This window comes from Triturus cristatus, chromosome 2_2 (assembly GCF_964204655.1).
Source record: "Triturus cristatus chromosome 2_2, aTriCri1.1, whole genome shotgun sequence".
Lineage (NCBI taxonomy): Eukaryota > Metazoa > Chordata > Amphibia > Caudata > Salamandridae > Triturus > Triturus cristatus.
The window spans coordinates 451887065-452031243 of record NC_140582.1 but is presented as its reverse complement, the minus strand read 5'-3'; positions in this window follow the sequence as shown (position 1 = coordinate 452031243).

Sequence of the window (144179 nt, the reverse complement as noted above, 5' to 3'; positions counted from 1 at the left end):
ACTGTTGGGACCAGCAGTTATTTTGGACTAATTCAAGAGTGTTGTAAAGCAGGAGAAGGGAAAAAAACCTAGGCCCGAAGGGAAGAAGAATAAAATTAGGGACTTTCCGTTGTAGAACGAAGAAAAGTTAGGGAGGTTTTGCCAAAGTTCACAAAAGAGACGTTAATGAGAAAGAGACTTACCATTTCAGAGACTGTATTGAACATTGAGTATATTCCGAAGATGGCAGATCCTGCAAACACACATCGCAGGGCTAGATTGATAATAGGCACATTGGTAGGAGTTGTGATAGCCACTATATTTGCAGTAGTGATAAGTTCGTACATGGTGGCTCACAGACAGGAGGGGAAGGTTCAGGGAGCCCCTACACCTATTACCCCAGGACAGAGAGGTGTCAGTATCAGAGAACAGGGAACATCGAAGTTGAGGGAGGATCGCAGACTCCACATGGATTTGTCGAAGGGTGATTTTAAACTCAATGCTTATGCGAAGTTGTTGTACGAATATGTGGATGCGATGGATGTGAAGGATTGTTATGTGTGTATGCAGTTGCCTGCTTTGGTAGATGAAGGTATCAAGTATCATCATCTCCCATTGACGTATGGGATTTCTTGTAGTTTATTGCTCAGTTTATTTTACGACAGGAGGCAGTTCGAGTATTTCTTTTCAAATTTTGATACAGTACTTCCTGAAGTTCCAGCAATCAAGCATTTGAATAAGTACGACTATTAAAAGAAAGAGGACAGACTCCTGAAGTATTTTAGACCTACTGTGAAGTTGGATACTGCGCATGCTCACAGGCATAACCTGACATGTGCGTTATCTGAGATGGAGAAGAAGTTCATTGATCAAGTAGAGGACAGATATAGAAAGTTGACCCAGACACGAGACACCGGAGATAGTCCAGTAGATTAGACTGATGAGGAGAAATCTCACAAGTCCAAGGGAAGCTATGGACCAATAGCATTAGATGAAGTGCAGAAAGGGAATTTGTGTATTGGACGGCCTCAATCAGCCACGGAGAAGGTTGCAGTAGGACATAGCACTTGCTCTCAGACTTTCACTATGGAGGCTTCTGTTAAAGACTTTATGCAAGGTCCAGTAGAAGTGATTCCGACAGTGTATTATGTATGTGGAAAGAATGCTTATGTCAGACTGCCTGCAAATTGGTATGGCATATGCTATTTGGCCATCATATTCCCGAAGATTTATCACACAGAGGACTTGGAGTTGTTAGAGATGAGACAACATTCTAGGAGACGTAGGACTGTAAATGCAGGTGCAGTGATTGGGGATTTATATGGAGCAATGATACCTAGTATGGGTGTGGTTTTGAATGATGTGAAGATCAGAAGGTTGGCGACTGTAGTTGATGAGCTGTCTATGAATACGGCGAGGTCTTTGTTGTTGGTGACGGGATAGATGTTGTCGATACGGAATATGGTTATGCAGAATCGCCTTGCGTTAGACGTGTTATTAGCTAAGGAGGCTGGGGTCTGTAAATTATTGAAGGTTCAAGAATGCTGCACATATATTCCAGACAATACGAACGAGTTGGGGAAGTATATAGACAACATCACAACTATTCACAAGGAAATTATGGATTTGACGGAGGAGAATGTGTGGGAAAAGATTGGACAGGGATTTGGAAGAGTGGGAACATGGTTTGCGAATTTGGGAAGAGGATTTCTTGGATCAGTGTTGAAACCAATTATCATTGCCGTAGTTTGTATGATTTGTTTGTGGGGATGCGTGAAAGCGTGGAAGTGGTATCAAGGAGGCAAGGTTGAAAGAGCTCTTAGAGCCAATGAGAAAAGGATGGCGAAGTTTCAGGATCAGCAATATGAGAGTCTTAAGAGAATGGAGGGAGTTCGACATGGCAGAGTCATGACCAGTACCGTTTAAATCAGTTCTAAAGAAGGAAGATTGTAATGGTGTGATTGAACTGATGTAGCGCTTAAAAGGTTGAAAATTGTAGGGGTGCGTTATATTCACTCCGGTATTATGTGTGCGAAATGTATTAAGAGATGTATAAGCAGTATCGATTTAATTTAGAAGTGTAGCAACGTACCATGATGCTCTGAATAGGTTTAGAGAAATGTATAGAGTTTAGTTTACTTGAACGCAATGTGATGTTAAAATGTGTAGCCTAGAATACGTGATTGTAGACTGTTTAGTTTAACCATACATGAAAAGAAAGACGTAAATGTCAATACTGTGATATAGACATGCTTGTGTAACCGAAGTAGTGGCCAGAACTCACATATATCGTTGAGGCGAAAGGCCTGTTATTTTCTTATGTTAGCCGAGGGCAATAGGCCAAAAGGGATTTATTCCAGTAGAGGTTTTAGGCTGTAGTAAATTGCAAAGTTAAAAGATGTGAAGTATGTCTGCCTTGCATGATCTCACTCCAGGTGCAAGGACAGTTGCTCGTTAGTAGAGAAGTTCTTTGTTCACGAATTGACTTATGTAGTTAAAGCCAGACATGGGAGTGCATTGGAATGTGCCAATCGTAACTCCTAGTGCGGACGGTGTCTGGGACTCAAGGCCAAGCTGATGGACGATGGAACTGGACAGTGCTCTGTGGAAAATTACTGAAAGACGACCCGGAGGAAGAGGAGGTGCAAAAGGGCGTGTTCTGGGATTTGGGGTTCTGTATTAGGGAAAGCGCCCCGAGGGTGGAGGCAGAACAGAGCAGCCCAGAGCAGAGAAGAGTTAGGCGAGGAGCTAGAGGGGGCAATTTAGATCAAGCTCTCTAAGTGAAGACTTCTTAGGAAGTTTCACTCTGACACCTTTTACTCGATTGAGGGTCTCAAGGGATGTCATCTAGTACAGAGTAGGGACAGAGATGGTATGGTTCAGTGTCCCTAATATCGACATTGGCTTGGTAGTTTTCTACCTCATGCTTTTAGAAATTGTGCTTTTAGTTATTTTTAGTCGTATGCGGATTCTTCGTAGAGTAGCATTTGTGTTAGTGCCTATGTACTTGTTGTGCCTCGTATTGAGGAGTTTGTATCTTCAAATCTTTATGCTGATAATAAAAGCCAGAGAGCCAAGAGATTAAGTCTCGAGTCCTTGATTATGACAAATTGCGGACAGCATTTTCTGATAATTGTGTTTATTCCCTCTACACTATTGGGCAAGTAAAAAGTTCCATCCGACCAGAGTGGGTTCTAGTAGATAATTGCCAGGTACTAAAATGGGCCAGAGCACCTACAAGTCGTTCTGCAACACCATGTCACTGTAGCCACTCAAGAACAACAGACAAAGCTACGTACTCAGTGAGTTCTGACACAAATGTTTATGGATTGTCACATACCCTTTGCAAATAGTCTTGGACGATGCAGACGGGCGTAACACAGGCCCCTGCAGCCCCTGTGGTGTAAGGGGCCCTAACCCTTCAGGGGCCCCCAAGCCCTTTAAAGGGGCCCTGTTGTGCCAAAGGCCAATACATATTTGTCAGATATGGGAGACTCTGGAGCCCATCTTTAGATTCTGCAGAGGAGCCCCATCAATTCATGTAACGCCATTGCTTGCAGAGGCAGGTAGAAGTGTGCTTCCATTGAGTCAATGAGGAGAGAAACATCTTTAATCGGTTTTGGGTGTGGGAAAGATTTCCCTCATGGACGAAAATATTTTCTCTTTGGAGAATGGAAAAAGAAAATGTTAAAAGTGCAAAAGAACGTTACGCACACATTCAAGCATGCCGATTTTACTAGTTGGTGGAATTTCTGCATGCATATATTTGACACCTTTGAGTACTCAAGCATCTGCAAATCCTCCAGATACTTCGTGAATCCAGTAAGTGTCAGACATGTGTTCAAAACGTGGGAGTAATGCCAGGAAAGTGAGAAGAACAACTTTCAAAGCCCTACAATAGCTTCATGAATCAGACTTTTGAGTTTATACGTGCAAAAACCTCACGTAGGAGAGATATGGAATTTTCTAAGCCGTTAGGTATAAAAATTCACTGGGCAATAATTAACAATGAACTTATAGAAAAGCATGGCCTGGCACCCAAGACTTATGTACCAAACGAGTATAACGTTACAAGCAAGCCTGAGCAAAAATCATTTAATGTAACAAGCCTTCATAATGAAAGAATTCTGGGGCAGATTTACAAGCCCCTTGCGTCACTTTTGCACTGTTGTTGCGTCACTTTTGTGACACAGTGGCAGCGTAAAAGTTGCGGCCCATTTACAACGTGACGCATCTAGGGAGATGCGTCACGTTGTGAAGCCCTGCGCCACATTGAACCTGCGTCAGGTTTAATGTATGCAGGGTGGGCGTTCCGTCACAGGAAGCCCCATAAAAGTGACACAGTGAAATCTACAAGATTTCACTGAGTCACTTTTACGTCCATGCTGCGTCAAAACCCTGCACCTGCTTGAAGCAGGCGTAAGGAGTGACACAGCATGTTAGGCATAGGACACCCTTGAGCATTTCTGGAGTTGCGTCGTGCTTGCGACACGACTCCAGCAATGCGTGACTTTTCCGTCAACAGATGCGTCAGAATTTATGACGCATCTGTCAATCCTTGCGCCATGGTGCGCCGTATTGTAAATACGGCGCATCCATGGTGACGCAAGGGTTTGGCATGTTGGCGCAGGGAAAGTGACGCATCTCTACAGATGCGTCACTTTCTTGTAAATCTGCCCCACAGTCTTTTCAGCCTAGAACAAGCAGGCATGATGTAATAATTACTCAGCGTGACTTGAAACAGCAATTGGACTGATTCACAAAAGGCTGCTAACAAAAATACCGAACTGTTCTGTAGATTTTCAAATTGAAGGCTATTCACAAATATTCCCAGAAGCACTCCTTGAAATCTGCGTCAGCCCTAGATTTCCTGAAGTACTGCTGGCCAATATTCACTGAATGTTGGAAAATCAGTTAGGGGCATATTATCTAGAACAGGCGATAATGATCGCCAACGAAAGTAATCCGCATTTCATTTATCGCTTCCTCTCCTGGACACATTTCACATGTTTATCGACGTATTATTAAGAAGTCCATAATATGCTATGGTGTCCGGGAAAGGAAGCGAAAACAGCCGCTAACACGCGATAGACAAACATGCGATAGAATGTAGTAAGTGCGTTAGAGGTGCGTTAGCAGGGATTATATTGCAGCTAACGTGCAATGCAGCCTGAAAACCCCGTTTGGCATGCGCCTCGCACTCTGCTGCATGAAAGTTCACAAACTATACATTGGGTATAGTGAATGCTAATATCAAAGGTATAAAATACAACTATTTTTTGCTAATTTATAATCAATATTCTTAATTTTAGGTGACAGGCCAAATGATGATGTGATGCACTGCAATGTACCCCCTTTACAAGACAAGGGCACCTTTGTACTTGGTAAGGGCTAATAATGCAGCATGAGGTTTACCTCTTTGCTGTCTGTGGCTGAGATCAGGGCTAGTCTCCATTGTATGGCCATGTTTAGTCAGGATTTTTGCAGGTGTTAAAAACCTGCGTACATCGGGGATTAGCGCGAATTTTGTTATCGCTGGTCATCTTTGATAATACAGGGAAGTGTTGTTTGCGATTCTTTCCGTGAAATTTAGGTAAGCTACGCCTACCTTGCATGTCATTAGCGATACATTTCGCTGGCATGCAAGGCGATAAATAAAACGGCAGCTAACGCCGGAAAACTTGCGGTAACGCATGTTAGCGCAGGCTTGCTAATAGGGCAAAAAAATATCGCCGCTTTATCGGCAAAAAGTGCCGTTAAAGCGGCGATAATGCCCTTGATAATATGCCCCTATGTTTTTTATCCAGGAGCAAAATATTTCCCATAAGGCCCCCCACATCCCCATCCTTGAAACACAGCCACTCTAGGCCACATGCACAAACTGTTTTGCAGGTCGCAAATGGGCCTATTTTGCAGAATCGGCCCGTTTGGGAACGCAAAAAGGCTTTTTAGCATGTACAAAGCCCAAATAGCGATTTGGAAACAAGTTACGGAATCGCAATTTGGGTTTTGCGATTCGGTATTTGGAAGGGGAGTTAAGGGCATCCCTTCCTAATAGCAACTTGCTGTGCCATGAACGAAGGTGTTGCGACCAAAATGTGGTCGCAAAACATTAGCTTTTTACCAGCAAATTCAATTTGGTGGTAACCCATTCACAAACGGGAAGAGATCCTCAATGGTCCTGTTGCCCTTTGTGAATGCAAGCAAAAACATTTTTTAAGAGCAGGCAGTGGTCCCACGGACCACTGCTTATTCTTAAAAAATAAAACTGAAAAGTTTATTTACTTTTTGAAACTCATCGCGATTTCCATTAAGGAATATGGGCTGCATTTAAAAAAAAAAGTTGCTTTATTTAAAAGCAAGCACAGTCCCCAGCTGGCCACCATCTCTTTGGGGCAGATTTACAAGCCCCTTGCGACACATTTACGCCGCCGTTGCGTCACTTCTGTGACGCAGTGGCAGCATAGACCATGCGCCATGTTGCGCCTTATTTACAACGTGACGCATCTAGGCAGATACGTCACGTTGTAAAGCCCTGCGCCACATTAAACCTGCGTCAGGTATAATGTATGCAGGGTGGGCGTTGCTTCGGAAAAAGCCTAGGAAAAGTGACGCAGTGAAATCTACAAGATTTCACTGAGTCACTTTTCCGATGCTGCTGCGTCAAAACCCAGCACCTGCTTGAAGCAGGCGTAAGGCGTGACGCAGCATGATATGGGCAGCCCCTGAGCATTGCTGGAGTTGCGTCGCTCTTGCGACACGACTCCAGCAATGCGCCACCCTTACGCCATCAGATGCGTCACGGATCTGTTTATCCTTGCGCCACGATGCGCCGCATTGTAAATGCGGCGCATCTGTGGTGGCGCAAGGGTAAACTGCCTGGCGTATCCCTGCTGATATGCAGAGATGCGCCAGTCCTTGTAAATCTGCCCTTTTGTTTTTAGTAATTCCCCATTGATTGGAAATTGCGACCTACCTCATGAATATTAATGAGGTAGGTCTATTTGCGACTCACTGGGAATCGCAAATGAAACTCAATATATTTGCGATTTTCTAATTGCGATTCGAATGGAATCACAAATAGGAACTTGCAATTTCTAACGAACATGCATGTGGTCCTCTGAACCTTTAAAGGAGTAACTTCACAAGATTACCAGAGCGGGAATAGCCATGCAGAATATGTGTGAACAGTTGGGATTATTCCATGTATTTTACTAACCACCACCCCTACACTTATTTCCCACAACCAATGCTAACGGTGCAACTGAAAGTCAGTTATATCGTCTAATTTTTCAACTATCACACGTGCAGTTTCCAAATCAGGCTATAGTTTTTAGAATGGCAAATGTTTTTCTCAACTAATTTACACCCAGAAGGCAAAATATTTTGTGAAGTGCGCCACAAGTTCTTAGTGAGTGTTGCAGAAGTAACAAATTAATGAAATTCAATGGGTCCAAATAACTCTTTATAGATTTTAATTTCAGATAATGAAAGTTGAAGTATGGATGATGAGTAAGCAAAACAAGGTCAGTTAAATACAAACTTTTTACGTAACACAAATGAGCACACAGCGCTTTTTCCCCCAATGTTGTAACTTTGTCGCTGAAATGAGGGTGCATCCGTAGAGGAAGTTCTGTTGCCTACAGTTCTAAATCAGGATGCATATCTGGCAAGGAGACAGAACATCTGTATGCCTTTTAGGGGAAAGCAGAGTTATGAAAAAATGTGCTGGCAGTGTTTCCATTGTTACAGTTTTTTGGTTAAGATTTATGCCTGTGCTGAACAAAACAAATGCTGGTTTTTAAAAGCTGTTCAACAGGAAACAAGTCTCAACATTATTCCCTACTTTGTTCAACCAGAGGTTATGTTTATTTAGAAAGCTAACATTTATACAGATTATATACTCTCAAAACAGGCCGATGCCAAAAATCACAGCCTAAAATGACTTCTTCCATTATGCCCATAGCTTTTTACCTGCAGCTGTTTTTATAAGAATTGGATCCTTTAAGCAAAAGCCTCGGGGTCTGGAGGGAGAGATCACGGTGGCTTGCGCAATGATTTGCATACAGTGTTATGAGAAGGGAAATGTAGAACAAAATGCTTTAGAAACCTTGCACTTTCCAGATAATTCCTGGAATTGTTGAAATAGGCACAATGCCAGGGAAAGAAAAATGTAGCATAGTTCAATAAAATGTGCAATTACTCACCAAAGAAAAAGCACGTATATTGTTCAGTGTTCTAATGGCGTAGTTTATACCGTAGTAGAAACTTGTTAAACCACAGCAGTGGTATTGGCCAATAATGTGTATTAAATGTTTATTAATTGGGGAGGCAGACATATGCAATTTCCTTTGACTTTTCAGATATAGTTCAGTGAACTGATATGACCATCATTCTCTGGGTCTTCAACCAGGGGTGGATCCATTCAAGATTTTCAGGACAGTGACTGACTATGTAAATTTGTTCTTTGTATATAAATGGATTTCTGGGTGATGCACCGACAAGCTGGCCAGCTCCCAGCCTCCTGACCTATGCTAGACACCCTTGATCCAGATGTTTTGGACTGCTTTTGAAGCTGCTTACTGCTATAGAAAGCTTCCTTCAATTACTAATGGATACCCTTTGGTTCAAGCCCTTAATTCAGATCGGCGAGAGCACCAATATCTGATCTGATGGCCTGGAGTTCTTGAATGCCATTCTATATATTAATTCTCTCTCAGGAGCAAACCCGTGAACCATCTTCCACAGCCTGGCAACTGCCCAGGACTACCCATTTGCTTCGCGAATACTGGTGAACAACTTCTACAGCCTCTACTACAATATGATTACTGTCCATCTGGTTGAGGAACAAAGGAGATGAAGTTCCATTCATCCATGCGTGCAGAGCTGAATTTGGTATGTCTGGCTCATTACAACAGGCCCCTTCTCTTGATTTTGAGAATCAGAGTTCCATATCAAGACTCCTGGGTCCTCGTGTAGGAGTATCTTAACGCTGATGAAAAGGTACTTACAGAACAGGCTTATTAAGCAGACATAAGGCTGTCAAATTCAACCAATCAGAACAACATTTTGCCAATAAGCATTAGCATTTTAGAGATGTGCAGATTACTGCTTGATATGGTGATACTGTGATAGCAATTTGAAAATCAGCCACAGCATTTGCACAGTACTGCGGACCACACACTCGGAGAGTATTGCTGCAATTGTGCTGGGGATTTAAATGTAGCAGCAATGTGTAATAATCAGCAAAGTGAAGATGTGAACTGTTATTATCTGCCTCATGCTGCTAATATCCAGTGTAGTGTCAGTGACCAGGATCAGTCCATCCAGTTTGCTAATTTGATTTCAAAACCAATTGTCCATAACAAAATCATACATAAGCAAATTGATCTGATGTTTATAAACCAAACTCATTATGCAATCAGAGGTCTATGCCTTAACTATGCATACAATTAAGCTTATTCAAAGAATTGTTGGAAGTTTCACTTTCTAATACCTGTATCACACTTCTAATGTAGATGCCATTTTTATCGATTTTTCCTGTAATCTAACAATTTTTCTGTGTATTACTATTGCCTACATTGCAGTCTTCTACTTCTGTGAAGTGAAGTTGTCTTCTATTTAGCATTCCTCGGTGGTTGTTCTTAAGCAGATATTAAATATGTAATACCATTCAATGTGTGTGGGCTCCTGGACTGGACCCCTGGTCAAAGATACAGTTTAAAAAATGTTTTCTTAGCACCAGCCAGATTGTCCTAAGTCTTATATAAGGTGTCTTCTTGCTTACTGCATGAAATTGAGTTCCATTGACAGTGAAGAATGTGAGTCCTTCTCATTTAATAGGTACACAAAAGTCTGATTACAATAGAGAGCCAAGTACCCCATTGTAGCACTCGACTCTGTCAGGTAGTGAAGCAGTGCAGTCGAATACCTACTCTCGGAAGGTGGTGGGGGCTAGCAATCCCAATTCACTGGCACACAACACTCAATACATTATTTTCCAGTCAGTGCCTTTTCTGTTAAAAAGGAATAGTAATTTTACTACGCATCCACTATTACATAATACATATTAAATTACAAATATCTAATTTTAGGTAGATGGAAGTGCCTTTGATAACCCCTTTATATCACATTACACCGGTACAGGGTCCTGAAACCCATAATCACAACACCTCCCACCTATACCAGATGCAACATCACCTTATAAGGGGGTGTAATTTTAAATGAGGCGTTTATTTTGTCAGGGAGACAGCACATAAATAATAATAACCACAGATGATACTTTGCCAATGTAACATATTATAAGGGGTGTCTGTAACTGTATGCCAGGCCTACTGGCTTTGTCATTGTGTCAACATATTAATAAAATCAGGCACATGTAATGTTTGAATTAAATCAATGGAAACAATACTACCAATTATAAATATTCATTATAATGGCAAAGGTTCACTATTCAACATTCATTTTGTCAGTAACGCATTTTTAAATTATATAAATGTGTGTCAGTCTTTTTTCACTTTATGCAAGCCATAGGTTAACTACAGGGAGTTCCCATGCTTTTAACTATACTGACCCATGTCCCAGTCCTCCTGCACAGCATTCTGGGACAATTCAAGATGGATACTTCACATTTTCGCCATTAGGAGCTCCTCTGAGTGCCCGAGCTCCACCCTAGCTAACATTGCTGCCTGATACCTTCCTTCCAAAACTTCATAGATTTGCCGCCATCCTGTGTTAGCTCCAGACGTCTGGGTTCCCTCCTTTGTTCCAGTAGTATTGGGCTGTGCAGTTAGACAAGATAATTATCAGATGCCCTGTCCTCCCCATATGTTTCCAGGAACTGAGTCACTCACTCACAGATTTCCCAGTAAGCACTAGAGACCTACACTATCCTAGAGACGAATCCCAAGTCAGTACCAATCTTTTCAGAGTTCGTTCTGCGGCAGGCTACCTGTGCGTAGATACTAGGCTGCGAACCACGGCAGCCTGACAGCTGAAAATGTGTGCTCATGTAGGTGCAGCACAGACCTTATTTTACAAGGCAGACTCTGGCAGTTAGCATACTCAGACAAATTATTGCGAATTTACCATCAGTGAAACTCAAGTAGTGAGACTCAAGCACAGTAAAAATTTAAAAAAACTGGTATTCAAAATTGAAAATTCCTGGTGGACTAAATGGGTAAAACTAATTTACTACACTTACAGTTAATAGAACATTATTTACATTTGCAAGTCTTCTTACGGTCACCAACTAATAGAGAAAGCAATCTTTTTTATTTTGATATGATTCTCAGATGTACAGGAAGCCAGAACATGGGTACTCTAGTAAACATCCTTCTAAGCTTCACAAACGCTGCTGCAGATTGATCATCCCAGCAAAAACCTCCTTTACGTTTTCCTTTTCTGGAAGATGGGTGATGTCACTAGTGATACCTGCATAGTTCTTAACAATTTGGCAGTAAATAAATGTGCAAACCAACAAAGTTTTGAGTCTCTTTAATATTAGTAGAGAATTGCCACTACAAAATAACTGAAACTTTTTGGATCCATGGAATGGCAGGCCATTCAATCTAAATACAAGATACTCAACCTATTTATTTTCAAATTCATAATTCTCTGGTATATAAGACAAATGATGCTCCTGAATCTTAATAACACCAAACTCACATGGTCTTGGTGTTTTGCAATACACTGAGAAAGCACTATGGGCTATATGTATCAAGCCTTTTTCCCGTTTGCAAATGGGCAGATTTTCAGAATCGGCCCGTTTGCGAATTGGAAAAAGTCTTTTGGGATGTATCATCCCAAAAGGCCATCACAAAATAGAGAATTGCAAAATTTGCGATTCTCTATTTTGAGAATGCAATTAAGGAATTGCAAATTGCGATTCCTTAAATGCAATTCTGGAAGCATGAGAAATTTGCTATTTGGCCTTAAGGAATTGCAAATTGCCACCAACTTCAAGGTATTCCTTTTTTGCGTATCTCAATTTGCGATTCACAAATAAGGAATATGTAGGATTCACAAAATCTTTAGCAAATCCTACATACGTTGCATTTTGCGATTCTCTAATTGCGATTTCTTGCAATTTGAGAATTGCAAAACTCTTTTTTGATACATATGGCCCATTAATCCCATCCAAATAAAGTAGTACTAACTGATTCAAAACATTAGAAAATAATAAATCCATAACATTGAGCCAGTCAATTTTAAAAGAGTGTATGACCCTTGATCATGCGCTCAGTATACCTTGGCTCAGATACATCAAGAGTAGTTTTGAAAGTTTAGGACGAGTTGAACTGTATACCAATCCTGAACTAATAACCAAACAGGATGTGGAGATAATAAGGGAGTCCTTTGGAAGTTTCATGAAATTGGAGAGGGAAGAGCTGGAACTACGCAAACCTAGTGTTCGTAAATTTGTAATGTTGAAGACAACTTCACTAGCTGAGCCTTATCTTCTGAGGTAATTAACTATTTATGAACATTTTTTACTGACCATGTTTCGCCTGGATCTCTTTCACCTCCTGCTTGCCATACCTAGGGGGTGCAGTAGAGGGCAGTTGTTAGGACCCGGTGGCTGCGATGGAGAGTCTCCACAGGATCTGCTACACTTTGTATTATTCTGTAAATTTTATAAGGTTACCGGGAAGTTTTTTATTGTGCCGATTTTAAAGAGGCTGAATTTTAAACAGGCTCACCCAGCTCTCCTGTATCTACAATTGTTGAAGGATGAATGTATTTTTTTTGTTCTTGGTTACCTGAAATCTGTGGTGAAGTCTAGGGCCTGTCTTGATTAAATACTAATAAGGGCCTTGGTTTAAGTCCATTTTTTACATACACTTGTTTAAAAGTCTGTGATGGGGTAACCTTGTTGGTGGGTTTTTTAACATACGAGTTATGATTGTTTGTATTTGAATTTTGCACCTTATATTACAGAATTTTATGGATTGCTGTGGAATGTATTTTAACTGTGATGAATTGTGTCGATTTTATGGAAATTTTTATGTATTGTTAACTTTTATGTTTTTTTATCTCTGAAACCGAATAAAGTTGAAATTGAATCGAATTGAATTGAATCCGTAAGTGTTGAGAATGGCAGGGGCAAACATAAGTGGCATTAGTTGATATTGGAAAGCCCATATGGGGTGTGGAAAAAGCAGTCTCCCCCTCATTGTTCTGAATAGAAGTACCTTGAAAATCAAATTTAGTGAACACTCGTCTTCTTTTGACTGACTCTGAATTATCCTTCTAAGCTAATGGATATCAATCCTTGATTATTATTTGATTTAAACATCTTTAATCGGTACATGGTTGATGGTCTTGAATTTTTAGTACAAAAAAATGAAGGTGCCCCAGCTGATGAGAAAGAAAGCACAATCAACAAATTTTCAAATCCTCTTGCAATGATGCATTCGGTATCTCTTTATCTGTTATTAATAAGGAACGTACAATAAAAGGAAGGAACAATAAAATAAACAATACTGCCAGGTTCAATAGGTAAGGTATTCTTTTTGAGAGAGAAATTAACATATACTGAAGTGGTACTACAGAAAAAGTAGCAATAATAAAATATGATATAGAATACTTTATCTTATGATTTGGGTGCCAATAATTTCCTGAGATATAGTAATGGTCATGGCAAAACCGTGGCAATAAAGACTTTTCTCTTCTAGACAAGTTGATATATGGATTGTGACCTTTCAACCAAGGAATTCCAAATATTGCAGCAGAATTGGGAGAAGCCTTGATGTCAAAAGAATGTTCTTCAGTATGATCTCCAAAAGTGATTTGTAAAGAGGGCGTGTACTGGACCTGAAGTTAATTGTGAACCTTCAACAATTTAAATCACCTCAGAAGTCTTCTTTACTCTCTTACAAATATTATTCTTGGTTACCCAGCTCAGATCAATAAACATTTCATAATGGCCACTATCCAGCAATGCTGGTACATTAAAAACATTCTCTTTGTCCATCTTCAAACTGATTGGCAGGAGACACCAATGATTGTCTGTGTTATTTATAGAATATCCAATATATGGAATCCGACAAACACCTTTTTTCTTCAGTTTCTCACTAAATTACTGAACTATTCCTAGATTTCTCTTAGGTTGTTTAGTACATGTCTGAATCATATGTCCTGCATTACCACAATATAGACATCACACAGCCTTAAGCCTATTTTCCTTCTCGATCTCTGTCAAAGGACTACTAACTGACCCTCCTTGCATTGGTTCTTCCAGAAATAAGACCTACCTAATGAAGACACTCTTATAAATGTATAATAATCTCCTTGTGACTTCTTTCTTTCTTTCCTGACCCCTAGCCTGTACTCAATATACAATTAACAGCGCTAAATCAACAGGTTCAGAAAATGAAGTCCGGCATTGTAAATTAAACAATTCATCCATAATCTCTACTTACTATCTTCATAAAAAATGAGTCATTTGAGCCTTTCAACCCAAGTACTTTCAACTGCTGATTGACAAAATCGGGTTATGTAAGTCAATGCATCCCCTCCACCTTGCTGAATATATTATGTTATACTATGTTATGTCATGTTATATTCTATGTATTTGTGTTTGCATGTATATTTATATTGTGTGCATATCACCCAAGAGCATAGAGAATGGCGGAGCTGCCCTGACTGAGGCCTATTGAAGGAGCCATATCGCCAGTTTCTTTTGGAATTATAGGACTGAGGTGAGGGTCTGCTGTGAGGGGGGAGGTTGTGGCAAGCTCTAGGAGCCAGGTACAAGAAGGCACAGCTGCAGGCTATGGCTCTGTGGATGTGGCAGACCTGAGCTAATAGTAGGATAGTGGAATGAAGATGTCTGGTGGGAGAGGTAGAAGCTGATGGGGTTTTTCTGGTATGCAGGCCCTAGGTTTTGCAGTGCTGTTTTTGTGTGCATGAGTAGTTTGAACAGAACATGTTTGTGGATGGGGAGCCAGTGGATGTCTTGTGAATATGTTGGTGTGGGTTTAAATGCGAGTCTGGCAGCTACACTCAGGATGACTTGGTGTCTCGTGGTGAGTTGTGTGATGATTCCAACATACAGTGCATTTCCATATTCCAGCTTGCTGGTGATAATGACTTGGGTGATAGCTCGAATGGTGTTAAGCAGATGCCATCTGAAGATTTTCCTCAGGAGTTTGAGGATGTGGAAGCAAAATGATGCGATCAAGTTGACCTGGCTGGACACCAAGATTTAGTTGTCGATCATGATCCCTAGGTTCCTTGGCTAGACGGAGTAGGCGTGGGACCTTATATCACAGAATGCTTTCTCACCACACTGCTCCAACACAGGGCAGTCAAAATCTTCCTAAATTCCAGTAAAAAGATATAATAAGATTCCAAACAGTCATTGCTAGAAGGGAAGAAGGGTCAGTAAAACAACCAATGAAGAAAAAACTATTTTACTCAATCTTAATTGAACCCTCCAAAATGAAAATTAAAATGCACCATAAGAAAATCCAAATAGTTCCCAGAAAAACGAGGAGCAATTGAATGGCCATCTGGGATATCTGTAGACCTTCTTACTATGATCTACCTTAAAGGCCTTGTAGTTTTTGTACTTGGCCCTGAGAAGGACTCATAATGTGAGCAAACTTGAGCAGTCATGGACCTCGCAATCTGTCAAAGACTAGATGCTGTGAAGGTCCACCAGATCACCTTCTATATGAATGGGCAATTCCTACTAGTAACCTCAATGTCACACTGTGCTTGATAGTACACAGGAAATGTTTCAAATGTTATCTTAAGAGGTCCCAGTCAGGAGCAAAAGGGCAAAAAACGTCTTGCTTGCTTCTAGCTCCTAAAGAATACAATTAATGCAGTAGATTGCAAGGCAGAAAACACTCCCTGACACCAGGAGAGAGGAAAGAGCTAAGCAAGGTCTTCCAGAAGATAATCCAAAGATAAACCTGACTCTAAGGAGCAAAACATCATGGGCAAAAAAAGAAGCAAGTGGGCGATGAACACAACAAAAAATAGGGGAGAGAAGGTGTTGTGATAGATCCATTACTCATTAATGCCTCCTTGATATATTGGATTCAAACATGAACTAACATCACTGTAAAAGACTCAACTTCATCTTGAATTGGGAACCTCAGACAATCCCTGGACAGACCACCATCTTGAAAAGGGACACTTTATAAGGCCTGACCATGCCTCCATCTTTCTTGTAATACATTACAACAACAAGACACTCGAAGAAGAAACCAAAGTTTGGAATTGTTTCTCAAGTAAAGGACTCCTCAGCTTAGCTGCCTTCATTCCCTGCTGAAGGTCCAAGCAAGTCACAGAGAATTTTTCGAGGAATACTGACATGTTCTAGGCCGCAAGGATGCACAGCCAGGTGCCTAAGACAGGGTCCAGAGATGCCCTCCCACACTGTGCAATAAGCGTACTACATTCTTCCTAACATTCATCATCTCAGGTAAGCTCTTTGCATAAATGTAACACTCATAGGAAGACATTGTGAGTTCTCCTTTTTCTAATAATATCTGGGGATCCAAAAAATGTTTCTACAAATTCTTGTTGAGCTCACTGTTTTGGGCTAAATGGCTGCCTTTGTTGTATCGCCACATTAGGAAGATGTCATTTATGTCTTTAAAGTATACAAATATGCTTTTCTTCCAAACTTTATTATTGGATTTGTAGTCCGTTTAAAATGTATGAATATGTTGGTGTAGCAATGGAATGCACAGTATTTTGGTAGATTGCAAAAAATGTATATTTCGAGGTAAATGAACTGTGCTACAGTGAGAACGGTAAATGTGTAATAAAAATATTTGTTAGAATGTAGTTAAGAAATGCCAATTCAACTGCCTCCAATTTTTGTTTAATTCAATGATTTAACATCAAATATGCACAGAATTTGATTCAGTTCCTTCATTGTGTCAATTTGATTGATTTTAAATTAGAAATAATTATGACACATGTTTTTTCACAATTGGTTGTGGAAAATAGCAAAAATGTTTCTCTTTCGGTTCATGTATCGAATCTATGCCTGATGCCAATGGTGTGGAGGGCTGATTGTTTATATGCCTGCGGCTGTGGACAACCAGCTGATGGTTGGTCTTCATGGATTAGGCTGTGTAATGTACTCTTTAGTGCTTTCACTAGATACTCCTTTTTGTATTGTTTCTTACAACATTTTGTTTTGATAAATCATAATAGTTTGTGTTGTATCCTTTTTTAATAGCATGTAGGTGTTTTCATCTTGCACGTGGTCCAGTATGCTACTTCTATAATGTTCTATAGCCATGATTACCAAGGCAGTACCTTTGTGTGCTCTCTGTTGTGTAAAATACTGTTTATTGGCTATTCCCTTTAAGATTCCTCTTTCTTCTCAGTTAAGCTAAAATATTTGAAGTGTTTGGTCCAATTGTTTGTTCTCATTTTGCATTAAAGTTTCAACAATGTCCATTGCTTTGTTATGCATTGGCGGTTTTAATGTAGACATTGTGTAAATTAATTTGTTTCTGAGATATGTTTTAGTGTTCTATCCGCTGCCACATTAGTGAAAAAATGTTTAAGCAACAGGGAATGCATTAAGTTATGTAAAGATATTTCCACTTCAATTGGATTGGTTTTGTAAGTTGGTGCAGATGAAGTCTACTGTTGTAAATATTGATGTCTCCAATTTTATTAAAGGTTTCTTTGATGTGTTTATTACAAGGCTTTGCCCTGGCTCCTTAGACTCCTTTTTTCTTTCCCCTATGTAAGGCCTTCATTTTCGTCTGGCCTGATTGTTAAAAAAGTTTAATCTTTTGATATGACACTGTGTTCTACTGCCTCCTTGTTTCTTTTATTTCTTGACTACAAAGTTGAGTTTTGTATTGCTTTCTTCATATGAAGAGATTGACATTTCAAGTGTTCAATTCCATGGCCTTTTCTTTTGTCCCTTTTTATTGCATAGGCTTCTGCCCATTATAGACTTCATCCATTTTTATGATCCATTCTATCTTGTTTAAATGCATGTATTTTGAATGTGTTTATTTAATTTGATTATCAGGTTCTTGACTGATATCTTCCAATATTGTTTGGACATTCATCTTGGTCAATCATTGTTTGCATTTCTTTTTTGTGTAATTGTATCAACTTAGATCATTTTTCTACTATTAATTATATGAGATTTAGACAACACAAATTTATGAATGAATACCACTGTCTTATGAATGTTTCACTTTACCATGGTTTTTAAAGCAATGGTTAGACCTGCTGGAATACATTTGGTTTTATAGTACTGAATTAGAGAGATAACATGCAACCTTCTATTGAAGCTCCTTCGCATTAAGTGCTGTAATTGTTTGATATTATTTTGAGCTGTAGCTATGTAACTATGTTAGTGTTTTGCTCGGTGTCCTTGATAAATGGATATATTTCATTGGCTTCCTCTAGTGTGAAGGCTACTGTTCTCCGTAATAGGCAGAAACATTATAATGGCATTTTGAAGTGATTGCTGAGACAAAAGACCAGGCAGAATCACAGCTTGTGTAGTGATGTTGTCTTTTTTTTAGCATCCTTTTGTAGTTGTTTTTACTCAGATATTGATTGTTCAATTGCATTCGATGTTACGACCATTAGAATTCCCAAACACCAGAGGACATAGCATCTTTGTTTTTAATGTGTCTGTAAGTGGTCTAATTGGAGGTCAGGACACACACAGAGGTCATTGATGCCTATATCCCTTTATGAGCACCCATCAAGTTCTGGCCAGGTCAGGAGAACAAACGGGTAGGTGGACATTACAATCAGAAGTCCATAATTATTACCATTGTCCGACCCTTGTTTTTGGCCTGTAATAGGAATAGTTCTCTAAGAGCGGGCTGATGTGCTAAAACAGATAAGATGTCACCATGTTTGCCAAGTCCATGACAAATTGTCAACAGTATCAACCTTGTTAGTGATGAAGCAGCAATGCATATATTTAGAATGGAAGTTAAATGTTGTGGCATGCCCTCAAGGAAGGGTGTGCATTCCACGCATCATCAGGGCATTCATTTTACTGGGATAGGAATATTATTGAAAATAAAAATATGATTCAGAGTGCTGCCAAACAGGAAATGCTTATTACATAGAACAAAAGGCAGTGCATGATCTGAGCAGTTAGAGGTCATGGCAGGATAGGAATGCAGGAAACCCAGAGAGGACAAATGGGAATAGGGAACTGATAAACATATGCATCTCAATCCAAGACTACCCAATCTTCGCAATAGTTCCACGGTCATTCCTTTTGTATAGCACACAGGACCACATATGGCTGTGGACAACCAGCTGATGGTTGGTCTTCTTGGATTAGGCTGTGTAATGTACTCTTTAGTGCTTTCACTAGATACTCCTTTTTGTATTGTTTCTTACAACATTATGTTTTGATAAATCATAATAGTTTTTGTTGTATCCTTTTTTAATAGCGTGTAGGTGTTTTCATCTTGCACGTGGTCCAGTATGCTACTTCTATAATGTTCTATAGCCATGATTACCAAGGCAGCACCTTTGTGTGCTCTCTGTTGTGTAAAATACTGTTTATTGGCTATTCCCTTTAAGATTCCTCTTTCTTCTCAGTTAAGCTAAAATATTTGAAGTGTTTGGTCCAATTGTTTGTTCTCATTTTGCATTAAAGTTTCAACAATGTCCATTGCTTTGTTATGCATTGGCGATTTTAATGTAGACATTGTGTAAATTAATTTGTTTCTGAGATATGTTTTAGTGTTCTATCCGCTCCCAAATTAGTGAAAAAATGTTTAAGCAACAGGGAATGCATTACGTTATGTAAAGATATTTCCACTTCAATTGGATTGGTTTTGTAAGTTGGTGCAGATGAAGTCTACTGTTGTAAATATTGATGTCTCCAATTATATTAAAGGTTTCTTTGATGTGTTTATTACAAGGCTTTGCCCTGGCTCCTTAGACTCCTTTTTTCTTTCCCCTATGTAAGGCCTTCATTTTCTTCTAGCCTGATTGTTAAAAAAGTTTAATCTTTTGATATGACACTGTGTTCTACTGCCTCCTTGTTTCTTTTATTTCTTGACTACAAAGTTGAGTTTTGTATTGCTTTCTTCATATGAAGAGATTGACATTTCAAGTGTTGAATTCCATGGCCTTTTCTTTTGTCCCTTTTTATTGCATAGGCTTCTGCCCATTATAGACTTCATCCATTTTTTATGATCCATTCTATCTTGTTTAAATGCATGTATTTTGAATGTGTTTATTTAATTTGGTTATCAGGTTCTTGACTGATATCTTCCAATATTGTTTGGACATTCATCTTGGTCAATCATTGTTTGCATTTCTTTTTTGTGTAATTGTATCAACTTAGATCATTTTTCTACTATTAATTATATGAGATTTAGAGAACACAAATTTATGAATGAATACCACTGTCTTATGAATGTTTCACTTTACCATGGTTTTTAAAGCAGTGGTTAGACCTGCTGGAATACATTTGGTTTTATAGTACTGAATTAGAGAGATAACATGCAACCTTCTATTGAAGCTCCTTCTCATTAAGTGCTGTAATTGTTTGTTATTATGTTGAGCTGTAGCTATGTAACTATGTTAGTGTTTTGCTTGGTGTCCTTGATAAATGGATATATTTCATTGGCTTCCTCTAGTGTGAAGGCTACTGTTCTCCGTAATAGGCAGAAACATTATAATGGCATTTTGAAGTGATTGCTGAGACAAAAGACCAGGCAGAATCACAGCTTGTGTAGTGATGTTGTCTTTTTTTTAGCATCCTTTTGTAGTTGTTTTTACTCAGATATTGATTGTTCAATTGCATTCAATGTTACGACCATTAGAATTCCCAAACACCAGAGGACATAGCATCTTTGTTTTTAATGTGTCTGTAAGTGGTCTAATTGGAGGTCAGGACACACACAGAGGTCATTGATGCCTATATCCCTTTATGAGCACCCATCAAGTTCTGGCCAGGTCAGGAGAACAAACGGGTAGGTGGACATTACAATCAGTAGTCCATAATTATTACCATCGTCCGACCCTTGTTTTTGGCCTATAATAGGAATAGTTCTCTAAGAGCGGGCTGATGTGCTAAAACAGATAAGATGTCACCATGATTGCAAAGTCCATGACAAATTCTCAACAGTATCAACCTTGTTAGTGATGAAGCAGCAATGCATATATTTAGAATGGAAGTTATATGTTGTGGCATGCTCTCAAGGAAGGGTGTGCATTCCACGCATCATCAGGGCATTCATTTTACTGGGATAGGAATATTATTGAAAATAAAAATATGATTCAGAGTGCTGCCAAACAGGAAATGCTTATTACATAGAACAAAAGGCAGTGCATGATCTGAGCAGTTAGAGGTCTTGGCAGGATAGGAATGCACGAAAGCCAGGGAGAACAAATGGGAATAGGGAACTGATAAACATATGCATCTCAATCCAAGACTACCCGATCTTCGCAATAGTTCCATGGTCATTCCTTTTGTATAGCACACAGGACCACATATGGCATTGGCATTTTGGCATGTGCTGGTGGACCTGTGCGACCCTTCCTCAAGGGACTATAGTTCTTTCAGCTTAAGCTTGTGCATAACATTTATAGGCTACAGCCAGATGGAAATACCCTAAATGAACCACAGGAAAGAAAATACGTCTGACAGAGATCAATACACAGACTGTTGTTTCCAGTCTACAAAAGTGCATGCAAGCCAGACCAGGGCATTAGTCTGGTGGTACCGCAATGCAAGAGAGGACATATCTCTCAGTGACTACTGCTGCTTCTGATTTGTTCACTAGTCCAAGTGGTCCTTTCCTGGGCAGCTGAGTCAGTTTCAGTTCTGATACCCAGATAAAAGAAAAAGTACCTGTGATTGTTCTTCTTAATCTTTAATAGGGTGAAACAGGCCTGATACAATGTTTAATAAATTCCCTCACAGTCAACCTTTTTAATAATATCCTAGACAGGACTAGATTATAGTGGGTCTTCTGCAGTCTGTGGGCTAAAACCAATGCCCAGAAAAGTCGCTAAAATGCTGCTTTTTTCCAGGTCCTCTGCATAACATATTCTCCCATGTCCGGACAAAAAGTACATTTGGGAAAGCTCTTTAACTTGCATGCATCACATCAGCATAGAGGCTTATGAGTACTTCCAACTGGATATTATTACAGCGTATATCATCAAAGGAAGTCATGCTTGGAATGATGGTGTAGGGAGAGCGGTATTGATTAAACCAATTTAACACAAAACCAAAATCCAGATAGGCAGCAATGATTACAACATCACATCCCTTAAGTGATCTACTGTGTAATTAACTGTTGCTCTACTCCCTGAGCTTCCTGCCAAAGTACCCAACATGTAATTATAAGCATGAAAACCAATATAAACAAACCCAGGATGGGAGGGACACACATATAAATAAATCTATCTTTTGAATAATGAAACAGTTTAATGTACTCTTGAATTAACAGTCAATGGAATGTCTGATCCAAAAAGTGTTCCAAAAAATGTCTTTATAAACAAATCTTCTTGGCATAACACTTTGTCTACAATGGTTCAGCCTTCATGAACAATGATCCAGCCAAAGCGTTTCATTCCACTATTGGAACATCTTCAAGGCTTTACAAAATTCAAGTTTTCTCTTTTAAAATCTTCATAGACGACAACAGAAATGATTAAGATGATATAGAGTGTATCAATCAACTACCACCAAAGGTGTACTTATTGTGAGTTATAGACAGAGTTAAAATAACTTTTTTGTCACCATTGCCAAACTCAGTGCATAGGTAGAGGATCATTCTAAATGAATTAGAATTTTATTGGTGAATATTGGTAAGTTTCATAGAAATTGAAAGTCACATTGAGAGACTATGAATTACTAAAATTGAACAAATAATATACATCGGAAACATTACCTAATGTTGTCTTAATTGGTTAATCTCAAATTCGATTCCCTAGGATAGACTGTAAGTTGAGTGGATAAGTGTGAAGGTCCAAGTAAACAAATAGCAGGTCGATCCACTAAAAAAGACACAAAATGGTCTCAAATCATCAAGTTTAAAGGCATGTTCACACCATACGTATGTTCCAGAACTATTAAAAATAAGCCAAAATGCATCCCAAGAGGTAATAACATTAAATATAACAGCACATAAAGGGAAGAATTGAGATATAGAATACAACTTAAAAAATAAGGACTTCCATCCTATTTAGACATACAAAAGTTAGTCTAAATAGATGCACTATAGTACATTATTTGATTGTGTTAAAACAGGAAACATCCATAAAGCCATTTCTAAGATAATTAAAATAACTACAAATGGTGAACCTCTGTTTGTGTATTACGTAGACTAAGTGGCATGAGCTTATTCAAAGTGTTCTGATCTTGTCCCAATACCAGTGTTTCAGTTATTTCTCTCCTTTAAATTCTCTTGTAAATCCAGTTGGGGAACACCCAATGGCAAAGGATATGTAATGATCCTTGATAGTTAGGTTCAATTCTCTGTTACCGATAAAAAAGTGTAACCCCGTATCTTCTATTTCATTACAAAGAAAGCTGGAACCCCAAACATTTCTCTCCATGTCCCAGCTGGATTAAAAATGTATAAGACAATGTACCAGTAGCTCATCTGTGTACGAAGGAGCCAATTATTGTTATTGGTATGCAGCTCTCATATGGTGCAGAATCGATTACATACAAATCAGCATATTAATCATATTCATTCTGATTTAACTTCTTTCCAATCCTATAATCACCTCTTGCAGATTTGCACAAGAAGTCTCATACTTATTTGTGGTGACATTCATGGAGAAATTTCATAAAATTAAACTGGAATGCATAATGCTTCAGCAAAGTCTAGGCACATGTATCAAACACCAAGTAATATTGAAGATTTAATAAAAAAAAGATGCTTTACTTATGTTGCATTTCAATTTTAGCCAGATAGCAAGAAATAATGATGAACAACTTTCTTTGGAATATATACTGAATCCATATGTCACAAGTGTGTCATCAACTGAATCATAAATCTAGTAGTGTCAACAAAGTATTTGTGGAAGAAGCCATCTTAATTTGTACTTTCATGAAAAAAGGCCACTGAAGACAAATTTCATAATTACTGTATTGTTATTTCGTGCAGGAACGTATTGGACACCCTTTCCCATAATGCATATTTTGACCACATTAAAGAAACACTGGTTTCACATCATTTTCTTTTTACATTTTTGCCACAAATGTAGTATTTTGAATCCCGTCCACGGCTTAGCTCCCCTGAGGCCCTCTACCATGATATCCCAGGACATCTACCTGCCCGAAGATAGTGGGAGGACCCTACTGCACCGACCGCTCAGTGGAGACTGGCTGGGTCCCTGGGGTCCTGTATTTTGTTACAGATGGCCAGTGCAGGATGACCGCCTAGGCCCACTGCCCTGACTTGGCCATGTCAGCAAACCAGCAGCAGCCTGCTGGTCCCATCAACAGTAGATCTCTTAGCTTCTGCCACAATCCAACTTGCCCCACCACTTTTGCGGCCATCGCTTCCACTCTCCCAGCACCTCAGTGATGGGAGTAAGCAACCACATCCACTCAGGACTTTGCAGCTGCGGCAAGGGCAGCCGCCATAGAACTGAGGCCTGCCTGTCCTACGTAGTACTCGTGGATCACCGGGATCCTCTTTCAACTATAGGCTTCCCTCTGTGTTCAGCCTGAGGTTCACAGCTGGTGTTCTGCCCTACTGCAAAGCTCCCTGACCCAGCATATGGAGCGACCTGATGGCAGCTGGCTCATATATGGGGGTAATGGAGTTTTCCAGGGCCCATGCCCTGCACGGGACAACCCATTACTAGTAATTGGGTAACCCTGTGGCCCTCAGAACCTGGGTATTAGTAGTGCAATCTACAGTTGGTTCTGCTGGGTAAAAGCAATTGCTTAGCATTCAGTAGTAAATAACATGTGGGAAAACAAGCAAAGAATTATTTGCAGATATATAGTCTAACACATCACTTTTTTAGACAACCACCGAAACACACCAAAGAAAACTGTTTCTTAGTAAATGTAATTTTTACTTTTTTTAGTGTATGGCTGTCGCATATAAAACTTCATTAACAATTGACATATGTAGAGTGACTTTCGTGAGTCAAGTGAAATAGGGTGACAAGGTGATGTTGTGAGTGAAATATACAAAACATATAAATAACACACATATATACAACAAATGATGGCCTATCCTTTCACAATTTACTACATGTTTCCACAAAAAGCACAAAAGAGATTCTTATTGATGGACATGAGCTTCAAAAAGCATCTACGTTTTGCCCCAGAAGTATGCACAAGTCAACAAGCGTCACAGCGGATCTTCCTCAGGACAAAAGACACAGGACTGTACAACCTATATGGGGCAAAATTATTTCAACATGAGTTTGGTGTGATTCAAAAGGAATAATTATATATATGGTGGCTGTAAAGAATCTGGCATCACCGAAACACTTCGCCGACTTCTTCCTCACAAATGCGCATGCGGGGCCGCCCGCACATGTGCATTTGTCGGTGAGAAAAGGAAGAGGGAGCCCCGGGACGCCGCAGCTCAGGTAAGTTATTTAAATTACTTTAAGCTTGTTTTTTAAAAGTTTAGGATCATTCTCAGTGCATTTTAAAAGCGGGCGGGAGGGAGGCGGGTGGCGCGTAGTGGGGCTACGAGGAGTGTGCATAGATTTGCCCCCACTCCGTGATGCTCCGCGTAGCCCCACTACGCCCACTACGCCCAGGGTTACTCATATTGACTCTTGTAACGTATTATTTTGTTGTCAATGCAGATTCAGAAACAATATGTAAATAACGTGACCTTGAGTGGTTTTACATATCGTGCCACATCATTGTCAAGGCAAGGCACATGACCAATTAATCACATGTGGGTGTATAAGAGATTTGCTAAACATGTATCGTATCAAATAATTAACTATAGAGAGCCATTGAAATAAATCAGTTTGAAAAAATTATTACATAGCAACACATTCCTTATTAAGGGGTGTACTTGGCCAACGAAAAAACAGTAATAATCTTAGACTGCAGCATGCTTATAAAACATACAACGGATGGTGTCACATATGTGTAAATCAATTGTGGTCAAATTTAATGAGCTCTTAAATACCGTGATGTTTACTGAACCAAATTACAGTCTAGCAAAACCTATTGCGAGAGAGCAAGCAAAGTGTGGGCAATTTCACAATGTAAATCACAGAATACCGCGATGTTGGGAATTTTTGTCACATATTTAGTTTCTTAAATACCACCCACGGTTGGCTCCCCTGAGGCACTCTACCAAGATATCACAGGGCATCTACCTGCCATAGATAGTGGGAGGACCCTACTTCACCCGACCTCTCAGTAGGGACTGGCTGAGTCCCCAGGGTCCTGTATTTTGCTACAGATGGGCGTGCAGGATGACGGCCTACAGCAAATAAGCAGCACTCCGCTGGACCCATCAACAGCAGATCTCTTTGCTCCTGCCACGATCCAACTCGCCCCACCACTTTTGCAGCCATCGCTTCCACTCTCCCAGCACCTCAGTGATGGGAGTGAGCGGCCCGCTCAGGACTTTGCAGCTGAGGCAAGAGCAGCTGCCATAGCACTGAGGCCTACCTGCCCTATGTAGTACGCATGGATCACCGGGATTCTCTTTCAACTATGGGCTTCCCTCCTTGTTCAGCCTGAGGTTCACAGCTGGTGCTCTGCCCTACTACACAGCTCCCCGACTCAGCACATGGAGTGACCTGATGGCGCCTGGCTCATATATGGGAGCTAGTGGAGTTTGCCAGGCCCCATGCTCTGCATGGGACAACAGCAGGATAGGCCCATCACCTGCTCGTAGCTGCAGAAGCTCACCTAGCCCCAGGATCATTCCTTTCACTTGAGCCTCGATTGGCGCCATCTACACAGAACCTTTGAGAGCAGCAATATGAGGGGAACTACCACCAGCAACTGAGGACTGCTGGTCTACTGGATCCTTGGGGAGCACCCTATGGCCTTTCCCCTCCCACTGGAGGCCACACCAGCCATACCTCTTAGTGAGTATCACTACACTGTGCCAGCAGTCATGAACCCAGGTGTGGCCCCTTGCCTTGTCGGTGGTTGCTCTTGGTTGGCCCCCTGCTGCCCTCTGTATAGCGACTACCAGGTGCTTCCACCCTTACTGGACTGCTCCTCACCTCAATGCCACCCCCTAACCCACCAGGGGGTACCGGGATAGAGTGAGATCTGAGACTCTCTGGGCCCCCGCTTCCACCCACTGGCTGCCCAGGATTTCTTTATTTCTTTCATTTTTCCCTATTTCATCATCTGTCGACTTCCCCCGTTCCCTATCGCCCCTCCCCACTGTGCTTACCTGCACCGGACGTGGCTGGTCCTAAGATTCAGCCCATCAGGGCCTACTCCCCTGAGCACAACACCCCAGCCACTATAGACATGGATGTCCCACTAAAAGAGATAGCTGTGATTGGGATCACCCCCACTGACATGGACAACAAAATGTAAGATCTTACTACAGAGGTGAAGTCACTCAGGGCTGAGGTGACTACTTTCCATACACACCTGGACACTCTGGATGCACGGATGGACCACTTAGGCATGCAATATAACACTCTGCTGGACTGGGGTAAAGACATAGCCTTCATCCTTAACAAAGTCATGGACCTTTAAGACTGGTCCCGCAGAGACAATATTTGCATTTTTTGAGTCCTCGAGAGGGTGGAGGGCAATCATATGCTGTCCTTTCTAGAGGGATCCATTCCCTAACTACTGGACATCCTCCTCCGCGAACTCATAGTTCCAATTGGTGCACAGTGTCTATTTTGCTCACCTGCCCCCAATTGCACTTCTTTGCCCCATAATAGCTTGTCTTCTGCACCACCAGCACGCACCATTCTTCAGGATATCAACAATGCTACTGTTTGAGGGTCAGGGCATCAGCTTTGCAGAGGACTACTCACAAGCAACCCACATCAAGTGCAAGAAATTCCTGGCACTTTGGCCCCAGCTCCCTCACTGGGACATCAAGTTTGGCCTGTTGGACCCAGCACACATGAAGATCACAATGGACAGGAAAAGAAGGACATTTACAGACCCAGAGTATCTGAGGACACCTCCATGGACATGATTGACCTTCCGGATGCACAGGCTGATGAGGCACTGGATGGGGGAACCCAGTCTCAGCCCCACAGATGACAATGATGTCAGCACCCCCCTCTCAGTAGCAGCAGGAGCCACGTGGTTGAGGCATTTGCCAGAAGCTGAGATAGGGTTTAGTCCTTCTCCCCGCTCAAACAGTTAACGTTTCAGGCTGAAGTAGAGATGCACACAAAATGATGGCTTTCCTCTCCACTGGCCCAGTGGCCTCTACATCCACATGGAAGGTTTCTGGTCTCAGGAGCGTTAACCACATTCGACCATCATAGGGCTTCTGCTTTTAATCCCTTATTCACTGGTGATGCTCATTACAGTTTTGGCAATGCACCTAGTGTATTCTCCTCTTCTATTCCTACAAACACTCTTCATGACTAACCCCAGGGACCTACCTGCTTTCCCTTACACACTGTCAGTGCTCAAATGGGCCCTTCACTATTGCCTCCTGTGTACACCTCAGGCATGACAAGGAGCGATGCACCATCAGACGCAGGTACAAACTCAAAATGCCAAAAGGTTTTCTCCCTCTCCCTATGCCTTCTCACTTCCCACTCATGTATATCTCTTACCTGTCCCTGCCCTGCACCCTAGGGAGGACCCAGGCTGTAACCCCCACATACTACCCATGACTGGAAGCTGGTAACCTAACCCCCACCACCTCCCCCTTGTATCCCCAAGAGGATGTCTGCTCCCCTCGCGATTGCCTTCCTGAATGTCATTGGTCTCTTGCATTTCATCAAATAAAAGGTTCTTCACTACCTTAAGACAAAACAAATAGGCATTGCTCTTGTCCAAGAAATCAACCTGACCCCAGTTGAAACCCTGAAACTTAAAGTGGACACTGTGGTCACTATTAGCTGCACATGAGCTTCAAATGCACCTCACACCTCTCACTGCACCTATTTCAAGTAATGTGGTGTTACTATTCTTATGCATCGTAATCTGCCTTGTAAACCACTAAAGACCTGGATCGATGAGGATGGGTGCTGGGTGGTTCCCAAGCTATGTGTCCCAGACCGGACCTTGATCCTGGACTCCATATATGCGCACAATATAGATAAGTCCCGATTTCTGTCTGTCCTCGCCTGCAAGTTGCTGTTCTTTGTCCTAACCCCCATACTGCTAGGGAGTTTGGATCCTGACACCCTTTTAGACCAAAGTGGGTGACTGGGCCCCCCCTCTAGTGCGGAAGGAGAAGCATTGCACAACCTCCTATCTGATTATTCCTAATTAGATGTGTGGCGCCTCTTACATCCATCAGACAGGGAGTACACCTTTCTCTCCTGCCCGCATGGAACACAGTCTCACATTGACTATTTCCTCCTCCATACCCCGCTTCTCTCCTCTGTTATGGGATGCAGTTTCCATGAGGTGGCAGTTGCAGATCACGGCATTGTCAGCTTAGATTTCCACCTGCCCCTGTCTCCCCTTTGTCTGCCCACTGGTGGATGGGAATCTTCGTCTATACACTCCCAGAGTGCAAGGCATCACTACGCACCTATCTATCAGACAACGATGGGTCAGTGCCCTCAAGCTGGATGCTCTGTGCTTCTGGGCAGGCTATATTGAGAGGGGCCTTGATGAAGGACTCAACTGTGACTAAGACAGAGTCCCAGAATGCCCTCGGAGAGGCAGAGACGGAGGATGCCACCCTTCACCACGGGTATACGGAGTACCCAATGGATGCTCACTATAAAGCCCTGATACTTGATAAGACATGCCTTAACGCGCTCTCCATGGCTGCAGCGCAAAAAGCACTAGTGAAACTCCAGTGGCACAAATATGGCCAAGTTGAGAAGGCTGGGTGGTTGCTTGCGGCCCAGCATTGTCAGCACGAATCACAGCTTGCAATCCCAGCACCACGAGGTGGCACAAGAACACTCCTAATTCACCCCCAAGACATTATGGGGTGTTTTGATGAATTCTACTCCACCCTATACCACTCAGAGTTCACTTCCTCCACAGAGCAAATTGATACCTTCCCACAACCACCCCATCTACCCTCACTGACTGATAAGGGTCGGGCCATGCTGATGGAGGGACATCACTGAAGAAGAAGTAGCAGAGGAGATACTGCTGCTCCACATTGCAAATCTCCTGTAGAGGATGGGCTACCCGGCTGCCCTGACCCCGCTCCTGACTCATGCCTAAAAAGAGGTTGTCGACTCTGGGCTTGATCTCCAATACGAACATCATCACGGTCATCCCCAAAGAAGGCAAGGACCAGCTTGAATGTCCCAGCTACCACCAAATCTCCCTGATCAATGTAGATCTGAAGATCTTGGCCAAAATCTTAGCCATCAGTTTAGGAAAAGTGATCCCACAGATGATCCATCCCTCTCAAGTGGGCTTCGTCCCGGGCTGCACCTCACAGACCATCACTGGACCCTTGCACACCTCTTATGACATGTGAAGGAAGTTCAGGAGGACAGACTAGTGCTCTCCTTTGTTGCTAAAATGGCATTTGACTGGGTGAAATGGCCTTAACTTTTCAGGGTTATGCAGTGCACGGGTCTTGGTGACTTCACCCTAAAGCGGAAAACCACTGTGCGGGCTTCTTGTCTAAGCGCTTCCTGTTACACAGGGGGACGAGCCAAGGCTGCTCCTTCTCCAAGCTACAGTTTCTCCTAGTGATGGAACCTCTCTCCACCTAGTGATGGAACCTCTCTCCACCGCCACATGTCTCTTGGCAGATGTGGCCATTATCTCCATTTGTGTCATGGAGGTGAAGGTGCTCCTTTAAGCAGGCGATGTCCTTCTTCTCCTCTATAGTCCCAGCTCCTCATTGACCGCTGTCATGTCCAACCTGCTTCTCCCACCTTTCGGGGTATAAAGTCAATTGGATGAAAAGTGAGGCACTGCCCCAGTCAAACAGGACTACCAGAGCATGCCTCTCTGCAAATGACATATGATGGGTACCCCAAGGCTGAAATACCTTGACATCAGGATTAAAAGTGGTCTCCCCAACATGGTGGAGGACAACCTCCTACCCCTCCGGGAACAGACCCAATGGAACTTTCTCAAGTGGCAGCACCTGAACCTCTCTCAAACAATAAAGGATACCATGTACGATCCTGCAGGGGATAGACACAGACATCCTATCATACATCTGAAGTGGCAGGCGCCCCTAGACTGCAAGCCATCAGACTGTAGGCTGAAATGATGGCCGGCGGCTTATGTTTCCTGCATATCTCATCCCATTGCCTGGCCATTTGAACTCTCCCAGATAGCACATTATTTAGATAACCCAAAAAACATGTCAATGTGGGCCTATGGATACCAACATGAGGCTATAATATGTATACTTTATGCACCTTAAAATTGGAAGAACTGCAGCTGGTAATACACACACATTTGCACTTTTTGAATAAGAGATCTAGGTGTGAGGAATCGTCCATTGAGAACAAAATTTGACTGTCCTATTATATACCCTATACACCTTAAATAGGAATAATGTAAATGCATTTGCACTTTTGAATAAGAAATTTTTAATGCTCAATATATTTGTTTATATATATGCACATTAAACATGTTATGCACTTTATGTCAATGTACTATAGGGGATTTATTAGTGTCCCTTTTCATATACATTTGTTTACATATAGGCATTATGCACTTTAAATATGTGATACCAATTATGATAGCTGAGACAAAGTGTCTCAACTTAAACATGTTATGCACTTTATGTCAATGTACTTTAGGGGATTTATTATTGCCCCTTTTAATATACATTTGTTTACATATAGGCATTATGAGGCACATGCATCAAGCATTTTACCAGTCGCAAACGGGCCGATTAGCAGAATCGGCCCGTTTGCAACCAGTAAAAAGCCATTTCTGATGCATCAAACCAAAATGCATTCACATAATAGTTAATCACAAATTTTGCGATCACCTATTTTGCAAGTGCATTTAGGGAATCGCAATTTGCGATTCCCTAAATGCAATGCAAAAAGCATTTTCAAAATACGACTTTGCATTAAGGAATCGCAAATTAACATCAACTTCAAGTTGATGTGAATTTGCAAATCCTTAGAAAAATGCACAAAATTGCATTTTTCTAAGTGCCATGTGGCACTTATGGGCATGTATGTACACCACATCTACACACTTACCTTTTTTAGGGGTGCATCAGGGGGGGCCTTAGGCCCCCTAGCAACCTTGCAATTGCATTCACAATGTGCGATTGCGTATTTGGTAATCGCAAATTGCAAATGCTTTGCCATTCATTCCTATGGGCCTCAAGGGCCCATAGGAATGAATGGGAAAGCATTCCTTAATAGCGAATCGTAATTTGAGATTCGCTATTAGGGAATGTGTAGGAATCGCTATTATTTTTGCAAAACCTACATGCAATAGGAATTGCGACTCCTAAATAGCGATTCGTTAAAAATCGTTATTAAGGAATCGCAATTCCTTATCTTGATGCATGTGCTTTAAATCTGTGGTATCATTTATGATAGATGTGACAAGGTGTCACACGTGTATATCATGCACTTTAAATTGAGAGGGATGCGCTATACAGTCATTATTTGAATAAGATAGCGTGTTGTAGGTGTTTACATATACACATTAACAGGCACATGCATCAACCATTTTTGTGAGCGCAAACGGTGCGATTCTCAAAAATCGTCCGTTTGCACCCACAAAAAGGGCTTCTGTGATGCATCAACCTGTCAGCCTCTCGCAATTTAAGAAATCGCAAATTATTGAGATTTCTTAAATTGCGATTGCATTTAAGGAATTGCAAATTGAGATTCCTTAAATGCAATGCATGATGGAATTGAAAATTGCGATTTTGCTAATAGGGGGCGCAAATTACCATCAATTTGTACTTGATGGTAATTTGCAAAAACTTTTCAAAGTTGTAGGTTACACACACACATGCCCTTCGGGCATGTGTGTGTGCAACATGTGTGCACAGATCAATTTCAGGGGTGCAACAGGGTGTCCTTTTGACACCCTTGCACCCTTGTAATTGCATGCGCAATTTGCGAGTACCTATTGGTACTCGCAAATTGTGCATGCAATCTCCCATTCATTCCTATGGGCCTGTAGGCCCCTAGGAATGAATGGGAAGGCATTCCTTAATTGCGACTCGCAAATTTGCAAGTCACAATTAAGGCATGTTTGTGAATCTCTAATTTTATAGCGATTCCTACATGCATAGGCTTTTGCAATTCCTTAATTGTGATTCCTTAATAATCGCAATTAAGTAATCGCAAAAGCCTACATTGATGCATGTGCCTGTAAGTACTTCAAATTTGAGGTGACATATGGGGTTATTGGGATGACATAGACATACATGAGGTAATTTGGTGAGCAACATCAAACTGGGGTGGCTTCATACAAATATGATGTATTGTGGATGGGGGAAATGCAAGCAAAATAATGATGTATCGATACGCTGAAATAGAATAATGAGTTAGCAACTGTATGCTGTGTGCTCCAAATTACAAACATCATGAATGAATGCACACACCAATTATATGATTAACTGATTAATCAGGATGGGTGCATGGTCACTTTAAGAACCCTCAGGAAACATTAGAAGGATGCAAAGTGTCATTTGAGAGGTCATCAGTGATCTCATCAGTGATGTCACTGACCATGTCATGAGTGATATAATATGTGACGTTATCAGCAGTGAATTGCAGGGGCGCGAGTTATAGTTAGCTCTACTAACTATAATGGCCGAATTTCTCTGGTTTTATAAGAGTGAAATGTCCAACTAACTATACCGTTCCTGAAACCTGTGTTTTTTTCAGTGAATCTCTAAAGGTTTTTTTAAATGTTAATCCCCAACTATAACGTCCCTGAAACCTGTGTTTTTTTCAGTGAATTTCTAAGGTTTTTTAAATGCTAATTCCTAACTATAACGACCCTGAAACCTCCGTTTTTTTCAGTGAATTTCTAAGGTTTTTTAAATGCTACTTTTCAACTATGCCTACATAGGTAGGACATGTGCAGAAAGAGGAAGAAAGACACAGAAAGAAGCAAGAGATGTGCAGAAAAAACCAACAGAGGTGCAGAAAGAGGCTTACTTGGACTGTACCTTACAAGAGACTCATACCAATTACCCTAATCACTAATCCGTCTCCAAAGATGTCTTAAACCTCACTTTTCTCTTGAAGGTTCACTATTAACCGACTTCTTAGTATGTTAGGCCTATCAAATATAAAACAGCAATCCTAAGCATGTCACTGTTGTAAGTCTGACCAAGTTTGTGAAGGTATGCATGCGTGCCTCCGTTTTTACCGAGTGACATATTACATAAAAATAAACATAGAAATACTTGAATACCTGTGTTTGCCGTGTAACATCTTTCAAGTGTAACTTTCAATTGGGAAGTGATAGGGTTTTGGAGTTTAGGTTCCCTGAACATAGAAAGTGAAAGTACATGTTTTAGTGAAGTTGGTTTTTAAATCGTGTGTTTGAAAAGGCCACTTTTAGAAAGAGCACATTTTCTTGTTTACCCATCATGTGCCTCTGCTTGCCTGGGAAATCAATGGCTGGTTTGAAGCTGACAGGGGCTGGTGTGTGCATTCACTCTAGACAGTCACACAACGGGGGCTGAGGTGAGGCCTGTATATCCTGATGGGTCTTCATGAGCTAGAGTGGTGGGAAGAGTTGTCACTGACACCCAAATAGGTGGTGGCTGCCTTTCACAATGCTGTCTCCATCTCCTGTAGTGTGCCTGGCCAGGGCAGGACAGAACTGGTTATGGTGAGCTACAGAGGCTTTCTTTGAGATGTGCTGACTTCAAAGACTTAAAGTAGTATATGTATTGAGGCTCTGACCCCAGAACTTTAGAACACTTCTGGATCAAGAGAAACCTCTGCAAAGAGCTGAAGAGCTTCGAGGAGGAGTACTGCCCCTTCGCTGTCTGTTGCTTTGCTGGGTTGGCCTGCAGTTGCTGCTTCGGCTGGAGAGGACACCGACTGGAAATTGCTGCATATCCTGCTTGAGACAATTCTCCAAGGGTTTGATGTAGAACTTGCCTCCTGTTAAGAAGTCTCAGGGACACAAAGGCTTCACTCACAGCATCCTAGAACTCTACTGCTGGGAGTTCTGACCTGCCTTGTTGTGCCAGTTCTAGTTCTGGGCTCTTGGAGGTTATTTTGCTGTTCCTGTCGGTGAAAATCCATGCCTCGCCCTTCCAGCACCTTTTTTCCAATGCAGCACCACTGTGCAGGAGAAAAGCACATGCATTGCTGAGGTGCACCTGAAAACATCGACACAGTGCCTGTGTGCAACTCAAGGAATCACTGAGTTCTGAGCACCGAGTTTTGAAGTCAGAAACTCCCACTCTGACTCCCACGCAAGCCCTGTCATGCACCTGGAATAATCAACCCATCACCTTGATGCAGTGCCTGAATGCTGCCGCATTGACCCGCAGAGTCTAGTTTTCCACCCATCGACCAGTGTTTGTCAAGCTTGACACCCACAGACCCGAACCATCCAGATTTCGGCGCATCGCTTTCCCTTACAGTCCGGAACCAAAACAACCTTTCTCCAACGTGCAATAGAATCAATGCATCACCACTCCAAGGACTCAAGAATCAACGCATCTCGATATTTTTCCATGCCTCACTCTTCTGGGCCAGCCTTGTTTGGTGGATTTTAACACATCCTAAGGTACTTTGTGAAACATACACGCATCCATAGTTTTCTATGGACAGAATTGCTAAAACCTTTTGAAAGTCATATTATGGGTTGTGTGTGTTGGATTTTTGTCGTTTTGGTCTTGTTTGGTTTAGATAAAGATACTTTACTTTTCTAAACTGGTGTGGTGTCCATATGTGGTGTTTTCACTGTGTTACTGTGGTTTGGGACAAATACTTTACACACTGCCTCTGAGATAAGTCTGTCTGCTCGTGAAAAGCTACCAAGGGGGGTGAGCAGGGGTTTTCTAGGTGTGTAACTCCCATATCCAGACTAGAAGGAAGGGTCCCTACTTGGACAGGGTGCAAACCTCTTCTAACTAGAGACCCCCATTTGTAACAGAATGTGAATGGTCTGTGGTAAGGGAAATAGTTTAGGGACTAGTATGATTTAGTCACAGCTTGAGAAAGGAAATAGTGTGCTTTGCTAGGTTATCTCACTACTTTTGCTCCAGCGCTGAATACCAAGAATCCCCACACTACGTCACAGACCACAGATCTTCTTCAACAACCACATTCATTCATTCATTCACTGGTGGGGCCCATAACACCAATCATTCATTCTACTTTAGATCAATGGTCCTAGAGAGAGAGAGAGAGAGAGAGAGAGAGAGAGAGAGAGAGAGAGAGAGAGAGAGAGAGAGAGAGGAATCCCTCTTTCATTCCATGCGCTGGAATTGGGAGGAAATACACAACAACTCCCTGATGAGTAACAAGTTCAACTATTTATCCCTACCTCACCAGGATCTCAATACTTTCTAACCTAGCAGTTCCTCCCATGCTATAGGTCATGGATCAGCTAGTTGCTGGGAAAGCGACATCTAATTCTTCTAAACAATACATCAGTACACTTCCAATAATAACCCAACACAGTTTAAATAAATATGAAATGTTTATCTAAATAATGCATAAGAAAACATTAAGCATTCAATAATTTGGTTCGCATATTTACCTAATCTGGCTAAATGGCGTCCTCTATGTCAAATTCAGATCTTTGGTCTCTATGCCCACAAATCGATCAATCAGTTCGTAAATTAATTAGGCATCTGATCAGTCCGTCAGAGTCTCTGGCAAGTAGCTGTCCAGCAGTGTCACCGTCCTCTCCGTCAGCATAACGTCAGGAAATCAAGCCTTTCTCTTCGAATAGCCTATAGACCCTCTCTAGTCTACTTCTTTTATAGTAAAATCAACAACAAAATTTTACAATACATGTTTTTAAACAAATTTCATTGGTGGAACCAGGATCATTCTTCCTAGTTCACATACGCTCGATGTTTCATTAGATGTAATTCTTAATTTACTAATAAATTGCAACAGTTACTAGTCCATTCAGGGCATGTTGATTCCCACATGGATTTGTGTCCATGGTGTCATCATTTATAACAGTTCTTAGTTTTAAGAAAGTTCATTGTTTGAGGATTGGCATTCCTCCCGGTGTGACCTTCACAAGTACAGTCCGCCTGGGGTCAGGACGAGGTTATTGTTGCTCATCTTTTAGCGCAGGCGCACTTCACTCAGTGATTTCTGTATTTCGTCTGTCCGTCAAAATAGGGATGGCAGCCATTTTGTGGCCACTCCAGAAAGGTCAACTTAAGCAAAGAGACACAAAACGTAATTAATACATGGAAATGACTATTAAAATGTTATTCCCTTACTAAACCCTTTATGTGTGTGTAATTATCTAGCAAAAGCAACACACATTGCGGTTTATACTCACAATTTAAAGCACGATTCACAAATCACAAAAGCAACATATAACATGCAAATTCTATATATATGATATTAATATGCATACGAAAATTAGTTTACGTATCAATCAGGCCATGCAAATGCGATTCCCACGTGTATTTCTAATTAGTAATGTTGATTAATCAAACACAGCAAACCATTAATACTATTAATATTAATCAGTTATTCGTTTTAATTAAAACACGACAAAATGGAGGAGGTATACGATTCTTAGGGAAAACCTCACTCCAGCACTTTCACTTGAGTGTCACAAGTAACACCGAACAGTGGCTACTTAAGGGTAAAATAAAATTAACAATAACAGCATGTACCTAACCAAGGGCACCTGGGATACATACACAAATGTGCCTGTGTTGTTTGTCATTCAAAAATGCACCAAAACCAAAAATATGTCACTTATTTAGTGGTTGGAGGATGGGATACGTCATCAAAATGTATCTTATCTTTCCAACATGCAGTGGGTGAAGATGGCTGTAGGCATGTGAGGGTGGTCCTTTCAAAGGCCAGAGAACAAATGTTTAGAAACAGTAAACAAATGTTGGATAGCCTGTCAGCTATATTACAAGTGCTGTAGGCTGTAATGCACTTTTAATATGGTAGGCGGGACATCCTCTATGTGTGTGAAAGAATATCCTGTTTACAAACTCTAAATATGACCTTAAGGGCCTAGTTTATATTTGGTGAATGGGTTACTCGCCTATAATCATGACAAATATCCTTCGTCATATCCCATGGCACTTGTAAGGTAGCTGGGATATCTGTCATGTTTGTGACAAAGTAAACCGACCGCCAAACTCTAAATCTGGTTAAAGTCTTTCCAGGGGTTGCTCATCCATTTGAGCGGAGGAACATCACCCCACAAGCCCCAGAGCTGAAAAATAAAATGGTAATAAAGTTCATTTATTACCTTTTTATTTTTCAGCAACCCGTCCCGAACTAAGTTTCAGAACGGGGTGGGGTCAGCACTGCCAAGAGGCAGGAGTAGGAAGATCTGCGCTTTAAAATTAGCATGTCTCTTTGGCTGGCCGTCTTGGGATGGCAAGCCAGACATGAGCATTTTAAAGTTCCCTAGCCCAGCTTTAGGCAGCTGGGTTAGAGAAAGCACAGGCCTTCTGTGCTCTTAGGAGTGCTGAGTGAGCCTGCTCTGTCCAATCCTGGTGCTGCTCTCATGGTGTGAGAGCAGGGCAAGTATTGGGTATTGCTGTTTTCTGCATCTAGAGCTTCCTGAAGACAACCGAGGGAGGAAGACATTGCGCTTCGAAGGTAAGTCAATTTCTTTCTTTCTGTTTTTTTTTGTGTCCCCACCCCACTACTCTCAGTACAAGCCAGCCGCTTCTGAGTCTTTCTGGCAGGAGCTCGTGTTCTGATTAGTTTGCTCACTACTAGCAGTGGAGGTATATCTCTTTCCCTGCTTTATGTCGATATCTAAAATTGCTTTTAGGAGCTGTACATCAAGCGATCTAAGATGTGCGTTTGCTACTCGTTTAGGCACGCTTTGTAATTTCTGTTTTCTTCAAATGTATTCCATGTAATGTAGCACTATTTAAATTTTTGCAGTTTAGTCACTATTTCTATTTTATGTAGTAATAAATGTACATGACCTATTTAGATGTAGTCCTTAAGTAATAACTTTAGGCGTCCATGCCCCTCACACTACACACTGTGCAGAAACACGCATTGAAAATCCGCACCCTCAGAAAATGTTGTTTGACTCGTTTGGAAGGGTGCTACAAACCGTAATGTAGGAAGGGCAGTGTACGAACGAATAATGTTTTACGCAAGTAGTGAACAACTTCTAAAAATGAATCATTCAGAGCGACAGTCAATCCTTGACATTTTCGATCACATGAAGAGTAAACATGAAACTTGAACAAGTATTTGGACAACATAACCGCCATTAATGAATTTCCTACCTGTTCTTCCTTTCTGTGCGTGTTGAATTTTCCTCCAAGGATGGAATTTCCCAACATTTATTTTCCGCATCCTGAACGGTCTGGAAGCCATGTCGAGAGATTTGACTAGGCCTGGGCTAAAAATCCATTCCGCTCGCGGAAATTGGGATAATTTGAAATTTTCGCGTTCCGCGGAGAGCGCGAAAATGTCAAAATTTCCGCAATCCGAATTTTACCGGAACTTTTTGCTTGCTCGCGCTGTAAAATAATACATTCTCGCGTGCGCGCGATCGCCTTACCTGAATCCCCGCGTTCGCCGACAAGTTTTCCCGATCCGGTCGCGTTCTCCACGAGATGTTGAATTGTTGGTAGCCATTTGCGCTGTCTCGCGACAGTTCGCGCCCGCAGTAACGTCATGTGTCGCACAATCACGTCTTTCTTCTCGCGATCATGCACCTCGAGACAAGTGAAAACAAGATGGCCGCGCCTGCAAGCAACCGCATGGGTAAGTTGACAAGCCGCGACCACGCAGAGAATACCGCGAACAGGCGGGAAAAAACTTCCGCATCTTCGCGATATTTCCGCACGTTTGTGGAGATTTTTAACATTTTCGCGATAATTTGCGAAAGTGAATTTCGCAAATTCCGCCCACCCCTAGACTTGACACACTACATCTGGTTTTGGATAGAAGTGATGATGTTGATGCTGTGCATGCAGTGTTTTACTCATTGCCATCTTTCCCACATGCAGTGGGTAGGCAAGAGAACAAATGTTTAGAAACAGTAAACAAATGTTTAGGAACTGTAAAAAAACATGTATGCGTTTGCCCAATGTACTCCCATGTGGACACTTTTCAGGCGTTTACCCTTCCTGTAATATTTTCTCCTGCAGGTGTGTCCCTATTATGCCAACTAGTTCCCTGTCCAACTTTAGGTCCTGGTCTTTCGTCCCCTGTCTCTGCAGAAGCCACTTGGTTGGCCTTGTCTATCTATGCTACTCACTCATCACTCAGTATCTTCCTGTCACCCTTTCCAGTCTTCTTCTGTGCCAGGCTGACTCCTTAACCCTTCTTCCTAGGCCGTCCAGACCGAGAGTCCAAGTAAAAAGGAGATCGTTTAAGGGCATCTTCAAATGGCGCCTTCCCTGTTTGGCCAGACCTCCTGCTTTTTTACTGCTCACACACCCTCTCCAGCTCTGAACATGTTTTCCCTTCAGTTTACCCAGCCTTCCTTTCATATCATTAACCTACTACGAATATTTGACTCCTCGGTGCACCGCATATCTACTGCGTTGTTGCTACCAGCTCGCTCATGGTTTGAGTCAATAGAACATTGAACCGGGATGTCTGTAACCATGGCCTGCTTCTCTGTTGCAATTGATTGGACTTTAGAGGGCATTTATGGGGTTGGCCTGCATCAAGTATAAACTGTGAACTGCTCCTCAGTCTCTGTTCGGTGGACTGTGCACATTATTAGTCCTGATGTCCTCTATCCAGTGCATGCCTTAGGTTGCTTATATGTCGTTCCTATCCGGACCCTAATGGGTACATATTTTGGTGACCTATATCTAGGGCACACTGTGGGTTTCTCCTATGTTACTCATGCATTAACCATATGTTGATGGCTTCACTGGTGTTTACCAAAACAAAAGGCCAATACATATACAAATCGGAATAAGAGTGCGCACATATATAACATTGTTGATAGTTGCATCAGTACAGCAAATGAGTCAAAACAACAACAAAGCCAAGAAGCATGGCCTTCATAAATCAACCATATATACAGTGCTGGTGGCCACCTAATCTGCAAAATGTAAGACTGAATAAATGGCTGGACATCTGACTTTGTAACAGCCATATATTATTCCCCAACTTTATTTCCAGCTCCCATTGTGGTGCTTCAGAAGATGGCTCTTTACCTTACCGAGGCTTGTGAGCACTAGAGCGGCCCTCAAGCTGATCACAGACTACTTTACAGTATGCCCTCTTCCCCCGAGTTTTCCTTCTACTGTTTCCACTGTTGAGCTGAGAGGACGTGCCTGGTGCCGTAAGAAGTGCACCGTGAGGCCTCTGACCTCTGTTGTTACCCAGTTAACAACGCCCCCAACCCTCGGCCCGCATCTCGATTTGATGGGAACTCACTGCGGTGACAGTCATCTGGACGGACGGGGCACCAATAGTGAACGGCCAGCAGGAGCAAAGGTGAGAGCTCAGCCTGCATTGGGTAGACGTGGCACGCTACCACTTCACTCTACATCCAAAGCGCTGCCACCCCGAGCGGGGATCAAGACCCTTAATAGCAGGAGTACCGGAGGAATTTAAGTGGGGTCCTCCACCCCCACCCCCTGTCGCCCCCCTGGAACTGGAGAGGATCCCAGTGAGCTTGTTGAAGCGGGTGCCTGACCCTAAGGCCCGGTGAGGGGCGGTTGAGCTGGAGACACTGCACGCGTAGTTGGAGCGGGCAAGGAAGGAGCAACTGTCCAAAGGGTGTATGGTGGTGTGGACCGAATCACTTGCTTGGCTTCCCTGAAGACAACCCCCCCCCCCCCAAAATGTGTTTACTTTGGGACTTTGAGATGTTTTTGACCCTAAACTGGGCTGAGGACTAGGGGTGGGTGGAATTTGCGAAATTAACTTTCCCAAACTATCGCGAAAATGCTGAAAATCTCCGCAAACACGCCGGAAATATCGCGAAGACGCGGAAGTTTTTTCCCGCTTGTTCGCGGTATTTTTTGCGTGATTGCGGGTCGCCAACTTACCCATGCGGTTGCTCACGGGCGCGGCCATCTTGTTTTCACTTGTCCCGCCCTCTCGCGATGCTTACTTCCTGTTCCGGGTCGCGCAATGCATGTTCGCGCCTGTTTGCGGTCGATATTTCCTGTTCGCGACCGCTTTTACTTGATCGCGTTGCTTTTTGCTTGCTCGGGAGAAAATATCGCGCGAACTTGCACACGTGGTCGCAATGGGCACAGCCATCTTGTTTTTCACTCTATTGCATGGTTCTGGGGCCTGATTTTGAATCCTCCCAAAATCTTTTCAATCCTTTGTTTATAGCCACTTTGGATCTTTATTACTTATTATTTCTCTAACTATTTTCCTGCCTCTATATTTTTGGTTTTTGTCTACTTTTTTTTTTGTTTTTTAGCTACTTTTTCTCTTCCTATTGCCTGCTATTTATTTCCTTTACTCCTTTATTTATTTTCCCTTTTCTTTCCCGCCCCGTCCCCAGAACCATGTCCAAGGGTAGGGCTGTTCACCGGCGCAGCCAGAGCCGCGACCGCCTTCCTTGCGGAAGGCGGCGCCCACAAGGGGTGCAGGCACGGGCCTTATTTGCGGAGGTGGAGTTGGCTGCACTAATTTTCTTTGTGCAGCGCCACCTCCCCTCAACCCTGGCAGCAGGTGGCAGGCCTGGGTCCGGGTACGGCCTCCGGGAGCGTCGGCAGCGGTGGGGGAAGGTGCGCCGGGCAGTGTCACGCTTCTCTGGTGTTCGGCGCACCCAGGCGCAGCTGACGCACCGGTGGTCCGACATCTTGGACCGTGAGCAGGACCTGCTGGACCTGCTGGGAGTGGAGGTCCCGGGGCTTGGTGAGTACCTATTTAATTATTACTACTTTGTGTCTGTTCTTCTGCTCTGTGTTATATATTGCGAATATCTTTTTTTTCTTACAACCAGCTAGAATGTTGCTGCTTACATTCCAGGTTAATTATGTTTAAAAGTCTGTGATTTTTTTGACACAGGTGCTCTTCTGCGCTACTACTAATCTTAATTGTTTGCAGCTTTGCGTTTGCGCTTGCTTAGCGTGATTCATTACAAGTTTATTTTAGAGAAATTAAGTTACGTAATGCTACAGTGACTCTAGTCCACTCCTTACTTTGTCCTGTCACTAATAGATAGGGGCGGATTGATACTTCGGTTTAGGTACTTTGTATGAGCTTCTAATTTGTTAGTGGTATGCGTGATGCCCCCTCACTCAGTTACGTGACGTGCTGGTAGTACGGCTGTCTTTATTAGAACCTTTTCTAGTTTGTTCAATGAGTGGTGGTAGGCTTAGCAGTTACTTAGCACTAGCAGATCAGCATCAATCAATCAAACCCAAATTTGGTGTATACAAAACATGTAGTCATGTTCATGTGTCCTCCATGATTTGACCATATGCATTCTTGAGGAATACAGTGGAAATGCATACTTAATGTACAATTGGCATGCCTGGAATAGGTGGGCTAGGTTGGGTGGTACGTTGTACTTAGGCTTAGTTGTAACTTGGTATTCTGGAATCAGAATGGAAGACTGGATTACTGTTGATAAATAGTAACTTAAGTAGTCGAACTGCGAATCCCCCGATATTACATGTTGACCAGATGAGATCGGTCAGTTTAGTTATTGCAATTGTTGTTTACATAAGTGTTTTTTGACCGTTGTTGAAAAATATTGTATTTGTTTGATACCATCCATCAATGTTTGTCTCTTTCTTATATCTTTCCTGTTCATCAGCACCCAGGGGCAGACCGACAGGGACTGGGCAGTCGGCGGGACACACAGAACACCACCAGGAGGACACCGCTGAGGGCTCCTCTGCTGGCCCCAGTAAGTCTTCTTGTTTTTAATAATATTTCTTATTCCATAACTTGTACTGCCCCATATTTTTCCCGAACTATTGTTTGTTTCCAAATGCTATTTTTTTACCACCAATTATCCTTCGATCTGTACGGTTTCAAAAATCTTGTCCCTGCCTCCGCTATGATGACTCTGAGTACTACTACTACTACATACTGTCAGTCTGTCTGTACTGTAGTAGCTAGTCTTGCCCAGTTGGCCAGTGCCACTCTTTGTGAAAGGTTGTAATATAAAACTCATATTCACCAGTAGCTTGAGCCATTGAGTCCAATCCGTTAGGTCATTGTCTTGTACTACTTTTACTCTTATAGATCTTGAGGCTTTAATAATTCACAGCAACAGCCCTACCAGATTTATTACTATTTTGATATGATACCCTATAGGACATACTACTATTGTAGGGATCTTGCACATACACAGACATTTGCACCAGAAAATAGGATGTAAGGTGATGGTAGGTTGGACCTTCCTTGCACACCTCAATCAGAAATTCCGCACCCACCACAATTCCACTGCTTGACTATAGTACTGTCTTGTCATAACTATTAGGTCTCGGAACCCTCCCCCAAGATACCCAACAAGTAGACAACCCAGAACATAACACACCCAACCTCTCAGTCGTGGAAGCAATTCACATGCACACCTTTACTTTAATTTGCTCACTCGTGTAAGTTAGTCCCCACCAAATCCCACCAAGTCTATGTAAGTTCAAAATGTTTATTTCAATTTGAGAAGGTCTGTACACTGTGTTCTTATAAATGCAGCACCAACCGGAAAATCAATAACATTAAAACAATATACATTGTTACACTTATACAGTTGGGAATTAAATCATGATAACTGAACAGTGGTGGAAGGCAGCACCACCATCCCATAGCAATTTAGTTTATATAAATTCATAAATGAAGATGTGAGTGAAGGGACCACTCACCTTAGAAGAACCTAGTACTGGTAGTTGTTGCATCATTCAGAAGCTCTGGTTCGTAGAAGGGAATCTCGCGTCTGTAATGCGAAAAATGAAATGATGTGCGTTAGTATATTGCCACTTGCAAGCATTTCTCAGCCGTGCCAAAAAGTGTAGCATTTATGGATAAGCAATATGGACTAACAGTAACAGTAGTACACCAGTACTTCCTAAAAAAGTGGCTTGTTAATGTTTGTTGACCACTTGTACGCAGCGCGTAGACTAGACAGTAGCAGTGTGAGGCAGGTCATGTGGGCTCAAAGGTGTCTTAAGCTGCAAGGTAAAGGTAACGTCACATGTGCAAAAATAAAAGACACAAAGGTAAAATGGTAGCATGGCTAGGGCTAATTAAGCAAAGGCTACAATGATCATATATAACTATTAGTGTCTACTCTACTACTACCTGATTTGTACTAGTGATGTATGTTAGTATTAACTCATTTTTCAACCTTGCTACTGATCAATGGGGGGAGGTGTATATGACGCCTAATAAATGTGTAATGTTTTCTAGGCGCACTACCGACCACCATTGCCGGGGCCAGCGAACAAGGCGACGCGGAGGGCGAGGATGCGGCAGTTGCTGCCGATACCGACGATGGAGCGGTAGGGGGAGTGGCAGCACCAGTGGCAGGCGGTGGTAAGTTAGATTCATAATCCTTAACTATTGTTGAACTTGACAGTACACTCACTGCAAGGGTGTACTGTGTGTATATGTATACTGTACAGTTGTGATGACTTAGGGCCCCATTAGGATGGTGGGCGTATTGCCCCCGCCGGGCCGGCTGGAATTCACTGCCGACACCGCAGGGGCAAACCTCCCGCCATCCCTGTAGAAAATACTCAGACCCCCCACATGTCGACCAGGCGGAAAAGGGTTCAATATGCCGGTGGTGTCTCTCTGAACACACCGCCAGCCATATAATCTGCATTTTGGAATGCCTTTGCGTGGCGGCATTGCCGTCCGCCACGCAAAGGCATGCAGACATTGCAGAGTATGCTTGGGTGCCCCCATGGAGGATACCTACCTATGCTATGGTACCCCCCCGCCTTTCAAAGCAAAACGTGACAGGCTCCGTGCGGGGCCCATCATGTTGTGCTTGGAAAAGCAGCAGAACATTTTAGCATTGCTTTCAGCAAAGCCAACCAGAAAGTAAAAAAAAAAACAGGATGCGCCCGCCACTGTGCCGGGCGCATCATCCTAATTAATTGTCCCCACGGGACCCCCACCCTTTTTAGCATGAGGATGGCGGGCGGACAAAGTCCGCCCGCTATCCGATGTCGTAAGTAAGTATGAGTTGTTGGGGACGTTTGAAGAGTGAACTAGAAGACTAGAATTCCCTTTAATTGGCATAGGAGCCGGAGTATTGAGTAACCAATGGCCTCATCTATCTGATTTCAACTCAGCTTTGAATGTTTTATGGAGAAGAGCACCTGGTGCACTGTTCAACTAAAAAGTGAAAGACGGGTGGAAGGAAGAAGGACGGGCGACATTTAAAATGTTATGTACTTCTGTGCTACTCTACCATGCCACTATGTGTATAAATAATTACCTTGTCCTACTGTTTTTCTAAGAGTATACTTTACAATTTTCTTGTTTTTTTCTTTTTGATACACAGCTACTCTGAAACAAAATCGGAAGGAGTTGGCCGCCAAGGTACGGCGCCGGAAGCTGGAGGCAATCCAGCGAGAATACCGGCGGCTGGTGGTCTTAGCCGAGGAGGAGGAGGAGACTGCGGCTGCAATTGTTGAAGCCTCCTCCCATGGCCCGGGCCCCAGCCACCGCCCTCCAGCGGTACGGCGCCACCGTCTGGCGGCTGCCCGCCGCCACCGTTCCATCTCCGGTGCCCCCCCACTGTGGCTGCAACTGCCGCACCCTTAGACGCCGCGTCGCCCGTTTAGAGGGCGAGATGCGCCAGATGCGTGTCCTCCTGGAGTCCCGCCCCACCACTTAGTCCCTGTCATCCTGTTCTGCCCCTTTTTTAATTCTTGTTTGGGTGGGTGGGTGGGAACTTGTTTGGGTGTTACGGACTTCTATGGACATTGGTTGGGGTTAGGGAGGGGGGTGGGTCAGCTTTTGTGGGTTTAGTTTATTTGTTAGGGTAAATTAAATATATTTTTCTATGTTACATGCAATGTTGTTAATGTTTTGTAGGTGGGGTAACTGTTTTACATCACACTGTTTCCTTGCTGGTGCATGGCCGCCCATAGCCTGTGTTTGCTTTCAATAATTGGCTGACTTTCTAAGACACAGATAGATGCGACACACCTCACTCATTGACTGGTCCTTCTAATACTTTCAGTCTGTCCTCTAGTCTATGCATTCTTTGTACTGGTGTGTGAAAATGAAATCATTGACAACATGTCCATTATTAATTCTGCCTCCCCCAAACTAGTCTCTTACCGGTGCTTGATGTTTATGTCCAACTATGGCACAGCACTGGCTGCATGGTGAAGATGGTTTCCTTTTTCATACATGCCATGATTGGGGTGGTGGTGGTGGTAGCAGCATGGTAGTAGTAGTAGACACTGGCAGGGCGGCAGCATTTGCAAAAAAAGAGAAGGAGACAGTCAATCGCCTTTGAGAGACTGTTAGGAGTAGTTGAATGAAGTACAGTACAGAACTTACCGAGCAACAATAATATGCTCAAATATTTGACAAAAAACAGAATGGTGGTTAGGAGGATAGCCTACTAGACAGAGTTACAAACTATAGTTGTGTCGAGTCACTTGACTAGGCCTACAGCCTAACAGTTAGTGCTGTATATGAGAAATGACAAGAAACAAATCCAATCAATGCCGGCAATTCATGCGGAGGTATATGTTCCCTTGTTAAAAAAAATAACCTCTGAAATATCCTACTCAGGGGTGGCCAAGCAGAAGAAGATCATCGCTCTGCCTTGAAATTGAAGTAGTGTTGCTTTCACCACATCCGCCCCAGCAAGTGTGTGATTAAGTATTGGTGTACATTTAATTTAGTTACACCTCGACAATAAGTCACACAGCCCGGGGGAAGAGGGTTAGGGTTTGTTGAATGGATGGGAAGGGGGTTTTTGGGAAAGGTTTGACATAGAAAAACAGTATGCATACATAGACAAACAAACGACAATCATTGAAGACTACCATATCCATATGTTAAGGGAGAAAAAGGCAATGCATGCATGATGATGAGAGACCCGTATTACATACACTTCTAGTTCTTGTTCTGTTGTTCCGGCCTTAATACTTTAACAGATAGCAAATAGAACTTTTAAATATTGGTAGGGAAGAATCTTAAACACAGAGCAAACCTAATGATGATTGATAATAACAACTCCAAGAACACACTGTTGTAAAGATTGTATACAAGATATTGATCAAATTATTTAAAAGAAGATAAAAGTGGATACTGTTACTGTCTTATCCTGGTCAAAAATGTGGACTGGATTTTTGCATCTCGGCATTCCTCTTGCTCCTCTCGTCCATCAATCTTGGGTGTGTCGCCTCGCCACTCGCCACTGCCCGGCTGGAAAAAAAAAGGTGATTGATTGGTAAGGTAATTAATATGCATTGTAATGTTTTACAAAGTTTCGGGCAAGGCCCGGCCTGTAATTGTAGATTGAAAACCAAAGGGGATATTGAGAAAGAAAGTTAAAACAAATGCACAAGTGATGGTGTAGTGCAACAAGAACACTTTCCGAGGTGGCATCTATGCATCATCTCTACTCTAGTCTGTTTCCAGCATTGACCTTCAACAGTAACAGGAGAGAGCAGGCCCACAGTGCTTAGCATTAGCACATCCTACGTTAACACTTAAAATTCTTTTTTTTCTCTCAAAGAGTTGGACAAACGCAAAGCACATTATCCATTCCAAACATAGCATTTTACAGTTTAAGTTAGTAAAATCAATGCACTGCAGTCATCCCACCGCTACACTCTATTCAACTTCTACACAGACATTTGGGTCTGCTGTGGTTGTTGTTGAAGTGTTTACCTTTTGGCTTTTCCGTTTTATGCCACTCATGAAACGTCCTCCTGAGTCCTGACTTAATCATCATCATCTCTGATACTTTTACTGACTGACTGTGAAGATCGGCCTGCAGTATAAGTAAAATTTTTATGACACAACAAGAGTAGAAATATAAATATTACTGACTTGAGTCATTCTTTATTGTGTACAGAAAGATAGATTACTAGTGCACTTTGACATCACTTTGTGCACAACAAACAAACAACGCAAACACAAAGACCAATAGCTTAGAGTCAGGTGTCCAATGCATGCCATTAATTGTCATCATTACCTGTTCCTTCTCATCTTAAGTTAACGGGCCGTCTATTTCGCCATCATCATGATGGACGGTGCTGTTGTGTCAATCATACTCATTGCGCAGATTGAGTGAGTCCCCTTCCTGTATTGAATTAAAAGAAATGGGTCACCAAGCTGCAGGAGAAGTACCAATTTCTTATTTGCAAGAAGGGGGAAATTAGTGTGTTCTGTAGAAAGTTGATTAGTGGCAGTGCACAATTACATAAATTCATGCACAACAAACACAACAAAATCTAAATCATTCAGTCTGCGACTCTGCGTCCAATGCATGGCATCAATCATTACCTGCTCCATCTTATTTTCAGTTAATGGCCAGTCTCTCTCGGCTCTGAAAGGAGGATAGCTATTGTAGTCATCTGATTCATGGTCCACTTCTTTTGGAAGGACTAGGAAAGTTTGAATTTGTTGTTACCATCATCCAATCATCATTCATGAGGGAAATGGAATTGAGCAGGAGATTCAGTGTGATGGAGCGGAGGAGCTGGATTCGGAGGACTGTACTGTCAAATAGCAGACACCTGAACCTTGTATATTAAATTAGAAGAGTAGAAGACGGTGGTAATGGATTTGTTGTGATTCACAAGTTTATAACCGGAACGACAGACACATAAACAAAGGGGGAAAAAAGGGAGGAAGACAGTAAGTGCGAGCCTAATTGTCAGGGAAGTATAGCTCGTCCTCAAACTCTGGGGGGTCAGCCAGTAGTAGGTAATCATCTGACACAATACTTCCGTCACCTGAGCCGCTGTCCTCATCTTCCTCCGTTGATTCATGTATTGTGTAATTCGGTGGTATGAAGTGCTGATTCATTTTGATCATTGTTAACCTCTCCACGTTTTTTGGAAATAGACTGGTACTTCTCAATGTTGCAATGGAACCAGCAGCACTGAAAACACGTTCGGAAGAGACACTTGCGACAGGGCAAGCCAGATAGCTTATCGCCAGCCTGCTGAGCTGTGGCCATTCAGACCTTTTCCTATACCAATACTGCAATAGGTTTTGATCAACGTACACCTCTGTTGGGTCGTCCAGCTGGGCCTGGACCATCCGCTCAATGTTCAGGGTTGCTGCTGGTAAGCTTTTGTGCTGTTTTTTCTGTGCATCAGCACTGTGCTTACAATAACCCATCTTTACATACCAATCCTGTAATGATAATGATTGTACTCGGCCTAATGATCCAGTTATTGTTTCTGTAGTCGATAGTGATGGTGAGTGTTGTTATTGTGAGCCAACCGCACTGCCCTCAGCCGACGAAGTTGCACTTGATTCTGCATGGCCTGCTTCAGTATCAGTACTTGTTGTGGGTTGATCTTGCGGGCTTTTAATTAGCAGCCATTTGTTTTCCAACTTACTGGCTGCTTCAGCTATACAACTTTTGTAGCGGGCAACATCATTGTCGGAAAAAGCAAGGAATGTCTTCAGTAGTCCCAATTTTGTACGTGGATCCAGAATTGTGGCACAAATGTAATGTTCTTGTGACAAAATTTTATTTTGTAACCTTACATTTTCAGATAAGCGCCGGGATAAGCTCTCCACCAAGTCATGGGCTTCCCTTCTGTCCTCTACACCTTTGTATGATTCAGACACATTATTTAGCTCATACTCTAGCATTTGCAATAATGGGATAGCTTGGCCCATTGTAAATAAAGGGACCCCCTCGCAAGTAATTCAGGTCTAGGAGCTGGAGGGGAAAGGAAACAGTAATATACAAAAAAACTCCTCTCTGACCTATATTCCTTTTATTCAAAATATGATTAATGCATGGGCTGACCAATAATTATGGGCCTAATTGCTTTGCATATTAAATCACATTACTATGTGATTTAATATGCAAAGCAATTAGGCCCATAATTATTGGTCAGCCCATGCATTAATCATATTTTGAATAAAAGGAATATAGGTCAGAGAGGAGTTTTTTTGTATATTATAGCTTGGCCCATTGTACAGTCCTCCTTGCTGACTTCACGTGTGAAGACCTCAAAAGGAGAAAGCATCTCAGTCAGGCATTTAATTAGGCTCCATTGCTCCATGTCAAGGTTCATGCCTTTAACAGTAGCACTAGCATCCCCTCTTCTTTTCCAGACATATTCATGGAGTGACATGTGCTGTTCGCACAGACGATCAAGCATGTAATACGTTGAGTTCCAATGTGTTGCCACCTCCTGGATGAGTGCCTTGACTGGCATCCTAAATTCACGTTGGATGATCCTCAGCTGCTTCCGAGCTTTAAAAGAATGGCTGAAATGCATATTCTTCGGCAGATGGCCAGTAAATTGCTGACTATGGGTTCTTTTTTCAGAAAGTCTTGAACTATAATGTTTATGCAGTGCGCCAAACACGGAACCCTGAAATAGGAACCAAGTTCCATGGCCTTAAGTACATTACTGCCATTGTCTGTGGCAACAAAACCAATACGAAGCCCTCTGGGCCGCAGCCATTCCAAAACCTTGGTGCGAAACTCGTGTAAAATGTTTTCAGCAGTATGAGATTTCTCCATGGCGAACATGGCTACAGTTGCATGTTTCCGAGTACCTTCAAAAATCGCAGCTGTGTCAACAACACCTCGTGCAGATAGTTTATCTTTAACCCCCACAAAGAGATCCAGTGTGCAGTGATGCACATGTAATCTGTGGCTTGGCAACTGCTCCACATGTCTGTTGTCAGGTGGATATTGTGCACAGCACTCTTCTGCAAAGCTTGTCCAACCAATTCCAGCACATCATGATGTAGTGCCGGAACAGCAATTCTTGCGAAATAGGACCGGCTGGGAACTTTCCATTTCGGGCAGATGGCAGACACAAATTCAAGGAAACCCACCCCTTCCACAAATGAAAAAGGAAGAAGGTCCAGCGCTAACATTTTAGCCAGCTTCGCATTGTACAATCGTGCCGTTGGGTGGTTGCGTTGGAACTGCCCCGCCAACCGAAACATGCTCTCAATGGTAGGCTGGCTTACTTTCCTTAGTGGTGCTGTTTTCATTAACCCACTACGGCTCAACGACACAGATTGTCTCATTGAGGTACTCGCCGCCGGTCGCCTTGGTGTCTCACCCAGACTCTGAGTATGGCTCTTACTGCGGTGCCACTCTGATGTTACTGAGGAGGATGTGGGCGTTACCACCACTGCACTACTGGGGACAGGGCTAGAAATGCCTCCCTCTTCTTCACCTGCCACCGCAATAATATCGCTCTCTGATTCATCCTGACCAACTTCAATGGGTTGACTTTTTCTACTTTCTTTTAACTTAAGTAGGTGATCCTCCCACACGATAGTGTGGTGTATTCTGAGATGACTTGCTTGTCCTCCGGTACCATAATTTGTACCAAGCTTACCACGCCGAACACCTTGCCGACAAATTGAGCATATAGCAACGTTCTCCTCCTTGGCGCTAACAGAAAAGAAGTCCCAAACTGGGGAGGAGAACTTTCTGGCACTGCTGGATGTGCCACTTTCAACACCAGATGAACTTGAGGGGGTGTTTGAAAATGTGTGACCCTGTGCACCTAGACTGTGACTTTTACTACCACTACCTACTGAGATGGTTGAGCTGGATGTAGCTCCCTGCCGGGCCTTGGAAAATATGGCAGCTGGAGGTAGTGGTGGTGTAACCTGTGTTGGTGAGATCCGTGCTACATCCCGCTCAGTAGCAGCCTTTCTGGATAGGGTGAGAATGTTGGTCTCCAATCCCTTTGGGGCGGGAGTAATGTGCGTGATGACTGGCTCGTCTTCATCAACATCATCACCCCCCTCTTCTACATCTACCTCCATAACTTAAGTTTTTCTGGGACCTTCCTTTTCAGAAGCATTGTCTTGTGGCGTATATCACTCTCAGACCGAGCTGGTGGGACCCAAGTGTCATCACGATCATCAGAAGCGGGGCTTGAAGAAGAAGATGATGGACTAAGCCTCCTTTTCCTTGCTGGTGGTCTGGAAGACAATAGATCTTCTGAAACAGTGGTTTGACTTTGCTCTACTTTGTCTGCAGGAAGCTCGATTTCCTGAAATGCCCCTACGTCAGGAGCAACAACTACTATGGTGGGACGTTGCGGCAGCTGCTGCTGTTCTTGTTGCGGCGGCTGCTGCTGATCTTGTTGCGGCGGCTGCTGCTGTTCTTCTTGCGGCGGCTGCTGCTGTTCTTCTTGCGGCGGCTGCTGCTGTTCTTGTTGCGGCAGCTGCTGCTGTTCTTGTTGCGGCGGCTGCTGCTGTTCTTGTTGCGGCGGCTGCACACTGATCTGCTGAGTTTGCACCTGCGTTGAACTTGATTGTGTACTACTTTGCGGTAATGACATTTCTTCAACATCACTGCTCGTTAGTAGACTGGCTACCTCTGCGACACTAAAGCCCTTGGGCCTAGGTTGGTGGGGTTGGACCGCTGTGCTGCTCCCAGCTTGGTTCCCGGACAACGATTTGGTGCCAAAAAAAACATTGGCCGGCACACCACCAGTCGTGGTTAATGGCACTTCCTTTTTCTGTTCCTTCTTCTCACCGGCAACTTCCTTGGTACTGGACCTGGTACCTTTCTTTGGGGCCATCTTCTTCAGATGTCAGGCAGGATGCAGATGCAGAACAAGTTCTGGTCACACGTGGACGTGATGCGCAGCAGGACTTCTGTCTGGCTGGCAGTACAACGGGTAGCCGGGTGATGCTGATGACACCTCCTACTCTGTCTTTTGTGCACCTAAAAGCAAATAAGACAAGAGAAGAACATCAGTGAAATGTTGCATTTGTTGTTGTGGTTCAGTTACTTAGTACTGTACTAGTGCAAACATAAGATAGTCTAGCCATTTATGACTTTTTTTTTAAACTAGAGCTATGTTATACTACTGTGTACAGCCACACACTACACTCTCAGGAAGGATAGGAAAGTTAATAATAACCACCAAAATAAAAATGTAATGAAAGTGGGGTGGACCATTAAATTATTTGAGCATCTCAGCATCCATGGAGCTGCTGCTGGCAAAGGGGGTGGATTGATGGAAGCAGTAAGCCAAATAGCCAATAGGAAAACCATGCAGGCCTATGGCAAAAGCAGGACACTAATAACTCACAGTCCAAACACCAAGGCCACCACCCACATGGACACTCACAAATCACAAACAAGCCGGGGGCCTGGGAAACACCAGGAGCTGACAAAAGGCCTATAAAAGCCAGGTAAAGGATGCATGCTAAAGCACACTGCTCTGCCTTTTTAACCCCTTCAGTGCCACGCCCTTTCCCCCTCCTGTGCCGGGCGTTGCACTAGTGGGTGGGGTTCATGACGAGATAGTCTCGTCATGGGCACAGCGCAACTGTGCTCCATGACGAGACTATCTCGTCATGGGCAATGAAGAGGTTAATGCAACAAAATGTAAATACGAACATTCACAGGCCCCAAAAAGCTCTGCAGGGTGCATGCATTGCACACCAACACACCAGTGACCAGACACATACAAAAAAAGCATGTCTTTAAGACAACCAACATCAGAAAGGCCACCCCCAAAAAGCACACTTCCCCAACTCAATCCAATGCCATCCATGCCCTAAATGATGTCTAAATTCAACAGATCACACAGAAAACACTTGATTAATAAAGCTGTGGCTACCTGCTCTGATCCTAGTGGATGAAAAAGCAGGCCTGTTGGCAGACAAGGCCAGGCAAGCTTGCAGGCCTAGGCTTCAAAATGGCCACCAGCCACATGGCCAGGCCCAACAACATCACAAAGGCCACCCCCAAAAAACACACTTCTCCAACTCAATCCAATGCCATCCATGCCCTAAATGATGTCTAAATTCAACAGATCACACAGAAAACACTTGATTAATAAAGCTGTGGCTACCTGCTCTGATCCTAGTGGATGAAAAAGCAGGCCTGTTGGCAGACAAGGCCAGGCAAGCTTGCAGGCCTAGGCTTCAAAATGGCCACAAGCCACATGGCCAGGCCCAACAACATCACAAAGGCCACCCCCAAAAGACACACTTCCCCAACTCAATCCAATGCCATCCATGCCCTAAATGATGTCTAAATTCAACAGATCACACAGAAAACACTTGATTAATAAAGCTGTGGCTACCTGCTCTGATCCTAGTGGATGAAAAAGCAGGCCTTTTGGCAGACAAGGCCAGGCAAGCTTGCAGGCCTAGGCTTCAAAATGGCCACCAGCCACATGGCCAGGCCCAACAACATCACAAAGGCCACCCCCAAAAACACACTTCCCCAACTCAATCCAATGCCATCCATGCCCTAAATGATGTCTAAATTCAACAGATCACACAGAAAACACTTGATTAATAAAGCTGTGGCTACCTGCTCTGATCCTAGTGGATGAAAAAGCAGGCCTGTTGGCAGACAAGGCCAGGCAAGCTTGCAGGCCTAGGCTTCAAAATGGCCACCAGCCACATGGCCAGGCCCAACAACATCACAAAGGCCACCCCCATAAAACACACTTCCCCAACTCAATCCAATGGCATCCATGCCCTAAATGATGTCTAAATTCAACGGATCACACAGAAAACACTTGATTAATAAAGCTGTGGCTACCTGCTCTGATCCTAGTGGATGGAAAAGCAGGCCTGTTGGCAGACAAGGCCAGGCAAGCTTGCAGGCCTAGGCTTCAAAATGACCACCAGCCACATGGCCAGGCCCAACAACATCACAAAGGCGACCCCCAAAAAACACACTTCCCCAACTCAATCCAATTCCATCCATGCCCTAAATGTGCTTGAAAATGAAATACATTCAAAAAACATCAAAAGAAACAGTTGCTTCATCATGCACACACCCATGAGGCCATGCCCATGGCTAGCTCGGGCCTACTACTACTACCCACAAAATAAAAAAATAAAAAAGGAATGATGATAATTAATTATCAAAAATAAATTGTAGTTACAACAACTGCAATGCCCACAATCAAACAGACACAACAACCACTTACTTGTAAAATATCCTATTCCAAAAATCCTCAAATCCAATTGCAATGATGCAGCAGACAAAAAGAGTGATCTTTCCAGCTCCAAATCCAAAGGCAGAATGAGAAGGAGATGGACAAAGCACTGGGAGGAACCTGCTGGACAGGAACAGGAAGTTGGAGATTCTGTGTCACTTCCTCCCTCTCTCCACCTTTTAAAAAAAGGACTCCTTGCACAAAAAAGGACAGCCAAATGTCAATGTAAGGAGTTGTTTTCATCCAAAATCAGCATTTGCAGAAGGTTTCATGCTGCTAGAGCTGATGTTCCTCTCCAAATTGAAAATTTTACATGTTCGAGTTCTCGAGCTTCACATTACTTCCACCGGCGTGTCGAAAATGACATGATCGTGTTTTCTTTGTCCCTGTCTCGTTGGATATGACGTGTTCGGGGTCTCTTTCTCCTGTTCGCGTTCGATTAGACGTGCCCGCGTCCTCACCCTCTCGCTCACGATGTAGAATGACGTGTTCGAGATCTCAATCTTCTCATACTCGCGCGGTGCATGATCGCGAGAAGAAAGACGTGATCGCGTGACAAATGACATGATCGCACGACAAATGACGTTAATGCGGCCGCGAACTGTCGCGAGACAGCGCAAAATGGCTACCAACAATCCAACATCTCGTGGAGAGCGCGACCGGGTCGGGAAAACTTGTCGGCGAACGTGGGGATTCAGGTAAGGTGATCGCGCGCACGTGAGAATGTATTTTTTAACAGCGCGAGCAAGAAACAAATTATCGCTAAGCTGCGGAATGCGGAAATTTTGACATTTTCGCGCTTTCCGCGGAGCGCGAAAATGCCAAAATATCGCAATTGCCGCAAACGGAACGGAATTTTGGCCCAGGCCTACTGAGGACTCGAGGCAGAGCCTGACCTAAGATGGCGCCCGAGCTGGGGCTGCACTGAAATAGCCTTTAAAAATATCCATGCATCTGGAGGGAGAGTCAGAATCTCCTTTGTTACCTACCAGAGGCACTCCCACCCTGATTCTCAAGGGACCAAACTACTGAACACTGCTCTGTCACTAGTTTTCTAGATCTATGACCCAAACCACATGGCCGATTCCCAGTGGAGCTGCTGAACACCTGGCTGAACGATGACAAGAATTTCCTGCTCTGTAAATATGTAATATATAATTGTCTAAGCCTAATCGCTGTTAAAATGTAATCCTGAGTGAATTTCCTAATTGTATATTTATATAACTCTAACCACTAGTATATGTATTAGACCTTTGTACTTACTACCTCTCCTATGTAATTTGAGAATGTATCTGTTTGTATCTCTTCATTGAGTGACTTTACAACTTGTACATTTGCAATTTATCCCTCCTTTCACTCCAATTGTATATTTGCAATTTTTTTCTGTTTGTATCTCTTATGTAACTCATATAAACAGAAGTCCTTATGTAACGCAACTGGTTCTTTTGTAAAGCGCTCTGACACCTTCGTGTAACGTTCGCGCAATATAAAATCACATTGAATAAATAAATTTTAAAAAAACTTTAAAAAACTGATGTATATTGAATAGACTGAATGAGCCAGGCTTGAATTCCAGGCGGCAGGGGGAAACAGAGATCGGGGATATGGTGACCTCAACGCATCCCTTCATTCCATCATGCCTCCAACATGGTTCCTGTTTCAAGTGCCATCGAGGCCACCTGTGCGCATCCTACTGGAGAACAATCATGGCCAACAACTGTGGTTGGTATCTGCCAAGACGGTGACGGTGCAACGCAGGCTGAAGTGGGCGGGGGTTTGCCGGGAGGTGGTAGGGCAAGTTGCGATTGGTGCATGATATAACAGCTGTTTCCGCTCACAATTCCACTTATTGCACACCACATCCATTAGTTCATATAATAATAGCTTGTTTCACATAGCGCTTCATGTCGCCTTCTATGTGCTTTAAATAGCAGATTTTGCAAATGCCATATTTAAGGATAACCAGCCATCGTCCTTGGAAAGATGGAGCGAAGTTGAGCCTGCTAAAAAATCAGGCGTGTGAACTGCAGATTATAGCAGAGAGTGTTTGACTACCACTGCCAAAGTCATCTCATGAGTGGCTATCACATTCATCTAAGAAAAGGCAAAACCCAAAAGCGGGGTCCTCCTCTGTTTGACCTAGTATGCAAAGAGACACTGAGTATTGTAAACGTACAGAAACCATGACAGTAAAGTTCATAAACGACTGGCCCTGCCCTGTGAAAACATATTTACCTTTCATAGATCGGAATCACACAAGAGTTAGGACAGGAACTATTTCACAATCTGTCCTGTCAAGGAGCGAGGAGCCGTCAATGGTGATGCACCCGAGATGTGCACAAACACATCTCAAAGACAGATTTATCTCTTTAGTGTGACCGATCCCAATCAACACCAACAGTCAACACCTCACCGAGCACCACTGCCAAAAACAGAAGAAAAAAAACATCCTTCTCCTTCATTTCTCTTCCCTAGCAAGGCTAAACATGCTATCTTTGGACATGTTTCAATCCCGCTTTAATTCATTAAAAAAAAGTGAAACAAAATCACCATTTACATCCTTGACAGCTGGCAGGGCTTATGTGTTTATAGTGCTCGTGCCAGTAAAAAGTTTTCATTCAGCTCAGTCACGGATCCTTGCAGCGCTCGAAGTGTCAAACATGTCAGCGTGTACTCGTAACAATGACATAAACTACCTGCAGGCATGCAGGTATTACACCGAAGCACTGGGGAAGAGGAAGTTACCATTTTGAAAAATAGTTTTTCGCAGAAAGAGGACAGGAAAAACAACAAGGGAGGCTAATCTTAGAATTATGTTTTCCATTTATCTTTTTGCCAGGCATGTGCCAACAATGCTGTTATGCATTATCTGACACTAAGGCACGCGGACAGAGGAATGCCCAGAAGGGATGCTAACGTAATGAAGACCTGGGATTGTTTGCACTATTTTTTATACAACCCACTTACAACTGTAATTAATTTCCCTATGAACTTTGATTCACCAAAAACTCAGGGGTAACCTAGGTGACGTCACACGCCCCTTCACCCTCCAATGACATGACATAGTAGTCTTCTTGCTCTCCCACTAGCCTCCTAGCGTATTCTAAATCGATAAAAGAAGGGCATGGACTGGAAACTGCAGAAAATACAGGTGGCTCTTTGATCGCCCTTCGTTTTATACTCCTAGTTCTATATTGGTATGGCATTTAAAAGAAGTGAATTATGTGTTAAATTTATGTGATGAGAACCCATCATCAAATTTTAATAAAATGTAGCTATTCAATTAGTTGCCCTCATGATCCCTGAGACCAGCAAGGGTTATCAAAGGGCAAGCCTGGGGTATTGGCTACTACCCCAAAATAATATCTCTGCATTTCACAGCAACTTTTGGTTTGCCGTTGACACGTTATGCTATGTTATGCATACTTCTACCATACATGATTCACCTGGGAGGTTATCCTGGATGCAAAACAGCAAGAACAGACTGTGTCTAGATGGGCCTGGTTCAAGTAAAGGCCATGTTTGTAGTTTCAAAACCTGAAAAGGTGGCTCTGATGTGCAGGCTTTAGGAGAGAGGCAAGAGATAGCACGATGGCTGCGTCTGGTGCTGCATAAGCTGGAGATGTGTACGAGTAGCAGTCCAGCTGAGAGGTGGTGTCTGGATGGTTTGTGGAAGCTGATTTCATTTGCGTGCGAGGTAGGAGGTTGAGCGTGACTGGCTGCTGTGTTCTGTATGGTCTGGAGCCATCTGGCCAGTTCCGAGCTTCGAGGCGTGGGTAGTCATGAAGAGGTGGGTCGAGGTTCTATGGGCCACTGGGTGGAGTCCTATGGCAAGGTGTTTCTACTGAAGATTACAACTTCTCTCTTGTCAGTGTTGATGGTGTTGAGCTTGAGGCAGTTGGTTCTCATCTATCCTGGGACTTCGGTCATGCAGGCGGAGAAGTTGGCCCAGGTGTTCAATGTATTTACAGAGAGGGAAAGTGTGACTTGGCATACAATATGACATTGATGCCATGGGCACAGATGATGCTGGTGAGGGGGTCATGTATGCAATGAACAGGGTGGGAGCAAGTGATGAGCCTTGTGTGACTCCACAGTTGAGGCTGAGAACATCTGAGCAGAAGGGGGACATCCTGACTGATTAGGTGTGGTCTTTCAGGAAGGAGAAGATCCAGTGAAGTGCTGGTCCTTGGATGCTAGCTTTGTATAGTTGTTGGATGAGAATTGGGTGGGAGACATTGTCAAAAACCATGGAGCGGTCCAATAGGATCAGGGCTGCCTTTGTCCATGATCACAACAATGTTGTCTGTTGCCACATTGAAGGCTGTTCCTATACTGTGGTTGGGCCTGAATTCAGATTGATTGCTGTCAAGAAGATGGTTCTCGTTGTGGTGGGTGGCTAGGAGTTTGTTGATCAACTTCTCCAAGACTTTTGCGTTGTAGGGAAGCAGGAAAAGGGGTCATTAGTTAGCTAGCACTGTTGGGTCTGCTGAGGGTTACTTGGGGAGGGGGAGAACTCTGGTGTGGGGGCTGTAGAGATGAAGTAATTCATGATCAGGGTGAGTTCTGCGCCAATGGGGTCCAATACTTTGATGAAGACGTGTTGAGGTTAAGGGTCCGAGAGGGCTCTGGAGTGAATGGACTTAATTGTTGCAGTGGTTTCCTCCGTGATGATGGTGTAGTAAGAGTGGTCTCCTGGCTGGAGATGTTGCAAGGGCATAGGGCTCTGTTTGAAACTCAAAGTTGTTGTAGATGCTGGTGATTTTGTTGCTGAAGAATATGAATGGCTTGATGCAGAGGTCCTGGATGGGGATGATGCTGTTGGAGCTTTCTGTTAGGGAGGTAACATTTTTAACAGAGGCAAAGACTTGCTTTGCACTGTGGATGCTGCCTTCAATACGGTCTGCGATTGCAGAGCATTTAGTGGCTCTATTCTGCTGATGGTAGTGTCTGAGTGTGGATTTGTAGGTATTCCGGTCTGTATCATTCTGACTTTGTCTCCACCTATGCTTGAGTTGCTGGTAGTGTCACTTGATCATTTTGAGGTCATTTGTGTACCAGCTTGTTTATAGTATGGTTCTCATAGCTTTGCCGAACTTGAGAGAGGTCAAGGTGTCTGCACAGTCAGTGATTGATTGAACTCATTAAGTTACAAGGCTGTGCAACTTGAGTTGCGGTACCAAATGATTTCCCCACGTGTTCTGATGTATTGTGCGCATTGGGCGGAGCGCGTCAAGTATGCACGCCATCATGGTTCTGAAAAATCAAGTTTGAAACATTGTGAATAGCTGGCGTGCATCTCACCCTCCAATATTGTTTTTCAAACCAGAACACCACATAGTGGGACTGCACAGCATGATAGTATTTCTCCATGTAACCACCTGCCCCCTCATCATAAAGCAGTGTAGTGTAATAGCAGGCTAGTGCTGAACCCTCCCCACACAATTCTGGACAGCAAAGACCTCAGACTGATGAATAAAGATTCGCCCAGAGGGATTGGGATATTATTAAACCGATAGAGAAATCTAGACAATAATAGCATTTTATTCAAGGCAACTCTTCCAGCCATGGACAGTGGCAGCGTTCACCAGCGCTCAATCTGCCCGCTTAGTTTGTCAGTTATTGGGCCATAATTGTCTCTGATCACCAGGTGTTTTGTCTCTATTTATCAAAATCCCCAAATATTTAACCAAATGTTCACACCTGCGCAGTGGGAAACTGTCATGTTGTATTCAAGATATGTTTATAAGGAGAAACATTTCGGATTTCGACCAATTAATGTGTATATCTAACAATGCCCCATGCTGTGTTTTTTTACTGATAATCGCCCCAAGATTCACCGCAGGGTTTTCCACAAACAGCATGATATCAACTGCATAGAGTGACAATAAGATACATCTATTCAGAAAGGCAATGTCCCTATGTAGACCTCTAAGCCACAGTCATGCTACCAAAGAATCCATGGCAAGAGAAAGAGGAGGACAGGGGGCACCCTGATGCATACCATTATATACCAGATTGGATTCCGATGTATACCCATCAATACACACTCTAGCCACAGGTTCAGAGTAGAGTAGTTTAATCAGCTCCAATATATTAAGACTAATTCCCTGTGTGTGCAATGCTGCAAACTGGACGGGCCGTTCCAGGAACACAAAAGCCTTTTCAGGATCAAAAATTTGTAGGGGGGACATTTATTTATGGCCGCATTTGGTGCATTTTGGCAAACAATGTTCTCAAATTGTTAAATGGCCCTCACCTGTTATAAATCCGGATTGTTCTATCAGCACCAGACCCCTCATCAGCAGGTTGAGTCAAATCACGGTGATCCACACAACAATTTTGTTATCTCATTCCATATAAAATAAAGCTCTGTAGGCTCTGCATTTGTGCACTTCTTTGCCACATTTTAAAATTACAGTGATAAGAGCCTCTCTAATGGTGAGAAGCAGGACTCCGGGCTTTGCGTTGCAGGGCTGCGCCTGAAATATCACAGTAAATCTGGCCCAGTATTCCTGAGTGAGTGGGACTCAAGGTCCCCATTTATTACTACAATCATGGCCATTTTTCTTTCCATTCGTTGCATCACATCTTTAGGGTCAAGGGCACCATCTTCAAGTTTGAAGAGTCTGCACTACGCTTCATCCAGACGATCACTGTGTTTGTCTAGGCAGACTTTCATTACATCCATAGTTGCCGTTAGATGGTCAGTTTTGGCGTCTATTGAATACAGACTGGATTTCACATAAAGAAGAATCATTTTGAGATCTATGTCAGTTTGACTGAACAACATTTTCAGTGCCTTGGGCTCTTGTTGGAGACATGGGCCTGGTCCACGACCCTGCGTTCTTTTTCTGATTGAACGTGACGTTGCCTTACATCCGTTTTCCCCATGTTTGTGTGATTTGTTGCAATAAGAATGCAAAATAACCAGTTGCACTTAGTAGGAGCATCACCCTGGTAGCTAGAGCATATCTCAGGACAGGCCTCCCCTTTGACAAGCCTCAGTCAGCAGCCTGAGCCTCTCAAATTGTATAAGTAATTTGTACTACACTGAGGCCCTAGATTGTGTAGTCCAGTCATACACCTGTTTGCAGGAGCCTCAGCTCCCAGCCAGTACAGAATAGGACGACTGTCTCTTTTTAAACTTGGGGAGGCGTTATAGACCTTGTCCGATTATAAGTGATATTAATGGCTGTGTCTATTAATTTCATGATCAGGAGCCCCGGCGGCACCTTTTCATCCATGTAGGCTAACCTTCAAATATTTATGGCAGCTATTTTAGCCACCACATCAGGCCTGTTGTGCTGGCTCCAGAGGTATACTGCCCTTGCCTGTGCATGTATGTTAACAAGTGGAGAGGGGTTCTACATGTGGCCTTCCCTTAGCCTCAGGGCCTACCGCTCTCCACAAGCAACTCCTCTCACTCGTAGCACCATAAAAGCCTCTTCCAGTGGGTGCACTTTTGCTCTGTCCCTGCCACTCAATCAAGCCCCATTGGTCGCCAGTAGTTTCAGCCGAACAGAATATTCAGAGCAGCATTCCACGTGCAGCACAGGGACCAGCACATCCACTTCTGATACTGGCCAGGATGATCACAGATCTATAGTCTTAGGAGGTTATATCAGAGGAGTGAGAGCTCCATGATTAAACCACCATCTTTGTTGGTAATCCCCACCCTCAATTTAGGTTCATTTTTTTATTTTTATTTTCCCTATCTTTCTTTTTAAAGGTGTTTTTAATTGTATTTGTTTTATTATTGATGTAAAGTTAATAATGTAATTCATGGTTATATTTTTAAATATATCTTTTGGCACGTTTTGAGTTTGTAGGGGAATTGGGTGGGATGTGTTTTTAAAATTTATAGATTTTGTAATTTGGTATTGTTTTGCAATTGTTATTTTGTTACTTTTAGTACTTTTATTAAATTGTTAATTATTTAATATATCAATATTTGTAAATGCTTATTTAATGTTTAAGTGATTTTTTTTAATTATTAATTTATTATAATTATATCAATTCATAAAACTATTTTATTATGGTATGTTTGGGATTGGTTGTTGGTTTTGTAGGAGCTTTGGTTTAGAGATGTTTTGAAATACATATGTTTTATTAGTTCTTATTGCAATATTATTGTTCATTGTTTATTTTTAAATATGCACACATCTTAATTATGTAGTTAATATAGTTGCATTTAAGTATTTTGATTTGATATGCTGTTAGCAGTGTTTGATATGATAGTATAATCTGTATAAATAATTCTATATTTTTTATAGATTTTTATTCACTTGTTATGATTGGGCTAATAATAATATGTCTGTCCTCTCCGGAGTCCAACACATTCCCCAGTGAGGGTAATGTTGGAGTGAGAATAGTAAAGCTGACCCCTCCAGAATCCAATGCTTTCTGCAATGTTGTTTAGGTTGGAGTGAGAAGAGTAAATCCGACCCTTTCAGAGACCAATGCTTCTCCAATGTGGCTAAGGCTTCATTTTGAGATTTGTTTGATGATAGGGTCCACCATTCGTCACCAGTATAATGAAATAGTGCTATGCAAACATTACTTTTGGATAGGATATATTTCAAAGATACATCAGCTGATATATGTTTGCTCTTTTCCCAACTGCCTCTTTGATCACCAGCTCTACCTCTCATCAACACTCTATTGTATTTACAACCAAATATGCTTTTTCAACTTTTAGGCATTACCTAGAAAAAAATAGTTTTAAAATGAATGTGTAGCAGGAGCAACAGTTTAAATGTGATTGATTTATCCTAACCTCTAATCCCGAGTTCCTTACTATAGATTTGCAGTTGGCTGTAGGTGCAGTGGATATTACAGAACAAATGCTCATCATACTGGTCCAGTAAGTAATTTTGGCCATTGACTCCAATTGAAGTTTTGGTGGAACTATCTCTACTCAGTCAAAAAGCAGTTTGGTGCCATCCCAATGGAAGGGCTATTGACCCTCCTTAGCAGAAGTAATTGGTGTTCCACAGGGATCCCTCTAGGCGTGCTGCTAAATCTGTAAAGATGAATCGGCAATGGTGCAAGATAAATCTGGTGGTAAAATGTATTTTCATACCCTCCTTGGACATCTCTTGTCCTCTTTGTGAGTTGCCAAGCAGTATTTTCCTGGTGGATGAGATTGCTTTGTTCCTTTGAGTGTTCGGTAATGAGTAGAAACTAGCATTGATTAGTAGCCATATTTCACACCTGCAAGTTCCCAAAAATAAATGTAATGTGGTGCATAGTTTTGCTGCAGGTGGTGAGGTTAGACATGATTGGTCATTGTAAATGTAAAATCTAATTAAAAAATGCTTTAATACCTGTCACTTTTTCCATTCTAACTTAATTCATCTCCATGACACAGCACAAAGGCTACTTAGTTTCTTTATGAAAGTTTCAGGTAGAACAGTGTTAATAACATTCCAGAAATATTAATAGATGACATCCATTGTTGTACCTTGATCTATGTCTTGAGTGCCATGACAAAAATAAACATTAGGTTTGTCACATTTGACCTCCGTACCCAGCAAAAACAGTGCTTGGATCCTACAACAAGGTATCAAGATTTGCAACATTGATGGGCTGAATTTGAGTTTACTCAGGATCGCAGAGGACATTACTTATGTCATCCAGAGGGACTTACATCTGCTAAATTTATAGCTGTGCCCAGCCACTCAGATAGTCATCCATGATGGATGGACATCCGTCAAACCTTTCAAAGGTTTTTATTTTTTTTAAACAATCTCCCAAAGTTAGAGTTTGTTTTTGAGAAACAAAATACTAATGCCCCCCACACCTTGGGAGTTTTGTCCCAGGGAGTGGGGGTCATTTTTTGTCTTTCCTGGCAGTGATGAGTAGGAAAAAAGAAGACATTACAGTGTCCACTCTAAATAGGGTGGACGGTGTAATGCTTTCCCTCTCATGGCCTCCACTCCATCAAGCAGGCGAAGGACGCATTGCATCAACGGAGTCAACAGGGGTTTCTGTTGACGGAATACTTAAGGTCTGCCAATCTCTAAATGAGATGGGTGGTCCGAGGATTTGGAGGGCGATGGAGCACCCAAACTCTTACTCAGGTCCTAAATCACCATCAACTTATTCGTCCTGACAGATGATCAGGTCAATACATGACTTGCTTTCTATCATTCTTTTCAATTTATTTTTGCCAATGTTATTATGCAGAACATTAAACTAAGAGATATGAGTGAAAGAATGTTTTTCCATCTTGCCCCTCTAAAAGCTACCCTCTGTGATGCAGCTCCACTGTATCTAGTGTAGGAAGAATAGGATCTCCACAGAGGGAACATTATGGTACAAGGTTGCTTTTATAGTTTATAAATGAATGCACAAGCGATGACCAAACTTTCAAGCACACATATGTCGTATCATCCCTGGAGGTTCCTGATCACTCCAAAGTGTGGATTCTCTTGGTCTGGAATGCCATCCTTCAAGAAAACCAAAACTCAAAAAACACACTTTCTCATGTACTAAGCCCAGAGTTTTTAATTCCTACTCCCCTCCCACAGCATGAGAATAAATCCTCTATATGTATCTTCTATGGAAGAGTTTAAAATCATACTTTTTCAACAATAACTCCAAACCTGGTATGTAGGAAGTTGGTCCTAACAGAAAGCTAACTTTGAGCGATTACCTAAGAAAGGTATTCTGTGTATGACAACAATGGTCTTCCTTGTCATTATTCGAAACCGACTGACATCATTTAGTAATGCCACAAAGGGTTGATGGTTGCCACTTATCTGACACTATCTACATCATTAAGTCTCTCTGTCTGACCTAGGGCCAGATGCAGGGCTGGCTTTAGTGCTGGTGGTGCCCATTGCAACAATCTTTGTTGGAGCCCCTCATGATTTATTTTCCCATAGATTCCCACATTATCACTTTCCAACGGTGCCTCTCATTTCTCTTTAGCCCCTCTCTCATTTATTTAATCAGCTTATAGTGCTACTCATTCCAAACTAGTTTGTCAGAATACTTTACAGCAAACACATATATTTTGCACGGACAATGAATCATACATGTATAATCAATCAAATCAATGTATAGGAAATGTTACATAAGACAATGTGGGCTACAAGCTATGGGAGTCACATGTCATCCATACAGGTAAGCACTGTATGTTAGGAGTGCTTGGTATGGAGAAACAAAGGGACACATTTGCAATTTTGCTGTGCAGCATTAGATGAAAAGGAGAGCGCACAATAGCACCATATCAAGTAATTTATTGCTCTGTTACTCTCTCCTCTGGTGCTGGTGCATTTTGGGCTGCCTTATGCGAACACACACACACACACTTGCACTTTGTGCATGGTTGTGCATATGATGCCAAATATAGGTTTTGTACTGGAAGTACAAAATACTATACTTTGTCAAAGTTTATCACTCTTCCCACTTTGAATATGTGCTGTACTGGATAGCTTCCACAATTGGAAAAGCGTGGAGAAAGTAAAACTTGTCTCCACCATTACACCTGCCTCGAGGTGGCATAAATATTTGATGTGAATCACTTTTAACCTCTGTTAGTAAATAGGGATTCACCTCAAATCCATGAGTGCTTCCATTGGAATACACATGTACCACCCATGCTATGTACCCATGATGCAACATTGCACACAACAGCACATAGCGCTACTTTAAGTTACTTTAGGATTACTTTCTAAGCCAAATCAAGATTTGCAGTGGAAAGTAAAACTCAAAATAACACTTTGCGCCAGGTTAGTAAATCTGCCCAACAAAGTTATGATATAAAATGTAACACAGTGGTTGTCTAAACCAATAAGAACGTATTAGTCACCAAAGAAACCATTTTTAGCAAATATTAGAATTACAAATGATTGAGGGAAAAAATAATAAGGTTCAAAACCTATTGCTTGCAGTTTGCATGTTTCTCTTTGATGCTGGTTCATAGCTAACTGTGCTATATTAGCAGGATTGTATCTTATGAATAGCGAGTAACAAAGGGATATCTAAAAACAAAAGCAGTGATTCACTGACTTATCAACATGATATCCAAATCTATAATCTGCATGTTGCACGTTGCGCTTTCCAAAATTAACGCTCTTTTCTACTTTACAGTGAGTTAACACTTTGACCAGACAAATCAGCGATCTCTCCATACCTTGCACTGATAACTATGGTGGTTAATGCAAGGTATGGAGAGATCTCTGATAGTGATGTTGCTTTTGTTATTTTCCCAGAAAATTACTGGGCAAACAGAGATCTCTGTAGGCTGCTCTTGTCTGTTCTCAGCCTGTCATGCCCCTTCAAGCTTAACACCTGGTGTGACTTCACGAGTTTCACCATCCTAAAGCCGGCACTTAAAACATGAAAGAACAAAGTGTTCCTTTGGACACATTCTCACAAATCACACTGCAAGAGAGCCTCAATGAGTGCTATTGACATATGCCAAGAATCAACAAATGAGACTATAGTAATGCAATAGTCAATTAAGCAAGTCGTCTATTATGGACATATTATGTAAGCAAAAAATATGCTCAACATCAATAATAAAGTAGGGTATTTCTGGTTATGGACCCGTGCAAGCGCAATAGCGAAATAAGTAATGATGTGCGCAAAATAAAATGCAATAATCAAAACCTTCAGGTCACAAAATCTGTTTACTTAAAATCATGTCCAACAACAGTGCAGGAATGTAATGTCCATAACTATTGGGTGACACAGTAGTGATCTCTCAATGTATCGGCCCTCTGAATTGCTTAGTACATGTCTTTCTCAGGACAAGGTACAGGCAGCATCCTACAATTAGAGCTAATGATTCAGTCTGTTATAAGTCAACAATCTTCATAAAGACTGCATTCAACAGACAAAGTGCTGAAAAAAGCTCACCTGAATATTTAGTACAATGTAATATTTCAACATCGCTTCCTTTGTTATAGCTTGAGAATTTATCTTTCTCAATCCAAATAAATAAGAATACAGCAATGATAACCAATTGCAACAATCAATAACTGAGTATCATAACTCAAACCTAAACAAAAGTAAAACCTTGAGTTAATCTTGCTATTTTTGAAGTCATGAATGAATCTGAAAATCGAGAATGTCTTCAGTGCAGTAGTATATTGGAGAAATAAATCATTAGGGGGCTCTTTTGGCAATCAAATATTTTAATGGATTAATGGGGTCATTAAAAAGCTCAAAATATAGAGTGGAGAAAACACAGTGTCTGCAGTGCCAGGAGATTCATAAAAAAGGAGTGGTGAACCCGCCATCAAGTGATGGAGGTTAAAAAGAAGAGAGGAGCAATTAGATATACACAGGCCTTCAACTCTCCTGAAAACACAGAGCCTTTGGAGGAACAACTGACAAGTGGAAAAGTGTTTCCTGACATGATAGTGAAGAAAGGCAAAATAGCAATAGGTGATGCTTGGATGATGTCGGCCATGCACGCTGCGGTGGTGGTATAATCCCAATACCTGCTATACCACATGTAAAAACTTGTTAAGCCCTAAGAGAAACACAAATGTTGACAATTAGATCTCTTGTGAGTGAAAACATCACAGCTTCGAGAGAAAGAACTAATTGGACAGCTGACTCACCGTTCAGTGCGTCCAGTGACTCATCATTTTGGGGAATCACAAAGGCTGGTACATTGCATGTAAAAACTTTACTGGCACGAAGGAAGATGGATAAGTAAAACAAAATAAGCTATTTTCGATGCAATCACTTATTCAAGAGAGAAACAAATGCCTTTTGACAGCAGGAGAGCTCACTCAACATTCAGTGCATGTGGTCACTCATTTCACACTGCAGTGGCCCAGCACGGTAGCGTGCATCAGCGTTAAATAGATTGTGGCTGCTGGCCCTTCCCCAAAGAGAATGGTGAATAAAAAAAACTGTGTGCCAAAGGTTTTAGAGGTGCAAGCCCTTCAAATAAGGTATTTAAAAAAATTATTATTTGGTGTAGAAAGAAAAATCAAACAGAATTTAATTTAAATCATGAAAAAAGGGAAGAAAGACTATATACATATACCCCTATTCTCGTGTAAAGTGCATGAAAAGGAAGGGCCGAGGGCATGCTGGAGTAACCTATGTGATATGGTGTTGTGAAATTAACCACACATATATTGGCTATTGTAACATGAACATACCAATGTTATGTTATGTTATGTTATGTTACAAAGCATTTATATAGCGCTCAGCTACTCCGATAGAGTGTCCCGGCGCTTTGCGCATACAGCTCAGCGAGAGTAACATAACTACATAGAGACGGAACAAATATAAAAGAACAAATAAAAGACCTAGAGATTAAAAAGCCAGGTCTTAAGGCTCTTCCTAAACAAAAACAAATTGGACGTGCTGCGTAGAACCAGAGGCAGCGAGTAGATAAATGAAACATGAGTTATTAAGCAAGGTGACAATGTGGCCCCATTCCTCCATCTTATTCAGTCCATGTGCTATAGATTTCACCTGATCCATCCATTTCCATTTGTGCAATTCCAAAGTTGCAGTAAGATTCCTGCCACATGGGTGAGGTGACAATACTTCAATGATTTGCCATCGAAGGTCCTTGAACGTATGCCCATGATTCTTGCAGTGTTTGACCTTTGGGGCCTTGAAGGTCCCACACTAGAATGCTGCTGCATTGGCGAATCTGGTTCTTAACATTTTGAGTGGTCTGTCCTGTGTAGATGATGGAACATAGGCACCAAATGCCATAAATAAATCAACCTACTGGTATTACAATTAGTAAAATATGTCAAAGTATGCTTAACATTTCTGTGTTCAAATGTTTTAGTTTCTATACAATGTTTGCAAGCAGCACAACCTCCACATGTGTAATGTCACAGAAATGGAGGCAGGCCTATTTGAAAATGCATGGTTTGCTGTACTAGACTCATCAATGCAGTCCTTATTACAATGACTCAGATGTTTTGAAGGAGCGCATTGGTTTCTTTGACTATGTGCCAATGTTTGTAAACTATCTGTTTGATAGCATTGCTGGCAGACCGAAATGTTCTCATTAACATGACACATTTTCATGGGTCTATCTGTTTTTTGAAGACCAAAATTTGTTCACTGTGTACATACCTTCCACCAAGCCCTATCCCTGGATTTTCTAAGGAGTTTATTGGGTTATCCTCACTCAGCCATTCTCTTAATTAGTTCATCATACTCTGTAAAAATCGACTTTCCTCTTGCAATTTCTATAAAACCTTAAGAATTGGCCAAAGTGGAGGCTATCGCTCAATCCCCTGAGGTGGTGTTTGGAGTACAGCAAAAGTGAATTCCATTCTACCGGTTTGTGGAAGAAAGCGATGGAAATTTGCATATAACTAGTCTTAATCATGAGATCTAGGAAAGCAATGGAGTGTGAATCACACTTCATAGTAAATTGGATATCACTTGATTGCAAATTGAGCCAATCGAAAAATAGTTTCAAAGATTTTTTATCTCCATTAAAAATTGGGAAAACATTGTCAATGTGTAATAGCCACACATTGATCTTATAATGAATGGATTGGTCTAATTGAAGAGATGTTTGGGTTCATAATTGTTCATATACATTTAGCCAGGACCAGAGCAAACCTGGCTCTCATTGCCACACCTTTGTTTTGAACAAAGACATTGTTACTGAACTGAATAAAGTTGCATGTTAATGCAATTTCAGAGAAGCTCACTACAAATTCTGTAGGAACAAAAAAAGTGTTTCCGGTCTGTAAATTACAAAGAGCTACATCTAAATCTTTTTGGGGTTTATATTGGTGTGGGGTGGCTGTATGTCCATGGTTGCTAATAATTGGATTAATGAATGATGATTCTCAGATTAACATGACAAGAGAATCAGGATTTCATTAATGACGCAGAGGCTCACATTATGCATAATCTTTTATTATGCCACTCCTGTCAGCAGCCCTTTGAAGAATCTTCAAACCAAATAACAATCCAGAACTGGAATTCTTAAAAACATCAAAAGTCTCTAGCATGGAACTCTCTCCCTCTTTAAATGCGAAACTGTGAAGATAAACACTTCGTCTTCTCCATCTGACTTATCCATGTCACTTACACAAGGCCTTGTGATAACAAAGAACAATATTAAAATCCTATTGTCTTTCAACCTCTAATTTTACTCATAATCATGCAAAATGTTTGTTACACTCTATGAAGAAGACTTCCCCATTTCTAAAACAATAAACTTAAAAAAAATATATTTTTTCTTTTTTAATCAAATTCCTTAAAACTCCTAGGGAGAGGCGGTGGGATAATGTAGGCCTCCGCGCCTATAATGAAATCCTGATTCATGTTAATCTGAGAATCGTCATTTCAATACAAGACCTTCAGCACAATATCCGACATGTGTTCAATCGGTCTAAAGTAATGCTTTGCAAAAGTACCCACGTTAGACCAATCTGCTGACTTCATAATTCGTTCCAAACTTACACCAGATCAACAAGCCTTATTTGCCATAGCACCCCTTACTGAATGTGGTTTAAATCTCTCCACATTAACTCCAGCCTCCTTCGTTGCAAACTTCACCCATCTCGAAATTGTTGCTGCACTTAGCACTCCAAAGTGTTTAACAAAAGAAATTAATAACTGATGCACACCATGACCTCTCGTCTCCTGCAAACTGCACTCATACTCCCTTAAACACTCATCAATGCAAAGATTCTTACAATCTTCAAACCTTGGATAAAAAATCGAACTTGTCATAGTTTTTGTTCTCTTCCTTACTTAAAAAAATACACCATCTGGCCCAAACACTCTCTTACCTACCTCCAGACACTTGACATCTGATACTCTCTTGCATGAAATTAAACACAACAAAGTCGCTAACTTAACTGTAATAAACTTATTAGATAAATACTTGTGTGTTGGCCAGTCCATAAAATGCTTTAAAACCAAATCGACATCCCATAAACCTTTATACCTAGCTTTAGGAGGTCTCCTAATCCGCATACCTTTCAAATTTCTACAAACCAATGCCCTACTTTCAACTGTCTTGCCACCAACCACCGAAAGCCCTGCAGAAATTGCAGACCTATAAAAATTTAATGTTCTATAACTTAAACCTTTCTCAAAACTCACAACTTCTACCACAGGCGCCTTGACAGGATCCAAATTCCTCTCCAAGCGCCAACTCGCCCAAAATTTCAAAACTCCCTTATATCTTCTCCTAGTTCCTGGTGCCTAAGACTCCTCGAGTAATTCTGCAGCCCCTTGCAAAAGACCTCTGAATGCTCCAGAACACCAGACACTTTCCAAACAAGAAGGTTCAATACTCCTTCCAAAACAAGAGGATGCTGCTCTCCTACCTCGTTGGCCAACAATCCTTGCCTTTCCGAAATCATCAAAGGCACCTCACATGCTAATTCCAACACTCCTGGAAACCACGCTTGAGACACCCAGAAAGGGGTGACTAGAACCAACTGGCATCTCTCCTTCCTCACCTTCAGAAGAACCCTCTGAGTCATTGCAAAAGGAGGAAAAGCATACCCCCTCATTTTTTTCATCTCTGTTGAAAAGCATCTATTGTTTCCGCTCCTGGATCTGGTAACCAACTGAAATGCCTTTCCACCTGACATGTCAATCTTGTTGCAAATAGATCCACTTCTATTGGACCAAACTTCTCGACTATCTTCGCAAAATAAACTCGATTCAGCATCCAATCACTGTAATCTTTTACATATCTTGAGTTCCAAACTGCCACTACATTCATGCTTCCAGGAAGGTACTCTGCTCTCAATGCAATCTTGTGTTCCAGACAAAAACCCCAAAATTCCTTTGCAATATCCAAAAGATCCTTTGACCTGCAACCTCCCAACCTGTTTATGTAACAAACTGCTGAAATATTGTCCATCTTTAACAACACTGTCCGTCCTTGAACCTCCTTCTTGAAACTCCTCAAAGCGAATAAACCTGCTGTTAATTCAAAGCAATTTATGTGCATCTTCCTCTCTAAATCTGACCATGCACCACCTGTCTCTTTCATTCCCAATCATGCTCCCCAACCAGATCCACTGGCATCCGTCTCAAAAATAAAATCTGGGACGCAACCAATTATTGCCCTTCCATTCCATGCATCCAAACTGTGTAACTACCAACTTAATTCTTCCTTCACTTCCAAATCCATTTTCACTTGGTCTCCATACCATAAACCTCCTCTCAAAGCTTCCGCCTTCACTCTCTGCAATGCCCGATAATGCAGAGGCCCTGGAAAAATCGCTTTTATTGAAGATGAAAACAAACCCAAAACTCTTGCCAAATCCCTTACGGTCAAAGTTTCTTTCCACAACACTTGAACAACCTCCTTCTTTATCATACTCACCTTCTTCACTGGTAACTTCAATACTTCTCTTATTGAATCTATGTTGAATCCCAAAAATTCCATACTCTGAGATGCAATCAAAACTGACTTCTCCTTGTTTATTAAAAGACCCAACTTCTCTAAAAGTTGGATCGTTTTCTGCAACTGAATCCTCAATTCTTCTACATCCTGAGACATAATCAAAATATCTTCCAAGTAAACAATCAACCAGAAGCCTCTCTCTCTTAAAAATGCCACAACTACTCTCATCACCACAGTGCTGATAAAGGGCCAAAAGGAAGGTAACTAAATTGGTATCAATTTTCTCTCCACCTGAACTGCAAATAACTCTGACTCTCCTCCTTCATTGGAATTGTAAAATACGTGTCCTTAAAATCTAATTTCACCATCCAATCGCAAAATGTCTCGTAAAAGATGGATACCTTCCATCATGAAGTGTCTGTAAACTAAGCTTTGGTTTAACCCCCTCAAATTTATAACTGGTCTTCACACCTTGTCCTTTTTTTCCACCAGATACAAAGTGCCTACATATCCTCTCATTTTTCCTCCACCATACAGATGGCACCTTTCTGCAACATTGCATCTATTTCCTTGTCTGCTAAACTCATTTTTTCCTGAGATAAATGTAACTCTTTTGGTTCTATTGTTTGCTCTGGTCTTTTTACAAATTCTATTTTGAACCCTTGAACTGTATTGAGAACCCATGGATCCCTTGTGATCCTTTTCCATTTGTCCTGAAATAGTTTTAAACGTCCTCCTACTTTTCCTTCGGAAAAAACTAAAGAAATCTCCATACTCACCTCTTGAACCGGCAGCTGTTGGACGTCTTCCTCGATTCCCACTTCTTGCTCTTCCAATCCAACCACATTGTAGGAAAAGTCCAGTGGAGCCTTGGAAACTTCTTCCTGCTCCCCTGTGCAAAAAGTTGTAATGGGATCTCTGGAATCCACGGCCAGCATAAGATCCAAGTCTGCTGGCCCTTCCAAAAACCCCTCCGAACACCTTTCTCATATTGTATTGTGCCTTATCTAAGGCCGTATAAGTGGCTACATGCTTCCCTAAACCTTTCACCATACCTTCTCCAAAAAGTAAACCTTTCGCCTCATTGCTCGTTTCCTTCTCTGCTATCTCACCCAAATTAGGGTTCATTTTCATTAAAATCGATTCTCTTCTCCCTGTCAATAAACCTGCATTAGCATTCCCTAGAAACACCATCGCCCTTTGGCTCCAGCCTCTTGGCAACTCCACATCCCCCTGCTCAATATTCAAGAGAGCCTCCTCTGCCATGTTCATTATTTTTGCCAGAGGACCTTGTATATCTAATAACTTATCCTGGCATTGCTTTAACGAATGCTCTAGACCCTTGCAAGGGTCTCTACCCAACTTGTACAAATAGGTCATTAACTTACGGTCCAGGTTAGGCGTATAACAAGCCTTACTCTCAATTTGAGGTCTTGAACACTCTGCTTTTAAAATACTCCTGACCTCATTTCCAAGTGGTTTCCTAATCCACTTCCTAATGAATTTACTGACATAGTCCAATGGCCGCCAATCTGCACTCCAAGAATGTCGAAACTCAAAAGGATTAAACATTTCAGCCCACAAAGGATCTCTGATAACTGACCTGCTTGATGGTGCTACATCATCTTTTAAATCTTCATTCAAATCTTCATCTTGAACCATATAATAAATATACTCATCATAAAATGTACCTGTCCCTTCTATCACTGTGTTATCTACTTCCATCTGATCATCTTCATCAGACTAATCCTGCGTGTTGCCAAGGACACTTTTTCTCTTTGTGCCGTCATGAACGCCATTCCTAGTGATGGAATTCAATCCATCCTTTCTTCTCCTATCCGAATGCTTAGATTTCATTTGCTTCTTTCATCCTCTTTCTACTTCCTCATTAGAACACGACCAGAAATCCTCCTCTGACCTATCACCTTTTCTCTTTTTATCTAAAAAGATTTCCTAGTACTTCCCAGAAAGAAGCCTTCACCTCATTCTGAATTAATCTCCTAAGACTATCCTCACTAACTCTACCTTCTACTACCTGTTATGGAACAACTACATTCTCTTCTGAATTCATTCTTCTACAAAACCCTTCTTGAATTCTCAAACACTAACTCGAAATAAATTGCTCCCAAACTACAGAAGATTCAAAACACCCACTCGTTTATCCACTGACCGGTAAAAGATTCCTCTAACCGATCGTCGCTCGCATAACTGGTTGCTTAGCAACGCAGTTAAACAGCCTTTCTCTGTGTCACCACAACTTTTCATAAGATTTTGCCCAATGCAAGATGGCTACCGTGATCTCACGAAATCACGAGTAGCCAATCATATCCTCCTTTCTTACGTGCACGCACGTCTATCCTCTTTTTTTATTACTAAAATTCAAGAGGACATTAACAACACGCTCTCCTACCGCTCACCAACATGAAGAAATACTGCACGAGAAAAGAACATGCACAAGCCTTACCGCCACACTCCTACTCGCGCTCGATCAACTGTAAGATTCCCTTGAATCCTACCAATTCAACCAAAATGCCATAAATACTCAATCTGCTACATAAATAACACAAATTACACTATTTTGAATCCTGCTAATAACATAAATTTTGCATTCAAAACTATTTGCTCAATAACAACAAAATAACCTTAACATACAATCTACTTCTGAAAATTAGAAGCACTCTTACAACCACAAAACCTCTCATGCCAAATACTTAAAATAACATATGTTGGACAAAATCCAAGGCTACTTATCTGATGAGGAGCAGCATTTAAAAGAGGGAGAGAGTTCCATTTTAGAGACTTTTGATGTTTTTAAGAATTCCAGTTCTGGATTGTTATTTGGTTTGAAGATTCTTTAATCGAAGTACCGTTAGCAATGGCAAGTGTCACCATTACTAAAAGAGGTACACTCTGCTCTACATGTCAACATCAATAGCAGCAAGGAAGCTACTCTTTTAGCACCAATAAGGCACAACTAATGCCCAAATAGTAGCAAACGGACGCTGATCACAGATTTTCTAAAAGTAGCCATTAAGACCACTGAAGAAAACCGGGCACGCACCATTCAAAAATCTTCCAAAAACAACAACTCAATCTACAACACGACAGACCTCCAAAGTGAAGCTGACATGTTATCAATCTGTGACACCAGATTTAATAGCAGCGAAAACCGTGAAAATAAAAGGAAAGCTTCCCCGGCCACAGGATTAGAAGCTCCACTTGATACATACAGGGAAGTCCCAAGCCTGCAACTCCTAACAACTAAAGTTCTTCACCCCTATGAAACTCATGAAAGCTCCAAACCAAAAGTAACTGGAGCACTAATTCATGGTCATTCGCACTCTCTAGTCTCCCAATTCCAGCTGCAACAACAAATCTTACCCGGAAACAACAGAGATAATGATAACGACAGTGAAGAAAACTCAACACAATAGAAGAACACAAACTTATTGAGCCCTTTTTGTGTTCAGGGGTTCACCAAACTATACAGTAACAATCAAGACAAGCTTGATTCATCATTTCTCTTTTTGGAAATGGAAGACCAACTGGGTCAGGGACTTTGTCAGTCCGATCCACAAGTTCAGCACCACATCAACATCTTGGAAACCAAGACGTCACCTTCACAAAATCATAATCAATTCAGTACGACTTAGGGTTCCTTGGGCAACTTATCATCAGGGTTCCCATCCCACCAGGAACAATCTGTTTGTTCGCCTTCAACAAAACTCAGCACCTCCCCAACACCTTCGGTTTGGCAGCACCTGTAAAACACCAGGGACACTATTGGAAAAGCAATGTCCTATCACACAGACAAGTTAGATATGCAAGTCGATCTCTTAAACATCCTAGCAATTCACGTTCAGGGGGTCAAACAAAAGTTGTACAACTTCAACGAGATGATTATGAAGGTACAGGGAGATCGGGAAACAACATACCAAATCTACCACTGCCATTGTACTCAAATAATCGACAAACTAGCAACAATTCCAACTTTACTAACACAAATACTGGGGTCAACCAGGGATAACCGGCTCAAGCCCGCAACACCAGCTGAGAAAGAAAATAAAGCATCCAGAGCAGAAGATAAGGCACGCCCCATCCCATCCAGGGGTAAAAACACAAGTGAAATAGGGGCAAACCCAGCTCAGGAACAGGCAAGGTCACCCTCCCCAAACCCATCCACTGAATTTGGGAATTCAGGAGCTCCGGACACACCACTCACCGGCCAAAACATGACATCTCCTGCAAGGCAATCTAAAGTACTAAAGCCACTAATAAAACAGGAAAGAAAACGCCAGAGAAAGGCCAGAAAAAGCAAACAAACCAGACAGGCATCTAACACAATCACTGTCACTTCTGAGCAGGATAGGATCCAAAATGAAGATAACACAACTCAAAATACCCTGGAAACAACAAGCACCAATGAGCCACACACTTCACTAATCAACTTGGACACTATTTCAAGTAGATGGAACCAAACCAAAAGGGAGCAATCTCTGCCAGAAAATGTTTATGGCCTATTCAAACCTTTCGTAAGAAAAAGGAACACCAGCTTAAAATCTCAGGTTCCACAAACCGTGACACCTATACCAACATCAGGGCGCTCCACGCCAGTAACCAGCACTACCCGCCCTCCAGAGGCCACTTTGGCCATGACAAATGATCACGTGGAAAGATGTAAGCCAGAACCAACCCACAGTCACGGGTCAGGATGCAATGAAGTTTCTCACGTAGGGAACTACGACCAAAATGCACAAAACAATCTACATGTCCTCTTGAACCTACCGCCGACCAATTCGGAGCACATATCAGGGGATAAAGTAACCTAAACAGCTTAAGTCATGCACCACAGCATGATCTCACTAAAAATAACAACAAACTGGAGTTCATTCCCCACTACGTCTCAAGGGGACCTCACGCCATTCTCAACAGAAGTGCATTACTCAAACTATTTAACGCCCTTCCCTCCTTGAACCACATCAACACAAGCAATCTAGAAAGTATAGCGGTCAAACAAAACTCTTACCCCCTAGGTCAAGAAATCACCACAGTTACATTTTTGGACTACTCCTTCATAGGGCAGATCTGGCAGCAGAAGGACTCATTTGCAAAATGGAGTATTGAGTTAAAAAGGTTACTCCTCCCCAATATCAAAGCCTGCTGCAACCACCAAACCACCCAGAGGGCCTATTAAAGGGAGCCAAAGGCCCGGAGTATCTTAGTTCAGGGAAGGGCAGAGATTATACAGCAAGGAAAATCACCATCACCATTGCCCATCCAGAGGCAATCAAGCCTCTGGGTTCTCGACAGTCAAACACACACGTTACCACCCTCGAAGCATCATGAAGACTCTCATCAACAGCCCCCATTTCAAATCGGGGTAGTAATATCTGCTCATGGAACGTGCATGAAATTAGAAGAACCAGATGTCATGGAATTTATCATCAAGTACAACATCCTTCTCTTCCAAGAAACATGGCAGATAAATCAATCACCTATTGTAGGTTACAAAGAATTTTTTAATCCGGCTAAGTGATCAACAAAACATGGGAGAGCAAAAGGTGGCCTTTCTACTTTCATTTCTACAGACATTTCATGGCAGGCCTCAGCAATAGACCTCAAATCTTCCTGGATGCTATGTATCAAATTTGAGTATTCGTCTACCAATAGCTTGTTAGTATTGAATATCTACATATATCCCGCTTCCAAACAAAAGAGGTCAAGAACTGAGAAATTAACAGCTACATTAGTAACACTCAGACTCGCTTACCCAGATGCCAACATCATACTGTCGGGAGACTTTAACATGAATTTATTTCACAACACTAAAAAAACACAACAGGCAATTCATCAGCCCCAAACCGAAGTGATACACATGGTAAGAGATGTACGGCCCGTCTAGAGGAACTCTTAATGTGCAAGCTTAACGGACAAGGCCAGACTGATCATCCCGCAGCATTCACAAGGGTAACTCAAACAACAAGATCTACCATAGATTACACATATACTGATAAGGAACTTATTCCCCACATCTCGAATTTTCAAATAATTGAGAGGGCAGAAAGTGAACACCAACTGCAAACCTTCAGGCTGCACAGATATACGGCAATTCCAGTCAAAAACAACACGTTGTCCCTATCAACCCAAAGCTACAACCTTAAACAATTAATTTGGAAATGTGAACTCATTGGCGATATCATGTGCATATGCACAAGTCTCTCGAAGAGTGTCAAATTAGAACCTTTGTGCACAAGGGCCTGGGAGTTTTTTATTTACGAACTACATAACAATTCTTCCGAACCAGGCCAATGGCCACAAAGTCGAAAGACAAACAGGGGCAGCTTGGTTTACCAACAGTTTGAGGAAACAAAAGCAACGATTGAATAAATATTTAAGACAATTAAGAAACCGGAGTCCAGAAACCTCCCAGGAAATTCTGTCACTAATATCTAGAACAAGAAAAGAATTAAAACTGGACATCAGGGTGGCCAAGAAAATGCACAACGAACACACCTGGGCGAAACTCCTCCACGCCAGCAAGCAAAGAGATTCAAAACTCTTCTGGGAAACCATCAACCAGTTAACAAATGGCAGGCACCGGCACCACAACTCAGACATGATGGAGGATACCTGGAGAGCCCACATCGATCTTCTAAATAATGAAATTCCATCCCCAGGCACTCCAACCCAAGGAATACTAATAGGGAAGGGGGATTCCAGTGCAGGCCCAGTTAATGACAACTCAAGTCCAGACACATCCGATTTCTCACCGCAGATCTCACAAGAGCAAGTCCTTAAAACTTCCACAAACCAGGTAGTACTGTTCCCTGAAAGGGAAAACCACACATCAACAAGAAATGGTGTAAAATATGTGACAATAAAAGGCGTGGATATTATGTGAATTTTGCTGTAAGTACAGCAGGATGCTTGGCTGGCTTAAGTCACCCACTACCCAAGGGTGCAATAGGCATCTAAAACATGCACATAAATAGCAAAACAAGATAGCCAATACAGCACACCAATGCATGTATTCAAATAGATCACATAAATAAATCTTTGTTACAAGTAGACAGTATTTTGTTAACCTATTAGTCAGTCGATACAATTCTGCAACTTTTCATAACCGGTATATAAGACACAAAGGGTATTCCACAAGATTCTTATCGTAGAAAGCGTATCCTTTGTTGGTTCACTTTTCAAAATCAATTCCCAGCAAACAAAGCAGCCAACACGTGTTTCGTCTGTACATATAGGTACTGAGACTTTTTCAAGGCTGGAAAAACAGACATACAGCCAATCAATAGAGTCAATATGGGTCATCAATAATACAAAAATTAATACAATTGAAATATCAATAAATGTCTCAATGATATTAACAGAGTTATAATATCTCTCCAAGCAAGACCCTCAAAAAATCAACTTGTAACATTAGAATTAATGAAAATAATGTGGTCATTCTTATTAACACTGTATTAGAACCACGAATCAAAAAACAGAAGTCTATTAGAGTAAAACTACATATCTTTTGCACATTCGACCTATTTACAAAAAATGGGAAAAGAGAAAGGAGCAGAACAGGAAACATGACACCGGAGTGTTAGACACCAAAAACAATAGAAGTGCACACTCCCTAATCAAAAAGTTGTAGCATATAGTCACACCAACACCCATAGAGTGAGTTGATTTAGAAAGACCCAAAGTTAACGTGCACGTGAAAGAACCTACCTAGAGATGGTCCAAATTTATAATTGGTAATGGTTTGGCCAAAAGGCAATCCTCTTGATAAAGAACAATGAATAGAATTTGACTTTCTATAAAAAGAGATATAAAAACGTATTAACATGCAAAGGTTTCAAATGTAGCACCAATTGAATCTGGATGCTAGAACCAAATAAATAAAAATGTGGTACAAGTTTACCAAAATTATGTAATGTGTGGATCGTTGCTAATATAATGAAAAGGCAAAACAATGCATTAATAAAAGTCAAAAAGGTTTACATGAACACAAGTGTATTAGATGGACACCCCATATTATCTTTTCGGGTGCCTAACATCTGCTATATATATTTGGCAAAACCATTACCAATTATAAATTTGGACCGTCTCTAGGTAGGTTGTTACACGTGCACGTTAACTTTTGGTTTTCTAAATCAACTCACTCTATGGGTGTTGGTGTGACTATATGCTACAACGTTTTGGTTAGGGAGTGTGCACTTCTATTGTTTTTGGTGTCTAACACTCCGGTGTCATGTTTCCTGTTCTGCTCCTTTCTCTTTTCCCTTATTTGATAAATAGGTCGAATGTGCAAAAGATATGTAGTTTTACTCTAATTGAATTCTGTTTTTTGATTTGCGGTTCTAATACAGTGTTAATAAGAATGACCACATTATTTTCATTCATTCTAATGTTACGAGTTGATTTTTTGAGGGTCTTGCTTGGAGAGATATTTTAACTCTGTTAATATCATTGAGACATTTATTGACATTTCAATTGTATTAATTTTTGTATTATTGATGACCCATTTGACTCTATTGATTGGTTGTATGTCTGTTTTTCCAGCCTCGAAACACGTGTTGGCTGCTTTGTTTGCTGGGAATTGATTTTGAAAAGTGAACCAACAAAGGATACACTTTCTACGATAAGAATCTTGTGGAATGCCCTTTGTGTCTTATATACCGGTTATGAAAAGTTGCAGAATTGTATGGATTGACTAACAGGTTAACAAAATACTGTCTACTTGTAACAAAGATTTATTTATGTGATCTATTTGAATACATGCATTGGTGTGCTGTATTGGCTATCTTGTTTTGCTAAGTCCTTAAAACTATCAACAAGCTAAGAAAGGAGGGAGCACCAGGACTAAACGGCCTGCCAAACGCCCTGTTTCGCCACGATCCTTCATTCTGGTCCGGTGTACTGGCCCCTCTTTCTACTCACGCCCTGGCGTCTGGTACGCTTCCCGACTCTTGCCGAGGTAGTATTCTGAATCCAATTTACAAGTTGGGCACACGCTCAGATCCAACTAACTACAGGTTAATAGCATTAATTGATGTGGAGGTAAAAATGTACGCTTCAAACCTGTTGGCAGACGTAGAGGACTGGGTTCGCCGCACAAACCTTATTCCCACTACGCAAATAGGATTCCGGGAAGGAATGGGCACCCTCACAAATATTTCTGCACTCACGCTCTTAGCCAACAAGGTCTTTTCTAACTCCAACACCTAGTACGCCTGCTTCATTGACCTCAAAGAGGCTTTCGACAAGATATTGAGAGCCAAACTATGGGATAAGATTAACCCTGGGCGTAGTTCGCGAAGTAGCGCTACGCGTAGCACTTCGTGAACAGCGTAGTACCCTGTTCGCACTGTGCAAGATGCTGTTTTCAATGATTGCACAGTGCGGACATGCATCCGGCACTGTGCAATCATTGAAAACGGCATCTTGCACAGTGCTAGCTGTAGTTTTCTGCCGCTCGAGTAGATTTTTACTCGAGCGGCAGCTTTCTCAACGTGGACTGATAGTTTCTCATCGCGAGAGGTCGCGAGCATACGCGACCACTCGCAATGAGAAACCTGACCTCCCTGCGTTGAGAAACTCGCTGGGAGGTTTATTTTCCACGCTCCCGATCGCCAACTTGATGTTGCTGATCGCGAACGAAGAAAAAGTCTCGCCGGGATGTCATTTTGCTTGCTCGCGGTCGCCAACTTGACGTTGAGGACCACGAGCAAGCAGAAAATGACCGCTGCACTACGCAACGCTATGCTACACGTGTTTGCACTGTGCTACGTGCAATTCGCGTAGTGTGAAGTAGCGCAAACTTCGCAAACTACGCAAGCGTAGCATAGTGCTTTGCCCAGGCTTAGCTAAGATGCAAAGTTGGGGGGTACTAACCAAACTTTTGGCGGCTATCATCAACCTGTACTCAAATACATGGGTCCAAATAAGGAAAGGAGACGGGCTCAGCATAACTAGTAAGATTGCAACATTCAACGGGTTAAAACAGAGGTGTGTTTTGGCCCCCTGCTTATTCAACATTTACACCGCAGACCTAGACAAGCATTTTCGACTTATTCACACTGACCCCCCAAAATTGGGCAAAATTCCAACTTCAAGTCTTCAATACGCGGATGATATTGTCCTTTTAGCACAAACTCCAGTAGGTCTGCAGCGACTAAATCCAAACTAGGAGCTTACATCACCTCTGTTCAACTCACAATCAACCATAAAAAACAAAGGTGATGTGCTTCTCCAAACACCATTTAACAAGTGAAAAAAGTTAATTAATCTGGAAATTAGATGAGAAACCGTAGATCAGGGTGGCCTCGTACAAATACTTAGGCTTCCAACTGGATTGCCATCTTAACTTCAAACAACATCTGGACCAAGGCCGCCCGAAAGCCAAACAACTGCTCTTCGCATTTAAAAGCTTACAGCAAAAGTTTTCAGGCTGCTCAACAGGGCACTTGCTCAAAGTAATCGCAGTTAAATTTCTACCCTCCATTTCATACGGCTCAGAAATATTGAACACCAAAGATGCTACAGATCTAAACACAGCACAATCCATCCTTTTCAAGCACTTGTTTTTAATTCCCCGATACATTTCGCAAGCCCAAATCCAACATGAATACGGACTAAAAAATCAGAAACCAGCCAGACAAGACGCACTAGTCAAATACTACTTGAGGATGAGAGCAGCCGAAGAGAACACTCTAGCCCACCGCTGTTGGGTGGAGATTGAAATTCAAACCAGGCTAAAAAACTTAATTACAACGGTGCAAAAACAATCTCTTCTGGCATTACAGTTAGTGGAGGCGTGGTTAACCACCACAACATTTTCCGGTTTCAAAACGCTCATGAACAACGCGATCAAACGAGCATGTTTATTAATGATAAAACAGCCATTTAAAAAATCATGTTTGGGCAGTGATACAATCATACCATACTTTAAAACCCCAATAGTACCTGTCTGAACACTTTTCATATCACAAAAAGCACTACTTGACGCTACTGAGGCTGGGGGCATACCCCGCGAAGGACCTGACCCCCAAATGGAAACATACATGGTCAACTAAAGAATGTCGGCTATGCGGACAGGGGGACGAGTCATTACGGCACCTCCTATGTATTTGCCCCGCACTATTAGAAACCAGGAAAACTGTCCTGCGGGAGGCACTAAGAAGAGCACAAATAAGGACATGCAGAGCAGCTGTTATAAAATGTCTTGGAGGGACGTCCATTCAACTGTCCTGCAGAGCCATAAACTTTTGGAAAACGGCGGCAAAACAATTGGACAAAATAGCACATGAATGCAAGCTGCCTCACAATAATTTGTTTACAGCCCTTCCATTGCACTGATTACAACTCTTTTTAATGTACTAGCTGCTAATTGCCCCGGATGCTTATCAATTTAATGGCTCTATTGTGTTATAAACTTTTGGAAAAATGCGGCAAAAGAACTTTTTAAATTCTTACTTCTTTATTGCCCGTCAACATGATTTAGCTTCAATCTCCTTTTGTCTTTTCATTCTCTTATAACTTTTGTTTTCTTCTTTTAGATATCAGTTTGAAAATGTTGATCCACAGTCTTATGAATTATGGTGGTATGCCCACCCTTTTATGAATTTAACAAAATCAAATAAAAGTATTTTTGACTGACTGACTGAAAGCTCTCTTTTCATGGGATATTATCAGTAAGTATAACTAAATTGCTGGCTCGAAAGATCAATGTTCCTCACCACCATTTTCTTAAACGATACCATCTGAGCTGGGACCATGTAGGCTGATGGCTTTGAAAACAGCAGAAGGGTGTAATCCTGTGACATCATGGGAGCTCTAAAAGGGATTGCTGGAAAAAAATCATGCAAACTAATTTTCCTTAAAAGGTTTTCCAATTCCATCTTGATAGCAAAGAAATTGGATATTGTAGCGGCTACAAAATTGAGGCGCCTACCTAGTATAGGCAGTTAATCAGGTGTAAGAATGTGCTTAGACAGATAAAAGTAGGTATCACATCTGTGATGGGGTGACTGGATCTATAGTATGTACAACTGGTAATTCTGTCTGCAGGTATGCCTCTCCCTGTGATTGTCTGACTGGATGTAACCACTTCCTCTAACCCTGCCTCTGCCCCTGGTCTTGTTGCCTTTATATCCCTGGCTCCCTGTTATTCTTTCTAAAAAAGTAGATGAACTGGTGATTCCTGTGGGGCTGGACCAGTAGAGTGAAATGCATTACTGAGTTTTGGCTGACGGAGGTGTCCGAGAGAGTAACAAAACATCTCTGATACAGGTGTCTTTAGTTGGTAAACCTCCCCGCCTTGTATTGATGGTACTTTTCTTCAGATAAGTATGGTTAGGTTTTAGATTGATCATACTTCTTAATGTCTGTTACCAGTTTGTCCAACTTCTGTTGAGTAATGATTTTAATGTAAGACACCTCTTTCTCTAAAGATAACAGGGTTTCTTTAGCATTAGTCAAATCCTAGAGGAAATCCTCTAGGATTTCTTGTATAAGTTCAGCAATCACTTTTTCAAGTTTCCTTACATGTGCTAACAGAGTGTCTACTCCCAGCACCATCCAGTGTAGGCAGCAATTGTTAGCTACAAAGCTAAAGTTCTCACTAAATTCTGGGTCATCAGTAATAATTGCACACTCGCTGACTCATAGACCTGTGTTCTATAGTAACCCCAACAACCCTATCACAATTAAAAAGATGAAATTTATCAGATACTCCACCAAAAAGTACATTCAGATCTGGCAATCGCGAAAGTATCATTGATTACATTATACTCAATATAGAGGCCTGGGTCTCAATCATAGATATGCTGGTTGAAAAAAGTTTAGAAAGTGACAGCATGCCAGATTTCTTTGCTGTTTGTTGACCAGACTGGTCAGCCCCCAGCTATAGTTCCCACAATCGATCCCTCACTAACTAAACAATGGGAGGATCTCTATTCATCTCTTGTAAATACAAAGCATGAAGCAGGTGAAACAGCAATAGAAAATGTGGAATTATTTCTGGCAGTAACAGGCACTGTTGGGCACGATAGGAGTGGGGGGGTCATAGCAGCATACACAACCCTTTACACCTCAGGTTGTTTGACAACTAATGTTGCAAGTTCAAGAGAACACTTGCATTTACACTCAAGAATAGCCATGACCATGCAGAAGTGGAAACATGTCATTTACATGCAAATAAGAATCACAAACATTTAATTAAGCAAAGTGTCAAATATGGTATAAGGCCCGGGAAGGCTCTCCAAAAAGTCTAGATATGAAAATTTGTCCTGAGTAATGGATACATAATTTCCCTACTAGAAGGCCCCTAATCAAGATCCACGCTGATTTACTATGAGACTCACATGCAGAAAAAATTCACCTCCTAATAATCACCTCTTGCCCATATATTGTGAACACAAAGAATTTAAACTGGAGGAGGTCTTTGAAGCTATTCAAACCCAAAAACCTCTGAAAGCTCTGAAAGCTCCATGCCCGGACAAGGTTCCTACAGATGTGTTTCGGAATGAGCAGGCTCAGTAGTCCCACCATCTACCCTCTCCCTTCAACTCCTTCTGGGGCTTATGCAGTAGTACCTGCTTTTTGGAAGTCTGCCATTATCGTGCCCATCGACAAGAAAGGCCAAAGAGATGATCCCTCCAACTACTGCCCGATCTTACTACTAGATGAGGTGGGCAAAATATTCTGCAAACTATTATTATCACGTATAGAGGATTGAACGAGTGGCGGCCAGATCATAACACACTTGCAAGTAGGCTTCGATAACGGCATATGGAGCAAGTCATGAGGTTGCATTTTATCTGATCTAAATATGCTGTGTTTAAAAACTCCCCTTTATACATAGTTTTCATTGATTTAAAAATTGCTTTTGAGTGTGTAGAGAGAACAATTCTTTGGAGTACACATAGGAGTATGGTTTGCCTACAAAACTATTTAGACTCCTGATCAAAGTATACAGAAATAGTACAGCAAAGGTAAAATATGGCTCTAAAGGAGAATGGACACAGGAATTTGGAATCCATACTGGAATTAGACAAGGGTGCGCCCATCCCTCTGCATCATTTACTATATTTATAAATGACGTAGGCAATCTAATGCCAATGCCAATGCTGGTATTATGAGGAGATCTAGAAATGCAAAACTCTACAGGACTATATTACACTCCAACCTGCCCTCTATGGGGTTCGCCTTTGGCCCACCCCGATTTTTCAGTGCTTCAGAAAGCCCTGCAGGATCTTCCTGGTTGCCACAACTATAACTTGTTACCTTGTTTTGGGCACGTGGCCCAGACTCTTACAGAAATTGTTTGCCAGAGTCTTTGGTTAAAACCCAGAGCTCATGACTAAAACAAATATTCAGTTCATTAAGACTCATTGGGGGACTTTGCTCGGAGGTGAGACCCAGCCCAAAAAAGTATTCTTTGTTTTGAAACTGAAAACTGAAAATCTGGTTCCTTTTTTATTTGGATTTCCAGGAAGAGAAAAAAACACTTTTCCTAAACTTCAGAACAGCAACTCTACATGTTCTGTCTTACACCAAGGCCTGGAACAAGAAACCTAAAACTCCGATTATTGCCAATGCTCCTTGGAAGGAACTGAAACAATCACACACTTTATATTACTATGTGGAAAGTCACTGCATGTTCGGATAGCCCATCTAAAACCTTTGTTTATAAAACACAACATAAGAAGCTGTAGGGGGGGCATTGCTGAACTGCTACCAAACAGACGCAAAATATTCTTTTGTGGCAGTAGCATCATATATACAGGTAGCTTGGAAGAGGATGAGAGTGACAAGCTGACAAGTTATGACCAACGAGGGCACGCACTCTGATATAGGGCACCAATCACACCTTATTTGCACATAAAACTATATAAGACACTAATTGCGCTTTAAGGTATACATCATATTGCTGCTCTCCTGTATACATTGGCTGCAGAATTGTGCCTTTATCTGTATTTCACATATGAAGGGTTGTATTATAAGGCTTTTTAGGATCAAATCAAAGTGATTGACTAATAGTCTTAAGGGAATTACGTTGGCCTGGAGAAACTGATTCATCAAATGCCCACGTGGCTGAATATAAATCAATTTATTGTAAAATTTCTCTACATTTTCTGCTTTATGAGTAAGGGTATTATTTTAGGGAACAATAACCGTCCTCAAAAAGACGATACATTTTAATAATTTGTCAATGTATTCCTTAGTGTAGGAAATGGTATCTTTCCTCAGACATCAGAGAGAGATGAGGTTCCTAAATTAATTTGAATACCAAATGATGATTGTATCAGGTCCTGGCAGCCAAGTCTGCACTAATTGTACAAATAAACGAGGGGCAACCTCAATATCCTTAGAAACTAGGGTAACCGAGAACATAACAGAGCATAGCGTTCCTTCAGAATTATTTAGCACTTCAAGGGAGCTTCAGTGTGTGATATTACAAAATCCAAAAATAAAAATAATGAGACGACTCAAATAAACATGTCATGCATTATGGGCATATTATCTAAATAATAAATATCCTCAACAAAAGCAGGCACTGGACAGAGGGAGAAAGAAACGCGTGGAAAATAGTGGTTGCAAATTCTGCATTATTTGCAACCTGGTTTTGATTTTTTATGTTGTGACCTATGCACTGACAGGTCACTTTGCAAAATCTTCATTTGCACAGGGCCACTGGTCGACCTGTGTACAGAGTATTAATTTGGCATTTGCAGTTTGTTACCTGCTATGATTGGCTACAAACCCAGTGTGGTGGTCTGCAGGGAAAGAAGAAGACAACTATCCCCGTGTTTGAATTCCCAAAAGGGAAACCTTTTTTTATTTTATGGAGCCCATTATTTAATCACAGCAAAATGTAGATAAGCTTTGCTTAGTTCATTACACATGACACTTACTACTTGCAAAACCATTTTGGTTCTATCCTCCAACGAGTAGTCTAGTTCAAATTGCAAGGCCACATACCCTTTGCACAGAAACAACCACAGACTGGTTTTGAGCATGTTGTACCTTATCAGAGAGGTGCCGCTGGGGTCCCTATGAACAGTGGGGCCACTATTCGTGCCCACCTAGACAGAGCCATGTAGCTAACAAAAAGGATTAATTGATAAGCTTGAACCAACAATTCCATAACACTGAGACGTAAGCTTCAGAACATTCCATTCCTTTGCTTCTTTGCTCATTTGTAACATTACAGAATCAGTATCCAAATCAACCTTACCCCCACCTCAAACAAGTTGTCCATCCCAAAGTGGTATGCTATATTATGGTATGTCCTCTCTGCACATTAAGAGATGCAATGCTACAGAAGGTTATTTTTAAATGTGACATAGGTTACTATTAGAAGCAAATAAAAAAAAATACATAAACCTATCATCTGGGTCAAATACATTTGATGATACTGTCACTGAAGCCTTAAGCGGCCAAATGACAGATGCTTCCTCTATCCAAGTGATTTAGTGAATAGACATCACTGACTAAGACTACAAATCTATCTTTACATCAGTGTGTTGTCACCACATAATTTATGAAACTCTAGGTTCACGGACATCATGTAATGACTCAAATACTGTAACCACAGGATGGTCTAACCACTCATTAATCTCCATAAAGTTCACTAACCTACAAACCAAACACTTAATACAGAAACGACTCCCACCCTTTCCCATTAGACATTTCAGACACATTAACACTGAGGTTTGATGCATTCTTTGTGGCAGCTAAAATCAACTGACTTGATTCAAACAACTGTTGCATGCTGGGTGACAACGTTTATCTCAACCTAGCATCTGCTGTAGACTTGTTTAATCCTGCTAAACCCAGAAGCCCCAATGTGATTATAAAATCCATCTATTAGAGGTTCGGTAAGGTACTCCCTGAGCTGAAATGGGCAAATCAAACCCTAAAGCAATGGTGAAAGTTCCAGCTTGTAATAGGCAAAAGCTGCTGCAAGTGACAGAAGAGTCTACCACAAGACCATCCAGAGAGGCAATGGATTTTCTCTGCTAAATACATTTATGAGGCACCCAGATAAACCAATAGAATCATCACTGAAAATACCATTTCATGTTCTTCGAATTAGAAACTGACTAACGTCTGCATTTCCATCACAAGCGCTTCAAAAGTGTTCGACTCATTCCCCTAACTCCCATCAGTGATGTGTGGTTTTCCTCAGGGATGTTGCATTGTGTGCCTTTTTTTCAATATCTACAGCCGCTCCTTGGCAGATCTTATTGAGCAGTACCAGGTGAACTAGTCTGGATGTCTTGGTGGGCAGTTTTGAAAGCCCAGGGCATCTTCTGGTTCCTCTCCACTTTTCCCAGTTCCCCGAGGTTAATTGCAGAAGGAACTGGGAGACTTCAAGAGAGAGAGAGAGTGAGAGGCTGCTTTTGGTTCCCTGGCCCCCATCGCTGGGCTTGGATATTTGTTTCATTTGTGCTTTCTGTAATAACATATCACAAATTGAGGACACTTTTACTGCTCTATTGAACATCTGACTGCCACCTCCACTGGATCCGTCCTTCAACACACATTCTGACAGCATATTAAATGCACGGTTAAAAGATGCTCTATTGCACATTATGGGGAATCATCGTCAAACGCAACTTTTTTTATGCTCTTACCATCACTTGAGGAATATTTTATTGATTGAAAGGTAAAAAGCTTCCTAGTGATTCAAACTGTCATGATGGACAATTATAACAACAACATCTATTTGGGAAGAAAATCTACTTTGAAAGCTGATGGAGTTCAATAACTGCGTTTATGCCTAAAATATTTACACTTTTGTGTAAGTTTAGGTAAACTTACACTTTTGTGTAAGTTTACAGTTGTTTTCTATTCACAAATGTATTTTACGAGTAGTATCTATATGATTCAGGAGTCACCGTACACAAAAAGATAAGTCTGTCTAGGGGCGGCTCCTCCATTTGAGTGGATGGCATGTCCCGGCCGGTATGACTCGTGGGTGGGAGGCGGGAGGGGGGGCGCGCGGGGAGGGAGTCGCACAGGGGGGGTTTAATTTTAAATATATATTTTTTTTAATGTAACTTACCTTCGCTGTCTTGTCCCGCGTCATCCTGCGTCCTCTCCACACAGGATGCAGCCCAGCAGGAAGCCTCCCTCCCCTCCCCTAAGCCAATCACAACGCTGCAGAGGCAGTGTTGTGATTGGCTGGGACAACGCCCACACAAGCCTCTATGGGGAGGCTGTTTTCTCCATGCAGGCTGAATGCAGCCTACATGGAGAAAACAGAGAGTGTGCATGACTGGTTTGGTCGGCCCTGGGGCCGCCCAAACAGTCAGCGCCCAGAACAATGGGCAAGCCACTCCTTCCTTGCCTGGAGCAGGATCACACACCCGCCCACCCCCAACCAAACTGCGTGAAAGCAGAAACATAAAATGGTATTCATAATACTATTTTGTGTTTCTGCTTCTTGCACTACGAGAAAGCAGTGGGGCAACGCTCCTATGTCCAAGTGGAAGAGCCACCCCTGGGAGGAATGTCGCCCCAGAGGTAAAAAATATAATGGTGATCAGTTTATTTATTACCATTTTATATTTCAGCAACCCGTCCTGAAATAAATGTCAGGATGGGGTAGGGCCAGTGCTGCCGAGTGGCAGTACTAGGTGATCTGTGCGCTTCAAAATGAGAGTCTCTTTGGCTGCCCGTCTTGGGATGGTCAGCCAGACATGCACATTTTAAAGTTCTCTAACCTAGCTGTCTTAGATTGATGGGTTAGAGAAAGCGCAGGCCTCCATAACTGTTAGGATGGCTGAGAGAGCCTGCTCTATCCAACCCTAGTGCTGTTCTCATGCTGTGAGAGCCCCGCCAGGATTGGGTAGTGCAGTTTCCTGCTTCTGGAGCTTCCAGAAGACACCCGAGGAGGAGGACGTCGCGTTGCAAGTTAGGTAGGTCTATTTTTTTTTTGTAAATTCCACCACCCTCGGTACAAGCCAGCCACTGCTGGGTCTGTCCTATATATTTCTGTGTGAAGACACCACAGTAGTAAAGATACTACTCATGAAACACCTTTGTGAATAGCAAACAATCCTAAACTTACACAAAAGTGTAAGTTTACCTTTGTGAATCAAGCCCAAAAATTGTTAGTCACGGATTCACACTCCCGTGTGGTGAAGTGTGCACAATTTGTTTAAAGATACTGAAACAAAGTTAAACCTGTTCTTTTAAATGCTGTGACCTTTTAGATGCTGACCTGTTTGGGGAGCCGTGCTTCAAGTATGGCTCTCCAAACAGCATAAACAAACCGGCGGAGTGCCACACTGGTTGCAGTCAATAGCCTGGAATTTCTGTTATGTTAGGTTAAAGTGCAGTCTGGCCGGAAGGTACAATTACAACTTACCTGGATGTTAGGTAAAGTACTAATTAAATTACGTCCCTGCCAACCTTCCTTGTTCTGTATACAGCAACTGAAAAGACACATCCTGTTTTAATGTAATGCCACATAAATGCCGGGTTGATCAAGGCAAACATCCTCTTGGAAATGAGTGACTCCGGCCTGACAGGTGTGCATAACAATACACTAGTAATTCACGTTGCACCTGCATACCTCACCCGAGATGAGGAAGCAGATCACTGTGTTTAAGGGGAGGTCTGAGGTGCTGCACACAAGTCCATAATACAACGCACACGTGTGTTTTTGTGGGAGTGAGCTCCTGCAAAAAACTTTGGGGACTGCATTGCAATTGAAAGAGGGAAATACACTGTTGTCTACAATTTCTTTTCTAAACAAGATTATTTAAAATGAAAGTATTCCAAAATAAGTATCAACATAGGGCACAGTTGTTTTTAAAGAGACTCCGAATATGATTTCATAACTCTGTTATGTTTTATCCTAGAAGCTGTTAACCTGCGGGCAATAAATTACACACAACAAAAAAATTATCTTACTAAGCTTTGTGGTAGGCGTTACCGGAGCACAGAGATGAATCCAATTACCTATTAGCATAAAATTAGAGAAAACATCAAGAAATCACAAATGTTCTTGAAACCTTAAGTCAAATGCTTCGAATGCCTCAAAAAAGATATGTAAAGTGAAACTGAAACCATATCAGTACTGATGTTGGCAGGAAAAAATAGAGGGGCAGATTTATGAGGGACTTGCGCCCCTTTTATGCCGCCGTTGCGTCACTTTTGTGATGCAGCGGCGGCGTAAACCCTGCGCCACGTTGCGCCCCATTTACATCGTGACGCATCTATGGAGATGCGTCACGGTGTAAAGCCCTGCGCCACGTGAAACCTGCGTCAGGTTTCATGTGGGCGTTTCGACACGGGGGGCGTTCCGTCGCAGGAACGCCCCTGAAAAGTCACTCAGTGAAATCTATAAGATTTCACTGAGTCACTTTCCCAACGCTGATGCGTCAAAACCCTGCGCTTGACACACCATGTTAGGGATAGGTTAGGTTGGAACAGTGCTGGAGTTGCGTCGCGCTTGAGCCGGTGGTTAAAGGTGGGGCACACTGGCACTCATTTTTGGGGAATAATACTTACTTTTTCTTATTAGACTTTGAACCAGAGCAAGAGAGAAAAAAAACACAATAGGAGGAAGAGAAATACAGAAAAACCGTGTGAAAGGGCGAAAGCAGATTTGAAAAAGATCATGCACCAGTGGACTAAATGGGCCGACAGTGTCTGGTGGTGGACGAAAGAGGCATCAGATGGAATTAAGACTATACAGCCTTGATATTCGGCAATTCTGACATGTGTCCGTTCCAGCTGCAGGCTTCTGAGAAAAACTCTGGGCACCAGCACTTTTTGTTTTGCAAATTAAGCACTGGTCTTGGATTCATTTAGACGGAGTGCCTCCAAATTTCTTATATCATGGCCGAACGAACACTATGTTGTGATATGCCAATGTAAATCTTAGTGATGGAAAGCATCTGATGAACAAATTAGCCCAAACATCGGGTGATCAGCCATATAATACTGAATAAGAGGGGTTTGAAGTTCTTTTTTTACTTTACTGAGAGTCAATGGAAGGACCTCGGGCATGAGTGGTGTTGTCCTGAGAATTCAGGTCAAGAGAAGATGAGCAGCATGAATGTGGACTCTTTGGTGTTTGGAAATGTATTTGTTGGGGAGACATTTATAAAGAGTATTGCATTAGCAGGGCAGGAGAACACCATTGTCAGCAATACAGTTATTTTCTTCCAGGGGTAAAGGAGTGGAAAATCACCTGCAAGCAGTTCAGTGCGAACACATACTGATGGCCTCTCTTCATTAGCATGAGTACTCAGACTCAGTCTCAGACTTGTTCAATTTCCAGGTCCAAATTCACTATAACCAGAGGTAGGCACAACATGGCGTGAGGGCTCAGAGTGCTATTGTGACCATGAGATGTGGATGACAAGGGGAAGTTGAATTGGCAATCGGATTCCAGGAGAACACTGAGCTGAAACAAAAGACAAACACTGTTTCTGAGTGTTGGGCTGAAGGTATTTTGCATGGTTTGGTAAATCTGTGCCACCCTGCCCTTCCACATTTGATGGACTATCCTATGTATTTTCTTTCAGTGAGACCCACCAACCTACAATGCCAATAGAGGTACGCCAATTACGTTTTTTGTTTTGTTTAACATCAAAACTGTGCTCTGATGTATGGGGACAGCTAAATTGCAGCCATTTCTAAGTCAGGTCATCAAGTGCCTCTTCCACCCAGGCTTTTAGATGAATGTTATGGGTGGTGGCAGTGTGAATTTAATACAGGAACACTGACCTTTTTACCTGAGGGAATACTGTCTAAACAGGATCGGTGCATCTATCATGTCTGGGATGTGAAACAAGAATGTATATTGTATTGTGTTTGTACAGGGGTAACACAGCTCACAAGCAAACTCGTCAATGGTGAAGTCTATATGGACTTGAGAAAAAGGAATGCCCTGAGCTACAGCAGAAACTATCCTGTTGCCATCCAGGCCCAGGAGTAACCATGATTACCACCTTTTGGCTCTCCACAAAAAGAAGGTAGTGCTGCATAGACTACAAATCCCTGCAGCTTTATGTCCTGTCTTACTGGATGGGACATCAGGCTGCTGGGAGTTGATGGATTTTAATTACACCCCATAGGCAAGGCAAACTGTGCTCTTTATGAAAAGTATAACATTTTTGGGGGCCGTGGCTGGACCGATCAAGATGGCAGTCAGGGGCTAACGAAGCTCTGTGTCCTCTGCTGAGTATCCGTCATCATCCTGCCCGCTTTGCTGTTTTAAGAAGCCCACTTTCTATGCTAGCGGAACTGGGGGCCTGTTGGCTACTCCAGATCACTGCAACAAAGCCCGGGCAAAGACGTTAAGGGAGAGAAGCGAAGAGTGTCCCACTGATGGCTAAGGAGGGGTGGCACACCGATCCTTGAGAGCACAAGCCAGCTGCCGATGAGGGATCCCAAGAGACATGAGGACAGCCTGACTGAAGAGCAGCCCTGCTGTTGATGCTGGCCTAGCCCCTGGAGGAGATTGGATAGGTACCCACAGCTGTCTTGTGGGTCAGTTTGCGCGGCAGGGCGAGCCGCGACAAGAGAGGCCTAGTCGGGCCTGGGGTATGCTGCCAGATGCAGGAGGCTGAGGTGAACAAGCCCCATTGGAAGTACTTCCAGAGTCATGCTGTGCTGGGATTTGGAGGGCTGGCCCCTCTTCGCCTTTACTTTCCCTCCTTTTGTGCTTGAAGGGGGATGCCTTGCTGCAGTGAGATGATTTAGGGCCTCCTCCCCTCGTTTGCTGACGTTTGTGGTTGCCTCGAGGTTGCTGACAGTGATTCCAGGGGGGTTGTGGTAGCACCTCCAGGCCTGAGAATACAGGGAGGTCTGCTGCAGGGGAATTAAAGTGGACAGCTCGACTGTTGTGGCTCTGGAGAGGGCCTGGAACATACTGCAGCCATCTGGGGCTGCTGTTGTGGCCTGGCAGGGGTTGGAGGGGACCCACTCGGAGCCATAACGGGCCACAGTCTGAGATCTTGTTGTTTAGGGGCCCCCACATGGGGGGTGGCCAGGGCTAAGGAGAGAGAGCTTGGAATCGGTGCCCTCAAGTGGAACCACGTTCGCAATAAAAGGACCATCTAATGTCAGAGGGCAAGAAAAACTTTCTACACAGTTTGCTCGGTATAACATATTTTATGAAAAAATAAATAAATAAATAAACAATAGGTACACTTCTTTCAGTCAAAAGTAGTACTGTTTGTGCATTGTGTCCCCAAGTGAAGAAATGGAACCAATAAGTGAATATACAAAGTGAATTATTATGTACACGGTTTCCATCAGTTGTGAAAAACGACCATTCTTATACAGTATTTTTTACAGCTTCAGTACACAATGGTGTACCTATTGTTTATTTATTTATTTATTTTTTCATAAAATATGTTATACCGAGCAAACTGTGTAGAAAGTTTTTCTTGCCCTCTGACATTAGATGGTCCTTTTATTGCGAATGTGCACAAGTATTTCAAATATTAGTTCTATTTATCCACAGGAACCATTGTTTTCTTATATATAAATATTACCCTGGTTCCGTCGTGAGTAGGGTTCCCCTGTTACTTCCTTAGACTCAAGTGGAACCACAGCAGCATTTTTCGGTTAGCCTTCCTGCTGGGTTTACTGAACAGTGGAGTTTGGGGACAACTGGGTTGCGCGTGGTGCCTCTGGGGGCTCTAGAGGGCTGGTAGGCCCGTGCTGCATCAATCTACTGACCCATGTTCCACTGCCTCGCCATAGCCAAGGACAAGCTACCCCAATCTAAGGAAGGCCCGCAGGAGAAATCTGTACAGGCTGCCAAGAAAATCATGAGTGACCCTCTGGATGGTGGAGGGACAGACCCCACGCGGTCTGACACAAATGTAATCATAGCAGGTATTGCTCAATCCTGGAGGCAAAAATTGGCACAGTGGATACTGATCTTACACTGCTCAGACAAGGTCTGCCCAAGGCTGTGACAGGATAACAGCCGCTGAAGTCTGTGTCTGCGATGCAGAGGACAACATTACAGACATGCAAGGAACAATCACAAGACTGGTCTCCACAAGTAAGGAGCTGGCTGCACGGGTGGAGGACGCTGAGGGAGAGCAAGGAGGAACAATGTCCGTTTTGTGGGGTTCCCTGAGGGCTGTCAGGGGTCATCCCCTAACAATTCCTGGATCAACGGTTAAGCCAGAGACTCTGCCAATGGAAATAGCAGCTAATTCAGCATTATTTTCCGTTGAGGGAAAGGGATGAGGGGCGAAATTATTTCTCTCTAAAAGAAACTATAGCAGCTATATTAGCACAGAAACCTGGTAAAGCCCCTGATCTAGAGAAAATCCCCATACATCTTTATAGATCTGAACCTCGGATTTAGAACCCATAAATAAACTCAGTGTCCAATGCCTCGTTGGCAGGAGGTGAGATCCCAGACTCCTTGAAAGGATCAATAATAATTTATATTCATTAGAAAGGAGATAGAGCCACCCCAAGTAATTGCAGACCGATAAGTCTGATAGATAAGATGCAGAAAGTGTTTAGTATTCAAATACTTATCAGACTATGGGACTGAATCACGGAAAAGAAAGTTATATCTCATCTACAGTGTGGGAGCGACTGTGCAGCATCCTGAATATCAGAGCTAAATTGGTGTGGCTTGCGGCGCACTCACACCTGTACCAATGGAGAGACAAGGCTGGCAGACTCCTACATCACCTCTGCTCAGCTGTCACCTACCATGGCCCGGTCCTAGTTGTTTGCAATGTACTGGGGGATATAATTACTGGGGAGATGGTGATTGCGCAGCAATTTGTATAGCACTACTCAGCACTCTACACATGCTGAGATACACTGTCAGAACCACTGATCTCCTAATTTGTTGCTGACCTTCCCCTTTGCACAATCACTGTAGCTGAGAGACAATCAATAGAGTGAGAGGTGACTGGTGAGGAGATTACAGCGGCCTTGTCTCGGCTCTGGTCCTGCAAAATGCCAGGACCCACGGGTTTTCCCAGTAAGTTTTATAAATCCTTCATGCATAAACTGACCAAGGACCCTGAGGGGGTGGTTAAGGAGGTGGTTGACTGTTCCAGGCTGCCCCCTGCCTTTCACCAGGCTGAACTAGTGGTGATCCTGAAAGCTGGAGAGCCCCCGGAACAGTGTGTCTCCTATAGGCCCATTTCCCTTCTCAATGTAGAGGTGAAGATACTGACCAAGGATCTGGTGGAATGCTTGATCGTCCTTAGGTACACAGTGACCACACGGGTTCGAGCCCAGGCCAGCCACCTGACACAACATTCTCAGAGTTCACAAAGCTATTGCCCTGGTGGCCTGGCTCAACTGCCCTACAGACATACTGTTGGCAGACAGAGAAAGGGCATTTGATTCTTTTAGCTGGACTTACCTGTTCGCTCTCCTGAAGCGGCTTAACTTTGGCTCATGTTCATTTCTCACATCTGCCTTATCTACGCTGACCTGATGGCACATGTCAGGGTGGGCGCGGTGGTGTCTGACCTGTTCTGTATCGGGTGGTGCACACAGCAGGGGTGCCCTCTCTCACCATTGCTGTTCGCAATAGCATAGAGGCCCTAGCAAAATGGCTGTGCATCGATGCACAAGTGGCAGGATTCAATTGGAGCCCAGAATAGTCTGATCGAATTGCCCTTTACTCGGAGGATGCAGCAATCTTTCTCACACACCCTGAGACTTTGGCCCACAAATACTACAAATACTGCAGATATTGTAAGAGATGTCCGGACTTATACTTAACTTGTCCAAAACTACTATTTTTCCGGTCACTACCCCATCACCAGATTTACGCTGGGCAGCTGATATGCCAGTGGCAGCCTGGAGATTTAAATACTTAGGGGGCAGTAGCTGTCCGTGGAGGGAGTTCGGTGGGGCAGTGAGGCGGGGCGGGGGAGGGGCAGAGTGGGGAAATGTAAACACCGGAATATGGATTTTGCGATGCAGCGCACGCAACGACATTCGTTTTATTTATTTAAATGTGTACTTACCTCCGTTCATCCATATTCCGGTGTTTACATTTCCCCACTCTGCCCCTCCCCCGCCTCACTGCCCCACCAAACTCCCTCCACGGACCGCTACTGTTAGGGGGGTTTGTCTCACCCAATGCCATGCCTGCTTGGGTGATGAACATACAGTCATTGTTGGACAGACTGCAGGCAGAAGTTAAAACATGAGCCGCTGTCCCTCTTGGGGCGATCCTCCATCTTCAAGATGATGCCTCTCCCCCGCCTTCTATATCAACTGCAAACTACCCTGATGCCTGACCCAAATCCTTATTCTTCCTCCTTCACTCCTTACTCAGGGGCTTCCTCTGGAACTATAGGACTCCTCGTATAGCACCTACTAAATGCTTTAAGGCCACCTGTGATGGTGGTAGTGCAGCTGCAGATGTGGAAAGTTACTATAGGGCCTCCCAGCTAGTAATTGTCAAAGAATGGTGGTCAGACACTGAGAGGGATCCGGCTTACGCTAGAGAGAGATGGGCTCTCAGAGACATGACCATAGTACGCATTATGCCTTAAAATGGTTTATGAATACTGTGCTTCTAAAATGAACAAATAATTCCCAGTAGTGACAGAATAACTTATCACAGGGGCATTAAAGAACCACAGCTCCACACTTTCATCAGTGCAATGCTATTCATAGAGGACTGGTGCTCATAATAGGACCTATCCACAAAGGCATTATAGAATACATAATGGTACTATTATAAGTATTTTTATGCATTTGTGAATTGGCCCGAAAACATCAAAAATTAAAATTTTCAGGGAGTCTTCATACACAATTAGTAAAAAGAAAAAGAGTACAGTTCCCACTGCACTTTTTTTTAATTGGGAGTTGGACGTTTTGTGACAGAATGACAGAGTCATGTAAGAGTTTTTCAAAGAGTACTCTTGAATTACTTCTTCCTATACTCATAAATGTTTTTGTGAATCAGCCCTAGTATTCATTTCACTAGCCTCACAGAAACACAAGTATTGAGTCTGGTGCTCCATAGGAGGTGCAGACATTAAAAGACTTAAAACAAATGTCTCTTTTACCAGCCCCTAAAACAGTGTAAATCCATTGAAAGAGCTTCAGACTCTCCTCCTCATGGGTGAAATGACCACATTTATACCTGTAAACAGCAGCTTTCCATGTGCATCTAAAGTTCATCCTATACAGGTTTAACATCCTAAACCGATTTAATGTGGAGGAGGTACCTGCAAAAATTGTTGAGGGTAAATTTCTGTGAAGAAACTTACTACATATTTTGTACACTTCAAGCTTGCTAAAGGTTGGGCGTCATTATCGAGCAATTTTACAGTATCCTGGGCTCTCAGTAAAGTTAAACTGGAGTATGTATGTACCCTCATAATACCAATACATGAATGTATCAGTTACTGATTAATTGGTCTCCATACCTGTCTGAAAGATTATTCCACACCCTTCACACCAAAGACGCTGCGGCTAGTATCTGGAGTGTCCCGCATGTATGCATATCTGAAATATATACCTAAGGTTTAAGTTGGTCAGGGTCAGACATGGAAGTAATTGGAATCGGACATTGAAAAGGGTCCGGTCCTATATTCATGTCCATAAATTCAACATCTACATGACCCCTCCTCGCAGGCATCGTCCGACAGCACGGCCTCAGCATAGTATCCTATGCCGACGGCACCCAGCTCATCCTCTCCCTCACGCAGGACCCCACCACCACCAGATTCAACTTCCAGGAAGGAATAAAACACGTTGCAGCCTGGATGAGAAACAGCTGCCTAAAACTCAACTCGGAAAAGACTGAAGTCCTGGTTCTAGGAACTGCACCATCGGCATGGGACAACACTTTGTGTCCCACCACCCTCGGCACCCCCGACTCCCACAGACCACCCCAGAAATCTTGGCATCATACTCGACTCCTCCCGCTCCATGAACCGACAGGTCAATGCAGTTGCCTCCAGCTGTTTCAACACCCTCTGCATCCTCCGAAAGACCTTCAAATGGATCCCCCCTGAGTCAAGAAAGACAGTCACCCACGCACTCGTCACCAGCAGGTATGGACTACAGTAACGTCCTCTATGCTGGCATAACAAGTCCCTACTCCGCAAGCTCCAGACTATACAGAACACTGCCGCCAGACTCATCCTCGGCATCCCCCGACTCAAGCGCATCAGCCAACACCTACAGAAGCTCCACTGGGTCCCCATCGAGAATTGAGTCACCTTCAAGATACTCACCCATGCCTACAAATGCCTACACAACATCGGACCCAAATACCTCAACCACAGAATCACCCTCCGCGTACCCAAAAGGAACCTGCGATCCACCAACCTTGTCCTCGCTGAAACCCTACACATCCACAGAGCTAAAGCAGGGGGGAAATCCTTCTCCTACACCGTGTCCAAGACCTGGAACAAGCTCCCATTCGACATCAGAGGCGCCCCCTCCCTGAACACCTTCAAGAAGAATCTCAAAATCTGGCTCTTCAGCGAAACAGAACTGCTGACCCCCACCCCCTCCACCCCGGCGCCTTGAGACCCTCACGGGTGAGTAATGCGCTTACAAACCCCTGATTGATTGATTGATTGATTAACTTCACAGGCAAAAATACTGATCGATTTATGAACAATTAATGTGTAAAAGTTCAAGGTAATCCCTGTCAGTGATTTTATTTCTGTTAATATTTAAGATATTTTCCTTAATCTTGCATTTCCTAAGAATGTTAGCTATTTCCAGGATGTTCTGTTTCCGTAAAGTTTTTAGTGTAGCACGTTACTCTTCTATAGTGCATATTTTGAACTGGGCAGTCTGTTAACAGGTCACGATTCAGAGCTCTGGAATTGAGGCCGAAGGCAGTGCAAGTTTCTCACAGTGCCTGTCACTGGGTCAAAAATGCGTTCAGAATACAAAGTCATCCAATCCTCGGCCTCTTTGCAGAGCGCCCAGAGAAACGGTCACATATTCCAGTTGCAATTGTGATTCTGTGCAAATGTGGTGAAGAAAGTACAACGTTGTCAGAATATTGACAAGGTGAAAATAAAAGAAAATGTAGTGCTTACAGGTGAGTGGGTGCATTGTGTGTTTGGGGGTTGGTGAAGTGAAGGAGATGCGGGAAAGTGCATTCAGGAGAGAGTGACAAGAGGATGCTGAAGAGGAAAGAAATGAGGTGTATGATACTGAGATGGAAGAGATGTGGAGAGAAAAAGGATGCATGTCTAATGTAGAGTGAACATAACAGGAATGACTGAGACAAGCTGAAGAATACTACACCTTATATAGGACACAGTGATGTTTAATTCACAGTCTCACAATTTCAGAATTGAAGCATTTTCAAAATTAATTATTTACAACAAAATCATTGTTGCCCCTCAATTATCTTAAACAGTTGACAGCCACTAAGAAAGCCAATACTCCAGGTTGGTTTAAGGTGTATGTCAGTCGTTGGTTTATATATCTGGAAGCAAGAACAGAAAGCTGTTAGAGGCACCAAACTGGCTTTTGGGTGACACACTATGCGAATCACAGACATTTAAGTTACCTGTTTAAACTACACCCGTAACTATATAGGGAACGCCTCTGTCAGAGACACCCACATTTTTTTCACCCAGTTATTGCTCTGTGTATACCTTAAATAACAGTAGCTAAAAGAGTTTGCCCAGTTCCAAGTGTAAATCGGCCTGAAATTCCCTTAGATTTATGGAACACTAACACTTGTTTTGTGACTCCCCACAGCTTTTTCAACGTTGGAGGCAGACCATCTGGAGGGTACATTCTAATGCACATTTCTAATACATCTTTCTGCATTTTAAACCTAAATTGGCCCACACTATTTACATGCAGCACATAGGCAAAACTAACATTTTGAATTTTGTAACTACAACCCTTTTTACACATGCATGCAATTTAGGCTGCAACAGTGAACATTAATGTATTTGGAGAAAATAATACAGAAAATCACGGAAAATGTGCCCGTTCCTACCGAGGCCTTGAAACAAAGAATGGTGGTGACTTAATAATTCAGAAACTGACGTAGGCTCTTTATGAGTTCTGCAGCAACAGGGCGGTATTAATTTCAACGGCTAAATACCACTATCCTGGTCGAAATGATGTATATATTGCTATTACTGTTTTGTGTCCCGAACACTACTTAATTCACATTTTTCCACCGGTTTTCACCTGGACAGTTTTACCTGCTTTACCTAATAAAATGTACCCACCCAGTTGAAATTTCTGGGTGTTGATTACTCCACAACTTGGATCCTAATATATATGTCAACTTCTCTTTGCACAAAAATTAGAATTTACCTTTCTGTTTGCAAAGATAGTCTTCGTTCCATTCAATCCAACTAGTATAGGTGTGTCTGAATCATTTTGGCCTATGACAAAGTCCCACTGTTAACGCAGCCTTACTGCAGGCAGCTCAGAGGCTCGGCATAATGGCCGGCTCGTGGAGGCGCGTGCCTGCAGCAGCACACCACTCCGTATTTTTAGAGGCGAAACTCGATGCCAATGTCATTACTCTTCTTGGTGGGGTTCCTGCAGCTCCCAAAGCAGGGAACGGTGTCCAGCAGCACTCTAACACCTACTCAGGAGTGTGCAGGGCAATCACTTAGCGGTAGCAGCTGGCACCGGAGCAATGAGATTTCCTTCACGCTTCCTCTCGCCACTGCCAAAGCAATCACATTAATTCTGTTAACAGACCGCCAATTTAGCTACCACACTAAACTTGCCTGTCTTAAAAATGAAGGCTAGATATTCATATTGGAGCATCCTGTTTTCCCTTTCCATGTTATTTCTGGCGTCAGTCCAGCGCTGGACTGACTGCTATCATCGTCTAGTGCCACGTGACGTCTGTAATGAGCTGCCATTTCCTATTGCTGAACGGTCACATCTTAAAGCCAACCCAAATAGCTCACTCGCTCTTCGGAAACCAGTCTGCTCTGCGTATCTTTTTTTCCACCCTTTTTTCCACTTTCGCCACTGCCCTCCCTGTGCCAACCAGGAGAAGGCATCAAATACCGTTAACTGCTTTTAAACCGCGTGCCACGAATTGAAAATTAAACCGGTAGTTCACGTCTTACAAGCAGTCATTTGATAGAAATATTTCCTGAAAGGGAGGAGAGGAACGTTATGTTTGATTAAGTTTAAGTACATAATGCTTGCACAGACATTTTACCAGAGATGTAAATTTAGAGGCGTTTTAGCGCCAACGCAAGTTGTCACAGTAAATAAAAAACACGTTTTCTACTAATCTCTCCAGTTCAGAAAAAACAGGCTAAAGGATACTCTGATGTGAGGGCAACACATTTTCATTACAGGAATTTATGTGTTTACAAGTCTTGGCTTCAACATATTATGATAATATGCTACAATCTAAAGCATATTAGAGGAATGAGCAAAAGGAAAAAGTAATACGAACCTGAAGGAAAACTAAGCAGGTTGAGAAGTTTCCACTGGTGGTCTGTGGACATTTTTAACATAAAAAAAAGGGATGACATGAACTCAAGATTAATCAGGGCTACATATTGATTTATTTTTCTTTTTGATGATAATTCTATTAAAAAATAAATTAAGGCTATTAGACCTTATGAACATACTTTGCAAAACACCAATATTATCTAAAACCATATTTACGCGTTAAAATTCATCATTATTGAATATCACTATGTTCTGCTTATTACTCTTCACAGTATTCTAAAAAACAAGCCCACGCAATGCGCGGGTCATTTACAGCAAGTTAAATGCCCTAAGCAGCACCAGCGGCCCTTACGAGAGATAGCATTAAACAAACGGCAAAGATAACCTCTTCAAATAATCGTGTACTTCAAGCATAGAAGCAGAATAGGTGGCAATTAATTCAGGCCCCTGGTGGTACATTCCCACTTCTTATATTTGTATGGTGATCCTCACTCCTTAATGGAACAGCAAGTGACCCCATTCACGCAAAAAGTAACTCTTGTCTGCATTTTTGATCAGGAACTGTTAATGAATATTAAGACATTCCAAGAGATTTTTTTTTAATTCACCCAAATTTGTAATGAGATTTAGTTGCTACATACTGCATAACCAACTTCTTTGAAATGAAAAACGCATTTTCTTTCAACTGGATCTTGCTTCTACTAAGGACCTCAGGGACACAGGGATAGGATTCAATTTATTCTCAAGATTGAGCTTGGCCACAAATCCCAATATCCTTTTGCAGTATAGGGTGGTCTGCTTAAGTTATTGCTATAAAGTTCTCTAACTCTGGTTGTAGCATTCCTAAGAAGGCTCTGAAGAAGTAGAATAGATTGAACCTTAGCAATAGAATTAAGTGAGTGTAATTACAGCTTTACATGCAGGGCCTGGACTACTACACAAGAAGGAAGACAGAAAGCCTTCTTTAAGCACTTCTTCTCAAGCTTGTGGAAGTTATAATTCCAATGTATGAAAATGTCAGGGTGTCCATAAAGAACTGAAGTCACAATTGCTGCCTTAAATACTCTCGAAAATGACTGAGAGGTCACAATATTGTGTTAAATCTTACCAGGCCATCTAATGCCACTAATGCATAACTTATCATCCAGCCTCTATGTGTCTTCAAAGACAGAGATTTTGTGTAGGTGACTCCGAGGCATTCATATTCCTACACTGATTCAATTTCAAGTCCAAAATAGTCTTTATTTCGAATATTTCATCTTAAAAGACATATTATTATTTCATCAAGACAATTAAAATTGGAGTAAGATTGTTGACATTATATATAAAAAGACCATTTAATAAATAACAAGTTAAAAAACAATAATAAAAAGATATTAAACATTTCAATTTACATCGACTTGAGGTTAGTTTTAACATACTCCACGATAATAAGGGTGATACTAAGCTACAATATATAAGACCAGTGGAGAAATGTCATCTATTCCGTAAAAGCCACGCCCAGCTAATATATTTGGCTAAGCCAATAACCACAAGAGAAGATGTGTCTGTCTTTAAAATCCTTCTAGTGGCCTGGGCTGATCTGACACCAAGTTCACGACACACAGGTCGCAACCAAACTCTTCTAGGTTGATGGTATACTGGACATACAAATAAAAAATGATCAACTGTTTCAACCAAATTTTTACAGGTTGGGCATTTATCAGTGCCATTTGAAGTCCAACTTGAAGTAAAGGAACATAGTGGAAGGGTCCCAATTCTAAATTGGTGATATAGTTTCCGATCCTGCTTTTTGGTTATCACATCCCAATATGCTTCAAGAGAGGGTTGATCCTTAATGGACAAATAGGTTGTGGTCAAGGAACTACCAATCAGAAGAGTATGGCGTTTATGTAAAGACCATTGCCAATAGGCTTCCCTAAAGATTTTTTTTGGGGGAAAGACTGCCGACGCAGGGTTAGACGACAAATCACCCATGACCATTTCTGTCAGAATAAGTTTAATTTCTGACAGCCAACTGATTCTATGAGAGCCCCCCATGTCCTTTACCTCACGCAGCGCATTAGCATAAAGGGATATCTCTGGGGTAGTCCAAAGGCGTCGCCAAAATGCCAGAGGCCTATACCGGACCATATCCTCAATAGGTTGGCAACCCAGATCGAATAGCAGGGGGATGCGTGGAGTAGATAGGGGTAGCCCTGTTAATGACCTCAAAAAGTTATTTTGGGCCACCCTCAAGGAGTCCAGATTACTGAACCCCCATAACTCAGCACCATACATGACAGCAGGAAGGATTTTAGACCCATAGATTTGTATCAATGGTGCTATAGGTTTTGTGCAGGATTGCCTATGTTCCTTTAATAAGGCACCACCTAATTGTGAGTGCTTAAGACTAAGCAGTTCTGTCTGAGGCCTCCAACTTAGGTTGTCACTAAAAGTGACCCCCAAATATGTAAATGTGGGAGTCTGTTCCAGCCTTACACCACCCATATCAACCCTGGCTTTAACGGGGCGTGGACCACGGAGGACCATGAATTTAGTCTTCCCCACATTAACCTCAAGCTCATGTTCGCGGCAGAATAACTCAAACCTAGATAGAGCCAGTTGGAGCCCCTGTCGGGTTTTGGAAATAAGGAGCGTATCATCCGCGAACATGAGCAAGGGGACTTTCATTCCTGCCAACGAGGGTGCATCAGTCGGAAAGTCAGAGAAATAACTGGTTACACCATTAATAAACAAGGAGAACAATGTAGGGGCCAGAACGCACCCTTGTCTGACCCCTTTGGACACTACAAAACTCGCAGTTACTTCCCCTGGTTTACCCCATCTAACCTGGGCATATGTGTGAGCGTGCAGCTTAACTAAGAGCCGCAAAAATTCGGCCGGCATACCCATCTCCCAGAGGACCTCCCACAGTTTAGATCTTGGCACCATATCAAATGCAGACCTTAGGTCCACAAATGCTGCAAAGAGCATGCCCCCCCCCCCCCCTAGGTAGACTTCCTTCCAGTATAATAGTGTAAACCTAAAGGCTTGATCTATGGTTCCGACATGTGTCCGGAATCTTGCCTGAAATGGCGTCAAGATTTCATTATCGGATATCCAACTAGTGATACGGCCCAGCAACAACCGTGCAGTAATTTTTTGGGCCGCATCTATGAGGCTGATCGGGCGATAGTTGGCAGGGGCAGAGCGATCGCCCTTCTTATAGATTGGCAAAATCTCTGCCCCAAACCAAGAATCCGGAACCGACGCTCCACTAGCCAGGGCATTAGCCAAGGTTTTTAAGTAGGGTACCCATAAATCCTGATCCTGTTTGAATAGATCAGCAGGGATACAGTCAGGACCTGGGGCTTTGCCATTCGGGAGAGATTTCAAAATTAACATCACCTCACTACCGGTGAACTCTAATACTCTAATACTCCTGCATCACTGTGAGGCAGCGAGGCATTTAGGGAGGTTTCGGTGGACTTGGACTTGAACTGATTTTCAAAATAACTAACCCACTGGGCAGGTGCAACATGGTTGGCCGGTATCATTGCCTGCGGGTTCCTACCCCATTTTAGGAGATGCCAAAAATGGCCCATATTTCTGCCCTCACAAGCCTCATATAGCTCACGCCAGCAAGATTCGACCCAGTTTAACTTTGCTGACCTTTGAGCAGATTTGTATGCAGCTCTACAACTCCTGTTCTTTATCGGGTCCCTTAACTTAATTGCTAGGATTAATGCTTTACGTGACTCTCTACAACCTGCATCAAACCACGATTTTTCCCTCCGACGAGTGGATTTAACATGTATGGCCAATATGTCGGGACTGTCCGTCGGGACTTCCCTAACTTCAATACCCTCGCATTGACGTACCCAAATTGACAGACCACCCACCGGTCTGCCTCTGATACCCCTAATAGCTGGTTTATAATAGTTTACATACCCTACACGATAAATCGGGTCCACTGCCCATGTTTCCTGGAAACACCAAATATCAACCTGGTCTGCAAACTCCACCCAATCAGGTGAGGCCAGTTTAGAGTGGAGACCGGCTATGTTCCAGGAAGAAAATGATAGGCTGTTACTAACTTTTGGTGGGTTTGTTAACTGTGACTCCATAGTAGGGTCAATGATAGAACAAACGGGAAATAAGCTTGTAGGTACAGGGGTAACAGATGGAGCGAGTTCAATAACTTGTGCCGAGGGTTGCAAGAGGGCAGGTGGCTCCCGACAGGCACACAATAAGCTCCCATTTGAAACAGGCCAGGACATCACAGAGCTATCCCCCTGTCAATCGTTGTCCTCCAGAGTGGAAAGAGCAGCAAAACGATTTTTTAGCCTAATTGGTTGGGAACCAGGTTGAGGGACACAATGGGGGGCACGTTGCAGCATATGGGTCGTTGCCCCTACAGGCCTATAAAAATAACCTAAGGGTCAAAATCTCATCTTGGGAGGGAGCGTGGTATGTTGCCTGCTCCAAGATGCGTTCTACCAATAGGGGGGACCTAAAGCTTAATACGACACAATCACCTCTCAGGGCCTTTTGGTCATGGCCAACCCAGGACACCCGCCTGACCATTTTAAATTCATCAAATAATGGTTGAGTCGCCCCAAACTTTCTGCCTAGGAAATACAAAGCTTTGTTTTTTAAATTGGACCAGTGCTCACTAGACCCCTCCGCCAGTTGGGGAACATTAGCTAAAAGGATTGTATAGGGGGTGGCTTCTGGGGGGAGGTGAAGGCTCCTTAAAACTTCCGATGCCACTGAGTTAAGTGATACAGGCCTTAACAATTCCTCGGTAGGCTGGAGATCGATCAGCGAATTTCTTGCTACATTATGGGCAGACGGAGGTCTAGTAGATGGGGCCCTTGGTGCTAATGAGACCAGAGGGTTACTTGTGTGGGTTCCTGTAGTGTTTTGACCAATAGTAGTCCTTGCACTAGTTCTGCTAACCACTTCCTCATTATTCTGTGCAGGTGTTATTACAGCTAGAGACTGAAGTTTCGTCAAATTAACTTCAATATGATTAAGTCTAGTTACCACAGTATCGAGTTTAGCCAGAACAGGTTGAATGAGTATCGCTAGTTGGTCCCTCAATATGGAGCTTAAGCTATCAAGACTCTGCTGGCCTAAGCATTGCATATTGTTTGTGCATAAAGGGGCAGTGGATGGAGTTGGGGACTGCACGCCCAAGGGGCCAGTGACAACTCGGGGGATGAGGGGTTTGTTTTGAACCCTGCTTTTCCTCTTTTTGCATGGAGGTTCTCTGACTTTAGGACCTGCTGTTCTATTATTCGCACAAGTAGATACCATTACTGGAATAGATGGAGGGCTAGAGGGGAGAGGTGGGTCAATGTGACCAGAGCATGAGGACGCATTTGCTAAACCCCCCAATGTGCATGGGTCCGGGCGTGTTTCCAAATAGGTTGTCATTTACAACTATAGGGAGAGCACGAGGCAAAGCTGTAGAGGGATCCAATGACAGCCTACGTTCCACAGCTAGGATTTTATCAGTTATTTCTAATTCAACCCTTGTGAGATAATCATCAAGTGTGCCCGCTATCCTTCTCTCAGCCTTCCTTTTACTCATGTTAGGAGATAACTACACAACAAGCAGCCCACCAAAAAAAACCCACAGACTAGTACCAAGGACTAAAAAAGGTCCCTAGCACGATCTCTTACTAAACAATTAACCCAGAAACCAAGAGGGTAGGCCCAGCCCAGCCACTAACAGCCACTGACGGGCAAGGACGGGCCGCGCTGCGGAGGCACCCGGCGTCTTTAGTAAGGCTCCGGGGCGCTCAGGTGACGTCAGGCGCTGCGCCGGTGTCAGGAGATGCTGGGAAATGGAGTTCAGAACAGCCGTTCCCCTCACGGCGACGGAGAAAGATGCAGGGAGCAGGATTCCCCAACTAGCAAAGCCGTTCCCCTCACGGCAGGTAAGTGGGATCTCAATGTCACACACCACTCAACTCTTTAGGCGTGTCCCGCGCTGTGGAGGCACCCGGCGTCTTTAGTAAGGCTCCGGCGCGCTCAGGTGACGTCAGGCGCTGCGCCGGTGTCAGGAGATGCTGGGAAATGGAGTTCAGAACAGCCGTTCCCCTCACGGCGACGGAGAAAGATGCAGGGAGCAGGATTCCCCCACTAGCAAATCCGTTCCCCTCACGGCAGGTAAGTGGGATCTCAATGTCACACACCACTCAACTCTTTAGGCGTGTCCTGATTCAATTTGTTCTCACACAGAAACCAGGAACATTTCTGCTGGGAGTTGCCAGATAAACAGGTCTATGTTTCTTGTGTGTTATTCTTCAATTCATTAGTTGATGTTGTAAATTTATTTTGATCATATCAAAGACAACCAAATCGTAAGTGTTCAAAAGTATTGTTATTGACATAGATCCGATAACCCAAGGGGCAGTAATGCATACTTATCAGGGTACCAGGAAGATCATGCAGAAGCAACAAGAACAGTAAAGGCACCAGCCCAAATTCCTGCTTCAACCCGTTCTTAGTGGGATAGGTACAGACAAATTCGCACTACTACTTGTGTCCGTGTACTATGTAGTTTTAGAATTAGATACATTAATCTTGGAGAAATCCCCAGAATACGCAGTTTACTTCAAAGGAGGTCCATGTCCACTGTGTCAAACGCTGCCCAGAAGTCGACCAAGCAAGCATAGAGACTTCCCTTGTCAGCAACTGCGGTCATTTGGACTCCAACCACAAAGTAAATACATGATGTAGAGCAGTGGCGGCTCCTCGAGGGAGTACTGCGGGGCGGTGGGTGGGGTGAGGGAGGGGCATGGTAGGGGGTTGTATACTCTGGCGTACGGCCAAGCCGAGTTAAGTACATAAATAAATAAATGAATTACAATGCGCGCGCTGCATCGTCGATTGGGTTGCAGCGCGGCAATGTAATTTGGTTAATGCCGGAGTTTACTACCCCCCACCCTGCCCCTCCCCTGCCCTACCACCCCGCAGCACTCCCTCAAGGAGCCGCCACTGATGTAGAGTACTCGAGCAGGTGTGGGACTGCCCTTGTTCCCAAGGTATCATACTACTTTGCTTTAGCCAGTTCTCTAGATGATGCAAAATAAGTTTAGCAAATTGATTTTCCTCTTCATCAACAAGCGAGATCAGGAGATATGCTGCGGGGTCAGATTTATCTCTCTCTCACTCTATATCTTGAAAACAGGTTTTATACGTTAATCCTTCGAAGTTCCCGGGAGTTGGTTGGATGTTACAACATATTTAAATAAGGGGTAGTATAGCCAGATTAGTGTCCTACAATAAAAACTGAGAGAGGACTGGGCTTTCTCCTTCAATCGAGTTAGCGGAAAGAGGACTGTCCAACTCAAACCTCACTCACAAATGGGGAGCAGCCATCTTGGAGTAGTATAGTTCTGGCTTAGCCCTTGCATATAAAAATGAGAGTGGACTGGGCGCTATCCTACACTCAAGATAATGTTTCTATTGGAGATGGACACACTGCCTCACTCAAGATCTCTAGCCAATTGAAGGAAGACTAAGCCTGTTATGAAAACATAAATTTATATTCTAGAACCCCAAACACTCGCTGTCCAACAAGACCATACCCCATTGTGGCCACTTGCAGACAAAAATCATAAACTGCAGGGAGTAGGGCCTCACTATAAATGGCAGGTTCGGGACAGGGACACCCCAACCCTCCTAGCTGTTTGTAGCTGAAGAACAGAATCGGCTAGGTCCTCTTCCACTTTTGTAAGGAACCAACTTTGGACCTTATATAGGAAGATGTTGGGCCACAACAAGAAACATACTCCCACTTTGTCCTCCTCAGGTATTAACTCACACAGAATTAACTTCCTGTAGAGTAGTTCCTATTTTCCTAATAGGCTCTGCGCATTGGAATAATATACCCTAGAGATTTGGCATAGGACTGAGGTCAGTATGCCCCTATCGAGTATATTAAACTTAATTAATTTGTACCAGCTGACTCAGAGGCCACTAGAAACTCCTTGTAAACAAGAAGGGATTAGTTTGTGGCAACCGCATAAACATGACAACTTTGTTTCCCTTTAGAATCGGAACACTCTCAGAATCGTGGAAACAACAGCTAACAGTTTCACTCAGCTAATCGTGCATGCTTAGTTTCTTCAGAGTTACACAGAAAGAATAGACAGGCGTTTCAATAAAAGGATTTATTGAACTGTCTTGTTTCTCGTGTGAGAGATATGAGCTGTTACAATCGTAAGACAGTATGCAAGATATATTATGTACAGCGTAAGCAGTAGGAAGAAATAATACTGCGCTAGCATCATCTTTTAGCTATGACACATATATTCATATACATAAATAACATAAGCTAAAAATGCTAGTACTCATGAGATGCTTCTCTAACTAGTTCTACCCCAGTGTACCTAATCTAAGTGTAGTACAAGGTAAGAAGTAGGTGCTGTATGCTATAGTATGGTAGGCTATAGTAAGGTATGCTAAGTTTAGTATGCCAAGAGTCCCTCTAGGTTCTAGTCAACTCCATACCTTGAGAATGAGAGGAGTGGGAATCTCTTTCCGGGTCTCGAAATCTAACACCCCGCGAAGGGAGTCAGAACACTGGAAGCTGGATTCTCTGCGAGCAGGGATGACAGCGTCTCTTGTCAGTGTGTCAGGCCGGGATACGGGCTCCTCTAAAGTCGAGGTCTCCTCCTACTTGCTTGGGCAATGAAAGGTATATTTATACCCGGTAGGTGCCTTGGAATGTTAGCATTGACGTAAAGTTGGGCAGAGGAAGACGTCAGGAATGAACCCTTAAGGAATAGTGGTTCATGCATAATAAATGAGCTCTTGGAGAAATCAATAATCCTTTGCTAGGGGAACTCCCAAGAGCTAAGGGTCTGGTTTCTAAGAACTCGTTGTGATGTTGGGGTGGACGGATGTAGGTGACCATGCCTGTATTTGGATAACATGGCTAATGCCTAAATAAGGACTGGAATCTTATGCCTATATAAGGGCAATGCGAATTGTGCCTATATAAGGACATATATCATGAAAACCTATATGGACACCTAAAGCGGAATACAACACCCACTCCACTTTCGAATGAACGATAATACTAAATGCTAAACATAAAATGATAATCATTAAACTGAGTACCACATGTTGCTAAAAACCTTTGTAAAAAGCATACTAAAAGAAGTTTGAAAAAACTGTTGCTAAACATGTAATGCAAAGGTACTGTACATTTTTAAGCAGTTTTTCATTCTAAGCATATATCGGACATAAATGTAATAGGAATGAATAGAAATATATACATATGACGAAATGGTTGACAATTATTGAAAAACCAAAGCCATTTCATAACCTGGTACTAAAGGAAATTGTGGTAAATAAGGCGACAATGTGTCCCTGGAAGTATTCAAAGCGGTCCGATCTATATGAATAGTTCTACTGTAAGCAGTTTGCTAGGGGAACTCCCAAGAGCTAAGGGTCTGGTTTCTAAGAACTCGTTGTGACGTTGGGGTGGATGGATGTAGGTGACCACGCCTGTATTTGGATAGAATGGCTAATGCCTAAATAAGGACTGGGATCTTATACCTATATAAGGGCAATGCGAATTGTGCCTATATAAGGACATGCATCATGAAAACCTACATACGGACACCTAAAGCGGAATACAACATTCCCACCTAACTTATCCAAAAATGGAGCGAATAAATTCAAACACAATATTTTAAGGAGCAACAAGTAAACCCTCACATCTGACTCCTACTTTTACTTCTGTAAAGGAGCCATTAAGACCAATTTGATATTCCACACTAGAGGCACAGCAAAATGCATTTTACTCACTCAAAGCAGTCAATGCCACACAGAACATCCCCTATGGTCTAAAACTCATAATATCACCCTCTCCCTCACTCATTGCGAAAACTATCATGTCAATTTATAAAAGTGGCAACATCCTTATAAAAACAACGGACAATGACTTACAAGCTTTCGACTCACTCTTCAGCGACCTGAAAAGGCAAGTAGGGGTCGAAGCTAATCCTTCTAATCACCCATCTCAGAGCCAAACTCCTAACCATGCCCTTAATCCGACTAACCCCGCTTAAAGACCTAAACCCAAAAGTAACATTAGCCCTGCAGTCCCCACAGCTTTACAAAGATTTCAACAAGCAACAAAAAGCCCACTAGTGACCTGCCTCATACCCTGACTCCTAGGCCTACTAACATCACCCAGAGAACTATACTCATTGACCGTCGTAGACATGCAATCTGCACAGCTTCTCAGAAACTCCAGCCAGACCCTTCTGCAATCAGCCATCGCAGTCCGAGTAGAAATTACCCAACCACAGAAAAGGGGTCAGTATCCAAGAAACATCCCCTTGACAAAGAGCAGGAGACACAATTGAAAACCCAGACAGATCATAATAATTCACTCGCATAAGACGATAATGTAGCATGTCAATGCCTAGCACACAAACCTCAAATAAACCAAATCAATGAGAACTTGGAACGAATCAGGGAAGACATAAACTGGATCAAAAAGAAAGTAATCGGGGCGTGGCCTAGCTTCGAGGCAAGATGGACGTGTAGTGCCTCGGCTCCGCCGATAACCTCCTCCCAATTCATTATCCTGCTATCTATCCTGACATTTTGCACTGCAACTGGATGCGCCACGGCTGGCGATCCCTGCCCCTGCTCGTTGGTGCCCCGGCGCTGCCTCCGGTCCGAAGCTACGAGTCCCGTCATCTTGGGCCTGGGAGTGTTCCCGCAGCCGGGGACTAAAGTGAAGCTGACATCGGCCCGACGCGACTGGGCGGGCGGCCGTAAGCTACCGGAAGTTGCCGGGGCAACGTCAAGAGGACGCCTGAGCTGGGATCTCTGCTAGAGGGTGGGGGACGCGCCTCACATCGCTCCTCCGCGCCTGGTCCCCCCCCTGCAACCCCCCCCTGCAACGCATCAGAGGTGTTCTGGCAGCGACATGAGCTGTTGAGGGGAGTTCGCTGCCCCCCCCCTTAACAGGGAGCCTCTCTGGAGCCTCCGGTTCTGCCGGCTGGGGGCCGCCGGGGTGAAGGACCTGAATCCATGGTTGGAGACCGCTGGTGATCGCCGTAGTGGAGTGTTCGCCGCGGGCGGAGATTGGCGAGCCCTAATATAAGGTACGGTGGTGGGGCGCGACTGTAGGGGAGCTTCGGACTTGGGCGCTCCCTCCTGTGCTGCCTCGCTACCGGGGACGGAGTGCTTGGGTGTCCCGCATCGGAGGGATCGGCGGCGAGTCTTTTGATCTTGGCGTCGAGGGTGGCCTTGCTCTTGGTCTTTGGCTGGCACAGCTCCCTGGGGGCTTTGACGTTTCGGCATACAGCGACTCCCTTTTGCACTCGAAGCTCGCAGGGAGAGTGAATAGCGACTGCGAAGTGGGCAAGCTTTGGAGGACTGGGCATCACTGGTATACCGTTAAACCAGGGCCTTTCTTGGTCAGGGATGAGTCACAGCGGACTCGATTGCCCATCGGTGAGCGCAGGATACTGAAAGATGCCATCTTAAATCGCAATACTCACGTGTTGGGAGCTGCGTGACCCCTTTGGAGAAGTATCTACCGCGCTCGCTCGATTCTAGCATCACTCTGGTTAAAACACTCCCTAACCACCCCCACTGGACTGGCAGGGGGTCCAGCGATGTTTAGCGTTAAGGGAGCCAGGGCATCCCAACAAAGCAAACTGGATCGGTACACCTGTACGAAGACGACCTACCTGACAAGAGGGCGCAGGGAGACATGCCCCAGCATGGCGCGGAACAGGCCCCATCTGAGCCCACTATGAAGGACCTCATGGTACCCATTACTGGCGTTCGTACATCCATAGACACTCTCTCCTCTGAGATGACGTTAATCAGCGCAGACCTCGCTAAGTATCGGGAGAAGGTGCAGCAGCTTGAGATCACCACAACAGGGCTAATGGGCGACACCTCACAACTTTAAACCGAAGTCGCGGAGCTACAGGCCTTCCGCAAAATAACAGAGGACAAGCTCGACGATTATGAGGGAAGGATGAGGCGCAACAATGTACGCGTCTTGGGGGTGCCTGAAAAAATGGAGGGCCCTGCTGTCGACCTTTTCATCGAGAACTTAATCACGACTAAGTTACAACCTAAAGGCCTCTCCAAACTCTTTGTCGTTGAGAGGACGCATAGAGTGCCGGGGGGCCGCCCGTAGCCGGGGGCCCCACCTCGCCCAATACTGGCCCATCTTCTAAATTATCGAGACAGAGACATTATCCTCCAAACCGCCAGGGTTGCCCCCCCCGCTCCACCTGGATAATGCCACCATTACTTTTTTCCCTGACTTTACTCACGGGGTACAGATGTGTAGGCGCACGTTCCAAGATGTAAAAAAACGATTGCGAGCCAGAGATCTCAAATACGCCATGCTCTTCCCTGCGAGATTGCGTGTAGAGGCGGAGGGGAAAACATATTTTTTCGACCATCCAGATGCCGCGTCGGAGTGGCTGGACACCCGGGGAGACCTCTCGGGGAGTGCCCCCTCGGGCAGCTGAACTGCGAGGGGTAGTGGCATTGCAACGAATGTGTGATGTTGGTGTTGCGGCTCCCCGCTGTGGGCGGCGTCTGTTTGGAGGGCTCCCCGGCGGCGCCTGGTGCGGGACCGTGTACTTTTTTGGGACATTGCACGAAATTGCTCAGTCTGTCCTTCTTGAACAGTGCTTAAGATGTCCTTATAAATGGGAGTAAGGATCGGGGAACTGCTAAAGCCTCCCCCCACGTTCTTCCTTTAGCTGGTTTTCTTTCTTTTTTTCCTTTTCTGATGGGCGACAGGCACTCTGCATCTTTTGTTCAGATGAGCAGTTTGAGGCCCAGAGTGCAGGGCAGCAGGGAGGGGGGGAGTTGGGAGGGATTGTGGTTTCTGTTGGTTGTTATCATTGTTTATATGTTCAACGGCATGGTATCTAACTGCACAGCGCAAGCTCATACACTACTGACACATAAATGGGTACGCAGTGTAACAAGGAAGTTAAAATCTTGAGTTGGAATGTTAACGGATAGGGAGACAAAATATAGCGTAGTGTGGTGACAAATACATTAAAAGACTTTCCCCCGACATTGTCCTCCTCCAAGAGACACCTGATAGGCAACAAGTGTGGGGCAATGTGCAGGTGGGGATACTCGATGGTGGCACATGCGGGCTTCACGTCTGGATCGAGGGGTGTGGGAATCATGGTTAAAAAATCTTTTCCGATCTCGATTGTATCCACCTTCATAGACGACCTCGGGCGATACGTGGGTGTGACGGGCACATGGGAGGGGCAAACTGTAACCATCCTCTCAGTTTATGCGCCCCCAGGACTGCAATCGACAACACTTACCGACCATAGCACTTTACTACTTGCACTACCAATGGGGCATCTTGTCATAGGCGGGGACTTTAATTCTGTCGTATCGGGCGAGTTGGACAGACACCCACCGCGTCTCTAACCCCTAACGGCACATTCACTCTCTAATTTTTTGGACGCAATGGGACTAGTAGATGTATGGAGAACTTATCATCCGTATAAAATACAACATACTTTTTACTCTCATGCACATCGCAGCCTCTCCCGCTTAGACTATATCATCGCCCCCGCCTCCCAGATACCTAACGTTCACGAGGTCAGACATCTACCTAGGGTATTTCTGACCACTCCCCCCTCTGGGCTCACATAGTCCTAGATCACACGCAAATCGGACGCATCGCCCCCATTAACCCCTGGCACTTCAAAAACCCTAAGATACGAAGGGATCTGATCAAGTCCATTGATGCCTACGTTATAGAAAATGAACACACAGTTGACTCCCCAAAAACACTCTGGGAAGCATTTAAAACTGTGATCCGAGGGCAGGCCCTGTCTCTAATAGCAGGTGCAAAGAAAGAAAGGTTGAAAGACATCTCCGACGTAGAGCATAGGGTCCACCGCCCTGAGCATACCATCAACTCAAACCCCACGCCCGAAGCGATGCATGACTTAGGACACTGCCAGGACGAATATAAGGCTCTAGTCACTGATCGCGCCAAAATAATGGGGCAAGAAAAGCTGTATATACGACTGGGGTGACAAGGCGGGGAAATTAATAGCCTGGCTTGATCAAAGAGAGCGTGCTAGTCGTCTGGTGCCTGAGCTACAGGGATAAGACGGTCACCCTGTAACAGACCCCCAAGATATAGCTACTCAATTTGCAGCCCCTTACTCTATGGTGTACAGGTCGGTGGCCCCCCATACACTTGAAGACTCGGTCGGCCTTCTACGGGACATCTCCCTACCGACCTTATCGGAAGCGGATCGCCAATTCTTAGACAGCTCCCTCTCCACTGAAGAAATCGCGCTGGCAATTCGAACACTGCGACCTGGTAAGGCACTTGGACCCAATGGTATCCCTATCGAGCTGTACAAGCTCCGGCCTGACAAGTTAGGGCACTATCTCCGATCCATGTATACTTCCAGCCTCAAGACGGGGATACTGCCTTTAGACCAGCGCCTAGCTACCATCGTCACTATATATTAGGAAGGGAAGCCCAAAACTGATTGCTCCTCCTATCGGCCCATCTCCCTTCTTAACGCCGAGCCTAAAATCCTAGCTAAAGTGCTCGCTACCAGACTGATCAAGGTTATAGGGGACCTTGTCCATCCAGACCAATCAGGCGTAATACTGCTCTGAATTTGTGCAGGGTGCACGGGGTACTGGTTAGGGCCCCTACCATACGGGAGGATGCCATCATAGCGTCCTTAGACGCCACTATGGCTTTTGACACCATTGAATGGCCTTACTTGTTTGCAGTACTAACAAAACTCGGCCTTGGCCCGGTCTTTATCAGCTGGGTGAAACTTCTTTATGCTGAACCCATGGCGCAGGTGGTCGTCAATAACAAAAAATCCGCCCCCTTCATACAAGGTCATGGCACCAGACAGGGCTGCCCCCTTTCTCCCTTACTATTCGCTCTGGCCCTCGAACCCCTTGCAGCGTGGATCCGCAATGACGTGGTCATTCGCGGGCCATGCTGGACACCGGGATGGGAGGACCGTATATCCCTGTACGCAGATTATGTTCTCCTCTATCTCGCCTCCCCCAGGAGATCCCTTATTGTGCTGCTTGACATCCTAGACATCTTTGGAAAATACTCTGGGTTCCGGATCTTTTGGCAGAAGTCTCTCATATATGTCCTCAGCAGGGACTCCCCGCAACTGCCTCGAAATTGCCCGATATCAGTAGTTACTGACGGATTCAGATACTTAGGCATATTTATCTCCCTGGATCCGGCACTCCGATATTCACGCAACCTGACCCCACCCTTGCAACGCCTTAAAAGCGACATTATACACTGGAAAAAACTCCCTCTCTCCCTGTTGGGCAAGGCTGCATTATTCAAAATGGTGTCCTTGCCACACTTCCTCTATGCACTTCAAAACACTGCTGACCCTGTACCTAATTCATATTTTAGAGAGATAGAGGGCCTGCAGAGAGACCTCCTCTGGGGTGGACGGCCACGAATCGCCTTAACAAAGCTCACGCTTGGGTGGTATGATGGTGGAATTGGATTGCCGGATATCAAAAAATATTATTGGGCTGCTCATCTCGTAGCCATTAACCATGGTACTTATGGCCCCCCTGACGCCCCGGGATTCCGTATGGACCGCTGGATCCTTCCCGGCGGGGCGTACGGCCGAGCACTATACTCCGCACCCGGCAAGTTCCCACTGACGGGGCCCACCAAGCACACAGTTAAGGTGTGGCACGATGCGACAAAATCACTGGGCTGGGCCAACAGACTAACGCTAGCTACCCCGCTATGGGACTCACAAACACTAGGGTACCTGGGCGACTCAAAAGGATTTGACAAGTGGGACCTGATCGGTATTTCCGCTATTGGAGATCTTTGGGCCGCGGAGACAGTAAAGCCATTTAGCACACTCCAGACTCAATACTCACTTGCTGATTCAGAGCTGTTCAGATACCTTCAGGTCAGACATGCCCTACAGGCTGCACTACCAAGGGGCGCCACCCTGCCAGATAACTCCCCGCTGGAGGACAGACTCCTTGACGGGTATCTGCCTGAGCGGGCCATATCCCTGACGTACAGGAAAATAATCAATAACATGAGTGATCCCCTGACCCTTCTGTGGGAGAAATGGACCGAGGATGGAATACAGTTGGACGACGAAGGATGGCAGACGGCGATCTCGTCCCCTAAAACGGTAGCAATTTCGGTTCCGGCTCCGCCTGCTCCAGCTGAAAATCCTGCACAGAATATATATGACAGGGCCTCAAATGGTACACTTGGGGGGACACACGGATGGGTCTTGTAAATGGGGGTGTTCCCAGCCAGGCATTTTCATACACATCATTTGGCATTGTAGGCTAATTCAGGAATATTGGCACAAGATACACTCGATCATGAGCGAAGTCCTAGAGATTGAAATCCGACCGGAGGCTCCCAGATGCCTCCTAAATATCTGGGAACCCACAGACTTCAATGCCTATGCCATACAATGGGTTACACTTGCTTGCATGATTGCCAAGAGGAATATTGCTCAGCACTGGGGGGCATCACAGGCACCCACAATAATTTACTGGAAAAAGGACCTTGATTGGTGCATGCAACGGGAAAAATCTGTGTACACTGCGAGGGGCTGCCCCCGGAAATCGTCCAAGATTTGGACCCCCTGGAACTTATATAGAGGTGAAATTAGTACCCCCCCAAGACTTCACGATGTAGATGTCTCCCCTTCTCCGTGATTCCAACTGTCTCATTATCTTATGCATTGATGTATCCTTGTGCTTGCAATTGCCTATGCTGTGTTGCTGTGAAACTATGCCTTGAAGTCGATGTTTTCCTAATAAAAAGAGTTATAAAAAAAAAAAAAGAAAGTAATCACACGTCTACTCACAATAGAAAAGATGCACACTCCCAGTGTCAAGTGTGCTGACTCCCCTTCTTGCAGAAAATCTATTTACAGCAGCGGACACACTACTCCCAGAGGCAAAAGCTTCACCGACCAAGAACTACCAATAACCGATCAGAAGAAGAGATAAGTACTCTGCTAATATACTATCAGGCTACACAGAAAACGTCCCTCAAAACTAAATCCAACATCCCGATCATCAAGATATCCAACTACAAAAAGCAGAGACTCAACCTTCTACAAATCAATCACAATAGCCTGATCCCAATAGCAATGAACACAATGTCCACCACAACAACTCACAAAACAGTGACTAACCTGAAATGCATGCTACACAATTGCAGATTAGCTGCAAAACACGCAACTGATATAGCATATGTGATCTTAGCACACGATCTGGAAATTCTTTTCCTAACTGAAACCTGGCTAAACCCAACGGCAGCCCCAATATTAGACCTCCTTATTCCACCAGATGTTTCCTTCCTGCGTCATGACCACAAATCAAATCAGGAGGGAATGCTATAATTTACAAAAACTCCCTATCCCTAAACATACTCTCACTAGAAGATACATCATTGTTTAAGCTCATGGGAGCTGAAATCAAGCTTGATAAGATACTGCGAGTGAAAACACTCCTGTTATACCATCCACTGGGTGACAACAATGTCTTCCCGGAGCAGCTGATGGAAACAATCACACTCAACGCTACTTCACTCTCTAATACCATATTAGTAGGAGACTTCAATCTGCATTGGAATAATGACAAAGACCCTACAGTGGCGGCACTCATTAACCTGCTCCAGGACATCATGATTCAAGCTTGCAAGGGACCAACCCATAACAAAGGTGCCACTCTTGACCTCATCTTCGCAAAATCATCACACCAACTGACTGGTCAGACCAACATCAAATTCTTTACCAAATATCCACACAAGAAATGAAAATAAAGGGTTAAAAGAGAAAGGAAAAACCTGGACTAGGGATTACAGCTGTGTAGTCAGAACTGAATTGGTGGGGTTGTGCCAAACCTCCTTGGCACCTCGGACTGACCAAACATCGGTCCTAGAACTGACACACCTCTACAGTAACAATACGACTGACATAGTTCAGAAGGTTGCTCCATTACATCTAAAAAGGCAAAAGAAAAAAATGGCAGTAATGTGGTTCAAACAATTCATTAACAATGAGAGAAGATAACTTAGGCATACGGAACAACCATGGAGGAAGGAACCAAACACTACCCATCTTGACCAGTTGAGAATGCAAAAAAGTTATCCTGAAAGCCAAAAGAACAGCAATCAGACAGCTAGACAGAACGAAGAGCAAGCCTAGAAAACTCTTTGAAAAAATAAACCAACAATCTGGAAAACGTCCAGAACCCACAATTGCAAACAACTCAATGGATATCTGCAACGCCTTCTCAGCTTTCTTCAAAGATAAAATCACATCTATAAGCAACTCTATTCCCAGCCAAAATGAATGCCCAACCTAGTGACCTCACCAACCATATTCTCACAACACACGGAAAAAAGTTGGACCAACACACCCCAAATGTCCTAAGAGAACTGAGCCTTGTGATACAGCTTCAGATATCTATCTGAGGTGGAAATCATGAAAACCATTCAATCTAAGAAACCCACCACATTTCCTCCCACATACTGAAAGAGATCCTACAAACCTTCATGCCCCAATAGACGAAAATTGTGAACACATCTCTCCAACAAGGATCCCTACCTGACTTAAACAACTTCTGACTGGTATCCAGCATACCTTTCCAAGCTAAACTAGTAGAAAAATACGCCAATGTTCAGCGGGATGAACACATCAAGATTTTTTACCTATTAGACAACTACCGATCAGGCTTCAGACCTCGTCACAATAGTGAGGTCACCATTTTTAAATCCTAGATGATATAGAAACTTCAGTATATCCAAAATGTACCGCATTTCCTAATACTCCTGGATTTATCAGTAGCATTCAACATGGTCAGCGACGAACGTCTCTGAGAAACTCTTGAAGTCAGAATGGGACTATCAGGAGCCATTGTTAGCTGGTACAATTCCTTCTTACAAAACCGACAACAGAGAGTAAAAATTGGTGACTCTCTATCGGATGTAGCAGACATTGACAGGGGAGTCCTGCAAGGATCTACAATTTCACCAATGCTCTTCAATCTATACGTGGGACCACTCACTGAAATCCTTAAACAATGAAAAAGCTCATACCACATGTATTTTGACAACAGGCAACTCTACATCAGTCTCTTCTCTCAAGATGATATCCGGATACTGGATGATACGCTAAGAAAAACATGGGACTGGCTGGCACACAACCATCTAAAACTAAATCCACTGACAACCAAATTCATTCCCTTCTCCCCACCGTTTAGACCCGAACAACCTCAATCATGGTCCCTCAACATTAAATTGCTAAACTGCAGCTCAACCCTCTGTCACTCTGTAAAATCCCTAGGCATTACAATAGACTCAAATCTAAACATGAAAGCTCACATACAAGCTGCAACCAGAAGTGCTAACCTACATCTGCACCTTCTGAGGAAACTAAAACCATTTCTACCGCCAGAAGACCTCAAAATAACAGCTCTACCCATAGTTCTGTCAAGACTGGATTATAGGAATGCCACACTCATAAAGCCATCCTAGCCCCAATGAAAGTGGCGATAAATTCAGCAGCAAGACTCTTAACAGGCACATGTCTTTACAATCACATTTCCCTTTCACTCAGACCCCTCAACTGGCTACCAGTTGAAGCTAGGATAGAACTGAATGTGGCTTGCATAACACATAAAGCTGTCCACAATTCTGGTCCGAAATACTTGGTAATAGAATCAAGCTATCAGGAGGTGGAAGGGATTCTAGAAGTGCCAAAACCCTCACACTAGAACAAACCACATTTAAAAAAAGGAAAACACACAGCCGCACTTTCAAATGAGCAGCTCCAAATATTTGGAACGCCCTACCACCCTCACCAAGAACAGTTTCATCTCTCGGGGTCTTCAAAAAAGAAGAAAAAGCCTTACAACTAGAAATCATGTGTCGTGAGAGACCTCTTTGGAAACTGTAACTCACTCTATTGTATATTGTATCCAATTGCTCTGGAACCTGCCTTCCGAATACTTTGTACATCATATCATATGTTAAATTTGTTTTACTGTATCGTAACTATTATCAGGTCTCTCTGTGTAAAGTGCTCTAAGAACCGCGATGGTCATGCTCTCGCTTTATAAAAGACTATAAATAAATAAATGGCACTTTGTATATCATCATGGCCAAGGGATCTACTACTCTTTGGAATTGCAAACACTTAAGCATTTGGGCTTCACATACTCTTTACTTAATCTCCATGTTTATTCCAAAATCAGATTCCCCACCACCTTAATTAAATGAATGAAATTAAATTTATAAAGCGCAACACTTGCTCAGAAAAGAGCTTTGAGTTGCTAAAACCCTAGCTCAACTGCAGTAACCCAGAGAGAAAACTAACCATCGTAAGAGAATAGCCAAGTTTTCAGATATTTTAGAAAAGAGGAATGATTTGCAGATCCCTGAATTGATAAAAGTAAGTTGTTCTAAATCTTAGCCACTAGTACTGCAGCCGAGGAGCGGCCATGTCTCTTATAAAGGAACCCCGGCGGTTGCAAAACAAAGGTAATAGATGACATTAAGCGTCTTGCTGGAACATAGAAGGAGAAGCTGTTCTGAAGAGTAGTAGAACCTTGCTTAATGACTGCTATATGAATCTGGGATAGAATTTTAAGTTGGATTCTTTCCGCTATTGGCAGCCAAAGGAAATCTTTTAGACTGTTCAATACTGAACAGTGCCTTGGAATGTTAAGTAGGACTCTTGCATTTGCACTTTGAATAAGCTGGAGTCTGCCAAAACAAGTTTTCGGCAACCCATAATAAAGAGCATTAGAATACTCAAGCCTGCCAAAAATAGGGGACTCTTACGTAAAGTTTTTAGTAACCCAAAGCAAGTGACTGTGACATTTTGAAATTGTGGAGCAAAGGAAAGGTGAGAATCAAATTCCACTCCTAGATTGCGTGCTGCTTGGTCTGGCAGAGGAGGAGGACCTAACTCACAAAGCCACCAGTTGCTATTCCAAATCCAGGGGTTTGGGCCTAGGATGAGCAACTCGATTTTATCCAAATTAAACTTTAAATATTTGTTTTCATTCATGAGACTACTGATATGAGACATTGCCTGACATTATGTTTGGTGGAACACACATCATCTGAAAGGCAGACAATTAATTGGGTATCCTCCACATAGAATAATGCCTCAAACCAAACTCCTGAATAGTTTTGGCTAAAAGAGCCACATAAAGATTAAATAGGGCGGAATTGTTGCACCACAATCAAGACAAATATTTTGGAACGTTTATAGAGGAGGCCGAAACAAATAAGATCTATCTGTCAGAAAATTGGTGAACTAGTAGAGGCAAAGCCCCTCAACACAAATCTCCTCCAGCCAGTGGATACAAATTTTTATGGGAGATGGTCTCGAAAGCCACCGACAAATACAATAGAAGGAGCACAGCAGTGCCATTACTTTCCACTATATGTTTCAGATTTTTGAAACCGCTAAAAGTAAAGATTCATTGGAGTGTGCTGCATGATCATCTTAATCTTCAGAGGATTTGTAAACGATGGAAAAAAGTGTAAACCAAACGTGCTCTGGGTTATTAAGATCAACAGCAGTCTGAAGAGAAGCACAACCTCTAGCCACAAATAGCTTGAACTCTTTTACATTCTTAGATCTAATTGCTTCCTTCATACATATCTATGTTTGTGTTGTTAGTTTTTTTGTAAAATTCCCCCAGTCAACTGGATTTCTAGAACTCTTACTTAAGCATTTTCACAAGACGGCAAAACGTTTCAAAGTATTCTGTATCAAACCAAGATGAGGTAACCTTTTCATTACTGGCCTTAATGGCTATAGAGATTGATCCTACCACTGTATTTATTATCTTAACATAATCATCTTGAGGATCATTGCAGATGTTCAAATGTAGAGACACCAATGGAAATGTAGCTTACAACTTATCAGGCAACTAAGTTGAGTAATGAATCTCAGTTTTTCTCATTATATCAATGTTGAATAATAGAGTACAATCTTGAAAGAATCAAAGCACAAAAGATTTATGATAGGTGCTGCAGGCAAATGGGCACTCCTTACATGTTTCAAAATTCAACATTTCTAGCTTAAAGCAACATAACCGAGGGTCATGAATATAAAATCCATCAGGGGATGGCTAAACTAGGAATATATGTCCAACATGTGGGTAATTCCTCAAGGAAGTGCCTATTTAGGATACATATATGTGCTTCAGAAAGCATATTCATAATTACAACACTCTTTGATTTTATCAGAGCAAAATTAGAATCAGCAATTCCAAGAGCTTCTCTCATTTGCAAATGCTCTTCCAGTTGCCATTGTAACATTCCAGTCTTCTCCCTACAATGAGCACAGCATGAAGGATGCTTGTTTGTGCATGAAACAGCATTAAACGTTTCAAACAGCTCAACCAATTGCTGAAATTTCAATGAAGAGCCAGAAGGGTTCAAATAAATATTTAGAAGACATATCTCAAAATATTGACCTTGATTTTTAGAGCTTAATCGGACTCATAATACATTCTTATTACAAAAGATAGTCATTTGACGTATTGAAAAATTCCATATGGATTTATCAAAACTGCAACTACTACTGAGGGTAACCCTCTTGGTGATTTGTCTGCATTCAGTGATATAGTTATGTAACCATATAGGCAAGAGGGTTCGGTGAGCCATTTCTTCTGTGGAAACAATAAACTGTTGTCTGCCAATAAATTAGCAACTTCACATCTAGTACGCTACACTGTACAGCTGAGAATGGTCCACAAGACTGATTGACACCAACCAGCCCCCTTCTTAAATGTAGAAATAGAAAGCAAACCCCAAACCAGACAATATGTTCTATCTTTGAATTGATGTATGAGCTCCAGTTGCAACAATTGCTTCTAAATATTTTAAGCAGTTCTCATTTGAAATTACAATTTTCAATATACAGTAATTACAAGTACATAATGGTTTTCCCCTTCTATGGGGACAACCTGCCAGCAAAGAAATCGAGTGTCAGAGCAATTTCATGAGGGTCACGTCATGTCCTATGCTGGGTAATATAGGTTTGCCTCACAGGTTGTTCTAGAATGTGGACCCTATTCAGTAGCCAAGATTCAATAAGTTATCTCTCACCACATTATATAGGTCACAATTTTTTTAGTAATGTTGACAGTTATCTTCTCCTCATTTGTATCATAAGAAATAGAATAGATACCGTGACTATATCTTGTTTGGTTAAAGTGATTAATCTAAGAACTGTGTTGAACTCCCTTAAAAGTGCATTTCGATTTAGAAGTTTGCACTGGAAGGATTCCTGCCCTATCGGTAATGGAATCAAAAACACCATTACTGTAAGAAATTGGGTTACTGATGGGGAGAGGGGTGGAGGGTAAAAGTCCTACTCAGGCAACAACCACAATACTTGCCAGGGTGTGCCACAAAAAGTCACTAAATTAACCTGTGCTTAACCCTCTGGTAGCTTCATAGCAAAGCGGTCAGGCATAAATTAGAGGCAATGTGTTAAATATTCATGCAGCACAAAAACAGTAATTAAGGGACAAAACCAATTTAGAAAAACAGAGTGCATTCTAATAAATAAAACGATACCAGAAAGACAAAACTGGTTTTTACAATTAAAAAAAATTAAGGGCTTTCCTTAAGGGTAACTTACAAGTATTCAAAATGAAGGTTTAGGATGGTAAAAGGTTTATTTTGCCAGGTCGCAAGGTCATCCCAAAACTGCACTACAGGCTGCTGTGGTAGTCCCGAGACATCTTTTGAAGGCCTCTTTTATTGGACGGAACAGTGAGTGCTGCAGTCCTTCTAGTAGCATTACATTTACAGCCCCTGGGTCAGTAGCGGCCTGTGAAGGGAGTTCCTTGGGGCGGTAAGGCGGGGCTGGGTGGGGGGTAGTAAACACCAGAATATGGATGAACGGAGGTAAGTAAACAATTAAATAAATAAAACGAATTTAGTTGCTTGCGCTGCATCGCATTTTGCGATGCAGCATGTGCAACAAAATTAGTTTTATTTATTTAATTGTTTACTTACCTCCGTTCATCCATATTCCGGTGTTTACTAGCCCCACCCTGTGCCTCCCGCACCACGCCTCACCGCCCCCGGAACTCCCTCCACGGGCCGCTACTGTCCTGGGTCCATGTAGTACCATTTAGTAGGTACTTACAAGTAAATTCAAAAGTATTGCTCAGGCATATGCCAAGTGTACCATGTTTTATGGAGAGGGTACAAGCACTTTACCTCTGGTTAGCTGGAGAAAAGTGCACAGACTCCTAATGCCGGCAAAAACGGGTTCAGCAACAGAAGGAAAAATCTGGGGGAGAACCTACAAAAAAGGCCAGGTCCAACACTTACCAACTGTATAGGTTGGCAAATTGGAGAGAAACCTACTAGAAATAATAGATTCTCTCATTCAAAAGTCAGAGATGGAACTACATTTGTTTTTATTTTATTTTGAGAACATAGAAAAGACAACAAAAACAGAAAAGGAGGATGTTTGTTTCATGTACACTAGTTTGGGAACAATCACAGTTGATACCAGTTTAAGCATAAAATCAACAGATAAAAGCCCCCTGTGGAAATACAACATGCACTGTAAGGAAAAATTGTATATAGCAGCATCTACATCCTACACAGGCACAGATTATTTAGACTCTTCGAGGAGGAATGGTTCATATTTATTCTATCAGACCATGGTATTAGGTCCATGCCTCCCAGATCTTTCCATGCTTTGGAATATATCCCCTTGCTTTGTATATAGGCCCCTCCAAAAGCCTATATTCATTGAGACTGCAAAGTAATTTCTCCAAGCACAAAGAGAGTAGACTGAGGTCGCGGTTTCAGAAGTTCTTTATTCTTTTATTGTTGCTGCTGCCTTATGCCAACACGTGTTTCGTCTGCATTGTTTCAGTCACAGTAGACTTCATCAGGGAAATTATATCTAGAAAATATATACAAGCGTATTGGAACACTGGGAGGAGATATCTCCTAATAGAGTATATTTCCCGTCACCTACGTTTTGTGACTTATTTATCTCAAAAGGTTGTGATATTATTTATATTGCCGTAAGTCATGCTTCTCCGACATTAGTATTTATTAAAAGTGTTCACGTATGTGATAGTGACCAATTAAATAAAATCCTACGACATGCAGAATCTAGACATGCAAAAATTGTAGCATGCAGTGTTTTTTAAGATTGGTGCACACTCATTTGTTGGGGAGTGAAGCGTTCACGAGTGTTTTACGTGCAATGTCTAGAAGAATAGTGCACATTGGAATGTGACAGAGTAAAGCGTGCATATGCACTGGAATTACAAAGACAATAGATCTCAACCATGTATGGCTTGAAGGTATTATTAAAAAAGTTGTCTGAAAAAATAATATTGAGAGCAGATGAAGTGGGCTTCCCAAAAAGTTCTCTTGAAATCATATGTGAAGAAGTATAACAACCAACTATTTACCTTATGTCTGGAGCATACATTTTAATTCCAGATGAAAGTATCTGTAAGTTGAGAACCTTTTGGAGGGTACCACTGTTAGTCAAGTAAACCAAGAAAGGTTCTAACTTGAAATACAAAAGTATTTTATTTGTTTATCCCTAAAATGTAATATTATTACTAGTAGTATTGTGACGGGAAATATATTCTATTAGGAGATATCTTCTTCCAGTGTTCCAATACGCTTGTATATATTTTCTAGATATAATTGCCCTGATGAAGTCTACTGTGACTGAAACAATTCAGATTGGTTTCGAAGGGAGGAAAATCGCTCACAGTTATAGGCTCAAAGGCATGGAACAAACTTCCTCCACAACTTCGCCAGATTGCATCCGAGTCCGTGTTTAGGAAGGCCCTAAAAACCTGTATTTTCAGTGCACCGGATACTCTCTGCAAAGCTCTGATTTGATCTCCTGTTTTTACCATTAGCAGTCAACTAGGCTCTTTTGCTTCCATCTCTGGCTTCATTTTCAGCGCCAAGATGCTCCTTAGAGTGAAAGTTGAGCTATATAAATATACCATTAGATTACATTACAATGTAGACAAAACATGTGTTGGCATATAGGCAGCAGCAACAATAACAGAATAAAACTTCTGAAACCGCGACCTCAGTCTACTTTCTGTGTGCTTGGAGAAATTACTTTACAAGTGGTAGACCCTGTCCAGATTGGGAGGAACGGCTGGCTTTCTCTCCCAGATGGACTATATTTTTCTCATTAAATAATTCATTTTTGGATAATTGTGTCATGAGGGGTAGAGTGTGCCTGGTATACCTAGCCAGTACTTCATTTGTGTATTCATTGAGACTTTGTTTCTATTTCACAATGCTTAGTGCAGTTGGATTACATGTCTTTTTTGATCACTATCATGTTCAAACTAAGGGGCTTATTAGGATGGCGGTCATAGGCACATCCGCGGTGCTGGCGGAAAACGTCCTTTTCCGCACTCCAGCGGCGGTCCTCGCGTCCGCAATATTACAATGGGCAAAGATAGCCCATTTTCTGTCCGCTGAAGAGTTTCGGGATCCGCCAGAAATCTCCTTCCGCATCGGTGGCAGGGGTAGCCAATAGAGAAAGACTGCTGTGCGTAATGATGTCCTGACTGCCTGACAAATCATGATGCCTCAAACAGCCCATCAGAACGCAGCGGAGAAACCAGCCACTCAGAGACGGCGGAAGCACTACTGCAGAGATCAAAACTCAAATCCCGAGCACCTCCACGCGTTCCTGACCACTATGGATCCAGCTCTTCAAGATCTTCCGCTGCTGTACCTCATCTACTACCAGCAAATAAGACGTTGCCGCAGTCAACACCGCAGGTACGTAAAAACACATCTCCGCATACAACCACAACACACAACTCCTGTGCTGAAATATGGTTCCTGTCCACATCAGACACTCTGGTGGAAACAGGAACATATCCACCAGTGTACTCACACATGTCCTGCCTGCTAGAAATCCACGCATACGGGTCACCCATCAACCGCAAAATCACTGCAATGTCCCGGGCAAGTCACCGCAGTGGTGAAGACGCGGGAAAGCCTGCGCACAATGTAGTAGGCAGGGACGTCTGGGCAGCTTCCCAGGGCTCCACCTTTACCCTACCCACATGGTGGGCTGCATCAGTTGGCCACAGCTCACAGCATGCCTCCCACACCCATTTTTGCACATGCTGTGTGCTCCTCCTGTGCCCCCCCCTCGATGCACAATTTATCAGCCAGGTGTGGCTCGACCTCGCACCTCACACATCAAAGGGCAAGGTAGATTGACTGGGAAGGTGGGGATGAAGATGAACACCCTGCACAGAAGGTCAGGGGCTGGCAATCCCTCTTCCTCACACCTGCCTTCCACTCATGTGAATCAAAATGAGTATAATTAAGAAATGAAGACTCACACTGCATAGAAACAACCACTAAACTGTTCACACTGCATGTCAAGTCCCTCAGAAAGATCCCACACTGACACTCTGCCACATACACATACCATAGGTCAGCAGCAATGTAGGACAATAAATGGGCTAGCCCAAAGTGGAGTGCACAGTGCTGGAAAACCATGGAGCAAGCCACATAGCATTTGTACATCACATGCAAGAGGAGGAACATATTACACTACCCGTAGGCCCTCAAATCAGACATGGGTGGCACAGTGATTGAAATGAAACCAAAGTGACATCTGTGCAATATCTCTGGGATACAGCAGTGCAAGCTAATCATAGGCACAGGAATGATAGGAGGTGTCAGAAGCAACCAGCCACACATCTGTGTCAACTTACTTGACATGTGTATGCCACCAGCACAACACACATGGCTCATTGTCACACTCCCTGACTGTCAAACCCAAGTAGGACCTTCACACATACCCCTCATCTACCCATCTCACACCTGCAACACTCAACACCTGTGAGAAACACACATAAAGGTGCAAATACGATCCTGTGAGTTTCCAGACAACCAACCACACACCCTGGTGTGCATCTACAAATGTCAGAATCACACTCAGGGATGTCTGAACCAATGCTGACCAAAAAACAATAGCCAAACACAAATCTCACAAACAAACATCCACAGAAGTCCAACAAGCCCAGCTATGTGCAGGCAAACAGTGGATAGGTAAAGTGACCCTAGACAGAACAGGAATACACAACATTGTCACTCTGCACAAATGCACAGACACCATACACCAACACAAACAGGAATTGCATCAATTGCACCATCAAATGCCAATCATGAACACTAACTGGGATCAATGGGGCAAATCAGCTAACACAGAAATAGACACCACACTAGTTATCAAGTGAGCATGGTGTCATAGTGTACCAAAAGCATCCACATGCACAATCCTGACAAGTGACAGATTAAATATAGGAGGACATACCACTATTGTGCACTCAAAACAAGCTCATGAACAAGAATCCACATTGCTGAATGTGACATACACACAAGAAATGCACACTACACATGCAACACACATCTGAATGTATCACCATGCACAAACTACTCACATACAATGTCATGCAAATAGAACATAACACACACATTGCACCTGTCAGTAGAAAGAGCCAACACAGGCCAAACACTGCACCCATCTACAACAAAAACGCAACAGATGCACACACCAATTCATCACATAGCAAACTGGACATCAGGGGGATGCACACCAGGCAAGTACAAGGCAGCATACACTGACAGCACTGCATGCACAGTAAGCAGTGTGTGCACACCAACCAAACCAGTAGCACCCATATCTGAGTGCCCCACCATGAACTCCCACAACACAAATTATCACAGCACACAGATAACATCGCACTCAGGAAGGGTAGCAGTATCTCAGCAAACAGACATACAGATTCGCCATCACCCACAGATGCACAACTCAGGGAAACCCAGATGCAAACAACATGACTAGAGGACTGTGCTGCTCAAACATATGCACTGCACATGAACAATGATGACTGCAAACAAGTAGAAACATTAACATATAACTAATTGTGAAACTATCCAGAGTGGCACATTGGTCCTGTCCACAGATCATCCTCCCACAGTATAGTGTCACACTATGAAGTGGTGGGGAGGGTCACACACTGGCAAGGCATGGGGTGGAAGACATGAGATTGAAGTGGTATGTACATCACTATTGGACAGGTGAAGAGTGTACAGTCCACAAACACATAGAGGAGTAACTCACAATGTGTAGGCATCAGAAGCACCTATAGGGGATGGTATGACTCCTCATACCACATACTATACTCGACCCAAAAATGTGTCAAGTGACAGCAATGCATGACAAAACTCACAAATAATGTCAGTGTGGCTGGTCAGCACAGTGAGCACAAACTTAAACAAGACAAATGGCTGATCAACACAACGTAACAAAGACTTTGTAGTGACACACTCTGCATACTCACAACTGACAGCGACAACAAGTAGGTGTTACCCAGGAGTGCAAGGACACACCAACCCATTGCACAGTGCTCAACCTACAACTCCTACATGTGCCCACAATCTGAAGCACATGTCTGACAATGTAATCTAACAGGCACACATTACCTGGATCATACATGTGTGTAGTTGGCATGTGCAGGGGCACATACACATCAACACTACTGACAATGACAGGCCAATCACACTCTATGACTACTCAAGTGCACACATTCAGATGTACCCATGTGACTATGAAGACAGGCCCACACACGATGACTATACATCAACACTGCTGTGCACACATCAAGAAAGAGCCCACAGATATGATGGACCCCAGCCTCCCGCAAGTAATCCTGTGGATAGAATTCACCTCTGTTCTGGTATTGCATCCTACAATGACTGTGTACAATTTAGCAAACCTGAGCACAGAATGATTAGGAGAAGAGTAGATCGTCGCAAACAATCATCATTGCACCCTTAAGCCTCAGACTGAAGAAGAACAAAAGTGCCTGTTATCTCTGGAAACCTCTGAAAAAGTAAAACAAGTAATTGCCAATTTGAAAGTGGCATACAGAGCATGTGTCACATGAACCGTTACCCATACATAAAACCTTTTATTTAGCAAGGGCATTGACAAAGCAGACAACAGGAGTAACGGTCTTTAATACACAATACCCAGATACGCATCACAAGTACAAAACAAGAAGGCCATTGGCCAGTACAAATTAAACGTATGCACATATTTGCATGAAAAACTGCACAGGGAATGGGCATCAAAGTACAAAACAGTAAGGCCATAGGCCAGTACAAATTAAAAGTATGCACATGTGTGCATGACAAACTGCATAGGAAGTGGGCATCTGAAGTACAAAACAGCATGGCCATTGGCCAGTCCATAGTTCTGGTCAGCACATGTGGGCATGAGAAACTGCTTAGGAAATGGGTAACACCGGCCTCTGCCATGGGAATCACCACAGCTCAGGGGCTACAAATGGGCAGTCCAGGCACCGCTTTGTGATAAATGGTGTGGGGAGGGGCACTTGGCTTCAACTTTGGCTTTAAGTTGAACTGGGAGGTGACTGATTGTCAGGGCCAGTTGGAGGACTAGACCTGGGAGACAGAGAAGGGCTGAGGTAGAGGCATCAGTGGCTGTGGGAGCCTGAGGGCTGCTTGGACCGGGTGGAGTGGTGGCACAGGGAGGTGGAGACATGCTGCCAGGAGACACAGTGTGTGAGGGTGAATGTTGAGGGCTGGGTCTCAACTTCTTGGGTATTCGATAGCCCACAAGTGTCTTGGCCAGAGTGGGAAGTGAGGTGGGCACAACAGCCTCACTCTCCACCAAAGGTGTATCAGGTGCAGGTGGCTCTGGTGGTATGCCTGGGGTGGCCTTGCCCCTTTCCCTGCATCCCCTGTTGTCCAGGTAAACCCCCCACTTTGCTCTCCTGTCCCAGCTTCACAGGGGTGTGGGTGGGAGTTGATGTTGTGGGTGAATCTGCCTTTGAAATGTGTTTGGGCTTAGTCGTTGCAGGCACCAGGTTAAGAGCAGACAGGGCAAGTGTTTGTTTGTCTTTGGGAGCAGGTGTTGGGTTGGGATTGCCCTTGGATGGGGGTGATTTTGATTAATGTGATGTTGATGCCTGTTTCTTGGCCTGATGCCCATGAGTGTCACATGATGGGCTTTTGGCTTTGCACTCCTGTGTGCCTGTTTTGTGTTGTGGGGAGGGTGTCTGTGGTCTGGTCCGCTTAGAGTGCTGCTGTTGTGTGCTGCGTGTGGAGGACTTGGTGCCTGAGGGCTCTGGCGTGTGGGCACTCTTGTCAGGTAGTGCCACTGGCAGGGTGGCTGCTGAAGGAACAGTAGCTGGACTGGGAGCCAGTGACTGCTGAATGGCTGCCATCACTGTGGAGGACATAGACTGGACAGTTCGGTGTAGGCCACCCATGTCAGAATGAATGCCCTCCATGACGGCAACTACCTGTGCCAACTTCTTGTCATGATCCTAGAAGGCATTCAGGAGAGCAATCTGACCCACACACAGCTGGCGCAAAAGGTCCACACTGAGGGCAGCAGGGGAGACAGGGGCAGGGGCAGCGGTGCCTAGGGCTGCAGGCACGGACAGCACTTGTGGGAGCAACCGGGAGGGTGGGCACTGGATGATATGTGGTGGAAGAAGAGGCAGATTTGGAACTTCCTGTGCCCACCAACATCAAGGCGTCACCTCTGGAGTCTGACAATGTGGAGGTTGGTGTTTCCAGGCGGGAATCATCCAGGGCACTCCTGTCCCCCTCCGAGGCGCTGGTCACATCAGTGTCAGTGAGCTCATGTGTAGCAGTCGTGCCAGAAGCTTCCCCACTGGTGTCAGTCCCCCGTCCTTCCGTGCCCCTGGTAGATACTGCAAGAGACAGAGACATAGGCTCAGTATAGTGCCATACTCATTAAACATCATATGCAAGTAAAGCACAAAACTTTAAAATGATACTCCCATGTTGGCCTCCTCCATGTACAGTCAGCATGTGCAACATTTATGCCATCATCAGAAGATGCATGGAAACATGCATAGTTGATAGTAATACCCCATGTGGTGTCGACACAGCCAAATCGCTGGCCCGTGCCCCCTTGTAACCTAACATACTATTCTCTGTAAGCATACCTACGTGCCTGTAGCTGAGATAGATATATATCCAAACATGTTGTCTCTGTCACATTTGGAGTCACTGTAAAGGAACACCACAGATACAAATTCCCAAATGTCCTTTTGCAATGGCCACAAGCTCCTGATATCCACCATGTTGTGCTTTGAAGCACAACTACTGTTGCACATTGGTGGCATCTGTGTAGTTGTCACAAATGTTATGTTGTGCACAGCACACATCTATAAATGCACCCTAACATGATGCTCACTGCTTTTCACTGCCAGGTGATGTCTATGACACTCATACTGCAGCATATGTCACAAGGCCACATCTTATGTGTCAATGGCAAGGGTCATGGTTTTACACACATGAGAAACCACATGTTGTACAAATGCATACCAGCTACACTCAACAGTGAGGCCACTTACAAGCCATTGAATCACACTAGAGACATCACAGAGCTTCCCACTGGCTCACGGTTGGGATTCATGCAGTAATTAACACCCAAAGTCACACTTAGCTGAATACTCACTCCCAACTTTCTGCTGATGGGCTCTCAAGCATCCATCCAGCTCTGGCTGTGTCACTACCAAGATGTGGGCCATTAAAGGTGTCATACTCCTGCGCGCCAACCTGCCACTCCGAGGGAGCACCCCCAGTGTCATCTCTGCCATGATTTTGCTCAGCCGGCAGATGTAATCCCACCTCTTGTGACAATGTGTGTGCTGTCGGTTGGAGACACCCATAGCCCACACCTTGCGTGCAATGGCCCTCCATATCGCCTTATGCTGGTGGACCTTAAGCTGCAGGCATGGGAGACAAGAAGAGGAAGTTTCAGTGACACTGTGTTATGTACCACTGTGTGTCAGAACATAGCACACCAATACATAAATGTTGAGCAGAGGCCATACAGCATGACACGTAGTACACTTGCATCAAATAATCTCATCGAAATGTATACATATATGATGATGGAAACAGTACCTGGCCCTCTCAGACACATGCATAGTCCCAGCACAGAAACCAATGTGAAAAAGACCCTCATCTGTGATGCAGTATGTAAGTGAGCAATTCATACAATACATTTGAAATGATGTGTCGGGGCAGACTCACTGTGTCCAATACTACACACCCCTCAACGTCCTTGGCCAGTGAATGGCTAAATGTGTCATGGTGGTCACATTTAGGGCCATTATCTTACAGTCTCACACTCTTCTCACAAGGTGCAGTCCTGTCTTGTGCAATCATCAGGCCTAAGATAGCTCATTGAGAAATAGGGAGGTATACAACACATATGTTTTACTCAGTCCAATTACTGACGGGTCCTTGTAAAATTGGGCAGTTTCTGTGTAGGCCAGTGGGACTCACACTGAGGTTAAACATGGACCATCAGAGAAATCACATGCCTGAGTGTAACACTCTTGGTGGTAATTCACCTATGACACATCAGATAAATGTAATTTGGAGATGTCATCCTTCTATTGATTTCATTATGTGTTCTGTCTCGCACGTGTAGGCACTGTTTGCCCTCTCATATTGTACATGCATGTGATTTCTCTGATGGCCCACATTTAACCTCAGTGTGAGTCCCACTGGCCTACACAGAAACTGCCCAATTTTACAAGGACCCATCAGTAAATGGACACATATCCATAGGGGCAATTTGAAAACACACATTCTTCTGTACCCTCTGGATAAAATACATTTGTAATGTCACAAATGAGCATGTGAAGACCTCATGCACTATGACATCACATAGCACAGGCAATGTTGGTTCAGACTTCGACTGTCTCAAACCAGCAGTGTAACTGTATGGCTGCAAAAACACTGCATGTCCCTCCCATCCTTCAATGCAGCCATAGATCTGTGGAAATAAGGCAACATACCCCATTGACATGAAGTCAGCATGCTAGGCAGTGTATCACACATTTACATTACCCAGTCTCAGACCAACGTTGCTTTCTTTTTGCTGAAGATGGGCTGTAGAAATGTCCATGTTGCCATCCTCCCCAAATACTCAAGTGTAATTCTTACTAGGCCATGTATGGAGCATGGTATATGAAAAATAAGGATGCATGCACATTAACTTGCACTCACAGGCACATACTACTGCAGAGCAACATCATGTGAGCAGTCTGAGCACTCTCAAACTTTAACTCTGAAACACTTACCAGTACATCTAGCGAGCCATACAGCCTACCATACTGTGCAAGGACCTCGTCCACCAGGACCTACAGCTCCTCTGTGGTGAAGGGACAGGCCCTGATGTTCTCAGTTCTCACCATCACTGGTTTGAGGAGACAGGAACCGCAGCAGTTAGTGGTGAAGAATGGCAGGCAGCAGTGTCTGAATTCAATTGAAATGTGTGGCTCTCTAATAGACATATATAGGCCCCTGGGGTTATTTCAGTGGTACTCAGCTGCTGCAATTGGTCTTCCTGGTTAGCATTTTTCATTAGTAACCAATAACCGGGACCGCGGTGGCGGTGCACAACTACCGCGAGTTTCAAATTTGTAATTCACTACTGTGATCGCGGTTCCCATTGGCTGCAATGACATTGGCACAGGTGGTGTCACACCGCAGGGGTCAGACGGACGCTACCACAATCCTACATCTTTCAATTGTAACCAATGACTGGGCCCACGGTAGTGGAGCACGCCTACTGCAGATTTCAAATTTGTAATTCACTACCGCGATCGAGGTTCCCATTGGCTGCAATGGCATGGGCATTGGTGGTGGCACACAGCGTGGTCCAGGCAGTCGCTTTCACAATCCTGCATCTTTCATTTGCAGCCAATGACCGGGCCCGCGGTAGCGGAGCACGCCTACCGCGGGTTTCAAATTTGTAATTCACTACCGTGATTGTGGTTCCCATTAGCTGCAATGGCATGGGCATTGGCAGTGGCACACCGCGGGGTCCAGGCAGTCGCTTCCACAATCCTGCATCTTTCAATTGTACCCAATGACCAGGCCCACGGTAGCGGAGCACGTCTACCATGGGTTTCAAATTTGTAATTCACTACCGTGATCGCGGTTCCCATTGGCTGCAATGGCATGGGCATTGGTGGTGGCACCCCGCGGGGTCCAGGCGGTTGCTACTGCGATTTGACATCTTTCAATTGTATCCAATGACCGGGCCTGCGGTGGCGGCGCACGCATACCGCACGTATGGACACATTATGCTCTAGCAATGGCAATAGCCAATTTTCATCATTGAACACTAGACCTTCACAATGTATCACAGCGCCTGTTTGCAAAATTGAATGCTAGTGTGACATTCAACTCACTGATGCCTACACATGCTATGTCAGTGCACATGATTACATGCTTTGGCATGTACTTACTCACATTTCACCTATGATATTTGTGTGCATGTACACAGATTTGGTGTGTAATGGAGTCTCAAATTTGTGCACATGTCAATGTATGAGAATGCTAATTAACCCACAGTAATGATGGGCTGACCACATAATGTGCCTATTTAACTGTGTACATTGCTGTGTTCATTTTGATAGTTGATCAGCTTAAACACACTGTGCTCATTGTGTAGAAAAGTTGTGCTCTGTGCGACTTACGCAAGAAGGTGTGGCAGGTACAGCAGCTACGTAGAAGTCAGCAGTGTTGCTGTTTCCAACATGGGCTGTGTCACCTACACCCAGGGTTGGTGACACAAGATGTATGAGCGTACCATTTAGCATTCACAGTCAGAATCTGTTTTGGAGGTAGTCAGTATCTACATACTTACCACATGTACGACTACATGAGATCAAGGTGTCTGTGCATGTGACTTGTGCATTAAGCTGTTGTTACAGGCCAGTCATTGTTAGCGCTGCGTCAGTCAAGATGTAAGATGTTTGACACATCTCATAGGGGAATTAAATTGACATGTTTCCCCTTTCATATTATGTAGGAGACGACCAAATGTGCATCGTCCATTCCCAGTGCTGGCGAACATTGAGGAGAAGGACATCATAAGGAAATTCTGTCTGTATTGCCTTACCCTTCAAGACCTATGTGGTCAGTTGGAGTCCCATCTGAGGCCTCACAGAACCTATCCGACTGCTTTGATGCCAACAGTTCAGGTTATGGCGGCCCTGCATTTCTTTGCAACTGGTTCATTTCAGTACACGGTGGCCATCGCTGGTGTGATGCCTCAAGCTATGCTCAGCATGGTGCTAAGTGATGTCCTGTCAGCAATGATGACATACAAGGACCGCTACATCCACTTCCAAGGAGACATGAATTGGCAGGTGTGAAGGGTGATTTCTATGATCTTGGACACATACATAATGTTGTTGGCGCCATTGACTGCACACATGTTGGCCTAGTTCTACCACAGGCACGTGAGCACATCTACCAGAACAGGAAACATTTCCATACCATTAATGTGCAAGTGGTATGCCAAGCGGATATGATTCTCTCCCATGTCTGTGCCAAATTCCCCGGTTCTGCACATGACTACTACATACTGCGTAAAAGCATCATCCCACAATTGATGGAAAATCTGCCTCCTGTGCGTGCGTGGTTTGTTGGTGAGGACGCAAAGTCAAGTAGTGTGCTGTATGTGTGACATGCTGTTCTCAGCTACTGTTTGTTTATATTAGTAAATTGCTCTCTGTATCTCACACCTAGGTGACTCTGCGTATCCCAACCGGCCTTGGTTGCTGAGCCTACTGAGGAATCCAAGGACCCCGGGTGAAGTCCGCTACAATGATGCACATGGGAGGACACGTCGTGTGGTGGAGCGTACTTTTGGGTTTCTGAAGTCTAGATTCTGATGTCTAGACAAGAGCAGAGGTGCGCTACTCTGCTCTCCCCGAAAGGTTTGTCAGATCATAGTTGCATGCTGCATGTTCCTCAACCTGACCTTGCATAAAGTGATCCCCCTGCTCCTGGATGATGATGAGCAGCAGATGCCCCCCCCCTGCAAACCCACACATGCCCAGTGACGACAATAGTGGAGAAGAGGAAGGTGTTGACCTGCGTCAACAGCTCATCGACAACTACTTCCCTTAAGTGTGAGTGACATTGTACAACAGTGACATTGTCTGTTGTCTTTGATGGTAGTGGCAAGGCATAAATGATATTTTTGACTGTTGGCTGTCATTGGCTCTGTGCTAATGGCTGATGCGTGTGGCACAGGGTATTTATATCCAGGTACCTCATGTCTATGTTGACGTTGTTGCTCATTGTTATGTGTGCTGGTTTGTGTACGTTGATGACTAGTGGTGTGTTCTACCTGTAATGGCATCACCTGACAGGTAAATCTCATTCTCTTGTGTGTTTCTAGGTCCCTTTACCCTCTCAATGCCTTGTCACAATCAGAGCTTGTATATTGGAATCTAAGTTGACATTGAACATACTGTGATAAACATGGAGCTGACACAAAGATATTGGTGTGTAAAGAGTGTTTATTTACAATAAGTATTTGTGACATAGAAGTGATTATTGAAGAAATTGTGCAAAGTGAAATTATGAGTTGTCAGTGATGGTAAATGAGACAAATAGATTAGTCACCACATTGATGTAGTCGCACAGTCTAACAGACTCCTGCCATCAACATGGCAATGTGGGTAAGGATAGTCAACAAAGTCAATGTCAAGGGGACAGGTGCCATCATGGGTGGCTGAGCGACTTGTGTTTAGCTGGTGCATTGCCATGTGATCCTCCCCTGGTGTTTCTCGGACAAACCCTTGTGTGTTTGGCAGGGGGGGCCTCTGCTGCGGGCTCAGCGGTGTCTGTGGAGTCATTTTGTTGCAGCTCACCACTCTCTGTAGCCGCAGCTGAGGTGGTGGGAATATCAGCATGCAGGCCACTGGAGGGTTTGAGCTGTCATTTGGGCCGCATGTCTGTCCCTCAGAACACCCACAAGCTGGCCCATGAGGTCCACAAGTTGGCCCATACACGTGTCCATGGACCTCAGCAGCAGGCGGAGCTCACGCACTTCTTCCACAACCTGGCCAATCTGTCCCTGGGTCTGCTCATATGCCCCAAGGACTCTGGCGATGGTGACCAGAGGGCTTCGGTCCCAGTGTACTCCTATATTTGTCCCCCAGTTGCCCTCCCACCTGCCTAGCAGACCTAGACCTGTGGTGTTGGCACTTGACAC